This window comes from Aulostomus chinensis, chromosome 19 (assembly GCF_037954235.1).
Source record: "Aulostomus chinensis isolate RoL2024-O1b breed Wild chromosome 19, RoL_Achi_v1.0, whole genome shotgun sequence".
In the NCBI taxonomy this organism is placed as follows: Eukaryota; Metazoa; Chordata; class Actinopteri; order Syngnathiformes; family Aulostomidae; genus Aulostomus; species Aulostomus chinensis.
The window spans coordinates 8,248,451-8,391,184 of NC_141338.1; the positions used below are offsets into that span (position 1 = coordinate 8,248,451).

At 42.0% G+C, this 142,734-nt stretch overlaps 8 protein-coding genes and 1 long non-coding RNA gene across 17 annotated transcripts in view; 3 read left to right on the forward strand and 6 right to left on the reverse strand.

Moving 5' to 3' along the window:
- Positions 1-2,480: 2,480 nt before the first annotated feature.
- On the forward strand, positions 2,481-20,258 carry prag1 (PEAK1 related, kinase-activating pseudokinase 1). Of its 2 annotated transcripts, none has more exons than XM_086187517.1 (6): positions 2,481-2,729; positions 6,578-6,919; positions 7,000-8,714; positions 14,625-14,770; positions 15,901-16,667; positions 17,704-20,258. In XM_086187517.1, the coding sequence occupies exons 2-6, from the start codon at positions 6,653-6,655 to the stop codon at positions 18,868-18,870; spliced, it is 4,062 nt and encodes a 1,353-aa protein (XP_086043643.1). In that variant the 5' UTR covers positions 2,481-2,729; positions 6,578-6,652; the 3' UTR covers positions 18,871-20,258. The 2 variants fall into 2 exon arrangements, with proteins under 2 accessions (XP_086043643.1, XP_086043644.1); XM_086187518.1 differs by lacking the exon at positions 2,481-2,729 and adding an exon at positions 3,339-3,374.
- A 3,882-nt stretch (positions 20,259-24,140) lies between these two features.
- On the reverse strand, positions 24,141-26,897 carry edf1 (endothelial differentiation-related factor 1). The gene is made up of 5 exons (XM_086187849.1): positions 26,756-26,897; positions 25,776-25,827; positions 25,495-25,655; positions 24,852-24,945; positions 24,141-24,755 (listed from the first exon to the last, which is right to left on the reverse strand). The coding sequence occupies exons 1-5, from the start codon at positions 26,831-26,833 to the stop codon at positions 24,694-24,696; spliced, it is 447 nt and encodes a 148-aa protein (XP_086043975.1). The 5' UTR covers positions 26,834-26,897; the 3' UTR covers positions 24,141-24,693.
- On the reverse strand, positions 26,756-30,396 carry LOC147243911 (uncharacterized). The gene is made up of 4 exons (XM_086187850.1): positions 30,230-30,396; positions 29,010-29,167; positions 28,816-28,920; positions 26,756-28,142 (listed from the first exon to the last, which is right to left on the reverse strand). Exons 2-4 carry the CDS (start codon positions 29,145-29,147, stop codon positions 27,978-27,980), a joined length of 408 nt encoding a protein of 135 aa, XP_086043976.1. The 5' UTR covers positions 29,148-29,167; positions 30,230-30,396; the 3' UTR covers positions 26,756-27,977.
- A 1,297-nt stretch (positions 30,397-31,693) lies between these two features.
- On the reverse strand, positions 31,694-51,054 carry prrc2b (proline-rich coiled-coil 2B). Of its 4 annotated transcripts, none has more exons than XM_086186936.1 (31): positions 50,882-51,054; positions 48,196-48,373; positions 47,915-48,092; positions 47,176-47,278; positions 46,993-47,056; positions 46,696-46,839; positions 46,198-46,502; positions 45,933-46,057; positions 45,673-45,836; positions 44,465-44,552; positions 44,186-44,354; positions 43,217-43,562; positions 42,920-43,113; positions 42,120-42,321; positions 41,813-42,017; positions 39,580-41,607; positions 38,404-38,564; positions 38,103-38,215; positions 37,853-37,994; positions 37,659-37,735; positions 37,210-37,497; positions 36,958-37,044; positions 36,618-36,810; positions 36,436-36,533; positions 36,226-36,353; positions 35,885-36,125; positions 35,330-35,497; positions 35,116-35,195; positions 34,794-34,875; positions 34,416-34,610; positions 31,694-34,056 (listed from the first exon to the last, which is right to left on the reverse strand). In XM_086186936.1, exons 2-31 carry the CDS (start codon positions 48,308-48,310, stop codon positions 33,889-33,891), a joined length of 6,651 nt encoding a protein of 2,216 aa, XP_086043062.1. In that variant the 5' UTR covers positions 48,311-48,373; positions 50,882-51,054; the 3' UTR covers positions 31,694-33,888. The 4 variants fall into 4 exon arrangements, with proteins under 4 accessions (XP_086043062.1, XP_086043060.1, XP_086043061.1 ...); XM_086186934.1 differs by having other exon boundaries at positions 31,695-34,056; positions 38,404-38,567; positions 50,882-51,053; XM_086186935.1 differs by lacking the exon at positions 50,882-51,054 and adding an exon at positions 50,481-50,731 and having other exon boundaries at positions 31,695-34,056; positions 38,404-38,567.
- Positions 51,055-53,143: 2,089 nt separating this feature from the next.
- On the reverse strand, positions 53,144-61,488 carry LOC147243913 (inactive phospholipid phosphatase 7-like). Of its 2 annotated transcripts, none has more exons than XM_086187116.1 (3): positions 61,297-61,488; positions 60,378-61,142; positions 53,144-54,572 (listed from the first exon to the last, which is right to left on the reverse strand). In XM_086187116.1, the coding sequence occupies exons 2-3, from the start codon at positions 60,865-60,867 to the stop codon at positions 54,184-54,186; spliced, it is 879 nt and encodes a 292-aa protein (XP_086043242.1). In that variant the 5' UTR covers positions 60,868-61,142; positions 61,297-61,488; the 3' UTR covers positions 53,144-54,183. The 2 variants fall into 2 exon arrangements, with proteins under 2 accessions (XP_086043242.1, XP_086043241.1); XM_086187115.1 differs by having other exon boundaries at positions 61,284-61,488.
- Positions 61,489-62,576: 1,088 nt separating this feature from the next.
- fam78ab (family with sequence similarity 78 member Ab) lies at positions 62,577-75,976 on the forward strand. Of its 2 annotated transcripts, XM_086187051.1 has the most exons (3): positions 62,577-63,109; positions 63,797-64,097; positions 70,323-75,976. In XM_086187051.1, the coding sequence occupies exons 2-3, from the start codon at positions 63,835-63,837 to the stop codon at positions 70,846-70,848; spliced, it is 789 nt and encodes a 262-aa protein (XP_086043177.1). In that variant the 5' UTR covers positions 62,577-63,109; positions 63,797-63,834; the 3' UTR covers positions 70,849-75,976. The 2 variants fall into 2 exon arrangements, with proteins under 2 accessions (XP_086043177.1, XP_086043176.1); XM_086187050.1 differs by having other exon boundaries at positions 62,577-64,097.
- Positions 75,977-85,172: 9,196 nt separating this feature from the next.
- On the reverse strand, positions 85,173-113,180 carry nup214 (nucleoporin 214). The gene is given in 42 exon segments (XM_086186456.1): positions 85,173-85,581; positions 87,556-87,589; positions 88,269-88,414; positions 90,971-91,142; positions 92,929-93,081; positions 93,158-93,335; positions 93,438-93,482; positions 93,485-93,504; positions 94,413-94,463; positions 94,466-94,753; positions 94,756-95,007; positions 95,010-95,651; positions 95,654-95,729; positions 95,732-95,889; positions 96,021-96,073; positions 96,729-96,813; positions 96,994-97,063; positions 97,895-97,967; positions 98,403-98,514; positions 98,867-99,034; positions 99,597-99,905; positions 100,116-100,202; positions 100,289-100,377; positions 100,720-100,899; positions 101,009-101,112; positions 101,219-101,377; positions 101,801-101,950; positions 102,203-102,286; positions 102,714-102,802; positions 102,909-103,045; positions 103,332-103,767; positions 104,426-104,584; positions 107,396-107,519; positions 107,972-108,038; positions 108,131-108,237; positions 109,033-109,136; positions 109,287-109,350; positions 109,460-109,530; positions 109,684-109,882; positions 111,925-112,079; positions 112,214-112,409; positions 112,975-113,180. Coding segments are annotated over 42 exon segments (5,925 nt in total). The 5' UTR covers positions 113,017-113,180; the 3' UTR covers positions 85,173-85,544.
- LOC147243916 (uncharacterized) lies at positions 112,806-132,561 on the forward strand. Of its 2 annotated transcripts, none has more exons than XR_015110288.1 (3): positions 112,806-112,899; positions 129,437-129,584; positions 132,066-132,561. It is a non-coding gene; the product is annotated as an uncharacterized LOC147243916 (long non-coding RNA). The 2 variants fall into 2 exon arrangements; XR_015110289.1 differs by lacking the exon at positions 112,806-112,899 and adding an exon at positions 126,119-126,135.
- The window catches only part of nacc2 (NACC family member 2), a 34,661-nt gene continuing 7,573 nt past the window's right edge, over positions 115,647-142,734 (reverse strand). The window contains exons 1-7 of one of the 2 annotated variants that reach the window (XM_086186458.1): positions 126,640-127,204; positions 125,524-125,705; positions 124,654-125,433; positions 122,107-122,283; positions 120,057-120,162; positions 119,721-119,818; positions 115,647-119,640 (exon numbers count right to left, since the gene is read on the reverse strand). In XM_086186458.1, coding sequence (XP_086042584.1) covers positions 119,114-119,640; positions 119,721-119,818; positions 120,057-120,162; positions 122,107-122,283; positions 124,654-125,433; positions 125,524-125,635 — 1,800 coding nt within the window. In that variant the 5' untranslated portion in view covers positions 125,636-125,705; positions 126,640-127,204 and the 3' untranslated portion in view covers positions 115,647-119,113. Of the gene's footprint in view, positions 119,641-119,720; positions 119,819-120,056; positions 120,163-122,106; positions 122,284-124,653; positions 125,434-125,523; positions 125,706-126,639; positions 127,205-142,734 lie in introns of those variants that run through there. The other variant, XM_086186457.1, reaches the window with a different exon arrangement.

Here is a 142,734-nt window from a genome sequence, read left to right on the forward strand (position 1 = left end):
CTATACCATCAAACACACTTATATATAGTACAATTTGAATCAACTTGTTGTGTATTTGTTTGCTGGAGATTATGATGCAGAATTGGAAGTCGGCACCAGAGAAGCAAACATCATACATCATGTGGAGGTGTCAGGGCTGCTAATATTTCACGATCCTGAAGCTGCAGCGCAGGCTTGGATGTGGGCAGTTTAGCGTTGGCTCTTCTCCAGCAGCATCCTCATGTTGCAGTGTGCAGAGTTCGCCTCTCTCTTTCTCTCAGACACACTCACGGCGTCCTGCAGCAGCATGTCAACAAACTGCTTATTCATCAGTGTGCATAGTAAGGCAGGGACTCTCATGGCAGACCAGATTCTCATTAAGTGCTTCTCATTCAATTTATAATTTAAGGGAGTATTATGAAATATGTTTTTATGGAGCATGATGTACACCGCCACATTACTATAGCCTCATGGCAGCACAAGCCAGGACTACGCTCTGCATGTGTAGTTAGCATGCACAAGGTGCAGTCCAACTGAGCCTTAGCTTTATCAGTTGTCTTTCCTAGATTCTAGTATTATATATTGTTCAGAGTGCCTACCCAGATATGATTCTTTTTGGCATATCCAGATTGTATCCAGATAGAGTTTAGACAGTTTAGACAGCAAACAAACAAAGGAATTGCAGTGTTTGTGAGTCACAACCGAACTGCATTTGAAAGTGGCTTCAAATGTGATTCTAATCATTTTTCTGCAGATGCGTCAGTCTTGACGCAGGAATAGGATTTCAAAATGTCTTTTTTGTCATTCATTTTGCAACGCGCAATGACAACATAAAAGCCACAATAACGGAAGCGCACCAACGCTGCTGACGTGACTCCATCTAGATAAACTGAGTACGCGAAATATCACCGTGGTGCAACAACAAACTCAAAGTAAACACAGAGAAACAAATCAGATTTTCCTGCCGTCTGAACAAGGCCTTAATTCGGTTTATTTTGCATCAAATATCTAGCATTCTCCATTTTTTTTATATTCAAAAAACTTCCTTAAATCTTTCAATACTGCAGGGCTAATAAGTGATTTTCCACCACATCTCAGCATTGAATCTCAATTCATGATCAAATATACTGTAGAACACAAGCCATTATAACAATTACCCCATCAGCAGAATGATTAAATACTCTGCTGCCGAAAATAGATGCAATGCAACAAACCTCTAGAGAGGATCACCTCTCTTTCCCAGTTCAACAGGTGGTCTTGTAAAGGATATCACTTTTCCTGGATCCGGTGCTACTTATGTTTACATTCTCAACCCGGCCATAAATCCTTGACTAAAGAACAGGAAACCGGTGGGTACTGTGTCTGATCAATTTATAAAGACGGATGTGTCCTTTAACAGGAAGTGGACCAGGCCACTGTGAGAAGGGAGGTGCTGGCTAACATTGGGATGACAGATTTGGTGCATGTTTATGCAACCTTCTTTAGGGGATTTCAAAAGAGAAACTGTAAACCTCCATCTCATTTTCATGCCTTGTCTTTTTGATCTCTTTGTGAGCAGAACGGACAGCTTTAAATAAAATGTTCTGTTTCAGGTATCTGTGTTTCAGAGTGTTTAAGAGCAGATAATACCTTGCTTCAGTGTTGTCTCTGAGGAAGACAGAAGGGAACAAGCCTCTCTAAAAGGTTAATCTCTATGGATGACTGGCTTCATCCAACACAGCGTCTGTGTTTGTCACTCTCAGCTTTGCCTCCCCTTTTGCTGCCTGTAATGGGAATCAGCAGGGGTCCGGCCTGGCTCAGCAGCAGTAGCGGGGGGGGGGGGGGGGGGATTCCACCTTTTTGCTTATTGCATCAACAGATTATTGCCTTCATTAAAAGTAAACAAATGTCAGGGTTAGTTTTGCATATAATAAGGGAAATAATGTGCTAATGGGCTAAGAAAAACGGACTCAATACTTCATGTAAAAAGATGACATTATCTATAAAAAAAACCCTTTAGTTTACTGAGGTGCTACTTAAGTGATTCTAGTTTATATTAAGAGTAATGAGATAATCTTAATAGAAATGAGACACATGTACAAGAGTAGACTGGATTTTTAAAATTTTGTTTTACAGGAAGAGAATCTATTGGAGTTTCATATAAAAATATGAAGAAATTATTTTTTAACCTATTTTTGGGTATATTTTCTTATTAGTGACCAATGTGGCGAAACTAAAAATGGACTTTTTTAAACCTCTTTTATTTCAGCTTTACTTTAATGTTGCTTTCTATTAAGGCAGCCACTCGTTTATAGCCTGAATTTACACTTCTCTGCAGCCACACGTGAACACGCCTGCAGGTGTACTGACACATGCATGCATGTTTAAAAGTAAAAACAAAAAACAAAAAACACCCTCACAGCAGCTTTTCATGAACAGCTCTGCGAGTGTATGGTAGCCACTGGTAGGAGCTCCTCCCACCACCACCACCTTGTGCTCTCTCCAGGCTGCAGTGGAGGACTCCTGCTCCGCCTCTGCACAGCGCTACAGCCGCAGCAGCAGCAGCAGCAGCAGCAGCATGCCCGGCAGGAACCAGCCGACAACACACACTCTCCCCGGCTATTAACCTGTCGCAGGCGGGATACGTGAAGCCGGATATCGGGTCCTCGGGGAATCAAAGGAACAGCTACTTTTATTTTTACATTTTTTTTGTCTGTTCTTTTTTTCTGTGTGTGATTTTTGTGTTGCCAGGGAAGAGAAAGTCCGAGCAGGTAAGCAGCAGTAACCTTGGCTACTGGTCACAATGTGGCTGGCGATTTATTTCCCCTCTGTTTCATTCACATGTTTAACAGATATCACAATTATTTCATTTCTTCTTCTTCTTCTTTTTAAAGGTTGAAATGTAGCACTTCCTTTTTTTCAGTTTAGTCACATAACAAAGACATGCTCTCTCCTCCACAATAAGACGTAAAAACGAATTTGGCAGCGTTTTTTCCCTCTCTGTCTCTGTCTCTGTCTCTCTCTCTCTCTCTTCTTAAAGGTTGTATCAAATTTTTTAACGGAGGGGGTAGAAGCCGGCAGCGCGTGGTGTAACGGCTACGTTGAGCATGTGTGAAAACAGGTGTTTGAACAACAAAAATACACGGATTTAGAGTGGAAGTTTTTAAATGGAATTTGACAAAACTTGACAAGTTTTGGCGGAAATGTGTACCCCACTATCCCTCTACCCCCCCCCCCCCCCCCCCGGCTGATTTATGTCTCAGAATTCAAAGTGGACACACAGACACGAACACAGTCGGTATTAAAGTAGACTTTTATCTCCTTCAGTTGAGTTTCACCTGTTTAAACGGCAGCAAGCTTCTGTTACAAGAACCATCAGATGAGCTGCACTTCATCAAGAGTCTCCTTATGTGCTGGTGTGTTTGGGTGGTGTTGAGTGTGTGTGTGTGTGGGGGGGGGGGGGGGTCACATGTGCTACTGCATGATTCAGACAAAGTGCAGTTTTACCAGCTGTTCGTAGACCCTGTAACCTTTACTAGTCACCATGTTTGCTGCTTCAGTTTAAACAAAATGTCACTGTTTCAGGTTATGCAGCCTTTAGAATTCTACACAAGGCATGTACTCTATCAGATTAGATCCATGATAATGGATTGTGGAGTGGATTTTATTAGTCTCAGCAAAATAGTTTTTGAGACATCTAGTGGCCAGGAGATTGTCTGAGAGTTTCAGTGTGATGCACTCAGAGTTCACGAGGACGTTGCTGGTTTGACTTCAGGGTATTTCGGGAAGATTTTTATCAAGACGAGAGCAGCAATAATAACAGATTAAGCAGAAATTAATCAATTTATTGATACAGACAAACATTTGCTGGTTCGACTCTTTCCTTGTAAGAATTTGTTGATTTGTTTTATGCCATTTATGCTAGAATATTCTAGGTTTGAGACTGTTTGATGGACATCAAGGACTATCTGAACATGTAGCTTTGGGCTGTGGAAAATATCGATGAGCGTATTTCACAATTTTTTGACATTTTATATACTAACTGTTGCCTAAAGTCTTGTCTATTTTCCCGATCCCAACTTATAAAAGGTTCATGAATTATTTTTCTTCATTTTGGCCTTTGACTTTGTCATGTGACTGAACTTCTGGTTGCCTGTGTGTGTGTTTTTAACAAGAGGAAGTGAGAAGTATCGCTCCTTGAGATGAGGGGGCGTGGGTATGTAGACAGCCGGGGCCAGTTTTTTTTAAGCAGCCCAACATGTCTTTATTATCTGACGAGAGTGTGTTTGGAGGTTTTAAACGGATCACAAAAAAAAAAAAATGTTGAGGCCATTACAGATGAGGTGTCAGCCTCTGTTGTTGTCAATGATTCCCTGCTGGGAAAGTGAAACAACAGAGATCTTTGGCTTTTAACTGCCTGTCTTTGCCTCCTTAATCGTCCGCTTCAATCCATTTAAACATGACTGGCTAATGATCTGCATGTTCCTGATTGTTCCACGTGACTCGTGGACAACGCCGTAAGATGTTAGGCAAACCCCTTGGCTTCCTCTGTCGTCACAGGATTGGTTAAACAAACACCGAGGGAGTTGGGTGCCTTCCTGCCCAAACTGAGTCAGACGGAACAAAGAAAAATGTAAACATGCATTATTTTAAGTAACAGGAAAACTTCCCATTCCTGTAAGCTTAGGTGATAGCAAAGGTATTACTGAAGCCATTAATAACCAGGAGACTAATTGTTTCTCTTTTTTGGGGGGGGGGGGTAAGTAAACAAACACATATATATCGATCGTTGTGTCTGTCTTCCTAATTTCACAATAAATCACTTTTGTGCTATTAAAGTGTTTTTGGAGACTACTTAATAATTCTCCTACGTCCTTATTTTGTACAGTTAATGAGACTCGAAGGTGGGCTAATGTGGCTGTGTGTCATTGCAGCACCTTGTTGAGAGGCAATTAAAGCTGCGTAAAGAAAATAAAGAGGGGCCACCTAGATGCGAGAGAACAAATGATCTCTCTGAAGTGGTGTTGATCCTCTCGCTGTCAGTCCAGTTAAACAGGACGGAGGAAGGAGGTGTGTGTTTGTGAGAATAGAGGACACACATGTGACTTCTGTGTGTGTGTGTGTGTGTGTGTGTGTGTGTGTGTGTTTGGAAGGGGGAAGGGAGGGTTTTTTTGTGGGTGTGAGATTCACCCTGGTGAGACTTGCGCCTTTTAGACATTCCTGACATTCCGACCTCCGGGATGCTTGTGGCTCCTCCGTCTTCTTCCAGCATGTCGGGGGCTGCAGTGGGCTCTGGAGGGCTTTTATGTCGCTAGGCTCACTCAAGCAGGCGCTTTGGTTCAACAGAAGCCGCATACCCTCTAATTTAGGAGGGCATGGGAACAAGTAGCACAGGGTCTTCTTAAGTTACATCCACAGATGACACTTTAATCCTTGTGGGGGGGTCTTGTATGAGCTCAGAGACACCACAGTCCAGACTCCTTCGTCACTTATTTAAATGACAACCCGAGGTAGCTATTTGTACTGTCATTTACTTTCTCTCTTTTGTGTCATTCAAACTTCAAACAGAAATCAAACAAGAGAATTACAAATGATGGATTGTCCAATTCCAGTTTTCCTCAAAATACATAATTATACACAGCTTTAAGTGTGGCATTCAAGTACAGATTGAAATCAAATGTGAAATGTGTGTATCTAACTGCAGGCGGCACAGTGGTGCAGTGGTCAGCACTGTCGCCTCACAGTAAGAAGGTTCTGGGTTCGAGCCCCGGCTCCAGCACAGGATCTTTCTGTGTGGAGTCTCCATGTTCTCCCTGTTTCTATGTGGGTTCTCTCTGGTACTCCAGCTTCCTCCCACAGTCCAAAGACATCAAGAGGGGACGAGGCTGATTGATACTCTAAACCACAGGTGTCAAACTGATCCAGTAAAGGGCCGTGTGGCTGCAGGTTTTTATTCCAACCAAGCAAAAGCAACACCTGAATCTACTTAAATCAATCAAGCTGTGTCCACATGGCTCATTGGTTGGATCAGGTGTTGCTTTTGCTTGGTTGGAATGAAAACCTGCAGCCACATGGCCCTTTACTGGATCAGTTGGAGACCCCTGCTCTAAACTGACCGTAGGTGTGACTGTGAGTGTGAATGGTTGTCTGTCTCTGTGTGTTGGCCCTGCGATGGACTGGTGACCCGTCCAGGGTGAACCCCGCCTCGCTGTGACAGGCTTCACACACCCCCCCCCCCCGACCCTTAACAGGACAAGCAGTACAAAACACATAGAACTACATGAAATGATCACATGAGACATGGGATTGCTATTGCAAGAGTTTGCAACCTTTCAAGACTAATATAATTGTCATGCCATGTCCAAGGTCAGTATCAGTGCTGACATCAGTATCTCAATGCAGACTTAGCTGTTTGACAGGAACAAATATTTTTTTGTTTTGTGGGAGAAGAAATGACTGTAGCTTTAGAAAAGTTGTTCTTCTTTTACGCATTTTTAAAATTTGGAACATGTGGCATCAAGAATATGATACAACCTAGAGTCAAAAATAGACTTTGGAGACTTCACTATGTTAACAGTCTACCTCTTTTATGTTCTCTCTTCTCCACATGCTGGACCAGCCATGAGAGTTCATCCCATACTCTCCACATCACTCCATCGCCACTTCTGACCTTCCCTGATTTAGCAAACCAAAGATGTCAGCGTGCAGTGACTTTGCAGAACACGTGTGGAAACCCGGCTCTTGTAAGAACTGCTTCCACCTGCTCAGTGCACACAAGACCGTTGGCAGCCTGGATGGCAGTGTGCCAGCTGCCTGTTTGAAGAGCAGCCTTGGAGGTGATGAAGAAGCTGGAGTAACATCACCTTCGCCCTACAGCAAGCCAACCATCGCTGTCAAACCCACTATGATGAGCCTTGACACCAATGAAACTGTGACTGATGTGAACATGAACATAGAGCAGGTGATTCTCTCTTTCTTGCGTCTTCATTTCAGAAATAATGCATCTGTTGTGTAATGTTTGCTTCTGCTAATGTGTCACAGGAGAACACAAAGAGCCCTGTTGAGCGTTTGGGCCTGAAGAAACTCTTGGACCTGTCGTCTCTTTACATTGATGCTAATGGCTGCAACAAGGCCCTTAGAGATTCAGTTCTTCAGAGCCCAGAAAAGAAGCAGAAGGACATCAGCAACTGCTTTTCCCAGGCCCCCTTGTCCCCAAACTGCCTGCCCAAAGACTCGATGATCATCAGCAATATCCTTTTCACCCAAGAGGAAGGAAGAGCTTCCCAGAGTGTAAAGAAAAATACCAATGGAGACGCGTGTATGCAGCAGATGAGTGCCACCAGCGCCACTAGAACCAAGAGCACTTATAATGGAAGTGGTGTAACTAAGAGGGAAAATTTTCAAGAGGCCCATCAGGCATCTGTGGAGGTACCTGTCACTCCTACCACAGTCTACAGTAATGGTATCAGCTGTGGGAGCACCACAACTCTTACTAAGACATCTAGCACTTCCACCCTTTCCTCCAATGCCGCCTTATGTGTCGACACCAGCTACAGTCCTCAGTCATCCCTCCACTCTCCTCCCGTCCTGTCTAAACAGACCAGCCTATCAGACTCTTCTTCTCATCGTAGTAGTACAGATTCCCTCCCAGTGGTAGAAGGAGGGAGACAAGCCAGGTCAGGGAGCCCCCACAGCCCACCAGCAATGGGTAGCCCACAGTCAGCACCCAACTCTCCAAACGGACCAGACACAGAACCCATTTATGCAGAGAGTACCAAGAAGAAGCGCAGGCCGCAGGGAAGTGGGGCACAACCACATTCAGAATCCCCAGGCCAGACTCAGAATGCATCACAGAGCTCTGACGTTTCAGGAGAGAGTCAACGGGCCACGATCACTGTCATGGCCGCTCACACTGAAGAGAACAACAGGACTTTCTACTTGAGCAGCCCTGATTCTGCTGTCAGCACCCAATGCCACTTTAGCCCCACAGCACATAAAGACTCCAGCAGCTCAGCCTTCTGCTGGCCAAGCCCAAGCCACAGCGCACCCTCTTTGACCACAGAAGCCAGCCTCACACCCACTTTTTCCCCTAAGCCCCAGTCTAGCCCACCCATTCCTCCAAAGAGAACCAGCCGCTCGCCCAAACTGGGCACCTCCAGCCTGTCACCGTCCATGTCATCTCCAGTCCCTCTTCCTGAACTCCCCAAACTGGGCACATCCAGTCTCTCACCGTCCATATCCTCTCCTGTCCCTCTCCCTGAACTCCCCATGCTTTTCCTCATCTCTGCTAGAGAGGGCCACTTCAGGGTCCCCACAGAAAATCACAACACAGCCTCTGAACGCTGGCACAAGCCCCACCACCACAGTTCTGGTTGGAACTGTCGTATCGAGGAGGAAGAGGAAGAGGAGGTGCGGAAAGAGGGGGAGAAGAAGAAGCCGACTACCAATCTGGGTACAACTCGGGTGACAGGCTTGGTCAATGGTGCTGCTGTCTGGAAGGAGTCCAGGGACTGCAAGGCCCACGGCAGCCCCTCTCCAATGATAGAGCCAGGCACGGCCCCCCCGCCTGTACCAAACAATGGTGCCTGTCAGGGGGAGACTGAGGGCACTGGCACAGAGGAGGAGGGCAAGCATAACGGGAGCATGCCGTCCAAGCAACCGTTGCATGACGGCTCAACAGAGCGGATGGCAGCAGGGAAGGCAGCTGCCAACCATGAGTCCAATCCACCACCTCCTCCACCTAAGAAACTGCACAGGTAAGCACAAACAATCAACTTTTTTATTCAACATTTCCACATTTGCTTATCAACTCTTAAACAGAGGGTTTCTTTGTATGGCTTCACTTGATGTTGGAAGAAATTTAATTCAGTTTAATGTCGCAGAAAATGGGAAAAAAATCAGCTGTTTAAATTCATAAATTCATAGAGCCTATTTTGATATTGCTAACAGAGTTTCACAGATTCTCATAAAACCTCCTCAGTATTCATAATATGAAGCAGAAAAAGGCATGCAAATACCAACTTTCAGGAGCCACTTAAATGATGAATCAATTTAGAGACTTTCCACCATTTATCTTGAGACGATTGACTCGTTGTCATTTTGTCAATTTTGTTTTCTTTTTTCCCCGAATTCACCAACTATACCTTGTTTCTTGGCAATGGTTAGCAGAAGGTAATATTTCCAGCACATGCTTTTTGCTGACAAAGTGCCTAGCACAGAAAATGCACCAGCTATCTTGACAATGTGTCTTTAGATTGTGTTTCCACTCTCAAAATAGTTAATAATGGTCCTACATATTATTGAAATAAGGAAAAATAGACTTTTAATGGCATACTAGTCTATTGTACACTTGCTGTAAGGTGAATTTATGAATCTATGCCACTGAACTTGGAACAGCCCGTCATAGCACATGTTTGCGTGCCTGTCCTCTTACCTGTGATTTGCATTAGCATTGACGGGACTGTGATTCAGCTATGACACTGTGGTTACATTATATTACATAATTTAGCACTTACAACACGCACTTGCTCTAAAAGCTTAAATGCATTTTGCTTTCTGATGGGACAGTATGCTGCTCGTGTTCTATATGCTACACTATAATGCCTGTGACTGTGCTCATACATGCATCTTGCTGCAGTCGGCTGCCTGCATCTTACTGTGCCTTCTCTTTTCATAGCATCATTATTCAGCCTTGAATCAGCCTCCATTCGAGCGACTTGTCATCATTCACTATTCCGGCATACTCCTCAATACATGCCTTGTTCTATTCACGCGAGTAATGTGACTTTTTCCATTCTAATTAGCACACAAAATCGGTCTTTTTAAATAGTCGTCCTGCTGTGTCACGTTAGTGTAAATTTGTTTTGGCTGTAGCACAATAGACAGAACTTATTATCCTACAGGGACAAAGCTGTGATTAGAGAGCGTTCAGATGAGTCTTGGAATAATTTGCTTCGTTGGTGTGATTGTTGCCACTAAAATTCCTAAGATTTTTTTTTCTATTGCAATTGACTTCCACTTTCAAGCAAGATTACAGAGCACTGCCCTAAAAATGACCCCATGCACGCATTATGATGCATTGCTTGTTTACAGTGTCATTTTTATATAGTATTTGTTATGCAATGTGAGGTGTGCTGTGTCACACAGCAACATTTAGTCCTCCTGTCTTTGCGTTTTTATAGAGACTACAACGCGTAAAGGCAGCTAACTAATACTGACGAGAACAGTCTTTATAAAAGAGGCTTGCGACTCCTAAATAGCCGTTTATCAGCATTTGCACTTGTGCTTTGAACGGTCTGCATGAAGCCAGGAATACATTCTGCTGTCTGAGTCAGCAAGCCAAAGCAGAAACGGAGACCTTGTGCTGCAGTTATTAGAGCATCAAATTATCTCCTCAAAATAAACTTTTCTTTGTCTGATGAGTTGTAACATTAGACTGACTTCCTCATCACACGCAGATGTTCTAGCACCATCAGCAGCTCAAGTCAGCAAAAGCAGCACAGGTTTGTTTTTGTTTTTTTTACCATCAAATACACAGATTGCTGATGACATTTCAAGGGCCCTTATGTTTGTTGTAACACTAGTAACAATCTGTCTCTCCTGTTACGACATCGCCAACATTCTGTACTGATAAAAATACAACTCATGTGGGAACACGCCTCAAGCCAGCCTGGGATAGTTTTGGCTTTCTGGTTTTCCAAGTTTATTTGAGGTTTAGAGTTTATTTAATCAACAAGTGCAGTCCGTCACCATGGTTGTATTGAAATGTGCTGCAGGGAAATGAAAACCAATTCTGCAATCAAAATGGAATGAAAAGAATTATTGATAAAGAAGGCAGTCTTTGTGTGTGATGAATGGGAAACATTCTCAATACAAAGAAACACACACGTGTGCACATGCACCCTGTGAAGCATCACTTTGATGTGCTGAATCATTTAAGAGCCACAGATGGTTTGGAAAAAATCTCCCTTTGATCACAGACCATTCAAGATCACAACGGAAAACCCCCCATTTTTCTTCTTTTATTCTCAGCAACAATCACGCTTTACATCATGTGACATCTTCAGCTTCAGGTGTGTGTGTGTGTCTGTGTGTATTATACTGAAGTGTGTGTGAGAGTAGTCTTCAACAGGGAAGGCGTGTCAACTGGTCAGAGAAGATTGCCAAAGGGAGGGGCTTCACAGAACAGATTGTTGCCCGGGGCAACTCCCAAACTGTCCCAGTCTGGCAGTCGGTCGCTACCAATAGAATTAGAATTTACAGATCAGGCATGTGGATTCAACCCCACTGTGTTTGAATCTCCTTTTGCACTTTAAACGACTGTTCCAAGGCGTGCTGCCCCTCCTTCTTCAGAACCATCCTGATCTCTTCTTTTGCAGCCGGACAGATAGCATCTTGCCACCCTTGTGACACATCTAAAGCTGCTCTAAAATACTAGGTATGCAAGTTAATACTGTATACAAGGTACGAGTGCTTTATGGCTGCTGTTGCTTTTGCTGCTGAGGGAGACTTTAAATACACATGACACGTCTGGAGCCAGGGTTCTGTTACTACTCATGGACTGGTAGCTTTAGAGAGCCACCAGTCTGATCCAAAGGCATTTTGTGTGCCCTCCAGTGAGACACAGACCTCTGCCTCTTCAACATGAGGTAGGCACCTGATGGCAACTTTTACTCTAACCTGTCTTTACACTGGAATTGAGTCGTCTATTGAAACAGCTTCGGAGGGAAATACTGGCAGGTGTGCTTTTGCAAGATAACTTTATTTGTCATACCTCTTTCGGGACATTGCCAGAATTCAGAGAGGGAGTACCACAGGCTTTTGCTCCTCTTCTACTTAGAATATGTTAATCACACTGGCAAGATTGAAATACACGAGGAAGTGATATCGTTTTGGGATAAAGTGTATGAATATTTAAGCATATTGCAGTGAATGAGATAACTGACGGAGGAGACGATAACAAGCATTGGCAAGATAAGGATGAGGATTTGTGTCAGACATTAATGGGTTTTATTTCACAGACTATATGACTTTATATCCATGGCAACTATCCTACAGTCATGGAAAGGAGACAATGGGTGTCATTCATTGCTCTGCGACAAGCCGCATATTAATGAGAACACACTGATATGATTAAGTGTGATCCATACAACCTTTTTGGGTCTTTGTAAAATGTTTACACCATAGTCCTCATCAAAATCATGACAGTAAAAGTTGGTTGGGGACATTGCGTTACATTGTGCAAATGCCCCTGGTACCACTTTCACCTCTGGTGTGTGTCACGGCAAATCTGAGTCAGCCTTTACTGTTATCGCACTCCACCTTAAAATACAAGGTGTCACTACTAACACAAAGGGCAGGACTGTACACACTGCATTCCAAATCTACTTTTATTCAAACATGTCAATTTTTGAATCAAGAAAAAGGAAAGGCCTGAAGGTGTGTGTGTGTGTGTGTGTGTGCGCGTGCTGCAGTACTCACACATCCACAAGATCATGACCTGATGTTTTATTTTACATATTTACCACTGACAAGAACCAGGAAGTGTGTGTGTGTGTGTGTGTGTGTGTGTGTGTGTGTGTGTGTGTGTGTGTGTGTGTGTGTGTGTGTGTGTGTGAGTGAGTGAGAGTGTTTGTGTGAACTGAATCCATAACAACACTGTAGCTAGTTAACCGTAACCCCCCTCAGTCTGTTCCCGTTTTAAAACTCCCTTGGGTCTTCTCACACATCTTTATTAATACTACCGCCCACATCCACATCAGGGAAGCACGCACGTGTATTTGTGTGTGTACTTGTGTGGGTCAACAGATCCAATATGTTAGTGACATGATTGTTTACATTCTAAAGCTGGGTTGTTGTCATTGCTGAGCTGATTGGCAACTGCAACACTGATCCTGTGGGACAGTCGTGATATCTCACGTAAACCTCGATTAAATCTTGTCTGAGGAAATTGGCAGCATGTTTATTAATAGTTGTTGAGACTAAAACATTCCAAATACTGGAATGCAACCCCAGTGGATGTTTTTGTAACATCATCACGCATTTCATGAAGGATTTTGTAATTTTAAATCCAGTAAAATCATAGATAAATCATAAATTCATAAACAGAAAAGTGTGTCAGCTTGAGGAAATAATTAACAAACATGAAAGGGCCAACTTTTCAGTCAAAGGTGCTTTTCTTTGTATTGGATTAAAAAAATCTTAATGTCTTTCACGAATTGGGATGTTGGTCAAGCTCAACTCAGTTATTTCCTAACATTGTGTAGAAAAAATCAAATAATTGATAAAGTAATTGTCACATTAACTGTAATTAAACTTAAAAATCCGGACCTGAAATACTTAGTGAAAATATGTGGCTCTATATTCAAATTTAAGTGGTTCCTTGTCAAACCATCAAACTTCATAAAATTCTATGGTTCCATCATCCAACCAAGAGATAAATGGCAATAGAAACGTGTCCACCTCGATTGATAGCGATACTTGATAAACTAGAATGCTGTCCTAATGTACTGTACTTGCTCACGGGACTTGTGCAGCCCTGCACGTCCTCCCACGGGTCGCAGGCAGAGTTCAACATTCTTTCATTAAGGAAAATCTCATGTTTTGAATACAAACCTTGGAGATCTACAGTGAGACGTGCACATACAGAGACTCCTAATCCCTCCGCCCATTATCATTCTCCTTGGCCTTGGTATATCTACTGCCTTTCATAACGACTCTTTTGTCTGTAAAATGATAGCGGATCCTTTAGCTAACTGCTCACTGAGAATATACCCAAACCTTTGTCCCCACCCAACCCCCCCGGTCCGCTCTCCTCTCCTTTTCTCCTCCTCATCTGTTTGTTCTGCTGATTTACAGTGGAATTGAAGCCAGAGGCCAGCAGATAAATGGATAGAGGAGTCATTTTGTGATGGAAGAGTAGAGAGTGAGATGAAGGGATGGGAGCCTCCACCCCCCCCCCCCCAGCCATTAGCTTGTATAATGAGACAAGAGAATGGTTGTCACTCAGCCTAATTGGCCACCTTGATTAGGAAGTCTTGTCATGCACACTTTTCAATGGTATTACAACGGTCACTAAAAGTCAATAGACAAACTGAAAAATGCAAATCTGCTGTTTAATAGATAAAGAGGGGATCATGTTTTTTGATTGGGGGGCTGATATGAGGCCAGTGACTGAAAAATACCATTTATTTATTACAGTTGAAACTACAGGGCACTCTGAGAGTGCATACTTCCACTCAAGTAACATTGGCCAAACTAAATCTAAAAAGCATTTTTTTGTGATGTTAAACAGATCTGCCCTGAAATTGAATGGATTCTTTTAAGGCCAAAAGCTGCATTCCTCCACCAAGTTTGGTGAAAATCAGCTGTATAGATTTTATGTGATTCTTCTGACAGTGAAACAAAGATGTCATTACCACGTTAAAAAAGGAAAAGTGCCCCCTCAAACAAGGAAGTGAAATTATTCAGCACTTAGCAATGAAACCATGTGAACGTGGACCTAAAAGCTGATGAGAAAAGAGGAAGAGGAATGGTTTCTACACAGATGAGCCGCAAAGTGAGATACTCACAACCTAGACAGACACGATCAATGCAGCATAAGACAGGAATGCATGTGTTTCTAGCCTCGTGTGTTTCATCGCTACCTTCTCTCTCTGTTGTCACAGAGTCTGTGCTAAATTGAGTGGAAGCAACATGGAGCTGGACCACTGTAGCCAACAAGGGTCATTAGAGAGTCCAACGTTATCCGTGCGGGGTCTGGGCAGTACCAGCCTTCCCACAGCCTCCACTGACAGTCTGACTGCAGACACTGGTGAGTATCACTCAAGGTTAAGTGTGCGACTAAGAATTCTTCAGTTTAAACCTGGAGCACAGAAGTGTTTCCTTCCATAGATCTTTAGTGGATATCTGGCTCGTCTACCACTTAATTATCTTTTTGGAGTCATTTCAAGTTCAGGTCCTCTGCATATCAACTATAAAAATGCACTTTGTCCAGAGTGAAACTGTGCAACAACAGCGAAACAAAGGAAGTTCACTCTCCAAGGTTCTATTAGCAGCAGCCTTTCAGCTTATCTCCTCCACGCTTGTTTTGACTGAGAACCACAGTAATCCTTCTCTATGTAGAGATGTGCAATCATCAAACCTGAAACGTGGCTCCACAATGAGCGGCATGTGTCCTTGCTTTCGGAATTATGGTCATCCTTCACATGAAACTTCAGCGGCGCTCAGACGCTCATAATTGCTGCAACTTCCTGGGCAATGTTGTTTGAAGAGATAATTATGGACTCTGATAACGAGGGAAAAAGGGATTGGCTACATCCTTTTTCTTTTCTTTCCAGCCCCCCCCCCCCCCCCCCCGCAGATATTGGAGACTGCACCGCACAGCTGTCTCAGTGTCTGTCTCCTCTGCTGTAAAGTCAAGTCCAAGTTTAAATCTTAAATTTACAAATGTCTTATAATTGGATGGAGGATGTTTTGAACGTCAGCATGAGCACTGGATTGTGGAAATTTCCAGTTCTTTTAAATGGACAAGGTAAGGAGATTTATATCACGGCAAAGAGTGGTAATAGGGGAACTGTAAGGCTGTGCGTCCAGGGAGGTCATGGGAAATGACTCTCAGTGAAAGACAAAGGATAGATTGTGAATTCACAAAGGCGGTGAAAAGAAAATCTTCATCAGTTTTGTCTGTAGCTCTGTTTCTCAGTTGTCAGGTAATTTTATTAAAAGGGTGCATCCTTTGGTATGTGGAGCGGGTTTAATCGTGGGACAGAATCCTCTTCAGCAAATTCAAAGCCCGATCAAGTCAGTTTCAATGATACAGGACCCAAAAGTGTTCACTCATGTCTCGTCTCTACAGGACGTTGTTCTTGACTGAGAACCTCGGAATGTCTTCATGCTAAATTGTAACGAACCTGCTGATCTAATATGTTGTTCTCTTCTCAGGTCCTCGGGATGCTACACGGATGTCCTGCTCCTCTCCATTCACCAGGAGTCCTGCCACCTCAGCTCCAGGGTCTCCTCACCCACCCTCCTTTAACAACTTAGGGACCCAGCCTCCGCCACTCCCCGAGAAAAAAATGGTCAACCGCACCGTATCAGCTCCCGATAGTGCCAATGGGAAACCCTTTGTCCGAGCCTACCCACGCCTCCCTTTCACTGGTTCAGAAACTAACGTGTGTCGACCAGCTGACATTAGTTCCCGGTCCAGTTTACCTTCAAGCCCTGTTGACCCACGACCCATTTTCTCCTCCAATGAGTCGCTGGAGCGTTGTCATGCCCCACTAGGCCGACCTTCAAGGTCCCGGACACTGGATGAGCCTCTTAAGGGTCATGGACGTCTAGGTGTCCACTGCAGAAGCAGCATCACTTGCTCCTCTTCCCCTCAGCTTAGCGTGCCCTTTTCATCCTCAGAACCGGGTTCAGCACCAAACCTGGGCTCTAGTCTGCAGCTCCAAACCCTTTTGAGTAACATCGAGAGTAGAGAGGGGGTCTACTCCAAACTGGGAGGCCTGTATGCTGAGTCGCTGCGCCGCTTGGCTCTAAAATGTGAGGATCACTTCACTCGATCCCAGAGGAACTCACTACGGTTTGAGGAGAGCAACTGGTCTCTGTTCAGGCTCACGTCCAACAAGCCCAGCTGCAACGCAGGAGATGCAGTCTACTATTCTGCTGCCTGCGCCTCGGACCCCAGCAACTCTTACGCTGTTAAGGTACTACTAAAAAAAAAAAAAAAATTCCACTGTGGGTGTGGTACATTAACCTTTTCAGCAGCTATGTGACAGTCTGAGAGTGGAGAGTAAAACATCAGGCGTCACTCATGTTTGCTCTGAGGCTGCAGGTGGGATGGTCCCACCTCAGCAACAAACCTTTAGGGCTGTGTGCGTGTGTGTGTGCGTGTGTGTGTGTGTGTGTGTGTGTGTGTGTGTGTGTAAACACACCAGGAAGAAGAAGGTTGTTGATTCGGTCTCACTGACCTTTGTCCTAAAGTCATTAGTGTCGTACAAGGCAGCAGCTGTTTGTGTCATTATGTGTTGGGCCTCAGACTGGGTGCCCACAGTCTTGCTTAATATTTGAGGACCAATTAATCTTTACGTTCCAGGCAGGATTTACAGTCAGACAAACCCTTGTTGTCAAGGCCAACACACACACACACACACACACACACAAGTTGTGAAACCACCCAGCAAAATGATTTGTGATCATGCTGTAATCTTAATTCAGATTTGATTGCTGTTACACAGCCTTTATACGGGTGTGTTACTGACTGACATTTGGAATTAGCTCCACACACAAGAGGTGAGGCTTCAGGTAATTTGCCACAAAATGAATGTCTCTGGAATGCCTCGTACATGTGTGAGAGTGAAATTTGACTGATTATTGGACTCAGAAATTTTATATTCTAATGGCTTTTAAGAGAATGAAACATACCGAGAGGTTTTAGTTTTTTTTCTTGAACTAAAACCAAGCCTAGTCCTAAAATCATCAAGTCTACTGGTAAAGGATACTTGTTAATTAAACTTTTCAGTGGAGGATTATGTTTAAATCTGTATCTGTGGCAATGATAATACTTGAAGGAGAACAGGAACTGAATCGGCATTGACCTTGAAACCTCACTAACAAGAATTCTTTTCTTATGTTTCTTGGCTCCCCTCCCTTCCCGTCTCTGGAATTCTTCTCTCCCCCCTCCTCTCCTGTCCCCTTCTCATTCCCTCCTCCCCCTGCCCTGTTGCGTTTATACCTCACCAGATCTGCAAGAGTCCTTCCATGGAAGCCAAACAGGGTCATCTCTACGGTCTGTCAGTGCAGCAGAGCATGCCCCCTCACTTCAACCTCCAGCAGGACTGTGGCCACTTCCTCGCTTGTGTCCCCCAGAGCATGTTACCAACTGACCAAGTTTCTTTGCCAACCACACCTGCTGCTACACTGCCTCAGCCCCCTGGGCCTGCACTTGGCCAGCAGGTGGAGCGAGAGCGGGTGGTGGTCATCACTTCGGAGATCCCACAGCAGACGGCAGCTGACTTTGCTCGAGAGTGGGAAGCGTTCCACAAAGGTCAGCCAGAAGTGTACGAGCGGCGCGTATGCTTTCTCCTCCTACAGCTCTGCAATGGCCTGGAACACTTGAAGGAGCACGGGGTCACACATCGCGACCTCTGCCTGGAAAACCTACTACTGGTGCCTCATCACCGCAGGCTGGCACAAACCCACTTCCCCCAGCAGAACACAAATGACACAAGCACCACTAACGGTTTTAGTTCCATCGACGTTCAGCGTCACCTTCCCCGGCTCCTCATCAGCAACTTTGCAAAGGCCAAGCGTCGCTCCTCTGAGGACGCTGCATCAGCCAGTGTAGACCCTCGCATCAAACGTGACCACGCCAGGTTGGCGCCTGAGATTCTCTCCGCCGCCCAATATCGCAAATTTGATGAGTTCCAGACAGGAATCTTGATCTATGAGCTCCTCCATCAACCCAACCCTTTTGAAGTGAGTCCTGCTCTGAAGGAACAGGACTATCGCTGTGAGGACCTGCCTGCCATCCCCTCCATGTCCCTTTACTCAGCCGGCCTTCAGAAGTTAGCACAGCTCCTGCTCCAGCCTGACCCCATCAAACGCATCCACATCCAGGAGGCCAAGCGCATACTGCAGAGCCTTCTGTGGGGCCCCAGGAAGGACCTGATGGAGCAGCAGTTGGAGAGACACGGGCAAGGGGGATGCTTCGTCGATGGATCCCGACACGAGGGCCTCCTTAACTGGCTGGACGTGAAACGGGCCCTGCTGATGATGAAGTTTGCTGAGCGTTCGCTGGAGCCTGAGAGAAACGCCGAGCTGGAAGACTGGTTGTGCTGTCAGTACTTTTCTTCAGCTCACCCTCTGTCTCTCTGCCATACTGCAGAACTGCTTTACTCACTAAAGTGATGCATCACTTCAGTGTTAAAATTGTGTGAGTGCCTGCATGAGAAGGACCCATAATGATCTGGACTCTACGAATGGATCCAGACTGGGTGGCGCTCTGTATTCTCAGCTTCTTCAAAAAAGAGACACTGTGAACCCACCACCTGTTTATGCTACTACTACATGCATGAGAGCCGTGCATCAACCCGTCCATGTCAGACTGACTGTCACCTTAGCAAGGACATGACCTGTCTGCTGTTTTGTAGAAGCTCTTTTGTCACAAAAACACAAGGACATTCACTCATAGATGAATATCCGCTCTGTTCCAGTGACGCTGACAAATACATTCAAAAATAAGAAGTTCAATGGGAGTGGATGTATTTCCCATTGCTAAGGTCTATTTTCTGAGAATTTAATGAAAGCATGTGTGAGTCTACTTAATGTTTTCATATGGTCCCATTATTCAGATGAGCAAGAGAAACACAGGATGAAGGCTTACATGGACTGGAAGAATCCATTTATCACCAAAGTATGTCCACCTCTGCGATGGCGGGTGGTGCTATGCCCCCTTGCAGCCTCCGTGGGGGTCACCTTTTACATCACATCCCAAGTGGCGTGAGCAAGCCGCACCCCAGTCATATTATAGGAGTATTAACGAAGAGAAAACGAAACTCAAACTTGACATCAAGTTTGTCTTCTTGTCAGAAATGCGTTCTGCATAGTTTTCCCCCGCCATGATGATTCCTCCTTTGACTGTTTGACCTCTGAATTAAATACTGAAGTGGGACCTACTGAACCCGTACGGAGCAGCAGGCCGGTTACGTATTTAACCAGTTCTTTACTGCATCATCAAGGTATGCAAGTCCAACTTCAAAAAGTACGATTTTAGTCGGACTAACGTGTTTACAAGTAATCTAAAGTCCAGTTTTCTTCAGACTAACAAAAAATGCAACTTTTCTAACATCCTGAAATCGTCCTGTATTGTTAAAATAAAAGCAAGTTTAACAGTCAAGTGTTTGCGAAACACCACCGACGGCAGAGAAGCAGTCTGATCAGCTGATCTGAACCTCACCGTGTGAACAAAGGTAATGCATTTATCCACCCTGTGATTCAGAGCTACACCCGAACTTAACAGGTTAACCGTGTTACAACCCTCCGCTGCGCTGGGTGACATACAGCTGGCTAGTTTTCCCTGCGAACTGTCGTAGAAACAGCACTGAAGATAAAGAAGATGGACAGTATTCACAAGTCAGTAATACACTTACCAAAGTTCGACACTGTGTGTGTGTGTGTGTACTGAACTGTCACATCCCTGAGGACGAGCTAACAGCTCATCCTGTACGTTACTGTGTTGTGTATAAATGTGCAGCTTACTTCTTTTTTCCTGATCGAAATAAAACCAGAAGATTTTATACTGTTGCACCGTTTCTGTAGGCCACGCAGTGTTGTACTGTATAACGAACAAACGTTCAACTTTTCTTTAACCAGATCTACAAAAAAATGCATCTTTTTATTGTCTATTCTTCAGCGAATGCTAGTTTTTTGAAGTTTATGTTGTCTCACTATGTTAGACAGCATTGCGCTAATCATCAGCTAACCGATGTTAACTGAACGGACAAAACAATTACAACATTTATTCTACAATTTCTTCCCTTTCAGTACATGTTTAAATGTTAAGACAATGTGACGCCGTGCCTTTTGTTCTTTGTATATGTTACAGTGACTCAGAAGCCAAATGTATATATGACTGACCATTCGTCCTTTTGTGAAACTGGACTTTCACAGAATGTTCTGGAAACAACTTTGTACAGTAATTTGTAGATGATTCTAGAAAACAAATGAGCCCAAGCAGGTCTTAAGAAGCCATGAATATGAGCAGCAGTTGAAAAACTATTTATGATTTGTAATCCTGTCACAGTCACTGGAATTCCTTTGTTTATTTTCATATGTGTGGATTATTGAGTTATTTTATATGGGGGGGGGGGGGGGCGTGGCGGCCTGTGTTTTTTTGCCTCCTATTTCACTTTCAACCGCAGCTAAAACTTCAGGTTTTAAAGCGTTTTATCCCTAATAAATATCCCAATTAAGTCAAGACTTTAACAGACTGCATGTTGGAGTTTTGTTTTAAGTTTAGTTTTTTGTTTGTTTTTTTGTAAATCTCACAACTAATACATGATGGAGTCATTTTATGTGTGAATCACCTATATGCACCTATCAATAAACTGAATTTTTTTGTTCTCAGAGAAGCATCTGGTGTCTTTATTCTTATCTGTGTGACGGAGCTGTGAACACGATGCTGTTAAACAGCTGTCGCTACTGTTTAGGGAAATTGATGAATGGGGAATGACGTGGAATAAAGGTCCCCAGAGACATGGCGGTCCACGCAGACCGTGTCTGTTAATGCTCATCTCAGAGCCTCTGTTTTATACCAAACACTTGTAAACATCGATCAGGCAGACTCAGATGTAAAATATTGGCATCAGACACGATTCTTTAAATGGTTCTCATCCACATTTTTGCTTTGGGACGTTTGTAGCCCCCAGTTTAGTCCTACTTTCTTTATTCCATCGCTGCTTCCGGAGGAGCTCTTCCTCTGCAAAGATGTTACAAAAGGTACGCAGCAAACATCGGGAGCCAAAGCTTACAAATTGGCTTTTCTCTCTGTCTGTAAGACCAAATTGAGGGGCAAATGAGCCCTAAGATATTAAAGGACAAAGGTGTGCATTTTCTGAGTGAGGACTTAGTTCCTAGTTTTCTGATGTCGAGTGCAACCATACGGGCTTGAACATCATCGTGAACTTGGTGTGACTTCTGTAATGAAATCTGAACTTTTTTCCAGCCGTATTGCTGTTTTTACACAAATACTCCCATGATTCAGTTTTTAAATGCAAGGAACCGCGAGCGTCAACAGCCAACCGGTGAGACAAGCATATGTGCATATCGCTCGACTCACCCCAACAGGTTGTACGTGTGGTGGAATCTCAATTTGAGTAAGCAGCCTCGGGCTAAAACAGACCCCCGTGCAGCTTTCTGCTTCACATCACTCCTTCAAAACCGCTGGCTGCTACCTTGTCATAGGTTGAACTATGTTGCTATGGTGTTTTGACCAATGGAATGGCATTTCCAGGCACGCAGTCAGTCTCTGTCTCCCTCGCTCTTTTTAACACACACACACACACACACACACACACACACACACACACACACACACACACACACACACACACACACACACACACAGTCAGTGGAGCAGCCTGTTGAGCTAGAATCTAAATACCCCCCACCCCCCACCCCCCAACAACGGTCAGGCTTCCCTCTTTTGTGTGTTCAAAGGACAGCGGTCAGGAGGTTGCATTCTTCATTGGAGAAAATATGCATTCCGATTGTCTGCAGCATACAGACTAATCACTGCAAATCAGCAAAAATATGACAGCAATGCAACTCCTGTGGGAACTCCTTTTCGAGGTAACAGAATCCCGCAGATGGTTAAAGTGATAAATCACCCCTAAGAATGATGGATGAAAGGTAGCTGAGCGTTTTGCTGCTCTTCCTCCACACTCATTTACTTGCTCCTGGGTATATTTAAACACATTCCCCTGAAATAATGGACAATGAGACGCAATGTTTTGTAACACAAATGTTCTGCCTGTATACTCATAACGATGAACTCACCAGAAGTGCAAACACCTGTTCTGGATCCCAGGGTAATGTCTTTGTAATTACACTGTCCTTATGTCTACACAGTCACTCTTATCTTTGAATTCTATCTTCTGCTTGTGCTTTTATTAAAGTAGAAAGTGCATAACCCCACCAAGGAGAATTTGTTCAAAGAATGTAGTCCAGAAATAGCTATTCAGGATCTAGGATGTATAATTTAATCCAGATCACCTCGAAAAGTTAATTATTTGTTATGTGTAATATTTCCCCTCTTTCAAAGTCCGTCTGTTCATTTTTGAGATAATCCTGCTAGAAATAGAACCAACAAACACACAGGTAATCACTTTACCTCCCTTTTGGGTGCCCTAATATTTATATTACAAAGTTATAAAATGTCTTTCTAAGTACATCTCAACATTAATTTACAAACAACGAATGAAAAAGTAGTCACAGTATGGCTGACTGCACGTGAACGGTACGTGTAAGAGGAACATCCAGTCCACTGCTCTCTTCAGGTGTGCTGCTCTGCTGTAACGATCAAATAGATTTAGAGATGAGCCGGCAGCCCCAGAGGGTCTTATCTCCCCCAACCAGGGTTACTGCTGCTGCCACAGCTGATGAGGGATGTTTGCGGATACACCTGAATACTCTTCCTTTGTCCTCCTCAGGAGGCCCAAATTCATTAGTGATGATAGTCCACACAGCTTATTGTATGACATCATGAATGAATCTCACCAGAGATAAATGCTGGCCTGAGGGAAGCTCACCATCCCCACAGGAGATCCCGACTTGGAAAGGGTCAAAAGAATTCTTAAGATTGTCCCCCCCCCCCCCCCCCCAACGTTCAAGTTCGGCTTCATGAAGTTGGCCTCCTCGGCCGTTAAGCTCTCATCAATACGGTACCCTTCAGCAATACAAGTCCTTGAATGTCTTCTGCCCACTTGCACTTCCTTTTGTTCAATAACAACAAGGCCCATGCATCTTTAATAACACAGACGGCAGCTTTACCACAGGCGAAACTAGGACAAATCAATGACACATGATGCAGAGCGGAGCACTGACGAGGAATTAAGGGCTTTAAGAGCGTCCAGTTATATGGGGAACAGTTCTCTTTAGCCTGGTTAAGTGTATAAGCTGTACAAAAAAAGTTACACATGCCACTTTTTAATCGACATATCTCAGCAAGTGTGATTTGATCCAAGAATACAACGGCAGTTAAACCAAATATAAGACAGGGGGCATTTTTGTTTTCATAGATTAAAGTCTAAACTCATCTAAATGTAAGAAAATACATGAAATGTAACAGATTTTGGATGAACTTAAGGCACATGAACACCTTGGTAATCTTCTCAGTTTTGTTTGGAGCAGTCCTATTTTCTCTAGATGTATACCGACACCTAGTGGCCACATATCACCACTGCATTCAGGTTGAAGTCATTCAGCAAGCGACATCCAGACTCCCAAATAGTTAGAGGCTGTTTCATTGTCTGCCATTATTTAAGTCTTTGATGAGTATTTGTTTCAGGGTTTTTTTTTCCCCATTAACAAATACTGCAAAAAGTTCAGGCTACTTCTACATAACTGCTGTTGAGTTTCAGTTTAGAAATATGAAATTGTGTTCCATGGATACACAGATACCCAGAAATGACATGAACTGCCAAACTTTATTTTTTTGATCAAAACAAAGCACAGCATTAAAACATTTGAACACTGTAATGACATCCACCCACTGTCGTTTAGTGTGTGAAAAAAGAAGATGCAATCGAGCACTTTCGGCTGACCATCATGCTTAGACCTAATCGGAGTTGGTCAAATGATGAAGTCTGGTCATGATAAGCAATTCAGCTTTTTTCAATGACTTTATTTAACCATCAAAAAGTAGAATTTCTCATGCTGTAGCAGATGTGAAAAGAATTTGTGTTTGTGATGCAAAAAAAAAAAAAAAATTGCATTCAATCATTCCATTACGTGGTCAAGAACGTGCTTCAGATGACTTGTCAGTGTGCAGCCTGTAATGCAGTGGAGCACCAGGTCCTCAGGCAGGACGCAGGTGAGATCAGCCCAGGAAGAGGCAGGGAGAGGAGGGGAGAGGGCAGAGGGGTGCGTGGGGTTCTTGGAGGAGAGGAGGAGGTTCACAAGTAGGGAAGAAGGGGAATGGGGGGGGGGGGGGCTGATTTCGAGGCTTTGTGTTCATTTCTTCTTGGGCTTTGCCTCCAGGGGTAGGCCAATATCCTTTCCACGAAGTTTCAGCCCTGTTCATGATCAAAAAAAGAAAATCTCAGATGAGCGCAAAAGGGGAGATTTAGTAATCATAACTAATCTGGCCCAGAGGTGGAAGTCATTCTCACCAATTGCTCTCTCAATCTTGCCCATGACCTGATTGTTGGGAATTGCTTTCCCAGACTCATAGTCGGCGATGACTTGAGGCTTCTCGTTAATTTTCTAAAGAAAAACATTCACAACATGTAGTTAATTACCTTTTTAAAGGACAAGACCCAAAGTTAAAACTCAGAGCAGGTAAGCTGAGTGGCAGCATTAATTTTGAGTGCTTGAGTTCACTCTCTTTTATTAGCTGCTGTGCGATTCAATAAATAAATGTCAACTGTGAGCTCTACAGTCATTATACGTCCACAGTAGCACCGTTTCAGAGTTGAGGAGATAGCTTGTTCAGAATTACATCTTCAAAATACTTGATATTCAAAGATACAATAGCTATTTAACATCAGGTTGTATCTCACAGATCTTAAAGCTGCACCTTTATAATTGGTTGGACCATGACGTAGGTGTGCCTACAGCTTGTTTGTGTTCTTCCGGTATGGACTTGGCATTCGTTACTCATCACCTAATTGCTAGTCTACTCTTTTTTTAAACCCTCTTCATTCAAAGTTCATGAGTGGAGTTCCATCCAGGTACATAATGCTCAACAAACCCACAAAAAAGGGTAGTTGTTCATCATTCAAAGTCAACTGAATAAAAATGATAAATACTCACAGTGGCAAGATCTTTCTGGGTCAGGCCTTTATCCTGCCTCCCTTTCTGAATGACCTTTCCCACCTCCAGGGGGACTCGGTCATGGTGGAGCTCCTCTGTCTCGCGGTCCAGTTTGGCGGTGTTCTTTGTCACAAGATGCTGTTTGTTCTGCCCTGCAGACCCTGTTTAATTAGGCAGTCCAGTAAGAAGGTATTGCACAGGTTGGTAGACATGCAAATGTAGCATAACTTTGTTTAGAATAAGAACTCAGTTCAAAATAAAGACAGAACATATGAATTTACATTTCTTGGTTGTCTCAACGTCTTCCCCACGTCTCTGGGCAGAGGTGATAGCCTAGGGAGGAAAAACATGGACACACTGAATATTCAACATCAGGCTCATGCAATAAGATCCCATTCAGCTAAGAGCTCGATAATCTGAAATCATGTCGTTTAATAAGTAACTACTCTGTTTAACCTATTATGACAAACAAATCCAAACAAGACATAAGGTGCTAAATCAATAATGTATGTAAAAAAAAAAAACATTCCCACGTCAATAACTCTGCTTTCCAAACATGGAACTTTGCCATTTCCCCATTTTCTAATCGCATGTGGAACTTTATAGATGTGCATTATCTTTCCTTTTAGCACTTTTGTCTCGTAAGCCACCTCCAGTTTGTTGTCTGAGGTTTAGCTAACAATAAATTAGCTCGGTTGCATCATGTGGGTTTAACAATTGCTGAAACAGCAGCAACTCAGGGAGTGACGATAGCTTTGAGGAACTATTCGGTAAAAACTTGGCTAGTTGGCTGGCTAACTGTCATAGATATTATTTCAACACAAGTTGGGTTAAACCGAACTAACACGATGCTAACACGTTCCTGAATGCTAAATCAAGTCCTCGAACTACGTTAGCTCAACCTGACGAAATGTTAGCAACTTCGCTACGTAATGCTTACCGACTTTAAGCTAACTCGGCGTTAACTTCGAAGAATTGTCTATGCTTCTATCACCAGACTTTAACAGTCATTCATCCAGCTGGCTGCTACCGATAAATTAACCTTTTATTTTCTTAAAAGAAATATATGTCGTATGTTATTGTTGTAATACTACACCACGAAGCACCAGTTTCATCAGCAATTCATCCCCTGTGCGTAAATTCAGTTATTACAGACACTGTGTACTACCAGCCTACCTGCGTGTAGTACAAAGTTAATATCAAGTTTCATCTCTTTAAAACTGTCCATATTTCATCTTTAAAGTGAAGAGTAGACGCTAACCTGCTTGGACTTGGCCTGAGCAGCAGTCGGCCCCTTCTTCCTCAACACAGTCACGGTGTCCCAGTCGCTTTCTGCCATATTTCCACGACCTCGCTCGATGCTTGATGTAGATATAAATATAAATTCAACTTGGTAAGTTGAAAATTATCCTTTTAAAGAATCTAGTGCTACTTGGTGCGAACCAAGCTCTCCTTCCAGAAATATCACCCACGCGTCCTGCCAAAACTTTATTTACAACAGGAAGGATTTACAAAAACATAATAAAGGCGAGTCAGCAGCGACCTCTGCTGGTGAAGCACACTGACCTACATCCCCATACGATTCCAATCGACTTGTTTTCAAATTTGCCACAGCAGGCCGGATTACTCATTTCCAACACGCGTTGCATCAGACAGGAGGAATACCTCGATTCTTACATGAGGTCCATTTGTTGCACTTGTTGGCTAATCAAATCTCTTGCATGTAGACTGATTTATTATAAGTTTAAACAAATTTGAATAATGTATGACTGAGGGTTTAATATGGTTTATAGTCAAGTATTTCAAAGGATTCAAACTAATTACAACCAACAACAAAAAAAATGCACGTTTACGTGACATACAGAGTAAAAAGGACAAATATGTTGAAGGCCAAGGATTCACAAGTGTTTGGAGGTCTGTGGTAGCTACAAGTCTCAATGCCGTCTTTATGAATGCGCATGATGAATGAAGCTCATGCGCCCTGTCTAAATTATTTCCCTTTCATGGGATTTTTTTGGGATTAAAGTCTGTGCATAGGGACATACATGATCTAATTTGGTGTGAGATGAGATGGTAAACTTTCTGATGACATCATCATAAGATTCTGCAGTCCAAACACGGTGATGGCCAAGGCAGAGAAGACAGAGCAACCGGCCGATGGGAATTGATTCCAGGTTTATTGGAATTTGAAGGGGCATGGTTTTGTGTCTCGTCAAAAAACAAACAAACAAACAAACAAAAAAACAATTTTTAACTTTGATCTCCAGAGCTCTGATTTTAATCCTTTTGACCTGACTACATGTCACTGAGCATCCCTCAGTGATTGAATGGCCTTCTGGTTATGACCTCAGGGGGCCATGTAAAAAAAGTCATTATGGTACATATAAAAATGTCAGAAATGCACTTCACATGAAACCACAAACTGACTGTGTGTGTGAACTGCATCCGTCCCCAGCTGATCTATTGGCCACAGGTGTGTGAGGTCACCAGTTACAGGACATTTCAGAGGCAGCGTCGCTGTTACGTCGTGTGCGGATGGGGGACCAGCCAAACTCAGACTGGGCATCGTCAGCTGCTTGGAGACGTCCCCACCGCTGGCCATGTTTGGAAGCCTGTTTTCCTGCCCAAACACGAGGCTTGGGATTCATCTAGAAACGGAAGCAGTAGAAATGAGTGAGGAGCTCCACGCAGCAGCCCTGTACTGTGGGTTTAACATTTTTAAAGTGCAGTGACAAGGCTTCTGAGGCAGCTCTTGTAGCCTGATGGGTGCTTGAGTCAAGATCTAAACTTTTTACATCAGTTTATCAAACGCTGACACACAGCAAAGCTTGGGTATTGCAGTAGTACATCAGGTCGGTACTGGCATGGACATCAAGATACAATACCAATCATAGCACATGGGTCATGATACATTTTTTGTTATTTATTCACTATAGAGCTGAAAATACAACTTGAGGTATCACCTGGGTAGTCTGATAATAGGTACATCACATTATCTTGATAACTCAAAGCTTAGATAGAGTCAGAACTATTTCCATTCCATTTCTTTAGAAAGGTACAGCTACGTAGCGTTGGGAATTTAATTTTTAACTGAAGGCTCAAGTATTTACACGGTACTGTGAAGAAACTACCAACCACTAACCTGTTGCTAAATCTGCTAAATGCAACTGTTGCTTCATGGAATCATACTTCTATCAAATTGCCACATTTGAGAGGCTTAAATGAAAATAGATTTTTGGCACAATGATAAATTATTCAATCAATGGTTGCAGACTGTCTATTGTCTGGTGGTATTGTAAACGGTAAATCACTGTTTCTCACCTGGACAAAAACAGCTGTGTTCATGTTAAGAGTCTCCACTCGCTCAGACAAATGATTCAACCACTCCAGATGTTCGCTGATAGACTGAGAGAGATCGTTGTTGCTCTGCCGTAGAAAATAAAAGTTTAAAAAATAAGAGCGGTCTGATCAAAGACTTCTAGGAGGATTGAGGATGTACTGTCAGTCTCACGTACCCCAGACAAGTTATCCTTGAGTTCAATGGCAGTGAGGCGAACATGTTCCAATTTGTCAATCTGCTCTTTCAAGCGGTCGTCGAGCTCCTGCATCATCATCAGGCCTTCATCTGGTCTGATGGCGCCCTTTTTAGCCATCCCGGGTTACAGCAGCAGATCTGCCGTATAAAAAGTCCCAGAGGACATGACGTGAGATGTGAGTGCAGCAACAACAGCTGAAAATTTGTAAGATCAAATATGTATTTAAAGAGTTTCCAGTGTTCTTATGAAAAGCTGTTTTTTGTTTGTTTGGTTTTTTGAGTGGGCACATTATTTAGCGTCAAATGCGTTTACTGGTTAACTTGTGAGGAATTAAACATCCACCAGAGGGAGACACCACAGTACTTCTAAGTCTATGACGTCATGTTTGGCTCAAACCTTTCGTGCTGAGCTGTACTGGTGTTGTTTAAAATCAAATGTCAATCATTCATTCATCATATCGTTTTTAAAATCTTAAATATTTTAATGCAAGACTCAAAGATTTTTGCAATATGGCCTTGCAACTATTTCATGTGACTCCAAATCAATACCAGATGTGATTAATGGACTGCACAAATATAACACACCTATTTTATACAATTTTACTGCTTCTTTTACTTTTTCTATAGTCTGTAGGAAAACAAAGACTGTAAAAATGCATTCTTTCTATACGAATATTTTTCCAAAACAAAACTCTTCATACATTCGCAACCAAAATGGGAATGCTACAAGTGACTTTTTTTTTTTTAAGTCAAAGAGAGATAAACAACAACAAAAACCAAGAGCCAGTCAGCACGCTTGTGCCACAAATGCTCCTGAGGTCATGCGTGGTGGATGTGTGTCGAATATGCGTCCTCAAACCGCCATCAACAGAGGAGAGTGTTGATAGATAGACGGTGTAAGGGATCATCTACTGTACTGTAATGGTGAAGTTTGTTACTGTCTATGCATTATTTTAGCCGGGGCAGCTGTGGGGATTCAAGCTAACTCACTACAGCTTGATTTTTTTTAGTAACTGTACAACATTCTCGGAACTGTAGTTTGCTAGCAATGGATAGTTCGAGAAGTTGTTACGTTCAAACTGAAGGAAAAATGGGCTCGTTTGGTATCAGGGCTTTAGCGCCGTAAGTTTATCAGTCAAGGAAAACGCTGCGCATCTGCGTGACAAAAGTTCACGTAAACAAACAACGAACACGTTTTACCTCGTTTGTTTGTCAGGCGTGGAAACACTCGGAATGCTCGGAGGTCGGGTAATTAATCCGGTAGTGCACGACTTTCTTCTTAATTCTGCAGGCACAAAGAGGAAAAAGGAAAACTCCGTTCAGACAAGCCTCTTTGTCCTGCAAAAAATCCCTGGAATCTGACACTTCTGACGTCACACACCCTGGTTTTCTCAGGTACACCATTATCTAGGTATTACGGTAATTTTTATTGCGTCAAATTAAACATCATCATCATCTCATCCCGGCAAAAGTAGTCGGAGATTATCTTTTAAAGTTATACCACCATTTAACATTAAAGAGTCAATCTACACGTAGTGACTTGTTCATGATCATTCAAAACGATTCTATCTAAACGTAAAAAAAAAATAGATATCTTAAAAATGGCTTAAAACAAAACTATGCATAAAGTGAGCCAGTCCAATGTTCTCCATGGGGGCAAAATTTGGCCCACCCTATGTAAGAGTGACATAATTAAAAAAAAAAATACCATTACTTAATCCCTAGTTATTTTTTCATAATTTGACCAGGTGGCAATGTGACGCTGCATCCAGGTGGAGGAAGTTATATCTTATTTTCTATCCCTGGGAAGCTACATGGCAGGAAGAGAGCTCTTCCAACAGTGAGAAATTATGACTCCTCAGGTACAGGTTACATTCTGCAGCTCCATACTGTAAAACATCCGAGCTTCCTGTCTGAAGAGGCTTCAGTGCCATGTTGGTCATAATTTGACTCTCCCAGCTTCAGCCTGGGAGCTGCTGGTCTGAAGGGTGACGCTTGGATTTACATGTCTCACAGAACTTGTTCAAAGGGAGAGCTTGTTTGAGGATCTGAAATTGAGATGACTTAGAAATTCAGAGAAAACAAATATACATACATGTAGGTATATATATATATATATATATATATATATATATATTTATATTTTTTAACCTACATTATGAATAAATGACAGTCTCAGGCTGCTTTGGAAACTGGCAGGAGTTTAAAAACCCAGCAAATATGCAAACCACTTCCTGCATGGATTTCATGGTGTTTAGGATCCCAGACAAAATGGCAGGAATCCGTTTTGTGGCATATCCATACATGGCAAAACCGTATGATTTTGAAGCCTTTTTTTTTTTTTTTTTTAGAGACACTGAGCATACCACACAAAGGCCAGTTAGTCTGATCAAAATTCTAACATATGGCGCGAGGTCAAACTTTGATTAACGGAACACTCAGCCCCAGCTGCTGCTTCGGAGAAAACCTATTTTCCCCCAGGATGCATACCTGAGCAGTCAGCGCTCCTGGTCTTTGGTTTCAAGAGGACAACTAAAATTCAGTCCAGCTAAATACATCAACTTTAGTGTTCAAGTAAGAGGTACACCATGAAAGCAAATACCATTGAGAACACTATGTTCTGCACTCATCCCAAAACTAAAAATCAATTTCCCATAATTTCTCTGACAAGAATTTGATGCAGCATTTTAATATGGCAAAAAGTGAGAATACAGAATCAACAGTACATCTAAGAAATCACAACTGCTTTATTTCTTTTCTTTCAATAAGCTCTTTTTTTCTTTAAAATAAGGGAGAGTATTGAACAAATATCTGAAAGGGTAAAGATCAGGTAGGATAAATAGGATGCTGGATCAGCTGTAGAAAGCACTGGTCCTTTTTGACAAAATGAAATATGCATCTTAAAAGTACAAAACAAAACAAAAAAGTAGTTAGGGCAACAATTTGGTGCAGGTACAGTGATGAGAAGCATCAAGATATTTTGCAGGAAGGTAAAAGAGGCAAAAAAACAAAACAAAACAAAACAAAATCAAAAACACTCCAAGCCTGATAAACCTATCAACAAGTGAAAGCAGTCCACTCTGAGAACAGTGACCTTCAACGTCATTTATAGTGCCACAATATCTAAAATGAAATGTGGGTTAAGCCCCCTCCACCCCTGCTGACAAGGCTCGCCTGTACAGTTGAGTATGCATGTACATATATATACCAGTGAAACACTGTCATAACCATAAATCATGTTGTAGTGTCATGAAGCATTATAGTTAGCAGTATTTTTTTTTTTTAAACGAATTGGCATTCTGAGTTTCAAAATAAGTGTCCATTTGGGAAAAAAAAAAAGAACGATTCCAACAGCTTCACATTTTCAAACGGAACACTTTAAAAGTCCTTCGTAGTCCACTGGAACTGCAGTGCTCACAAAAACAAACTAAAGCAACAAGTGATGCCAAATGCCCCACCCACCCTTGTGATCATTAGTTTGACCCCCCCCCCCCCCCAAAAAAGGAAAAAGATATTTGGACCCTGATCTTGATTATTGTTAGGCTGCATTTATTGCTCGTGCCACCTCACAGACCAGATACGAATAATAAAATGGAGTCTTCACAAATTCCCCATCGTAAGAGGGTTTTGAACAGAATTGGAGTAAAAGTCTTTCAGGAACCTTTGTAGAACAAAAAAGAAAATGCCAATGTTTGAAGATGTAAAAATTGCCACATTACAAGTTCATGAACAAACAGTTTGATTCATTGAGCAATAAGAAAAGCGAACATTTCAATCAGCTATCATGGGGGGGGGGGGGGGTCCTTTACAGCAATAGTGAACCCCCCCCATCCTCTGACAAACTTCCCAATGAGCACAAATAGTCTCCAGCTCAGTTGATAAAATCCACACAGTTGCTGGCAGCATTATGAAAGGTCGAGGTAAAGGTAGAGTCTGTGAAATGTTCCCAGGTTCTAGGGAGGAATCCTGCAAGAAAAACACACGTCACATGCACACGCTGCTGCATCGATGCCGGTGAAGTTCCCCGTGGAAGCAACATTATTTTGGTAAAAAGTCCAACCTTTTTGTTTCATTTTTACATCCAGAGGAGGGAAAAACAAAAAAACAAAAACAAGCGACCAAGACTGTGTAAAAGCAAAGAACAGAATTTGAAGAAACGAAACTCTAGAAATCTACGCAGTTTAGCCACAGTTCACGGTTGAGTGAAGAACCCCAAGAAGATGCATTTCGAGGGCTTCACTGTCACCATGTTGACATGCAATGTCCACAAATTGGAGTTATGGATTTTTCTCATTTAATAAAAAGTCCTTTACCAGTAGGATGAATGGGTGATAACATTTATTTACCAGCAAAACATGAACAAAAAGTGCCCCACTGCATTATTTTTTATTTGTTTAAAAACTTTGAACAGACTTAGCTTCTTATATTCAAGTGTCTGCCTGATCTTAAAGGCTAAAGTCTGTCCAGTAACAAGGAGTAAATACAGTTTGGCAAAAAGGTATGAATAATGAACCATCTGCCCCCCCCCCCCACTTCAGAAAGAAACACAAAACAATATTTTTTTTTCTCTTTACCACTCTCCCCTTAAAAGTGACTAATAATAAATTAAAGAGGACCTTGAAGAGATCTGCTTAAAAGACTGTTTGTGTCTATGTATATATTCATATATATTTATATATCTCTATACGTGGTGTGAAGTAAGAGTGTCCAGGTCTGACAGTTCATTAGCCTTGCCACCTTGGTGCCTTGGGATAAGGGGGGTGGGGGGGATCTTAGAAGGCTCAGACATTGGTCAAGGGTCTTTGTGTTGGTAGGCTAGGTGGTGGTGGTGGTGGTGGTGAGGATTTTAAGGTCCACTGTTATGCCTTGCCCTCCTCCACTTTGACAGCCTGGGGTTTGATGGCTCCAGTGCGTGCTGGTTTGGCCTGCCCTGTGGAGGTGAGGGGCTCCTGGAGTTTGCTGGTCATGCCCCCGGGTGGTGTCTTACCCTCGCCCACTGCCTTGCGGACGTCTCGCATGGTTTTACTCTGAACGTTGAAAAAAAGGGGAGGAGTTACTAAGACCAACTACTGTGGCTGACAAAAATAACATTTATGATTGACAGCTGGATTTATTTACATTTAATCATGTTTAGGACAGCATTATTCATAACTGTTAGCACACATACAACAAAATAATGCTCAGATTAAACATGTTAAAAGTACATGACAGTCTACAAATAGTAAATCAAGTCCTTGAGCTTCAAGAATGGTTCAGAAAGATACTTCACATGAACTACAACCTACACTTACAAGAGCAGACACTAAAACTACGCAAACATCAATGCAAGTTGAGAGAAGGAAAATTAATGAAATTAAATTACCTATATTTACAGTGGGTGGCTCACCTTCATGCCATCCTCTGGCCCTTTGACAGGGGGCTCAGGGGCTGAGGGAGGGGTGGAGTGGGGAAGGTCACGGCCAGGATTGGAGTAGGGGGGGGAACGGATGATGACAGGTTTGTTGACCTGCATAACTGGTCTCTGGATAGGGTTTGGGAAAGGGCCTGTGGTGGGGGGGCGCATGTGCATCACCATGCTGCCCTGAGCATGTGAGGGGGAGGTGGGGCAAACAAAGTAGATGGGGGAGGATGAAGATATTAAGAGTTAAAATGCCAGTACTGAATGTATCATTAGTTTCTTAGTCCCATCAATGTATCTTTACAAACATGTACTTGGGATTCTTTATTCCAGCTGTGTCAAGTGACAGTGAATGTGTGAAAATACCTGTTGAGTGAAGTGTGTGGGCAGAGGTCCTACAGGGCCCCCAGGACCAGATGTTTTGCCACTAGGACTGGCAGATCCAGGCCTGATGGGGAGAGGGGACGGGGGACAATTAAGGCTGTTTCCTGCATCATGAATTCTGATGTTCAAGTCTCACTTGCAGATAGGGAAACTATTTTTTTTGCACTGTGCACAATTTGAGTTTCAGGTTGAGCACAACTTCATCTGCTAGTTTAAGGCTGACCATGCTTGGCGTGAAAACGTCACATGCAAAAGCTTAAAACTAGCAAAGGTCAACTGTGCTTGACAGAGGGCTTGGGCTCACCTGTAGGAGCCTCCTGATATGCCTGGGGAATGATTGGGCTTTTCAGGGAACTGGAAACCTTTCATTTCCATCTGCGAGCTCTGAAAATGGGGCAATGACAGGAACACAGTCAGTACACAAAGACACATGCAAATAGGATTATTTTTTGTTTTGAGAGTTTCAATATGCTGATGTCATAGAACAGTTTTGGTTTGAGTGACAGAAAAGGTCGCACCTCTCGGCTGCCGGTCATGACGGCAGGCTGGGAGCCAGGTGGCAGCATCCTACGTGGGGCTCCTACTGACAGATTCTGTCCTTGCTGCAGCTGGATGGACTGTGGGAGGATGAGATGTTGCTGAGCTGAGCCGTAGCGAAGCTGAGAGCCAGGTAAAGGCATGGTCACCTGGTGAAAAAAAGAACCATTTAATGGTAGTATCATGGTGGGATACTGTCAAGAAACTTGTATGTACTATATAGCGTGGGGGACCATAGTTGACTCAAAAAAGTATCAGAATACTGAATTCATAATAATTCAATGATGCTGAAAATGTAGGAACCGATTACTAACCCTTTTGAGAGCACCAAAGCCAAACAACAGAGAAGAAAAAAGTACAGTAGATGTATTTATGGTGCATCTGCTGATTCTTTTAATCACAAATTGAGATGTAAAGATAAATGATTGATGATGACTGATTAATTAGTAGATTGCTGTGAAATGCCAGAATGGTCCCAAGTTTAATACAAGATCCAAATAAATCCCTTGGATATTGGGCAACCATTATCAACTGACCTGGATGAGCTGAGAGTCCATTAACTGGGAGGATCCCATACTGGGTCCCTGGTTCATCTGGCTGTCATAGACTAGCTGCTGACTGCCGTTCATAGGCTGGTAGTGTGAGCCGGACTGGGGCTTGACTATGTCTGAGGGCTGCATGCCAGGGAAAGCCGAGTAGGGACCCTTAAGAGGGGCTCCGCCCGACAGCACCATAGGGCTGGGCTGTGACAGGTTGGGGTGCATGTACACCTGGGACCTGACAAGAGAAGACAAGTGTGTGGGGGTGGGGTACAAGGAGTTAGTGTGCCACACACAAGCAGATTATAGGACTGTAAAATGTAGAAGCAAAATAGTACCTGAAAGGGGGGATAGAATTGAACATCTCTTGAGACTGAGAAACAGGTAGACCTCCCCTCAGACCCAATTGAGCCTGAGCCTGAAGAGACGTATGCAAGGAGATTGGAATCTGCTGGGCTGCAGCCGCCTGAATGTATGAAATATAAATAAAAGTTCTGCAGGAAAAATTTGCAAAAATTACAGACCAAGCTGTGGGAGTGTGTGGATACCTGCTGGTAGGTCTGCTGTTGGGTCATTGCAGGTGGTACCAGGCGTGGCTGGCTAGGGAAGACATGGCCATCAAGATACAGAGGGGGGATATGATTACCTGAGGAAATAAAGAACAACAGATGTTTTACTTTCCCTCAGATTAGACCTGTATGAATTTGGGATAGTTTAAAATCCAGTATACCTTGCATGGACATGGACGGTGCCACTGATGCTACAGGCATGGGAGGCATGGAAACCCCTCCGAAAGAACTGTAGCTAACACCACTGGAAGAACCGACGCTGCATGGAGGCTGAGTGCCTGATGCACCTCCACCCGGAGAGCCCTGCTCAGGAAGGGACTGGGAGTTCTCCCACGCTTTACGTGCGGATTCCATCTGAAGAAATAGTGACACATTGATCAGATGATAATAGATGTTTGAAGAACTCACTGACTCACATTATAACTCATTCAGATTTCAGTAATTTTCCTGATGTATGAATAGATGATACGGTTCATGTACATGGAGTTATAGTTCAAATACCTTGAGGGTGAGGTCAGCACTGGGGAAGGAGATGGGGTTGAGGTTGATGCCTGGCTGGAGGTGGTTTGAGCGCAGCATGGGGATACTCTGCAAGTATTTGATTTAAATACAACAAAAAGGGTTTCCTCATTATCATGCATCTTATCTCAAATCATTTGTAACAGACAACAATTGTCAATAAAAAGTCTTTATGCTTTTAATTTCTGAAGCAATTATCAAGGCAGTCCTTGAAATATGCCAGACATGACTCACATTGGTGGTCAGAGCATCTTGAAGCTTGTTGACGGGGTTGGACACTGGCACAGGGGTAGAACCCGGAGGCAGGCTGAAATCAGAGTCTTTGGCACTGACACCAAACTCAATTGGGGGCACAGGAAGTACAGTGTCCACGTGGAGATCCACACCGTTGACTGGAGTGATAGGGCCGCCTTCTAAACGATCAACAACTTCTGAGCCTTTGCGGTGCTTCAGGGAGCGTTCATTCCCGATGGGCCCAGGTTTGTGCTGCTCCTTACTCTGTTCTGGGCCAGCATCGGAGTCCTGGCCAAGAGGAAGAGATCGCACCACTTAGTTGAAGATTCTCAATATCACTGCAGCTACTTTGCCAAATTATTCAGAAATTCCAATGATACATGTCAAACATGTCAATATGAGGAGGATATGCTTTTTTTAGATTAGGATCAGCATCCGCACTGTGCTACCTCAGAGTTGGGTTCACTCCCAGTGTAAGACACTTGTTTAGTCCATGAGTCTCCTCCTGAAGACTGTACTGATAGAGCTGGAAAAAATAAACATTGCCATCCGTAAATATTAGTGAAAATCTGACCCATTTGTATCTGTTTCCCAAACTATGTCACTCATGAACATGACCTAGAGAATTTGGTTTGTCCATTACCTGAACTATTGGTCTCCCAGATTTCAGTTCCCAAGTTGTTTGAAGAAAGCGCTTCCTCAGGTTGTTCAATACTCATGTTTCCCTGCTTCTTGGCAAAGCGTGGCGGTATCTTGGATGTGACTGACCTGTTTTTCACTGGCACCTAACAGGCCAAAGAGGAGTTAAACAAGCCACATACCTACTACCAAACCAATTTATCTATTGATGAGCATTATTATAGAGAATCAGTGTGAGTGTATGTTCAACTTACAGCTCCCTGTTCCTTCCTCCTCCTATCATCTTCCTGAGGGCGTCTTTGCTTTTTGGACAAAGCATCCTGGAAACCATCTGCATTTGAAACTGGTCCTCCTGCATCTCCGTCAACTACAAACAGCCAGGTAGTCAATGTTAAAACTTTCTGTCATCTGTTTCAGCTAAAATGAGGCCAACACTCAGTGTCTGCTTTAAAAATATAGACTGGTAGATTGGTGGACATCAGTCCAACTTTTTTGGTTTGTCTCATTTTAACAACAAGGAAAATACAAAGGAACCAATTCAAAAACACAACTCACTTGGGTAGGTGCTCAGCTCATACTGGGAAAGATGTTCGGCTATGTCTGCCTTGACCGGTCCTGGCTTCAGCTCCTTCTCCAGTTTCTTTCCTGAGGACTCATTGGGTTCCCTCTCCTCTTGCTGCTCTAGGCTGTAGACTGGGCCCGACTCATCTGGACTCCTGCTAAAAAACAAAGAAAAAAGCGGCAAGGAGAGTTGTAACCGAGTATGCTGGGCACTGACAATCACTTAATAACATACAAAAAAGCCAAATTTCATTGAATTCTACTGACAACTAATTTTTAGTTTTGATGGGTGACTAATTCAAAGATTTTTGTAATGGTTCATAGAATAAGAGAATACCAGGATAAGGCTGGCGGGGGGCCGCAACATACATGTAGGGTTTAAACAGTTCTATAACAAACTGTTTTCTAAATTTTTAAAAATTTTCAAATCTTCTATTATTCCATGTGACAATGTATTGCTCACTAGTCATTGTGTTTTTCCCAAGTGATGATTACACAACATCTCCTGTGGAAATGTGATGTGAGGGAGGATTGCAAAATCCACAGAGTGAATGGCATGGGGACAGGCCCCTGACACAGGCAGCGTTGAAAGTTGGGCATCTTTTTAAGCGGAAAACAAGAAATCCCACCTCCCTGTTGTCTGCTTCTGCTGACCTATAACTGCAATCTACAACTGTGTTTGTCCAGATTCATAATATACTGTGCATATACAATGCAAAATTTCAATATTTTTCTTAAAAAGGAGTCTTTCTAAGCAAAACTGCTTCATTAGCCCCTCTAGGCATTACAAACATTGGCTCGTAGCCTTATGATGTCACACTGGACTTTTTTGATAAACAGTAAAATGTCATCAATAACTCATGCATTCTTGAGTCCTAGCTGAAAACATGTTTTGTACAACCACTGACCTGACCTTCGACTGCCAAAATCAAATCAGTGTGTGTAGGAGAACATTTGTGCCACGTTTTAAGGACTTCCTGTACTGTGGTGACTGAGATATCACATTCAAGAGGCAAAGACAATATTTCCAGGACAGTGACCGTGCACTTTGACTGAAAAATCTCATCAGTTAATCCTTCAGTGTTAAAAAAGAACAACAGAATTTCTGGTAAATAAGTGAAACCAAGGAACTGGTTTTTCAAACAGGCATTCAGCCAGTGTTCAACTCACCTCTTACAAGTAGTTCCTCCATTTTGCCAACTATCACTCCTGTTTGAGGAGGTGGAGGGGGGGTTATCAGGTACACGTGCCATTTTGCTGGTTTCCAGCAGTGATGGCTCTCCTTTCCTGTTCTGTCGTTCCACCAATGGTCTCTGACTGGAGAAGCTTCTCTTAGATAGCTCTCTTTTCTCAACAGAACCTGGTTCACTATGGCAAGAGTCTGAAGGAATATCACCATGTCCCTGTGGAGCCGTCCCTCCACTTCCAGCTCGCTTCTCCCTCCAATCGCTAAAGTCGCTGTTGTCTGATCCTGTCTCCCAGTCCTCTGCCTGACCGTGTTGGCTTGTTCGTCCACCAGAATAGTGGCCACTGGGCCAATTGTCATCCCCACCGGCTTTAGGACGACCAGGCCAGGGCCAGTCTCCATTCACATACTCTTCACTTGTCCACTGGTTTGAGCCAGGTTCACGATCTTGTCGCAGACGACGGAAGCGTGGAGGTTTGTCTTGACGTGGAGGGCGTCTCCTTCGTAACACCTGCCTGTCAGGGTTGTCATTGTCAAAATAGTATTCTCCTTCACGGTCCTCTGTGCCATTTTCCATGAAAGAGCCAGTAAATTTAGGCGTGTACTTGAGAGTCTCACGCTCAACAGGGGGTCTGCGGGAATAAGTAGTTTCAGCGCCAGGAGCATAACCGTTTTCTTGGATAGAACCACCACTGCTACTAAACTGAGGGCCACGGCCCCTCCATGTAGATATATCTCTCGAGCCCCCAAAGCTTCGACTGTAATTCCCAGCAGTATTCATTCTGGGAGGCAGCATGCGACCTCCAAAACCCCTGTTGGCCTTTGCCTTTTCTCTGGCATCGGTGGTTGTCTGGTCATCTGTGTAGACCTTGTTGGATCTCCAAGAGTCTCGATCAGCTTTACGGACTTCACCAGACTCTGTGTAACTTTCCCCATTTTCACACCCCTTCTGTCGTCGTCTCTTGGGGAGTTCCTCATACTCTGAGGCTTCACTTAAGGTTTCACTGACATTGCGCCTCCTGGGCTTGCCCCTCTGAAACTCTTCTACTTTAAGGTCTCTCGGTTGTGCTCGACCTCTGCCTGCCCGCTGAGCACCACTTCCATTGTTGTAAGCTCCTCTGAGATTGTCTCCACCTCGCACACCACGGGCGCCACCTCTTGAGTTAAATTCTCTAAAACCTCGACTACGGCCTCTACCTGTTCCCCTGACTGCGCCAAAGGCCTGTTCTTCATCAATGAAGATCCAGTTATTGCGTCGTGGTGCCTGAGGCTCCCGTATATCTTGGCCATCTCTAGGTGACTGGCTTTTGCCACTGTCCCAGGGGTTCTCCTTAGGAGAGTCATCACTTTGGGTGCTTAAAGGTCTTTCTGTTTTGATGGGAGCTGGTGACTGGCGCTGCCTTTCTTCAGGTTGTTTCTCAACAACAGGTGAAGCAGAACGCCTGTTGCTGGCAGGCTGGTTATCTTTCTTCAGGTCATAAACATTAGTGAGAACTTCTTTCTCCAGGCGATAGGGAACCGGTTTCTCTTCAGGCTCAGGTTTAGGCTTCTCGTTCTCTTTGTCCTCCACTTTCAGAGCCTTGAGAACTGGTTTCTTGATTGGCCCGGTTCTGCGTGTCAAGGTTCGGCCGCTGTTCTCAGATGGCTGGCTGACACTAGTACTGGAGAGGGAGGTGGGGTCAGACCACTGATTTTGTGCATTATTGAGTCCTCCATCTTGTTTCTGACCTCCATCTCTTTTCCAGTTGTCCTTGGAGCCTTCCAAGGTCTCATCATGAGATTCAGAACCCTCTTTCAGATGCTTGTCTCTAGAGTCTTGTTTTGTGTGTTCACTATCTGACTGCTGAGAGTGGTTCTGAGAACTCGTCAGCAACCCTTGGTCATGAGTTTGGTGCTCTCTATCAGAGCTTCGGCTCTGATAAGCATGATGGGGGAGATCATCTTGAGGGTGTGTCAAACCATCACTAGCCCTCTCTTCATAGGAGTCCTGTTGAGAGGAGGCCATATCACTTCTGTGGAAAAGATACAACAAAAAAAAAAAGAAAAAAAGATGAAGACTGACATAAACAGAGGTCCACAGACAGGGGTGAATGTCACTGGTCAGTGACAAATGTCTTTATGTCTTTATGAGACAGGACCAAAACTTTTTGAAACAACTATCAGACTTCTCTGATGCAATATTCAAAGGCTCTACTGTTTTTAAACACAATAACTCACCTGTCATCTGGCTGGCCACTGTCTGAGTTTTCATGCTGTCTCTGGTAAGGTGGAGTGAAGCTGCGCAAGGGGTAACCATCTTGGTTCCACACAGTGTAAGGCTCAGTGGAAGGGGTTCGTCTCTCCTGGTGCAGGTTTGGATGACACCCCTCATCAGAACCAGGACTGTTCAAATGTTCTTGATGCATCATGGGTTTCATTATTCCTGTTAAAAATCATACAATTTTTGTTCAATTTAGACATTTTTTCACGGTCTTAAAAGTGATTCCAGACATGTGCACAATTTTTTCCATGTCTTCATACTCACCCGAAGAGTGGACAGCACCAGGATAATAGTCCACGGGAGATCTTCCTTGGCCCATGCGAGGATCCATGAAAGGGGGCATCATCATCCAGCGGGGATCAAACCCAAGGACATGTGGTGGATAGTAACCCCGCTGTGCATGATTTGAGCCAGAGGGGGCCGGGTGACCAGACTGCTGCCAGTGCTGCATCTTATATACTTGATCCTGTAAGACATTGTGGACAATTGCATCATTTTTGTTCCAAAAAAATATAATGCTCAGCTCAACGGTCAGAGTCAAGAAGATACCGTCCAAATTGACATTTCCTTTAGTGTACATATGGGTATGTGAGTGATATATTGAATGATATTAGACATTCTATTAAAGTCTCCCATTTGGCTTTGACAGTGTGCCACAATGGGAAATACTGCAACTCCGACACCAAGATATCCAAGTAAAATCTGAGTATCAAACAATTTTATCATTTCCACCTGTGCCCTTTGTGCTGAAACATGTAAAAAAAAAAAAAAAAAAAGTCAATCAAGTACATTGGCCATCAAAGTTAAATGTTTCACTAAATCAATCAACCATAAATAAATAAAAAGAACACAAATGATTATAACAGAACTACTCATACTACTTTAATGTCTAACTCATGTAATATAAATTGGAGTTTTCAAAGATTTTCATGTAGATTTCTCCAACCTTGAAACAAAATCCATCCTTTCACTCTAATTATTGAATGCCCTCTTCCCAAAAAAGCAGCCAGTAGTAAATCATAATGCAAAGTGTGTGATTTATGGGTTACAGAAGTAGTACTCACCTGCTGCTGCTGCTGGTGCTGTGTCTGTTTCTGAAAGCGAGGTGGGATGGGTTTGGAGGAATGACGTCCACTGTAGTCGCCAGAGGGGGAGGAGGGCTCCTGGCCATCATCTTCACTGGTCCGATAAGTGGGGAAGCTTGATTCTTCACGGTAACTATGGCTAGGGGAGTTGTCTGAGGGACACTCATTCACATCTACAAACCATTTAATTACAAATCATGGTTAGAATTTACGATTGTCTTCATATTTTCAATAGCATATCAAGGTTGAAATCTCTAAAAGTCTATAATAGTTTACCTTTTGTGCTATATTGCCAGCTCTCGTGATGGCCTTTACTCTGTTCCCTGTTTGGAGACATAGGGACTTCTTTGCCATCCCCATCTTTCTGGACCTCCTCTGTCCTAGATGTTTGTCTTTCAGTCTTGCCAAATTTCTCATCCAGCTTTTTCAGTTTTTCAGCACAGGCAGCCAGCCTTTCTTCCCGAGCACGCCTTTCTTCCTCCTCCCGGCGTCTGCGGGCCCTCTCAACAGCCTCCGACAACTCAGGTGAAACATACTTTGCCCTGGCTGGAGCCTGTGTCTGAGATTGCCGCTGGTGATCTTCTTGCTCAGCTCCTATCTCACCTGGATTTTTCTGCAGGGCCTAGAAGTGGAACAGAGGTTTTTACAGGTAAGGTTTTCTACTGATCGTGAGTCGTTTACTTTGTGAAAGCAGAGGATGCACAGCACAGGGTGGGGACAAGAAACCAAATCACTGGTCAATTTCAAAAGGAAATTGTAACGGTGTACAGTTAAGCCCTATTTCAAGAAAGATGCACGAAATTACAGCAAGTTTGAGAAGTCCTACCACTGTCTTACTTAATTCATGAGATTAAGTGGCCTATTTAATGGAAGAGAATACTTAACATGTAGGACTCAGTCTGACATATATTTCAGATCAAATCCGTCTCGTGCAACAGTCATTAACCATTTCCATTATCTGTTCCATCCATTTCGCGAGTAAAAAGCACGAGACATCACTATGGTTACTGGAAGGTCATCTGACCTGAGTCACAATAACATCTATCTCCCATCTATCTTGAGGACATGTGAAGATGTACTGCTTTTCATTTGGTTTGAAGTGTTTTCTTATGCTTCACAATCACAGAGTGATTACAGTAAAAAAAAAAACACATTGCATCTGTGAACAACTTAATGGTCTAATCTTCAGATAACGAATCTCAAAAGAGGGTGACAGTGGAAAAACACAGCATGGTGTGTAGTTACCGGGGAGTCCGTAGAGAGCGATCTGCTGCTGGCCTTCCTCAGAGGCTCCTGGTGATGATGTTGATAAGAATAACTCTCCTCTGGACCATCCTGGGGGTAAGTTACCTCTCCTGAACTAAGGGAGGATTGGCAGTCACGCTGAATGTCTCTTTCCCTCTCCCACTCAGCCCTAAAAAATTAAATGGAGGTAAAAGCAGAATAAAGACAACATGTTGGCAATCTGTGCATTTTCACAATGACTGTAAACTTGTGGCAGAGCAAAGATGAAAGAGATCTCACCACATCTTGTTTTTATCACTGGCAGCATGTTCATCTTCATCATCACTGAACTTGAGCTTCTCGCTATAATCAACCTCCTCATGGAGTCCTGAAAGTAAAGAATACGACTAGTCAGCATCAGCAGAGTTGGGATGAATTGGGACGAATTTCTTTAAATGTTCTCAGTTGGCCAACTGGGAGATGCAACATGTAAACTGATCCTCAGACTCTCTTGCACGGTGAATTGAGTATTATTGGCGAGTATATAGCGTACTACTGGCAGAGGGAAAAAAGTGCTGTGCAAACAAGCACTTAACCAGTAATGTGTTCACATGCACCAAAGTAACTGGATTACAGGGTGGCCTACACCAGTAAGCCGCTTTCTTAAATGTCAGGTAAACAAGAAACTTAGTTTCCACAACCAGTGGAGGGGATTAGATAAACCGCATTTGCCCTGCCAGATTTCTCCCAGAGAACAGAACTTTCTTGGCCAGCAGTACAAGTAACCAGACTTCAAATCACTTTTTCACATTTATGCATGTGCAACACAAAGGCTTCACACAGTGAAAGCTACAGCTAAATAGAATCAAAAATCTGAGCTGTTCTGCCATTCATAAGTCCCTACAATACACTTTGGGAGTTCTACATTAGTGTCCAGTGCTTGACCAAACATTATTGAGGATGAAATGGTCAATTCAGGGTCCTGGGTGTGCACTTCAAATCTTTGTGGTAATTGCTGGCAAATGAGAAACACAGCAGTGCTTCATGTATAGACTGGCCTTGCAGCAATACTCAAAATGCTGACGTATGGCAAAAATAAAAGGCTGAACCAGAATTACCATCTCACAGTTGTATACCAACCAGTTCAGCTGCATCAACATCCATGTCTGTAAAAACTCATAATATACTGTCTTTAGTTGAGACCTAGGGGGGATTTTATAGAAGATACAATGTTTCTTTTGAAGTTAAGTTGACGTTGTTGCTAATTAACGGCGCAATTAATTAGGATAAAAAAATTGTAGCCAGAATCTTATCATCAATATGAAGATTTGAAGAAAGGTGTTACTGAAATACTGCATCCATGGGACAGACGGATGGACGCCCCTGGCACATGACGACTCCAGCCCCAGCTTTCAACAGAGATCAGAATCATCATTGCACAAATGTCCCTCATTTATCTGACCTTGCTGTAGGAGGGGACAGAGGATAATTTAACAAATAATACTGACCAGCCCATCCATCCTCGCAGTCATTGTCAAGCTCATCCAGATCCTTTAGGTCTTCTGGATTAATGATAGCTGGGCGTACCAGTCTGTCACCAGGCCTGCGGATGGGCTGAGAAGACAGTCGAGGTGGAGCGCGGACAAAGCGGTTCTCTCTTCTCACATCACCACTGTAATCAGAGCAGGTAAATATACCAACTAGCAAATGCAAGATGTTGCAAGTCTATGTTTCAAACTAATGATCATGATCTTGTGAATGTACTTACTTGACAAGTTCAGGTTTGGTGTAAGTCTGTCTAAAAGTTGGTTTACTGTCAAACCGGGCTGGTGCAGCTACAGTGGTAGGAACATGGTCTGTACCTGGGGTTTCCCGTGTCTCTTTAGAGCACATCTGACAAATACAGGACGAAACAATGGGTTCAAAGCAGAAACACAAATCAACCAAGAACAGATATTAGCATTAGACTGTAAGTAAAAATTTCCAAAAAGTAATAAGACTTAAAAGAGTCATATGAGTCCAATACTACTTACAAATGCAGGCAACATGTCATGGTAGACAGCGGTCGAAGTGTGGTGAAGCTGATACTGCAGGGCAGTAGGGACGGTTGTTCTACGAACAGGCTGGGCGGGTCGCAGGGAAGGCTCCTTGGGATCAAGGACTGGTGACTGAGCTGTCACAACACTCGCAGTGGTGGCAGAAGTAGGGTGAGATGAGGCTGGAGGGGTGCCAGTCTCACCCAGGGCAGTGAGCTTCCCCTCAGGATCTGCTGGCAGGCCGAGGGTCAGGGAGGAGGGCTGAAGGTTCCTGCCACCACCTTCCCTCCAGCTCGTCACATCTTGAGATGGGCAGAGGGAGAATTTAACAAGAATAAATAAAAAAACTGGAGAGGAAAAATGAAAATTGAAAATCGTTGGTTCCAGACAGTTTAATATTGCCAGCAATGTAATAATTGCTTCTGGGGAGATATCTGTGATCTCAGAAAAAAAAACAGTCCATTCTCATGAGTTGGAAGAGGGGAAAAAACTTACTCTGGGGGCGGAGGCTTGGTCCTGGCCCATACGACGGATCGTAGCCGCTTCTTTCCTTGCCAACCCTGTCCTGTTCTCCAGCTGCCTTCAGCGTGGGAAATTCCTCGTGAGAGAAGGGCTGAAGTCGGTTTGAGGCCCTTGAACCTGATGTTGACATGAAAACAAGTGTCATCAAAACAGCTGTTTGACTTGTGCTTATTGGCAAAGGCATTTCACAATATTGAATGCATTTGCAAATAATTCGTAACACACACACACACACCAAACTCAATTATTGATAAATCAGAGATGACTCACCATCTTGCTCGACTGCCTTTCCATTTAGCTGGGCCCATTGTTTTGGTCCACCTGTGCTTGTGTTCTGCAAAAATGGAGAAGAAAGTATTGGAAAATGAGCGCTTCAATTTGAAATTCAATTATCATTATGGTAATGGTATGGGGACAATGCTACAGGCTGTAGATAACCACACAAATACAAACCTCCTGGTTGGCTACTGGTGAGGGCTTCTGAAGATTGGAGACAGACTTCTGTAAAGCCAGCTGCAGCTGCAACTCCGGCAGCTGTGGTATTGATGCAATAGAACTACAAAGAGGGAAAAAGTAAACTGTCAGCTTTGAGGAATTTTGTCAAACCAAGCACATGTTTAATAACTTAATTCAAAGCTGAAGATCCCAAAGACTGTGGAACTCTGGACGGTCTAAAAATGAGTTCAGATATTTATGGTTTTCCCCCACTGTTTCTACTCCATACACCCAGTAGCAGCAGCGGCCCATCACTGCTAAGTTATTGCCACCAAAGCTTCGAAATTGGGGGCCATTCAGATGTTACATCTTTTTCCATTTCCACACCCAACTTTGCCATTTTAACATTAAGAGGCCCGACAAAATGAAATGAACAATATAAGACATCAGTGGAGGAAGGTGACAGATGCCGACTCTCCCTCACAGCAAACCCATTAGGTGAACCCAGACATTTTCTGGTGCCCTGAAGGTCATTTTTTGGCCTGCCATTATCAGCTAACTTGACTGCCAGCAGCAGCAAGTAGGAATGGGTTAATGGACATCTCAGACTACATGTCATTACACACTTTCACACTCAGGCCAGAGCTCCTGTTCACACAAGCCACAGCTCTTGATCTGTGATATTTCCCTGACAGCGATGCAACTGTCGACCTGCTTCTGTAACTGCAACACTTTAGAAGGGTCACAGGCCTTTTACCTCTTTTGATCGGGTTGTTCCTGCTTGTTCGCCCATCCTGTACCGTCTTTTGGCACAATAATCACGTTGGGATCGTTTCCTTTGTTTTCGGACTTCAAGCTCGGCAGGTGAGCTGGTGGGGGCATGCGCCGGGCTGCTGCCACTTTGCCAAGACTCTGCAAGCCATGTCGCGGAACTACTACAAGGGGGAACAAATACAGAGAGTTGCAAGGAGAGCTAAAAGGGGGAATAAAGGTGTAATATATACAAATATTGGAAAATTTGGATCAAATCTGCCCTACCTGCGTTTTTCTGAGTTTCTATTGATTTCCCCTTGTACTTGTCAAATAGGCTGAGCGAGGAATACTTGCTTTTCCCATCCTTGGACTTGGTTATTTGCCCCAAACGATCGGACATTGCGATGTAATGTCATCGAGTATGAAAATTTTTCTTTGCGCCTCTTCCCAGTGCCTTCAGATTCTATAAAGAAAAGAGAAAATTTACGACTTTAGTACACATTCTATTTGAGGTTAAAAGAAAGAAAATCAATCCTTCATTAAGGGTGTTAGATGTTCATTTATTGCTTGCCTGACAGTTGTGTAGTGTGTATGTCACAGGAACATGTAGCAGCATACTCTACACTGTCGCCTGATGTTCACCTTCCAGGAAATGCAACTACACGAGGCAAACACTGACCTCAGAGGATGTGATCAGTCCAAGTAATAACAAAAGTTTCTCCCATGCAATACCACACCACCATTTCCACACTGCTCCTATGTTCATTTCCAAACCCCATCACTTTCTGCTCATCTTTAGAACTTCAGCACCCATGTCCCACCATTTTTGTATGCAGTGAAATTGAATTCTCAGCAACACAGTAAAATCCACATTGACCTTTAAACTTGTAAATTTGCTTTTGAGTGGGACAAACCATAACTCTCAAACAAACCTTATGATTTATTAGATTTGATCTTTCATGTGAGTAACCATACAACACATTTTATTCCACATAAAACTGACTATCATAGGCCAAGTCTTTGTAGTCAGGAAGTTAGCCTCATGATGTTGCTATGCCAAGAATCCCTTCTCTTTCCTTGTTCAAACCTCATTTCCATCTATTCTTCCTTCAGCTAGAAGCCACTACAAAGAACTAATAGAATTTGGAAAAATTAGTCAGAATAATGACAAACAACATTTGTAAAACTCAAGTTATTCTTATCAAAGTTATGTATCAAACAAACAAAATCACAATTAACATAGATGAAATTGGTGCTGCAACAACAAAGTAATGGCAAAACACATTTTCAAGCACAATGTCAAAATTTCCCAGAACAATTTTTGTTGGATGTAATGGACATAAGATATCATGATATATTTTACCAAATACCTCAATGTGATTTTCTGACAGCTTGTTTAGATGACTTTTGGCAAATCCATAGCATATTTACGTTGTTTTTTTTTAAAAAAAAAAAACATCAGTAGTGTTAATGTGTCTAAATGGGTACAGACAAAATGCGTAAAATGTCAGGATAAACTGAAGTCTAAAACAATATCAATTCTCGTGTCGAAATATTTCTATTTTATCAACATATTTACCAGCCCTTGTACTGGCATATTTTTCCCTTGATTTGGTGTGATATGGGATGTGATGCAAGGTGCTGTTTAAAATGACAGCAATTCTAAAACACTCCACACCGAAACATACTCCCAGGGACACGTTTATAATGCTGTTTATAATGTGAGGTGAAAAGATTTAAACAGGAGAGATAATGATTTTATTTTTTGATAAGTGGTGGGCTATATACATGTTGAGAATACATATCGTAGGTCGAGCTGAATACCAGAGCAGATCCAGCCGTATGGGAGGCCGCTCGACCTACAAGAGGCAAAATTATAATCATGCTGTCTCCATCAAGATCGATTGGGTACTACTTGTGTAATGAAACGAAATTATTCAAACTCTCCTACTTGCATTAACAAAAAAAAAGAGGATTTTAGCGGAGGGCGCCGACATACGAATGTACACACGGAAGCTAACGCTATGACAGCTAGGTACCTAACGGCTGTATTTTCCCTTTGACTGAATGTTGAGTATATTTTCCGTCAAAAAATCCAAACGAAAATAATACAGAAGTGACAAAGACACCCCACCCCCCGCAGCTAATACACCAATGCTTAGCCTGCAGAATAACATACGCGGTCTCTATCGTTAAATATCTTTCCCTGCCTTCTTGTAAGCTAAAGTTAGCTACCGCTAGCTTAAATTTCAACACATGAAACAAAACATGACACCACACCAGTCAAGTACGCTGAACGTAAACAAAAACAAAATCTTCTCCGAATTAGGGGATAAACACCCCAAAGTACTGATCTTTTATAAGATGATTATAAGCTTGGTTCGTAGGTTAAAAACAGACGCCAGTGTCGGTAAACGCAAAGGAGAAGCCACCGCTAGTAAAATATGCTAACAGATGGCTAAAAGGAAAATGGCTAAGTAAACAGTATATAGCCAAAGATAGGAGTGCGAATCGCTGTCGGTGCGACAAGTTGGACTGTGAATAATCCAAAAAATATCAAAATAACACACCCAAAGGATCCAATTTGTTTCGGCTGGCTTCGACTGTGAACGAAGTCGTTAGCTTGCTCGAAAACTAGCGGAACGGCAATCCTGATAAACTTCCAGTCAAGCGTTAGTGTTTGTAGGGATAGATGGAAAAAAAACTGCCAAGCCCTGAGATTGTAGTGTACTCCAATTACTGCTTGACATTACGGTACATAACATTTTTATGGTAATCTCAGTGCCAGACGCTCAGCGCCGCTGTAACATTTCCAACTTGGCGTTCAGAACGGGGTGAAGACAGCGGTGGGAATGTAGGACAAGGCGATTAAAAATGGCTGCTGCCCAGAACAAAGCAACAAAAAAACTGGGCAGTGGGGAGGACAGGCAAAAACTCAGATTTAACTCAACCAACGGCGTCCATAACTCACCGATTCAACGACTTTGTGTACCTTCTGAACAAGGACAGTGATAAATTTCCACAAAATGAAGTCTATTCAAAGGATGGAAGGCGATTGCAAAGCCCGATCTTCATAGGTTGAACCGATAGCAGTGTTGTTGCTGGGGTCCTACCCGGCCTGAGAATGAACGGGGCAGTGAGGAGGCTGGATCGGATCGGCTCACTGCGTCATACGTCACCAGCTGACGTTCGTAGGAAAACAATAACGCCCTCTACTGGTTGATATCATAACGTACAGGCAATAAAGCAGTAAACAACGGCATTACAAGCATATTTGCACCAAACAACCCGCCGTTCAACTATGGTCTAAACGTTTATCTCTCTGTATTTTTCTCAGTGTTTAAGAAAAGCTAGTTAATGCCATCACGAAGAAAGCCATAGTTGAGGTTTTTAGTTTAACAACAGCTGTCTCTCTTTTCAGGAGTTTGATATGGATCTGTGTGTGTATGCTCTCTGACATGATCAGTCATGAAATTTTAATAGAGATACTCAAAAGAAAGGTTGGCCTCTCTGGTTGTGTATTAATTAATTCATTTTATCAAATCTTAAAAAATGTGGCAGGCAATTGTCATGGGAATTTGAGCTCATGAGGTGTTCACCAGGGGTCAATTGTAGGCCCATGACTGTTTACAATGACACACCATTGTGTGTTTCCTTGCCCCCCCAATGGTTAGAGCTTGTCAGAATGCATAAAAGAAACTGATTACGGGATGCCAAGTAATTTTTTTGTACAGTCAAATAATGAGAGCACTGAAATATGGACAAAAGAACAAACAAGACAGCAGTTTTAAATCGACAGAACTCTCTAAAGACAATGTCACACAAGCTTTGTGATAATTGACACGTCGCATCAATAGCATAGATAAAATCTGTTTTTATCATTTAAGAAATCTTGAAAAGGTAATGAGCTTTTTATTTCCGGCAAATGCTGAAAAAGTCTTCCATACTTTTGTCAACAGTCAACCAAACTAGTCAAATTTAGAATTTTTTTTTAAAGCTCCACCAAATTGGACATACCAATATCTCTAACATGAAATAAAATTAAGCGACAGTTAGGATGCAGTATGAGTCCTAAAATATGCAGATGAATTTGGATGGGTTAGCTCAATGACACAATAAGTTTATTTGTATTAAATATATATAATCTATTGGAAATTATATAACATTATGACAAAATGTTTAATATTATGTATATTCCAACAGCTTTAAACAATTGCAAAACCCCTTCTTGTCTTTACTTGCTACCATATGATTTATTTTGTTTTTATTGTGAAGTTATTGGCTTGATTGCATTTTCCGGCAGAGGATACATGAATTACAACGGTCACCGATGACAAATTATTCCACTTTGTGTTCCTGACATTTAAGCAAAGTTAGTTACAGACGTACTAATGTGAGGTCAAGCGACCTCCTCTAGAGGGAGCTCTTGTTTCACCCTTTTCCAACCATTCCTTTCTCCATCAGCTGATATTTATCAGTGGTGCTTTAATGCCTTATTTCCATTTCAGTGTATTGGTTTTTGTTGTTTTTGATTTTTCTTCATGCACAGAGCTACAACCTACAGTATAATACAGAGGTTAGAAGCTGTGGGAAAGTTGTGATGTCTAATGTGATATCTGTTTTAAAGGAGGCATTCACACGCTCAACACTAGGAGCACAGCACAAACAGAGAATAAAGACACAACAGTGCAGTGTGATGTCTGTCAGGCCAGACCCTGCAGAAACAAGCCCGCAAGTACGACAAGCACTTACAAAGAGATATTTGGATACAAGCTACATTGAATGGCTAAAAATAGTGGTGTCAATCAATCTTAATTTCTAGTTTTAGAATAAATAAATCTAATCATATGGATAAATTTTGACCATTAATTTCACATCAAGGGCACAAGTAATTATATTCATGTTTTCAATTTCCAGTTTTTAAATAATAACTAATATATATATATATACACACACACACACACACACACACACACACAGTATATACACACATATGTATATACATCTATATACTATGTATAGTTTTGTTTGTATTTTACAAATACATATATTACAAATTATATATATTTTATATTATATATATATATATACATATATATGTATATATATATATTACAACTACATACATTACATACATAGTAACAGTTTTTAAACTCCTAGTAGTCCAATTAATACAACAAAAAGCATTTTTGACTCTTATGTGTCTTTATGATAACACAAACAATCACAAAATACAAAGGCATCTACATTGAACTGAGAGTCCAACTCATTTATTTAGCGAGCTGGATAAACAAAGTCAAATATACCAGTACAGATCAAACCATACATGGTATTTACACACCTAACCAATCCACTGAAATCGTTTTTGCCATAAAAAAACAGCAAGTTCGGTTCTATCAAAGACACTTTAAGAAAATAAGTTAGAACTACTTTGAAAAAGCATTGATCAAAACTGACATTTTCTCTTGACATGCACATCAGAGAACAAATAGGCTTCAGTTGCCCCATGGGGCAAAGAATTGGTGTCATTGTCAAACTATAAGCACCACTAATGAGTAAACTGCAGCAGGATATATTAAACAAGCCGAGGATAAAAAGATTGAACTCATTTACGCATTCATTAGAGGAAATTATATTTGACCAATAACATTACATTCTCTGAAAGTGTGGCACCTGGTTTACACATGCCAATAAATTGAATGTCATTCTAATACAAGCCAACATGGCGTGAACAGAACAGAATCCTGTCGGGAAGATACAGATGAACAATGTAGAACATCCAAACAACAATTACTGTGCTATATCCAATATTATAACCTCACATAGAACTATTCAACATGATTCAAGTACTCCACTGTCTCACTTGCCAAAGACCCTTAATCAAAAATATTTAAAGAAATAATTAAAAATACAACTATTTAAAGAAGAAAAGATTGATGTTCAAGAGGAATAAGGAAGAATTTAAAGAGATGAAATCGTTATGGATGAGGATGTTTTTATTCTGTGTTAAAATCCAAATTTGACTGTTGGGGATCAGTATGCAGATATCTTAATTTTGCTTTTATCAGTCGTATCCATTTGGAATGAAGGAGCAGCTTTGGTGTGTGTTTGACAGGAGATACCAAAAGTTTTTATAACCTGTTGTGTTTGAGGCATCACATGCAAGTCAACAATTGCATCCAAATATCCAAACTTGTGATAAGATCATGTGACCCTTGCAAAACACATCAAATGAGCCTTGTGTGCTTGCTTGCATAGCTTCATATCAAAAGCTCAGAAAAGGGGGCTCCAGCTGAAGGTGCCTATGGAAATAAGAGTCTGGCAGGCGTTGGACGAGAGCCACACTGTCTCCATCAAGCTAAAGTGGAACAAACCCAGCGCAAAGCCACACACCATATCTGTTAAATGGTGTTTCCCCAGCAGAACCCGTGACAAGCCCACCAGGAAGGCCCACAGAACCAAAAGGATGCGAAGTGGCACCGCTAGGACCAGGTGGGACAGCAGGAACTTGGACACCATGGCGGCCCGGCTGGCGTGTGCAGCGGGGAAGGAGTATATGTCCATGGCGACGCAGTCAAGGAAGCCTGGCGTCATCTCCCATGGCCCTCTGCGCTTCACCAGTCTCTGGACCCCAGCAACAGTCATGACATCAAGGATGAGGGCTGCCAACAGAAATTGAAGTCAAAACTTAGACCACGTAGAGGCAGAATACCAATAAAACCACGTAAAAATATATTACTGTTAAAAGCACTTCATCCAAAATGCTACTTCAGCAAAATGTGCTGAAGCAGAAGTCATCACAAAACAAAACCATGGCTTTTTTGAGCATGTCATATTCTACACAAGTGATAGCCGTTATTTTATGACTCAAAGCCATAAAGATGTGTGAGATGATTTGAGGGTAGACAAAAAGAAAAAAAAGTACAAATTCATTTTTTAGATATTCTTTTTTTGGGGGGTGGGGTTTAGATTGATTATTGTTATGGACATTGATTTACAAGACAACAACACATGTGAATCCCATAATTACCCGCTTAAAATATGATTGTGTGCAAAATAACTCCTTTTTCCATATTCCTAAAACTCTGTGACAAAATAAGCAATTTATCTTTGTTTACTCTGGATCAATCATTGAGAGATGATTTCAACAACATTACGTTCAGTAGTGGAATGCAACAAAATTCTTCAGCACAGAACTTCAGTCTATTTTTCATGCATGTACTTGTACTTTTTTTAAACTCTGCTACATTTATTCACAGCCTTGTGTTACAGGTAACATTGTGGGTTATTTTAGAAATTTAAAAGTAATCTATAGTAGGGGGGGGGGGACTGGAGCATTAATCAGAACATGACGCTAACATTTGTGATATTTATCATGTACTTTAACCATCACTAATGAGAGGTTAGCTAAAGTTAGCTAAGGTTACATTAATCCAATCAGAGCAGGCAGGTAACATTAGTCCTCATAGTACTCGTGCAACCTTAGCTAACCTCTTGTTGAAATGCACCACTTGCTACAAGTCATCCCCATTAAGCGATTAATCTATTGTTAATTAGTAAAGCCGGCAGGTTAGCTCGTCATAAACACAAGCACATGCTAGCAGTGGCCATGTTGCCAGCGTGACAAGTGTTTGAACGGTGGCACGGAAGTTAAAACGATTATGAACTATCATTTTTCGAATAACTGATTAGCCTAACTTGATTACGTTTTATTTCCATAGTTCCTCTGTGCTATTTTGGCGTTTCCATTTTTACAACTTAATGTTAGGGAATAAAATGTAAAATATTTGTGGTTTTAATAGTTTATATCGAAAAAGCAAGTACTCCATCTCACTTAAGTAGAAAGGTTAACGTGATACTTGAACTTGAGCGTGTTTTGTCTGTTTTCATTCCATTAAATCATTTAGTGCCAAATTTGTTCAAAGCAACTTCCGGTTACACATTTTGTCAGAAGGGAAAGCAACTGCACATGACATTCTTCACCAGTTATTACCTTTGAGAGGATCCACTTAATATATATATTTTTTTTTTTTTCAGTCAAAGGAAATAGAAGACGAAACGAAAAGAAAAGCTGCAGATGTATATACCTCCTTTCACTTAGGTCCAAAACCACACTGAGCGAGCATAAATGTTTGTTTCCAAACGAGAGGATTTTTTTTGGCTTTTCTATCCTTTTTTGTGATGCAATCATTCAAAGTACATACACACACAAAAAAAACCCACCAGGGTGACTGTAACCCCAGCCTGTGCTACAAGGGTACACTACACAATTAGTGCTGTAAATCTGTACCAAATGAGGAGCTGATATCTCTGACAAGTGAGACTACCGGACTGCCACAGTGTGAGGTTTTATCATTTAAAGCAGAAAATATGTAGGTATATCAAGCAAGAATAACAGATACACCCCACTAAGTAGCATTTGATTCTGGTCCACATACCAGACATTAACAGACTCTTTTTATAGCTCTGTAGCTCTCCCCTAAAATATCCCCACCATCGCCATCTTTAACTTCTGCTCCAGTCTGCTATCTTCATACACACTCAACCAGCCGTGGTGCGCTGAATAAATGTCAGCTGTCTGACACATTAGCCTCTATTGCCTTACTTCTCATGGCAGCTGCCTACACGCCGTCTAAACCCGATGTTATTTTTGTGTATTCAGGTCTAGTGGCACCACTTTCATGATCGCAACAGATCATGAAGAAAGGAGCTGGCAGAAAACTCTGAGGCAGACAATAAAGCAGGTGAGGAAAGTTATGGACTTTGCAGCAGGGCTCTATGGTGCCTTCAGGGAGACCATATTTTTCAAGTACCGAGGGCAGGCAGGAAGTGAGCCAAGCAGTGATGCATCATGCTTGTTTGCGGTGGTGTTCAGTGTACAGTGGAGATGGGTTTTTTTGATGGAACACCTCAGAAATAAGGAATAGTGATGCAAAAACATTGATTTTGAATCATTATTCAGAATGCGTACAAGCAGATTGCATGACTGTAGTTCAGTCGTGTTCAGTGTGCTGTCACTAAAGACACAGCGAAGAGAGTTTTTCTTGGTTCTGACTGCAGATGTGCCACGTTTTTCCTGAATCAGAACCAAGAAACCATGGCACATCTGCAGTCAGCTCATAGTTATCGATCACACAGAACAGCCAAACACTCTCCACTCTCCAGGGCTAACACATAGAGACAGACAACCATTCACACTCACAGCCACACCTACGGTCAATTTAGAGTATCAATCAGCCTCGTCCCCTCTTGATGTCTTTGGACTGTGGGAGGAAGCTGGAGTACCAGAGAGAACCCACACAGGAACAGGGAGAACATGGAGACTCCACACTGAAAGATCCTGTGATGGAGCCGGGGCTCGAAGCCGGAACCTTCTTGCTGTGAGGCAACAGTGCTGACCACTGCACCACCGTGCCACCCTAAATGGGGAAACTCAAAACGGCCAAAATTTCTCACTGTTCAATTCTATTAAGAGTGGGGGGTCGCTAGTACTGTAACTTATTTACTGTAGCAAGCAAATCCTTGGTTTGCCATTTGTGCCTGGTCTAGTGGCTATTAGGGGTGGGACAGTTTATCTATACTGCAATATATCGCCATATTTTCTTCTTGTTCTTCCCATACATTATGGATTCACTGATGCCAAATATCAGTATTTTATCAACTGATGTTTCAAACTGATCCATCTGTTGCCGCTTTGGCTTAAAGTTTGTTGTTCTTGCCTATTCATGAGGCTCTAAGTCAACAATCTGCGCTTCAGCAGATATTTTTTCATCTCACTTGTCAAAAACAACATGCATGTAATGCCATCAACTATATAGTTACATATTTATCCGATCATCTCTGCGTCAGCTTTGTTTCTGAGAGCAAAATCTCTGGCTCTACACTGAATCTTGTTCAACAACTAGTTGCTAACATGGTTTGCCGGCAGTTTGATGCTGGACAGATGGTTTCTTCTGGATTTAATGAGCTATTTTACTGAAAACAGCTGCCTGCTCAATGCTGATGACTGCTATAACGGACAACCAAATTTGTGAAATAAAAATAAGGGAAAATAAAGTTCAGTGGAGAAATAATAGGCTGCATAGTTGAGTAACATTTGCAACCAGTCACACATGCAGGCAGTCCTGTGGTTACTTTTAGGACAACTGAATCCTTGTAGCTAACAGGGAGACAGGAGCTCTTGAAATATAAAGCTAAATATGAGCTCCACCAACTGCAATGAAAAATTAATAACAGGCGACAACAGTGTGAGAGCAGCAGTCCCGAGTGTTTCCATCCACACAGACCTGGAAGACAGTGGGAGGAGGAGGAGTGGTCGACCGATCGTGCTTGTGCAGTGGCTGACGCTGATATGATGTGTTTTCATCTTCATATTAAACGACTCACAAAATTCCTGAAACTGAACTGAACTTTCACTCAGGACTAGTGTCCGTTCTTGTCTCTCTGCTTATGTGCCCTCCGTCTGCGAGACAATTTTAAAGAGAAAACAGCCTCGACCGAATGTCCACGAGCAATAATAGATCTTTTCGATACAAAAATAGAGTGAAGCGCTTGTCTGCAGATAGTCAACAGGTATATTTCTAAAAGATAACAATCAATGTGTAAACTTCAATAAATTGAAAATAAACAACAGTTACGCCAAACTGACGTATTTAACAAGACCAATTTGGTGATCGTAGACACAGTGGTAATAAAATCTGCATACTTGATTCTGTAATAAACACCATCATTTAACATGAACTCATTAACAACAACATTAACTCCCCCTAAAGACCATATAGACAACTATTAATTCAGATAAAAATGATCTGAGATAAATCTGGATTATTTGAGAAATTGAAGAACAAATTCACACAGGTTGAAACTAGAAAACACCAAAGCCGCCCGACACAGAGCTTGATAAGAATGGGAACGTCCTCTGCACAGTCAAGGTCTGCTCTGACTGGGTCTGTTGTCTTGTAGACAGACTCGCTCATTGTGTGAGTAGACTGTGTTTTCAAAACACTATCACAGAAAAAATGTCTGCACGCCACCATCACACAGCCACAACAGACAACTGACCTCAACCGCTCGCTGCAAGAAATGATCTTCGATCAACAAATAATGAGCAAAGCACCTGAGACCGGACAGTGTCGCAAACACAACACAATGCTGCCCCAAATCCAGAGATTTACTGGCTCAGAGGTCAGCGCAGCCACAGCCAGGAGATTTGTAATGCTTTTTGCTCAACAATCTTTGTTTGGGCTGAGACATTGTGTGCGCATGTAGGCACAAACACGCACACATTAACTGTCATTTCCTGGAGACTTGAAGCAACCCCTGCTTACCTCAGCCCAACACTGACCAAAGTGACCCGCCGCCTGCACATGTTGTCCAAATTTACCGGTCTTAAGGGTGTTTTGTGTCCCTGAGAGTGTTTCCAGTGGTGTTTGTTTGTCTGTCAGCAGGATTATGGAAAAACTGTTAAGCTGATTTTCACCAAACTTGGTTGAGGAGTGTCGAATGGCCCACAGAAGTGGCAACAGGTTATCATAATATTATTTTCACACTTCAGCGTCCTCTCTGGGCCGACCACATCGTTCTCAGCTTGGTCGTACACGCCATCCCTGTGAAGACCGAGTTGGCGCGGTGAGGCAGCCAATGATGATATTTCACTTTAGAACAGGAAACGGATCTTTTCCAAAACTTCACTGGTTTGTTAAAAGACATGTACCAGCTGATTTAAGTTGTAGCACCACCCAGAGGTTACGGGAAGTAAACCTGATGAAACAAACACACCATTTGCATCCAAATGACACTGTTGTCTTCACGTGATGTACAGCAACATCATGCATAGCAGGAATGTTTTCTCTAGCACCACCTAGTGGATGCAGGAAGAGGTATTTACACCAGAGATGTGAGGGCCAGCTCATCGCTGCTTGCAGCTCTAATTGGAACCCCAGTACATCAGTACTTGGGTGAAAGTTTCTTTCTGGTAATCAATAATCAGCAGTAACAAAGATGATTTTATCTGTGTATTTACAAAACAAAGAGAAAAAAGAATCAAGGCTGGAGAAAAGTTATGAATGAGAATCAGCATTCCTTTTACACAACATTGACTTTAGGGCACAACATGTTAATGTATTTGACTGCTGTTGTTGTTAGAAACTGCAAGCTGTCAGATGTGCAGATGCATATTGAGCCATTCAGTGTGTGTAAGTCTGACTTCTTTAATGTTAATAAATTGGTTATTAATGCTTGTTAGAGCAGTAATAAAGAACAGTTTCAAACTTCCGGTATTATTGGCTTTGTTCATAAATGTTAATAATGTAAATAACCCTTCTTCACTCTGTTCTTGCTACAATAACATAACCAACCCCTACTAGTGTGTGTGTGTGTGTGTGTGTGTGTGTGTGTGTGTGTGTGTGTGTGTGTGTGCGTGTGCGGGTGAACTGAGGGGAGCTGGATGACTGTGGTGCGACTTTTACCAAGCAGCAGGTTGACCAGGACCTCCTGCCCAGCCAGCGTGTTGCTCCTGGTCAAACACACGATCGTGCCAATGATCCACGTGATGCCGTGGCCGGTGAGCGCTAACAGGGTGACCATGGAGCGGCAGCCTCCCCAGGACGACGACGTGTAGGCGCACACCCCCATGCGCTTGGAGAGAGAGATGTCAATGGCGAGCAGGGAGTTCATCGCTATTCCTTTGAAGGAAGGGTTCAGCTGCATGCAGTCTTCCTCCGGCATCTTACCGGGCTCCCTCCTGTCCTTACTGCCGCTGTCGGTAGCTTCTTCACTCTGCTGGCTGGTTTGGTGCTTGACTTGACCGGCTCGCCTGGTGCTTCCGCGGCTGTCGGAGGCGCCGCCGCCGCTGCTGGGGGTGCCGCGGAGGGGCTGATTCAGGGACATGAACTCAGGTCTGCTCAAGACGCTGTTTCTCTCCCGAGCCCTGGACCTCACATTGTAACTGGAGGGCATGTTCGGATAGGGACGACTTTTCCTCAGAGGTTGCAACAACCAATTGTCAAGCTCCGGGAGATAATTACAAGTGGTGCGAGTTTTACAGCGACGGTAAAATGTCCCAGAATAAACCTGAAGCAGCAGCAGCAGCGGTAGTCCTCCCCCCTCCTGTGGCCTTAATAGATATATTTAAACCCCGTGGAATGTGAGATGGCCACACTGTTTGTACCCATGCAGGCAGCCAGTGTGGCTACTGAATACCCTCTGCTTCGGCCAGTCCGCTGAAATCCGATCTACAGGACGGAGACAAAATAACACACGCATCTTGTTTCAAACCAACTGCGTAACTACAGGTTTCTGCTGCATGTGCTGCTGTGCAGAACAGCAGTTCATCCAATAAAGACAATGTGGAAGACATGCTGTTGTCATCTTACCAGAATAGCCTACCTAGCCGCGGAGCTCACTGTAGCTCTCCACGCCGCTCCCATGTCGCCTCGGATGTCCCGGAAGTAAGGACATTTGATGCTGCCAATAAAACAATGCAGGCCAAAGCTGCAAAAAGTTATTAATCAGAACAAATCATCAACAAAGGGCGGAAGGCAAGGCAGCCAAGTCAGCGCAGCATCTGCCCCTTCAGTACGGATTTGACGTAGTTTACGCACAATCCGGATTCCAACTCGACGGTGCGCTCCGATGAAAAGAGGAGTTCTCCAAGGTGCTTAAACAGACACGCCATGCCGTTCTAATTTACAGACGCAAAGTTCTGCGGTGTTTTCAAACAAACTAGCAGCGAATACAAGTAGGTCTTCATTAAATAATGCACACAAGTAAATCAATAAAACACTGCGCATTCCCACAAAAACGGAACACTTCTTCATTTAAAGAGCAGAAACTGACCGTTTTCTATCACATTCATTTAGATTCTGGATTGCAATATATTTCACTTGGTCTTTACATCAATACTGTTGTGTTAAGTTCAGTTGAATAAATTTTTCTTTTATTATTAAATAGGCTATCTGTTCTTTTGACTCATGCAGCAGTGGACCTGGAGAAATTTCTCCAAATGTTCAAAATGAGCCTGACAATAAACCAAGTTCTGATCGGGTTTTATAGACAACAGTCTTTTTTTCCATTGACAACTGATCCTTCACCATCACTGGATGATCGCGTCTGTTCTGAAAGTCCAAATCAAATCAAATCAACCTTGCTGGCATTATTTTTGGCAAGACTTTCACATATTTCGATACAAGATTTAGTGAATGCACTGTTGTTGTTCTATAACCTTTGAACGTTTTAATGAAACACTCGTTAGACCACCGTTTCACATCCCAATCATTACTGAGTGAAGATTGAAGATAATTCTTTTGAAAAAAAAAACCAATTATTTTAATGTTTCAGAACTAAACCTCCCAAGCTCCTTTCCGTCTTACTGCTATATTGTTAGTTTTATTGAAATGTTTTTGTCAATCGATATACAGTAAAGGGTGGTGAGGTGTAAGGCGGTCGAGTGTTGAGTCGTTTCAGGTTTCAGACGCTCTCTCGCGCAGACATTACCGCCCTTTAGTGGGCACATCTATGCAACATCCTGCAGCCTTTACAACTCTGCAGTTGCGCCACAACCAAAGAAGCATCGTGCCTTCATTTCCCAGCATGCCTGCGGCTCGAGGCGGAAGTGTCGTCTCCAAGAGCCTTATAAAGCTGCTTCTCAGGCAGCTGAAATAGACCGAGGCGCTGCGGGGTGAACCTGCTGAGGCTGCGATGGGACGAGACGGGAGAAATGACAGCTTGTGCAGGAATTCCGACTGAACTGCATCCCGGCACAGAGAGAGGCTGCCGCTGTCTGCTCGCTACAACTATGTGACAGCTGGCAAGTGTCCACAGAGCCGATTTCGGGTTGCTTTTGTGTGTGTGTGTGTGTGTGAGTGTGTGTGTGTGTGTGAGAGAGAGAGAGAGTGTGTGTAATGCAAGAATGGATCCGCTGAAATGGGTGCTAAAGTTGACCCGGCGGTGTCCCCTGGATGTCGCGGTGCTCCGTCTCAAACTAGACTGACATGCGGGTGGAAATGCTACCTCTGTGTGTGCGGGACGGTGAAAGCATTTGCAATAATTGTGGACAAATAACGGGAGCGTGCGTGAAGAAGATAACGGAATTACCTCAGACCGAAGAACTGTGTGAGCCGCCGTTCATCCCGAGTTCCTCTGGGATTTCACCCCGCTGCTGTTGAAGACACTGGACACTTTTCTGCGGATTGTTTTATAGGTAGATTTCTGTTTGCATGTTGTTGTTTTCTTTCTTTTTCTTTTTTTCTCGGCCAGCTAAAAATAGACCACAATTCATGCTCTGCACGCATCCTTAATCCGCACGTTGTGTTGACGCAAAAAAGTGTAATTTGATGACATCTTGCAATTACACCTTTTTTTTTTAATTTATTGCGACAAACTGAGGCTTTTTGCGGATTAAACGGACATTAGGCTGCTCTGTGCAATCCGAGATCACGGCCTAGTCCGAAATAACACCAGTTTTGCCACCAGCTGGAGCTTTAGCCATCGGATGATAGTCCACGGATTAATACAAAGAATCTCTCAAAAGAGTTAATGTTCGTGGCTCTCCGTGCAGTTTTGTTATGGAGGCATGTCGTCAGAAGTTGTATTTTATCTAGAAGGCAAAGAGACGCAACTCGACAGCATGCAAACACCTGATCAGGAGAGATGTTCCTGCGCTTGTTTGGCGAAGTTGGCTTTTACGCACCGGGAAGCATGATGCGCTCCACAAACATGAAGATTTTTTAAGCTTGTCTTCTTCTTTTTTTTCCAACGCTTGGATCAAAAGTGCATGGCTCCTTTACGCGACAACTGAATGAACCCAAGTCGAGTGTTTATTTGGATGGGAAAGCGTGATCCAAGTGTGAATTTCTTGCTCTTCCCATGCGTCTTTCTTCTTCTTCAGACCTCTGGACGTTGTGGATTGTGTTGCAATTGAATGCGATGGGCTGTCTCCAGAGTATCAGGTGTAAGCCCAAGAATTTCCGTGACAGTATCATCGTTCTGGAGGTGAACACTTCCATCGACTCCAACCCGACCAGCATTGATGAGTCGTCTAGCGTGGTATTGCGCTACCGGACACCACACTTCCGTGCTTATGCCCGGGTCCTGGTGCCGCCAGTGTCCGGTAAAGAGACGTGGACCATCGGCTGGATTCAAGCATGTAACCACATGGAGTTCTATAACACGTATGGAAACAAAGGGATGTGAGTATGTGGGTGTCTTCTTTAGTCTATGGTCTCCTATTCGGTTTAGAGAGCAGGAACAAAGGATCTATGAACGACGATATCTGATGTTTAATATTTGAAATCAAAACCCTGAAGAACAAATACGCTGGAGCTCTGTGACGCGCTCTCAGTGCAGCAGTTCAGCTCAGTTTGTTAAGAAACTAAATTAAGTCTTTCATAACAAAATATATGTTATAAGGCCTGGCAACGGTGTGAAATACCTTTTTTCTATATGGTTTTTGCAGAATGTTTTAATATGGCGAATTGTGAAATGATTTCTGACTTGTTTGAAGATCAAGATGAAAAGTTGCAGTTGCAACTATCACATTTAGGTTGCTCTTTCATAATTACTCACAAATTGTTTTTATATAAATATATATATATATATATATATCAATATATATCAATATATATATCAGTATTTGAAAAAAAGTCCTCTAAATATTGTGATACATTGTAGTATATTTAAGCTATATTTTATGTATGCCAATTTAAACCTGAACATGCATTTCTGGTTCTTTTTTTTTCGGCAATAGAATGAGAAGAGGCAAGTCAAATGCATTTGGGACATTTTGAACAAAAAATTGACTAAATAACATAATGACAAAGAGAATCAGAGTGAACTATAAAAAGAAAACCCCGCGGTGTAAAGTCATGGGATGACCTGTGAGTTCCTGATTTTGAATCGAAAAATAGAGTAAAAATGACTCTTTCGCTATTACTGAAGTAGTGAAACTCGTCTGCATCAGCAAGCAGCCATCAGTGCGGGAGTGTGCACATTCACATGTGCACGTCAGTTTTAATCTTTCTTTTTAGTATCGCAAAATGAACCTTCCGTTTTCAGGAACAGAAATAAGAAATAGGTGTGCTTTAAAAGCACCCCATCAGCTTCTCATTGTGTTTTTGCAAGTTAAAAACAGGTCAGACCACGAGATAAATCGTATCGATATATCGTGTTGTGGGAAACCACGGGTTGACAGAGCATATTCTATCTGTGGCTGCTTCAGCGAGGACTATGTGACTGCTGTATGTGTAAGATTACAGACACTGTCCCCTCCCTGGCCCGCCCCCACCCCTGAGGAATGGTGACAAAGTCTACTTGCGCTCAACACTCACAGTTTCTGTTCCCAGTAATTCACACAAACTATTCAGCAGAATGAAACGATGGAGCGTTTGATAAGAAACAAAAGTTTTATGATATTTTGTTGAGTTGTTTTCAGTTATTAGTGTTTCAAGTTTGAGGAATAGTCCAAAAACAATGCCCAAAATGTGACTGAAACAAAAACAAAAGCAATACTTCACATTTTGAAGCAGAAAACATAGCACTTAGGACAATAACATTCACTGTAGTTTTGGAAAAATCACCTAAGTTTTCTCCACAAATTGTTTATTAGTGAATTTGTGTTTCAATCTGCTTCAAACTTCAAAAAATGTCTTTTTTAACAGATGTGTGAACTCAGACACAAAAAATAACACCTGTTCTTTATCTTCGTGGAATTGTGACATGACAGTTAGGTTTCAAAGCAAAATGAGTCTTAAAGAGGGCAAACGTGTGCAGTAAACGACACTAAGAGCTAACTTTTTCAAAAATCAGCTCAGAATACGGCGCATAGAGACGAACTGGCGCTGCCGCGATCACCAAACTAGAACAATGATCACCAGCTGGAACTAACATGGATATAACAGATACATACTTCTATATATAGGCTTGTCGGAATGCAGACACCCACTTCTGCAGCAGCATTTTCAGAGATAAAACCCTCTTCATGAAGGGTTTAACTCTGCGTCAACCCCTGTGGGAAAACATGCTTCATATTTCATGAGCGTATGCTCATACGTTAAAGCGCTGCTCATGTATGAGCGGCGTTTCACTCGGCAGAGGTGGAACTTTTGGTGCTTATCAAAGGCACCAACTCCTGATGATCATTGGTTTGAAGTGGAGTGTTAGGATGCAGGCGAGGAGTCGGCCCTCACGGTGGACACTCGTGCTAACTAACTAGTTCTTTGACGGCGCTAAAGCGTCAGCGCACTGTAATTGGACAGAACAGCTGAGGACGGTGATGTGGACGATTTCTCTGATGGAGAAACGCATTCATCGTCTACCCTTCTGCTCTCTATTAGGAGGCTGTAGCCGATTTGTCGGTTTGTAGGGTAGCAGTGTATTAATAAACAGGCAGGCGCACATACCGACACACATACCAGGGTGGGTTTTTGTGATTAGATGAGGCCGTCTGTGTCGCCCCTAAAATCAGACTGCTATTAGCAAATGGAGTATGAATACATCTTTTATGTCATTTGAACATGCAAATCTCATGGAGGATCAAATTCATGTCTTCTCTACATGTCTCATTCCACTCCTCCTCCAAAGGTAGTACCTCTCAGCAGATTTTGAGAACCATTAAGACATACATTGTATTCATGGTATCCCCACATCTTGTCGTTGTCACATAACACACCATTTTCGCCTTAAAAGGTACAACATGTATGCATCAGTCTTTGTTTTAAGTACGAGGAAAATGCTAACATCCTGGGTGAAACTCTTGATGGCCCTGGTCTCGTTACAGTATCTCTGCCAGAGGGCGAGAAGCTCGAGAGAGGCTCCTGCATACTAAAGTGACTCACCATCACTTCTCCAGGACAAAAAAATGGTATTACCAGACAACAGGGACTGGTTTGTTGAGGCCTTCGGGACTGACTGTCAGTCACATCACACACCAGCTCCTCACCATGAAAGCCTGAGTATTGTAAACAATGCAAGGCTTAAAATACGCCGACATGAAATATCATTAGAGGGTTGTGCTGCTGACATGAAACGGTGTCATGTTTGGTTGAAATAAAACAAACATAATCTTAAGGGGTAATCATAATAATAAGTAAAAAAAAAACAAAAACAACAACCTACATAGTCTTAAACTTGAAGTACTGTCGTGAAGTTAATTCTTACACACACACACACACACACACAAACACACAACTCCATCCTCAACCATCACAGCTGCATGCAAATGTTGTGTTCCACCAAAAAGATGTCGGCTCTCACAAATACAGTAAAACATGACCACCTACACACACGCACACACACACACACACGTGTTGAGACTTAAGCTTGTTGTCAGTGACTGATTGCATTACCACCCTATTCCTTTACCTCTGCTCCCATGGAGGTGATCCAATCTTCACCATCTGTGAAAGAAGCTTCATTGTTTTTCGTCTCATTAGCAGAATGTTGATTCTCCAAACTGTTCAACGATGAAATTCAAAGAAACGCGTCTGCAAGGCTGCAGAAACAGGAAATGAGCCGTGTTTCCACATCGCCGTTGCTCAATCATCTCTCAAATTAGTTACATGATTTCACAATGAAGGTGTTTGTAAGAAAATCTTCTCCCTATAATTTGAAAACAGGTTCTTTTTGCTCAATTTGGCTGAAGATTTTGGTTCAAGCGTTCAGAGATTTTTTTTCCTCATCATTAGCAGTATTTCTTTTTCAAATGCACCTCACAGCTTCATAAAATGAACTCCAGTGTGGCCCCTCAGTTACGGCTGGTAACCCCGATTGCAGGCAACATTTATCCTAGCTAACGTCATTTAGCGCTGCTTACACCATCGTTAGTGTTTATGTTCTAAAAACACTGGATAAATTATGTTGAGTAAAACAAACTGCTCGTAATGACTCTGGTTACGTTCACAATTTGATCCATTTTGTCTGCTTATTTATCCACATTCAAGTGAGCCAAAGGCTAAGCAGAGTCGTCGTCCCAGCCACGCCCGACTCCACTGGAACTGCTTGGTCTTTAAAATGATGGATAAATTGTTCAGTTCTTCACAAACCCCGCGATATTACTCGTTTCACTACAGGGATTTGATCCATTCAGTCCCATGACATTCAGGAAATCTTTAAAAGTAGCGGGATTAAATTATGAATCCACACTTACAGTAAATTAGCAGAGGGCTACGTGCAAGTAGTTGTCCTGGCTGTGGCCATCTCCGCTGTTAAGAGTTTCAGCTGTAAAATTGGTGGATAAATTGTGTGAGCGTCATGCAACCCTGGCAGAATTTGATCTATTCTGTTTTATAATGTTTGGGAAGTCTAAGATTAAGTTATTAATCCACACTCAAGTTAGCAGAGAGCGATCCTGATGCAGCAAGCTCTCCTCGTAGATTATGCACAGGACGCCTCCTCCTGGCAGCGTGGCAACGTGGTCACCTCCTCTAGCGCCATCTATTGTGAAGTGAAGGGAAATTAACCTGAAGGTGATGAGCTTAATGAGCATTGTGTCAACTCCTCGGGCAAGACCTTGAATCTAAGGGATGTTTATATGTGAAGATAAGATGCAAGTATCGATCAGGACTTTGTATTGGCAGATATCACATAAAAGTGACTCACATCAGGGTTTAAACCAAAACAAGGTATCTTGACTTTACTATATCTCGTCTTCCTGTACACCAGGATACTGTGAAATGGTGATATTTTCTGAGGCAATTACAAGAAAATCTCATACTGTTGGAAAGTCTCCAGCTCAAAGCCGATGAGTCAGAACGAACAGATCAGGAGGAGACTTCCTCTGAATCTACTAAAAACTGTATCTGATCACAATCTCTGACTCCACCTTCAATAGGACATGAACGGAAACCTGCAGTTCTGTCACCAAAGGTTACTCTGGGTCTTAAAGACCATTTGTGACAAAGCCACATGGTGCAGAAGCAAACAGAAAGCGAGCCATGTCTCTGAAAGGAAGTGCATCATCGCAATGACTAAACCTGGGAGTGTTCAGTGCACCTCGATGTGATTTTGCTTGCTGCACTGCTCTTGATACACATTAAAAAATCATTTCCTTTCACTGTGGCAGCCTCAAAGCATTACACCCAGGATCAAGATCTCTGATAATTCTTTGTTTCTTTGGCAGAAATGATCAGCTGACAATGCTTGTGGATGTGAGGCTGTACAATGTTGGCTGTACAGTTACAAACATGGAAATTTGTGTCTGCTACGCTTGTGCGTGACAAATGGAAGCTCAGAATGACAGTATTTTGAAGTTGCCAGATTTAAGGCCTCTGACATTTGCTGCAAATTTTTTGGAAGCATCAGTTGAGAGGATTAAGTGTTTTTGAGGACAGAAATGTACATATGTGCACACATGCGCACTCAACTATTCACACGCACAAACACACCCCAGCTATTGTCATGCCTGACATGCTAATCTCACCCTTGGGTGAATACATAAATCACAGAAGTGAAGCCAGGCCAAGCAGGCAGTCAGTCATGTGGCTGGCCATCGCACTCTCATCTCCGCTGTTCTGCTGATTCTTGACTTCAGCAAGTGAAAGGTGAGATTTTTTTTTCTGCTGTGAGCAGGAAATCAATAAGCGGACAGAGTCGAGCTTCGAGGTCACTTAAGTCATTGGCACCTGGTGGTTGTGCCGCTATGTTTTATTGGTGTAGTTTTCAACTGCAGTTTGCAAAATTGGTGGAAAACTTCAACTGTGAGTTTGAGTGTTTTTTACTGAGCCATGAATGAACTCACTGAGAAACTGATAATTCAGATTGACTTCAATTTTGGTTTTTAGTTTTGTAAGTTTTTCTTGCTGGCCTTTTTTGTATTCGCAAGACAAAGGAGTTGTGTTCTGTCCATCACAACACATCCATCACAGGATAAGAATTTGTAGTTTGCTCAACTTGTGCGTGTATTCGTTTAATGTGGAATTATGCATTATTACACATCATTATCAGTTTGACTCCCAAAGAAACTGGGTTTTGCTGTTGGCTTTTTTGTAATATTTCAGTGGCACCTGTTTGAGTGGCTGTTCGCAGGATTGCACAAAACCGAACTGGCTGAAGTTCACTAAACTTGGTGGCGGGGTATAGCATGGGCCATGGAAGAACCCTTTAAATTTTGGGGCAGATCTGTTCAATCCAGTGAAAATCTGTATTTTTTTTAAATGGAGTTTGGTTGACTTCAGGTGGTACGCCCTTTCAGAATGCCCTCTAGGTTTCTATTTGTGTCACACTTGAATAAGATAAGATAACCCTTTATTCGTCCCACGGTGGGGAAATTGTCAGAAATCCCAGAAATGATGATCAAACACATCTAATGCCACCAAACATTTAAGGATTACATCTACCAATGAAATTCAATTAATTTTGTGTCCCACTGATAAAGATGAAGAGACAGCTTGTGTGCTTGACTATCTCCCTTCAACTTCCAGGTCGAGTTGGGAGCTTCCTGATCTACGCGACTGCAAGATCCAGGCCATCAGCGACTCTGACGGTGTCAACTACCCTTGGTATGGGAACACTACGGAGACTTGCACTATTGTGGGCCCCACCAAGAAGGACAGCAAGTTCACAGTTAGTATGAATGACAATTTTTACCCCAGTGTGACCTGGGGTGTGCCGGTCAGCGACAGCAACGTGCCTCAGCTTAGCAGCATCCACCGCGACCAGAGCTTTACAACCTGGCTGGTGGCCATCAACCAGGCCACCTCAGAGACCCTAGTCCTGCAGACCATCCGCTGGAGGATGCAGCTTCACATAAAAGTGGACCCTGACAAGCCACTGGGTCAAAGGGCAGTTCTTAATGAGCCCGTTGCCCAAGAACAGCCTCAGATCCTGGGCAAGAATGAGCCCATCCCCCCTAATGCCATGGTCAAGCCCAACGCCAATGATGCCCAGGTGCTAATGTGGCGGCCAAAGAACGGTGACCCTGTGGTAGTTATCCCACCCAAATATTGACCTGCTTCTCTGACCAGACTGGCCTTGGATACCTGAGCAGTATCATCTTTTTCTTTTGTACCTGCTATTCACCAGCTATAATTTTATTTTCCTCTTCATTCTTCTCTCACAGAGAGAGAAACAGGATTCGAACTAAACCAGCTCGGAATGCTCTGGGGTTTAAACACACTTTTAAAACTGGAGTGAACAAACTGCAACCATTCTACCTTCAAACTGGGTCGGGTCTCACTGTGCTAAATTAAGTCACTGAACAAAAAAAAGTATGATCTCTTTTGTTTTTAATTTTGTATTTTGGCTGTTTGGGCCAATGTAAAATGGGCTTTCTGAGTGTGGGTTTATTGAAGTATTTACATGTCTGCGCATATGCAACATTCATGGATATGCACCAATTTTTGTGTATGAATAACAGTTGTGTTTTTATTTATAGGCTGGGAGAGAGTGCATTTAATTGTGTTTGTTGTTTTGCATCGAGTGACATAGACTTTAGTACTTTTTTAATAACATGCAAGACATTCAATCCATGCTGCCTTAAGTTTACATCGCTTTCCACTGCAAACCTTTTAGCCTTAAACAAAGTGCAATGCAGTATTTTGTTCATTTATCCCTTCCAAACTGTCAGTGCCCGCATGTGTGGGTTCAGGAAAGGAACACAGGGGGCTCAAAGTCTAGCTTTGACTGTCAGAGTTTGAGAACACCCAAGTATTACTGGAATTTAAGTTTAGTATATTATATTGAATGGTACGTTACATGGAACACTGCCAGAGGCCAAAAAATTACTTCTGCCAAGGTGATGTAACATTATTCAGCTTCCTGAAGACCTCAACCAAACCCAATGTAAAAAAAATGCCATATTTCATTATTTCCACAGATTTGACCCAAAATGGAATGTGATCTTACTTGGCCAATCGTACACCATTCTACCAAGTTTGGTGAAATCAGCTTCACAGTATTTACGTAATCCCGCTAATAATAAGAGAAATGGCACAGATCACATGACCTTGGTGGAGGTAAAATTGGAAATTTCAAAGTTAAAAAAGGGATTAACAGGCTTCATAACGTAGTTTTCTTCAGTCATGAAACAACTGACAATAGAAATTGATGCAATCATTTCTTACAGGTCTTCCAGCTTTTGTTGGTTATTGTCTCTTCATGTTGTGGCGTTGGACTCATCTGAAACGTTCGGGCCACACTTTGCTGCAGGAGGCTGCCGTCACGGCCAGAAAAAAGGCCTTTAACGAACGATGACAGATGAATCATTATAAGCCTCAAAAGGGCTGGACAATTAATCATGTATTAGTGGAGATAGAGATTATGCTTTTTAGCTGCAGCTGGGGCAGGACAACTGATCAGAAACGCACCGAAAATGTCATTTTGTACCTCCCACCAACACCTGCTTATTACGCTAATTCAGTGATTTTCTCTTTAATAGTTCATCACACTTAGAGTTTACAGATCTTGTCGGTGAACTACGGACACAGTATAAAAAAGTGGAGACTTGTACACTCTAATAGATCAAATTACCACCTAGACAGCACATCTCTGGGGAAGACAACCTCAAAACCCGTTGTTTAAAAAACAAAAACTAATTTTCACTGTGTCAAATGGATCTACCTGAAAATTCAATGCATTGACCTTTTCCTTAACCCAGTTTTCATGTAATCCTGCTAACAGACAAAATAAAAAGCAGCAAAACGATACCTCCTTCGCAAAGGTAATAACCGTTCGATTTGAAGTCCTCTCACCCAGCACTACACCGAGGTGTCAACCTTTCCCTACGGGAAACTGCAAATGTGACGTTGAACCCTCCATTTACTGCTGGAACTGAAGGAAACACTGACAGGAAGAGATCTGACAGACCGTACGTCCCAACACATGACAGCCAACAGACTGGCAGCTCGCGGGCACTTCGAGCACCTCTGTCCAAGTCGGCAAGCACCATTTTAACCTGTGAAAGACTCAGAACTGCAGATTTGTTTAATTTCGGGTGTTCAGCAACTTCTGAGAAGGGAACGTTCACTTGAATTGTCTCACAAGTGCAAGCAGTAGCATATATAGACAGTTAAACATGGATGCTTACAAAATGGGGTTCGCAACAGAAGAGATGCTCCACAAAGTTGGAGAAAATCAGCAAACTTGTGGAAAGCACTCAGCACAAGAAGGAATATGTGCAATAAGTCGAGCAGCGGGCACTCCAACGTTGTCCTCACCTGACCTCATTTCATTCACAACGTTCGCTTTTGAGCCGTTGGAACCTTTCGCAACAGCTTTCCTTTTCCCCCGTTTCGCTTCATCTCAGGGCCCCTTTTCACTTCCTTCCCCTCGTTTCATCCATCCTGTCTGGCAGCTGTGTTTGTGTTACTCACAATAAACAATCAATACTTTCCTTAATAAGCTTTCAACTTGCTTGCATTCACGCGCACCTTTCTTTGCCTTCGTTTAACATTCTTTTCAATATTTAATTTTCACATATTACTGCTATTTTATTTTCTTCTTCATCCTCATCCATCTGTGTTCCTCTTCTCTGGTGTTTTCTCTCTCTCACCAAACCCCTTCCCCTCTTCTTTCTCTCCCTTTTTTATCTGTTGTCGAAGCTGAAAAGCACATCAAGAGATGCACGAGTTTGATCCTGACTGCTCGCCTGGCATATAGACGACCCACTTCTCTGCTTTGCCAGTTATAGCTCACTGCAGAAATGTGGGGCTCGAGCAAATGTTAACACATACATGCACACGCACGTACACACACTGGCAAACAGCTCTGGCGAGCTAAATACCAACATTAAATGGGATGATGTCCATTTATGTTCCAAAGGCAAAATGAACGCTCTTTATGCATCTCTCTGGCACGGAAAGCTAAAATACGGGGGGGGGAAGTGCATTTATGTACATTTTAGTCGCTGAGTGTTTTCACTGGGATCCTGTGTCTTACAGCAACAATGATGTTAACATAATCTGCAATTGTATTTCTGAAATCTCAGTAAGCTCCTGGTATTAGCATTTCTTCAGTTTCTACCGAAAGCTCTCGTCTTTTGAAGCAAGACTACGCAACTTCGAGCGCATTAAGTGCAACAGCTGGAAAGCAGCAGAAATGTATGCAGCAGAAGAGGCCGATAACGATTCAGATTCAAAGACGAATTCGACTAAACACAAAAGTAATCTGTAATTAAACGCACTGTGTAGCTACTCGGTACTGCAGACACCGAATCCTAATTACTTTCTCCAGAAAGCAAGCGATCTGGCTGCGCAGTGTGTAAGATGTCAAATATACAACACATATCTGAATTTGCATAATGATGACACAACCTCTACTTCACGTGAACGAAGACCGTACAAGTCAGCTGCGCAAGTCCGTACAGGACGGCTGGCTCTCTTTAGCTTCCAACTGTTAAACTCGCCAGTGCTGATCAAATATTGCCAAGAATTTTTTTTTCAATAAAGATTTTGTTCAGTCAAAAGTGATGTATTGTAGCTTTAAACCTACTTTAGGCTGAAAGGCTTGTGTACTTCAGGATATTCAACCCATCATTCAATAATATGTAATTATGATCGTTGAAATCAAACTGAGTGCCTGAAGGATCTGCAGAGCATCATGCAAAGCCAAATAATGTTCCGCCGAAGCAGAGCTGAAACATCTGATCATGCCATGACTGCATGGCCGCGTTATTATAATTGCATAATAAGCCCATACATGTCTGCATCATGAGGAATGGAGATCGCCTCGACCGAGTCACCAGGGTGGGCTGGTGAAGGAGAAGTAAAGGGCTAGTGGGGGGACTGCAGTCATAATTAGCTGTGCAGTGACACACTTACATGCCCTACATGGACTCAACTGTGCCGAGTCGTGCTACGCAATGCAAGAGTCATGAATGAGGTTTAAGTGAGGCCAAATAGCAAAGGTTGAGGTCACAGGCTCGTATATTCTGCTGGGGGGGACCTGACAGAACTCACCTGACTGTCCTCCTGGTGGTCATGAATGACCTCCTGATGTCTCACATAGACCTACGAGCACTGTGGATCGTCCTCAAGCTTGACTACATGTAATGAAATTAAACCGTGACACGGAGAGTTTGCCGCGTATAATGTGTGTTTATGTGTGTGCGTGTGTGTTAATTCCTGGTGGAGGGATTTAGCCGGGATGAGGAGTTCCACTGATTTGCTTCTGCTGTTGTTGAGTCATGATTCTTACTCTGCCGCACTCTCTCTCACTCTCACACTCCATCACACACACACAAACACAGTGTGCAGGGAAGGTTATGTCCTTGTCATAAAACAGGGACAGAGCTGAGCTTGCCCTCACACACACACACACACACACACACACACACACACACACACCCTGCGGCGAAAGGAGCAGGCCTGGCGTGGTATCTGATTGTCGCTGCATTGTCACATTGGCAGTTTGACCCTCATTTATCAGCCCTGCACGCAGACAGTCTGAACACCAATCTCACACACGCTTCAAAAGCCATATGCACTTGTTTACTAATCAACAGCAAACTATAAAAAGTATTTTTGTGTTCTGAGAGTAAAATGGAGGTCTACGCTTGTCATATATCAGCAGCTTTTTATGACAGATCGTAGGAAAAGGGCACAAATTGTCTCCACTGTGTGTGACTGACTGTGAACATCATGTCCTTCCTTCACTCAGTAGTGCCAAAATTGGACAAAGCCAAAACTATACAGTAGGGCACTCTAAAATTCAAACAAACCTACTGGCCTGTTTTAATTTTTTGATCATTTCAAGCACATTTCTATGTCTGGAGGAATGTCGGTGTAAAATGTAGCCACGTGGAAGATTCATGTGTTTTCTACCAGTAGGGCAGCGATCCTCTCCTAAACCCACGACATGACAGTTCTTCAGAAGGCTGCTACCTTTAGACCCCTGTGTAGAAATTTGACCCCTGTGAGACTTCCCTGAGTCGCCATCTCTATATTTAACCACTTGCTTTCATTTACAGGACTGTTGTATTGAGTCGGTAACCAGAATATTTGTCCGTTTGATCCTGCTTATTTCTGATACTCATGTTTGAATACAACCCGAAATGTAGCACAAGAGACGATACGAGCAACTCATTATGTTAGTCATTTTTGTTTGGTTTGTTTTTTCTGGATTAAAGCAGATTAAAGCAGTCTGATCTCTTGTTCAGCTTTGCTTTTACACCGATACTTGAAAATGGGTCTGCTTTGGTAGATATTGAAAACTGTGAAAATGCACAACATTGGAGCTACACTCCACAAGGGGGACTGTGTACACATAAATATACACACACATACACATACATAAGGGATTTTTAATGACTTCTTAATAAACCATACAAATGTTATATGTTGTCTTTGTGTTTACTCAAGCTAAATTTTCCCACATTGGTGATAAAAACGAAGTGAATCATCACATTTTCATATTGTCCATCTAAATGTGCAGAAAAAAATGGTAGGCCTTTTCTCCCATTTAAAGACCTTTTTGAGTCAATATATTTTCATTTATGTATGCAAGGTTTTTAATCAATAGCCAATTTAGAACAATCTGTTTATGCCGTCTTCCCCTCCGGCAACTGCATGTACAGAATCTGCAAGTTCCATCCATCAATATATCCCGAGTGCTTTTCTCATCGCACTGAATTAATTCAATCTGAATAAATCAAAGAACCAGATCACCTCATAGCAAGAAACTCAGTCATTAGAGCTAAATTGAAACATCTTGAAAGCTTGCTAGTGTGTGCACCCCGAGGCTGCACGTACACACCAGGATGCACCGTTTGCTTCACTGAGTCAAGATATTTCTATAGCATCACAAAAGACGGCGCTGCTCTATTTATATCTCCTCTGGTGGATGGCAGTGATTGAAAGCAACATAAAAGAGACAATAAAGAAAGGACAACAGAGTGAAAGAACAGGATAAAATGTACAGAGATTTAAAAAGAAAAGAGACAAAGGGTGCAGGAGTCGGATGGGGGACATTTACAGTAAATTAAAGAGAAAACTTCGATGTAAAAGTGATGAAAATGAAAGCAAAAGAGTCAAAACTGGTGAAGACCTTCAGGAGCTATCGGACCAACTTGACAGTCTAGAGACTCATCTCAAGTGCCAGAAAAACGTTTGGTTTCACATTCATACATTTGGAATCATAAAAGCTTTGTTCAGATTCGGGATGAACACGTCCCGAGTCTTCAGATCACAAGTGGACAGCCTCACTTCCCTTGTCTTCAAGTAAACAAACACCTTATTTCTGTTTGCAAAGACCAGTTTGCTGTTTCACATCATTATGGATTTTAGAAGAAGAAGAAGAAAAAAAAACAACTTAAAAAAACAACAACCTCAAATCCCCTCAGCCGTATTAACAGACCCAGAGTTCCAGTCGGTACATGTCAGGTTTAAACGTATGGCTCAAATGAAACATATTCCTGTTTCAACTGCATATAAATTATTTTCAAAGGAGATAAAAAAAAAATGTTCAAAGAAGGAGAATTTAATGAAATGGAGCTACATATATAAAATGAAGCCCAATAGGGCAACGCTCTCAAGCAGCACACTTACTAGATGAAACGAATCCAAACACATGCATCTGAACCAAGTCATTGAAATGCAACATGGGCGCACAGATATGTCCAACAGCCCTGAAAGAAAAAGGGATTTTTTTTTTCCCCTCTCAGGAGTTTTCCGAGGATTGCTCTGCCGAGTTCCTGAAATTTCTATTCACCACTCACTGTACAATGTCACCGTATTAAGCACCAAGGTGAGGGCTCAAAATTAATCTCTGGTCTACAGCGTTTGGAGGGAGCTGATATTTTCTCTTTCACTAGCGGCTCAGAGCCACCGCGGATATGAAGGGCTTCTCAGACAAGCTTAAGCCGGGGCCATAATAGTGAGGACAGCAGAGCTGATAAACTATAAAAATAATAGTTTTTAAAAGAGACACAAAGTTTCACATGGATGATGTAAGCTCATGTGCCTGGAAAGCCTCAGCGTGGTTCGTCGCTGGACTCCAGATCTGCAGCCTCTCTTGTCTTTGCTATCCTGGTCACATTCCTGAGCTGCACATTCACGACTCTATTTATACCCTCAGAGTTGTCTGTTACTATGTGTGCATGTAGCCACCTGTCACTAATTAGAATACCAAATAATCAGTGCTTCACTCTGTCTTTGACACCGGTCGTTACTATTAATACTTGGGTGTAACAGCAGCAACAGCCCGCCATCTTTCATCCGAGATCATGCCGGGACTTATTAGTCCGCGAGAAATCTACTCGCTTGGTTATTTTAGATGTGTAAAGTTCCACCTTCACCACGATGAAGATCCGCATGGCTTTGTTGTTTGCAGAGGAATTATTTCATCTTCATTTCATTTTTAGGAACATTTTCATCTTCATAGCGCAGTCAAACCAAATATGATTACGGTCAAATTCAACATTACAAGCGGAGCCAAGAAACTGGAAAAATGTTGTCAAGCAGAGATCAGACGTGGGCTCAACATTCGCTCTTTTATTTTTACTCAGGAGTGCCAAGGTGGAGCTGATAAACACTGGAGTCTTTGGACCCAGGGGTGAATGTGATTGAACCTCTTTCCATTGCAGACAAAACCCAGATGTTGGTGTTTTTTGGAGCCAGTAAAAAAAAAAAGGGTCTGAAGTCTTGTGGGTGTCACTCAAGCTAAAAGGTGTTACCAGTGTCCCTACTGGATTACCTATCTTCACCCCCAGTTAGGAAACTGGGATAAGACGTACCTTCTGAGACATCACGGCGATCGCGTCCTGAAGCTGCACCTGAGCGACTGCTGCTTCCAACTGAAATTTGGCTGCGATTCAAAAGGGACAGTTCAACCAAAAGTGAACGTTCAGTCATTCTCTACTCACTGTCATGTTGATGAAAGGTCATAACATGGTGTCATGGCAGGGAGCAGCAGGCCACAGTAAACAGAGATGCTATAAACATGGTGTCAGTGACGCTTTTCACAACTGCCTGGCATGTCGAGGATTCAGGACATTTGGGTTACTCCCAACAAACAGTGCGGAGGCATTTTTTGGGGTTATATTATGTTTTGTTTTTTAAATTGGTCACCACTTATGGAAATGACTCGGCAGATTACTGACTACCCCTTTTTTCTTTGGACTGAAAATCTTCACCTTCCCTCCCTCAGTACGAGGGTGGCAATAACTGAATTTCCATTTTTGGGTGAACCATCTCTTTAATTAGCATTACACAGATCAAAGCTATACAGAGAAGATAACATCACGATTATTTATACCTTTCACAAACTGATGCTTTGTCATGTTTCTGTTCATATCACCAAATAAATAGCATTTAAAATGCTGGTTTTCTGAATGGAGTTTTGTACTGAGTGTATAGTTTGAGTTTTTCTTCATCAGTGTCTATTAACATGACTCTGCTCTCTTCCTTCCAAATTTTTTCTTCCTCATCTGTATCTTCTGCAGCCCTCAATGATTCTACAGCGATATCTGTTGCGGTCGTCGCCATGATGGTCTGACAGTCAATTTGCATTCAGTGTCAGACTTAGTGAAGTGCAAAAACAAGAGTAGAAGGGAAAAACTTTTTCCCAGTTTAAAGAAGATGACAAAAGTTTAATAAGGAAACAAGCAAACTAAAACACAAAGGTTTGTCCCTTCCAGGCCTCTATAGATGAAACATGTCAGACTCAGTGGAAGGTAACCTACTCTCGAGGAAGATATAAGCAGGAAGCTAATGAGAATACAATTTCTTTTTTATTTTTAGGCGATTTAAAAATGAAATAAAATATAATTAGCAATATTATCGCTCTTTTTTTTACCCTCTAATTACTTCACAGTGCTTCTTTAATATTAGCCATTAAACACTGAACATCCCACGAGCTGGGACAGGGGCACTTAAACACAATATTTAATAGCCATCAGTGTAATTACGGCACGTGTTGTACTGGATCCAACACCTCCCACACTCTGCCAAGGCTTCTGGAATAAACTCCGGAGGGAAAAATCCTGTCCTCACTTAACCTTTGCCCGTCTTGTTCATTATTCATTGCTGCAGTTCGTAATACCTTCACTCATATTAATAAAACACAAGACTTAGTTTTATTTTACAGTAGTGCAGCTTAAAAGAGCGTACAAAAGGGTTAGGGAATTCCGGCGGGACGTCTACAGACAGCCGACTTGAAAGCGGGGTGGAAAAAAAGCAAAACATTTTAGGAATAATTTCAGTCTCGATTACAAGCTTGTTTTACACAGAGAACATTCTGTACACTAGCAGTGTTAGCGTGCTGTTGCACCACTGTCCCAGGTGCTGATATTCAACCTTGCATCATGCTGCTGAGATGTTCTTTTTCTCTCCAAAGCTAACGAAAAACATTTCACGATGATTGATAGCAGTAGGAACAAGGTGTGAAACATTCTCAGATGCCAGTTTTTCGTACACTCATGGGTGTGGACTGGTGTGTTTTGCCATTCCACAGTGCTGTGTGACGTGTAACACCTCCGAAAGTCCACAACACGCTTCGCTGCGTGGAACAAAAAGGCCCCGAATGCTGGCTATATGAAGTGCAAGTCTTAAAAGGGTTCTTATGCAGTAAGTATACGTCTTTATAATTGATTTATAAATCATTCAAGCCATTAATGACTCATTACCTGACGTGTTTTGCGTCGCTATGTTGCTAAGAAACAACAACTACAAACTAATTAATTAATTAGAAAAACGTAGCTGGTCGTTTGAAAGTGCATCTGTGAAAAATGTAAATGTATCAACCTGTAATTTGCCGGCATATCTCGGCGTTATGCCAGAAAATGGTGAATAACAAGAAAAAGGGGCAATTTAGTTGATTTATGTATGTGAAGCAGAACACATCTGCTGAAGACTTTAATATGTATTCAAATGTAAGATGCCAACTGGGAAACGTCCTTGATTCATTATATATCTTCGTTGGGGCACAGGCAGAGATATGAAGTACAAATACTTCATTACTGCAAACAATACAATCTCCTTTCAAACGGTGGATTGGCAAGGATGGACACGGAAGAACAGCAGAGAGGATCAGTTCTGCTCGAGCGAAAGCAACCCGGGTGTTGCCTGAGACTGAAGTTTTAGTTCAACCAGAACAGAAAGAAGAAGAATGTTCACCTGAGTGAGAAATTCAGAGGTGATGCTGGAAAGTCACGCGTTTCTCTGGAACTCTTCAAAAGAAAAGAGCCATTTTTGTGGCCAAGAGAGAGGCCAAAGCAAACTGCACTACATGAATTCTGACTTTTTCAAATTAGTGGTGCAAGAAGCACCACTTGTTTGAAAAGTAGTGGTGCTTCATCACCAGCAGCAGCCCGGTGGTGATAAAGAGTCCGGTAATGAGGACGGAGAGGAAGAACAGGCTCCCAGAGCCAGAAAACATACCAAACCTATCGACTTCATTTTAGTTTCTGCACTTGTTCCCTAGATGTTTTGATTTGAACAACTGGAAAGGAGTGAAAAAACATGAATACATTTGGCACCCTTAAAACAGTCAAGGGGCTAATGGTTTCACAAGAAACGCTGAATTTCACCTAAATTGGTGGAGGGATGTTGCATAAGCCGAGGAGGAAGCCAGTCAGTTTTGAAGGCAGATCCGTTAAACGTGAACGAACCCTGAGTTTGGCTGAGCTGGCTACGGTGGAGGTTTGAGCTCTGAGTCCAAGTGATTTTTACTGCTATAGTTGTGTGTTATTTTCTTAGTTTAGGCCTTTTGGGATTTAACCCTTAAAAAAACACCGTCTCAGCAGACGCTTGTCCCCCGTGACATCTGCGATATCACCCAACAATGATGATCAAGTCCATTAGACGCGACTCTAAGCTCATTCTCTGTAATCCATTCATATGCAAAGTGTGTTGTCTCTCAACTTCTTTTGCAGGAGGGAGGGAGGGGGCTCTGTTTCTGGACACTGCCTTTGCTTGGAAGACTACATACACTTGCATTAAAATTAAGACATTCACCGGAAAGCTCCTTTGAAGTATCAGGATAAGTAATGACACTGAATTGCATAATCCCTGTGAGTGGGTTAAAGAGAGAAGGAGAGAAGAAGAAGGAAGGTAATTAAAGGTCTTGAGGTTGGGAAGGACTTAGTAGCGGGTGGTGAAGAGGCTCAGGGGTTCTACTGTCCCATCATTAAGATAACCGTTTGCATCATTATAATGACACTACCTGCCTGGTACCTGACAGTCTCGTCTGTGCACAGTTACAGAGGCAGTCAGGCCTCGTATGTCTATTAGTGGATTATTGGATTTGGATTATCAATGCAGATAAAATTGCCCATTAGAAAAAATTGTGGATTAAGCTTTTGGGGAAAAAAAACAGACAAAAACATTGTTTAAAATCGCAGAGGAGGCCGTGGCGGGGGAGAAAGCAGCAGCAGGGGAAGCTTGTCGGGGCAGCACCTGGTTGTGAAGCTGACTTCTTATGTAGCGTGATCTTGATGTGTAGGCAAACACACGCTGCCTTCACTGGGACCTGGTGAGCTCATGTTCATGACAACTGCTGTACACCTCACGTGAACTCGAGAGCTTTCAGTAAATTTTCACTCGCCAGGTCATGAATACCTGAGGGAGTACTGATATAGACACTTTACACGGACTCCAGGAAGAGTAGCTGTTGTCCTGGCAACATCTAATTGTGATCCAAATAAATGATAAAACGATAAACGCAGTTCCCACAACCCAATCTGAGGACATCAAAGTGGTAAGTTGGCAGGCTGTATTTGATCATTTGGTAGCTGCCGATGTGCGACGTCAGGGGTCATAAATAATGAAGGCATCCTTAAAATTAGCCCAAGCCTCCACAGCTTCCCTTCATTCAGTCGTGAGGGCTCAGCTCTGGCCCACAGCTTTCGAGGACTCTTTTGGTTCCATCCTATCGCTCTTAGATGGTTATTTTTGACTGAAGGCAAAGAAGTTTAAACTGTACAGCTGCTCAACACCGACAAATCAAGCAAAACTAGCCAACGCAGTGGAGCTACGGAAGGGAAAGTAGTGACATAATTAACCCTTACAAGAAAGTTCTCTGTTTTGTTTTGTTTTTTGCACTTCTATGTAAAAAAAAAACCAACAAAAAACAGATTAAAATCATAATTTAGATTGTGATTGTTTTGACTGATTGTGCACTGAAGATGAGTCTCAAGCTTAGACAGAATCACAGTTGCCATTTTAACTGAAAACCATGATTCCAATGGTGATGGTGTGATTTTCGCAGGGATTATGTTTTAACTATACTGTCGATCTGTGTCGTCTCGTTTCCAACTCCTCATAAAAAGTTAATGCAGGTTTACGCCTGGATAAGATGATTCTCGGTGGATCAGGAGGAGACGAGAATGTTGCCAGAGCAAAAGCAAGGTGTGTTCGAGAGCTGCTAATCATCACCCACTGGTGGTGGTGGGGGGGGAACTATTTTTATCTGGATTCCGTAATGACAGCTGTCATCCTCCCAAGTGTCTGTGAGACTTTCCTGCGTTTTCAATGACTGCAAACATCCACACAGGAAAGAAGTCGTGTTCACCACAGATCCCCTCTGATGCGTTTGTGGTGTAATCATAAAAATAAAAATCTCTCTGCCTTTCACAGAAGCCAGTTGTGGAGTGGGTGCTGAAAATCTCATAAGCTCATCCGCTTTAGCTGAAAGCATTAGAGGCTGTGTAACTGCCTGTGTGCCTCTAATCTCTCAATGTGTCCAACTGTAATTCTTTACCTGAGACATCAAATGTACCTGATGCTAATCGCACAATTCATTATTGAGATGGGGCCTTTGTTTCTCTAGGAGAAAAAATGGCAAGGAAAAAAAGAAATAGGAAACGCTTCAAAAAATACTCCCCAAAAAAGAAACGATACACAAATGTTTTTGATAGGCATCTATTTTGAATAAAGCTGGTGGCTCCGGGATGTTTGGTACTGTTAATATCTTTTTAAGACGCTATGAGAATGTGGATTTTACCGTTGCAGCAGGTGGCAAGAGCAGGTCACGTTATGGCCCCCCGACATTCCCACGATACTTGGGAGAAGTCGATGAAACTCTGCAATCCGTTTGGGGCGAGCAATACAAGATGAGCACCACAGCAACGTGCTCCACAGCCGGGCCACAGGCCAACGCTTTGATACCAGTTACAGATCTCAGCCAGTGTTCTCTCGTACGCCAATTAAAGTCAGAACACAATCAGAGAATTCCTGACTGAAGATGGAGGAAGGAGTTGCATATCAAGGAGGATTATGTACTAATTGGGGAACCAGCTGAACATGTCCGAGCGTAGATGTGCCTCATTAAAGAATGAGGCTCATTATTTATAACTATAAAGGTTTAGAAGTAGGACTGTGTCATATTGTGTCCGTCATAAATATCATGACAAGTCCTCCCCCGGGATGAGATGTTCCCATATTACAGTATCTTCAGATTAGTTGAACGTTCACCGAAAAACATTGTTTCCGCATTTCCGTTTGTTTATTTCGTGGTCACGTTATAAGTTAATGAAGGTTTAAAGTTTAAATTCGGTGTCCGTTTTAGACCAAGTTACGTTCGGACAGGAAAACTGAACTATGATATTTTTTTATATTCCATTTACATCGTCACCACAAACACAAAAGCATGATTTTTTTCTTTAAACCTAACCCCAAAGTCAAAAGAAAAAAACAGTAAAAGTCAGTTAAACAAGTTCAAATCAAATAAAATAGACGAAAGATCAACTAAAAAAGAAAGTAACTCAGCTTCGGTGTATGTGAAGAATCTACTTGTTTGAACACAGTAAATATGATGAGGAAAATTCACAAAGGCCAACCAGATTCACTCTGTTTAGCATAAACAAATATTTATTCGTTTTTCATGTAAACATGTACAACTGGGTGGCTGCTGCAAGGATTTAAAAAATATGTTTGTTTCACTGGAGTTGAAATTGTTTAATTAAACTACATTCTTGCACACTTCTGACATCTGCTCATGACAGATATTTAATTGTTGAATTGGTTGAGAGCACCTTGTCATATAATTCCAAGTCAGAGTGAGAGTGTGACAGCAAGGCTGGCAAGGGTTTGCTGTTGCTTTTACATGTTTCAAACAGATGAACTGAAAACGTCGAGCACATAAGAAAACAAAACAAAACAACAAGAATGTTTTAAAGATAGAAGCGAGGACATGAACATGGCTCAATATCACCACTGTTTCTGAATAAGTTCATAGATTTGATTATAACGACAACCGTCTGTTATTAATCACTACGTGTTTTTTGCAGTTCGCGTTGACACGCTTTGGTAAAAAGCTTCGGGAAAATACTTGACAATGGAGCATGAGATACAAATAAGATAAAACTCAATCTATAACAACTTCCACAAACAGTTGATGGAAAGTAAAAAAAAAAAGAAAAAAGAATTTGCTTATTGATTTTAACAACGTAGTCACGCGACGCTGCTTCCCTTCCCTCCTGTGTGCAGGACGCACCTTTCTGAAATGATTCTGGATCAAACACAAAGCGTTGACGGTCTGAACATCCTCCCTCTCCTAATTTGTTTTCTGCTTGTATCAGTGTCAGTACCACTCTGAACTGCAACCACTTCAAGCTTGAACACGTGTTATATTTTTTCCTCATGAAGCTGAAACCCAGCAAATGAAACACGCACGTGACTTTATTGAGCCCTTCGAGCGAATCGTCCCCTCCTTCTCCTCCCACCGTTAGCTTGATTGCAGACAGTAGCGTAGCTCGTGACGGTTTAATAAAACTAGCTTCTCCAACTGGCAAATGTTTGAGAAGTTGATCTGGAGGAAGAAATAACAGACAGAGCAGAAAGAGTGAAACTACTGAGAAGATTCCAAGCGCTGTAAATTAACATTTATCTCCATTAACCGATATCTCTGAAAGATCAGTTTTGAGGGAAAAAGAGGGTTTTGTCAAAGGATAGGCCGCGGCTAAAGAGTTCCTTTAACTTTTAATGTATCATTTCATTCATTTTTTTAATTTAGTTTTTCTCTTAAATGTCAAGCATGCACACCCACTCTGGCGATCGGAAGCAGTTAATTTGCAGTACTAAAGGACGTTTTTTTTCCCCCCTTCATCGTTTTGTCTGCTTTCAGTTCCAGTTAGCAAAGAAACACAAGAAGGAAAAAAAAAATGAGTGAGGGAGAAATATTATGAACAGCGTGTAAATGTCTCCAATAAGCTAAGCCTCGTGTCCACACAGTTGTGCATACTTCAGAGTGCATTCCACTGGAAAACACCCCGGGGAAGTCTAGCTGGCACGTGACATACAGCAGCGAACAGAGGGAGAAGAGGCAGCAGAGGTAGAGAAAGGGAACCGAGGGATGAGAGGAATAGAAGAGAGGCAGCGGGATGAGTATGAAAGACTAAACGCACGAGGGTCATTAAGCAAGTGCAACCCGAATGTTAAATCATGCACCGGGCACATCAGGGACAGCGGCTCCTCACAAAAATGATGAGCTACACCTGCATCACAGTGCCGCATTGAATTACAGTATTATTGACTTCATCATCTTTTAAATCATTATTTAATGAATTATTTTTCTTTTCTTTTCCCCCAAATAACCCAAAGTGTATTTCTATGCAGTGTAACTGCAGTAAAGCTAAGTGTGCTTTTTTTAATGAATGAAGAGAAAAGATGAGGACGAAGGGATGAATGAGGGGAGCAGTGGTGGTATTGAATTTGAGATGGTCAATGGAGACCAGCGTAGTGGAAGGAAAGACGTGAGCATCAGAGTTCAAACACCACAGGCACAACAGGCTGCTGCCAGAGCCGACAGAGAAATGCGGGTCTGTGCTCAGCAGTTCATCTCGACTGAAAACAGAGAGGACATAGAGTCACCGGCCACTTCATGAGGTACGCCTGCTCCAGCTGCCCTTTGAGGCACATCTCTAAACATGTGGCAGGAACTCAGTGGACTCAGACGAGCTCAAATCAATTTTCTCCCACAACGACCTCTGGGCGTAACAGAGAATGGTTCAGACTGGTTTGAGCTGATGGAAAGGCAACGCCAACACTCGATATATAACCACAGAACGCAGCGGGCATGGATAAGCCCCCCCCCCCCCAAAATTCTATTTGATATTACAGAGGGAAATATTTGAGGATTCTTTGAAGATCAAAAGCTAAGACCAGGAAACTGATGCTCCACGCGGGCAAAGGCTCACCAATATTGGACGATGAAAGAAAAAGACATGTTGCCAGGTCAAATGGGTCACAATTTCTGCTTCAATGTTCAAATAGTCGAGACATAAATATCATTAAACGTGACTCCTTCCTGCCTTGCATTCATAATTAATGCTGTTGGTGCTGTAATGGTGTAGCAGATATTTTTGGGCATATTTTGGGCCAGTTAGTACGAACCGCACACCATTTAAATACAGCAGCAGCCCTGACTATTGCTGAATACTGTCCGTCAGTGACATGATCTTGTGACATCTATATTCAGCACAGTATATCAACATGTCCCAAAGCTCATGTCATCTCTGACTTTGGACATCGTGTCTGTACGGACAGGGCGCCAGTCCAGCTCCCGGTCACCAGATCTAAGTCCACTAGAGCACCTTCAGGATGTGGTGGATCTGGAGATTTGTATCGTGAAGTAGCCGAACACAAGTCTTCTAGCAATCATGGGATTCTAGAGATAGTTTCCAGCACCTTGTTGAATCGGTGCCACTCTGAAGTACCGGCTACGTGAACCTAATAACGTGGCTGGTCAGTGTTATTCACAACTTCGTCCAATGATAACACTTACTGGTTTGAAGACCCAAATGTGTTTCCAGAGAACCCTGCAAATAAACAATAATAATAAAAAAAATATTACTGTTAATCAGAGACATTTTAATTGTCAGCATTGTAAAAGATAGATACATCAAACTTGGCGCAAGTACAGATAGTAGGAATATGACGAACAACAAATCCATGAAATGGAACAGTGAATAAAACAGTGAGAGTCAAAAGCGAAAAAGACAACAGTCACACTATCAAGTGGGTGGAAGTCTGAGCAGCTAAAATATTTGGGTCATGAAGGCGAGCAATCTCAACGACAGGCAGGCATCTTATCTCAAGACTCAGTTACTCCTGTGACGCTAGAATAATTCTTTAAAAAAAACAAACTTTTTTACACATTTTTGACATTTTATTTAACTACCAGTTTATGGATTTTAAGATCAACAAAAAGATCTTTAGAGCATCTTTTAATAATTCTGAGACCAAAAAATTTAAGTTGATGTTTGTCAAATCCAGAGAGGGTGGGGGATAAAAACTGTTCGCAGCACAGCTGGTTTAATCTTCAGAGACAAAAAGAGAGGAGGACTTCTCTGTCATCATTATCAGTCAACTATACTGGACACGCTGAAGGACCTCCTACTGACTCCACAGACTGGTATGCTCTGTCTCGTGCTGTAAGCAAGAGGAGTGACGACAGAAGGGGAGAAAACAAAAGGATAACTGAAGTAGAAGTCTCACCTCCAGTCGATGGCTGCTGTCCAAAGCCTGCGAAGCTGCTGGGCTGACCTTCAAACCGAGAGCCCTGCTGGGCCAGGCTCCCAAACGATGGAGGGTTTTGATTGGCTAGAGAACCAAAGGATGGGGCATTGGGTGGAGAGGCAAAGCTGGAAATGGAAACAAACACAGTGGATGTAATACAAAAACAACAACAACAACAACAACAAAAAAAAGAAAATAAATACAGGTTCATGAAATCAAAAATACACAATAAAATGCAGATGATTTCACACACAAAAAAAATGTCTACTGGAATACCAGCAAGGGTCAGTAGCAGACAAACAGCTTCAATGGTGAAAGTTTTCCCAGCAATGCCGTGTGTCTTTTGCATTTCTTAATTCAGTGCATCTCCTTCACATAGAGTGAGTGAGGTTATGGACTGAGACTTGTGGAATGTTGGCATTCCTCCACAAGAACAATGCAGAGTTAAAAACAATCAGGGTTTCTGCCAGTGTACTGCAGAGAGTGTACTCAGAGATGGTACTGCAGAGAGTGTACTCAGAGATGGTACTGCAGAGAGTGTACTCAGAGATGGTACTGCAGAGAGTGTACTCAGAGATGGTACTGCAGAGAGTGTACTCAGAGATGGTTCTGCAGAGTGTACCCAGTGAGTGTACTCAAGAGATGGTACTGCAGAGAGTATACTCAGAGATGGGACTGCAAAGAGTACCCAGAGAGTGTACTCAGAGATGGTACTGCAAAGAGTACCCAGAGAGTGTACTCAGAGATGGTACTGCAGAGAGCACCCAGAGAGTGTACTCAGAGATGGTACTGGAGAGAGTACCCAGAGAGTGTACTCAGAGATGGTACTGCAGAGAGTACCCAGAGAGTGCACTCAGAGATGGTACTGCAGAGAGTACCCAGAGAGTGTACTCAGAGATGGTACTGCAGAGAGTACCCAGAGAGTGTACTCAGAGATGGTACTGCAGAGAGTACCCAGAGAGTGTACTCAGAGATGGTACTGCAGAGAGTACCCAGAGAGTGTACTCAGAGATGGTACTGCAGAGAGTACCCAGAGAGTGTACTCAGAGATGGTACTGCAGAGAGTACCCAGAGAGTGCACTCAGAGAGTTTGTGAGACAGTGAGCATTTCCTAACATCTCACAGATGCTAAATAGGGGACATGTCAGGTGAATAGGGAGACAACTGGAGAACAGGGATGTTTTAAGCTTCCACCTAGCAACATAAAGTGAAGTACTGTTAAGTTGAAAACTGTCATGGGATGCAGAACCTTGGATGATCAGCATCTGTGTCATAAGCCACCCGGAACCAGAACACCACCAGCACCAGGTGCCACATCAGCAAAGCTCTAACCAACACAACACCGTGCACGCTGCCTACCGTCTGCATGACAAAGACAAAAATGTGTTCGGAGAAGAAAACGCTTCTCTGATGTCCAACAGTGTATTATTAAGAAACTGGTCCATCAAAGTAAACCTAAGTAACCCTCTGATACATTCTGGTGTTGATGAGACTAAATAAGTGAAATAATCACAATGCCATTTCCTGTCTAGAATACACTGAATTTAGCTTCTTTTAATAAACATACGAGCATGGCAGAAGGTGTCAGACGTTATGTGTGTGTTCAGGATACTAAAGGATTGAGAGATGAGGATTTAAGTGGTAATCCCTTCCAGCAGACCATGCCCACTGACCCCCGAGGGAATGAAAAGAGAGAATAAGCAAAACTGAGTGAGAGGGATAGAAAGCAGGCCAGTTTAATCTGCAGGCAACATGATCCCTGGGTGAGATTATTCAGAGGGGAATAATCTAGAACGCTCCATAATTTTGGGCATGTAGCCAAGCTCACAAGTATACAAGCGCACAGTGGAGGCACAAAGGTTTAAATAGCTGGAGAAACCGCTCAAGTGGACAGTGTTGGAAGGAGGCAAAAGATCCCCTTGTCTGTCACCCAAACTGAAATAACTGGAGTAACGTTTTACTGTGCACGAGGGTCAGTGGAGATTTGGCAACACTTCTGTATTACGAGATCATGCTATACTGTCACGTGATGTTGTGATCCTCATGTGGATGGAGGAGGAGACTGACTCTGCCAATACGGAGCCGGAGGAAGCATCCCAACCAACTCAATAAGAAGCTGAAGAACTTCATTAACTCAGAATAAAGAAAAAAAAAGTGATGGAGGATTATTGTAACCATTTTTTTGATGAACATACAGAAAAACAACTGTATACAATGACATATTTGTGACAGAAGACATCAGTCATCCCCACTATGACCTGTAAAGAGGATTCAGTGGTCTACATCGTCATCTCGATTATGTGAAGTGGATCTTGTGTGAATGGCCAACTAAAACACACGAAGGTTGCATGTCACCTCTAGAGGTTGTTACCAGAAAGAAAAATCAATGCCGAAATTGTTGCAGCGCATTTAGTCTGTGAGAGCAACACTAATGTAGAGGTTTATTTCATGTCAAGGGAGTGGGGGTGAGGTCCCATGATGCTTTCTATAGCCAGGTGAAAACACATGTAGGCAAAGCTGTGCATTTGTGATTGGATCACTCAGGACATGTTAATACTAGGTCTGAACCGGTCCGTTCTTAGGTGGCAGACACAGCCACCGGTAGAATAATAAGCTTAAAAAAAAAAAACTCATAAATTTGGAAAAAATAGTAATTGCAAAAACCAGATCAACATTCTTACCCAAATCCTCCCATATTGGCAGCTGCTGTTCCCTCTCCAAACACTTTACCAGCTGACGAGCCCATGGGGGTGCTGAAGGAAGGGCTCGAGCCAAACGTGGCTGTAGAACCAAATGACGGGGGAACACCAAAAGAAGGGGGACTTCCAAACACCGGTGCACTACCGAAACAACCTGCAGAAGGAAGAGTAGATTTGTTTATTTCCCCTGCAGTTTCTAAGCTTATAATTCTTAGGGCTTCTGGAAAGAAAAGACTCGTTATCCTGCTTCATTGGCTGCTTAAGGATGAGGGTAAGAAAAATGTAGTTCAGGACACTGTGTAAATATTACTACACGTTGATTACATGTGTGGGCTAAAATGAAGGGAAACACACACAATTGGAAACAAGCACACAGATGGAAATTATACTTGCGAGAATGATTTTTTTCGTTTACAACAATCTTGAGCAGTGTATCATCATATGCCAGAGGATGATTTCACACAGCTAGTGTTATGCTTAATTGTGTGCAGAACATCATTGTTTTGGAACGGTGCACTGTGGCGGCTAAATGCCAGGATGAATACTTCACACCAACTCAAAGCCTCAGATGTAGGAGTAGCAGGGGTAAAAGGGTATACTGAAATTACAGCCTGGCGACCAGCATGCCCCAGTAAATAATTGATTGAGCTAATGTAACATGATTACATTCCGTGTGTGTAGGCTAGTGATAGGGCACTGGAGAGCTGAGTGGTACCAATATCCAGCTGAAATAGAGGAAGGGGTTGGACGGCTGCTGCCACTAATACTGCTGCTTGTTAAAATATCAAAAAATTCAATCAGAATGAAACTGATTCTGCATATTTAAACTTGCTCTACTCTTCTAAAAAATGTATTTGCATATGAGCCACTCTAAAATTGCTGAACAGTTTAATAGCTTTGGTGTGGGAGCACTTTAGACAGTTTAGACTGTATTAAAGATCTTAATCAGCTAACTTGAAGCTTGTTAAGAAGAAAATCTTGCTCCCAGTATAATAATAATAATTAACAAACGTAACATTAGTTAGGTTTTGTCTCTCCTTGCAGCTGTATTTCTGTATGTCTCCCAAATGACTAAGAAACTGAAAATATTTCGACCACAGTAAAGGATCATTGAGTCCTAAACCACCTACTGGGATGAGAGAAAGAAAAGGAAGAAATCAGTGTTCAGGAAAAAAAAATAAAGCACAAGACAATTTTTCACTCTTTATCGATTGAATTGAGCTCAGACTGTGGAAGCTATGGCATCGCATTGTGGCAATTATGATTATGAGGCGCGCCCTTTTGTGAAATATTGCTTAACTGCAGGGGCTGAGAAATATAGTGAACACATGGGTGGGAATTAATAAAAAGGTTTTCAATCAGAGCACCCCAACTATCACTCAACTTTACACGATCACTGAACCTTCCACAATACAATGCCAGAACTCCTAATCCAGATGCAGTAAAATGTTTCAGAGAATAGCAAATATCACTACATTTATCACACGCTTGCACAGCATTGACGCGCTCTTTAAATTTACCTAACAGCTTTCATTAAATCTGCCTGTCCCTTTTCTTAATTACAGTTAAAATATGAATTTATCCATGCCCCTCAGCTGTAGAAGCCACATCATATGGGAACCAAATCAGGTGTGAAAATATCAACAGTATGAAGTTCATTCCTACGGTTGAGTGCAAAACAGAAGAAATCACGACATTCATAAAATGAATAGGACCATCGTCAACATTTGAGGTTACAGTGACCTTTGCCACCAAAATCTTTTCAGTTCATCCTCAAGTCCTAGAGAACCTATGTGCCAAATTTGAAGAAATGCCCTCAAAGTGCTCCTGAGATATTGTGTTAAATGAGATGGACAAATGAATAACGTGAAAAACAATGTCTCTGGCCCATGGCTGCTGCCTGCAAAGAGAAATAACACACTACATGTTAAAAACTGCACCTGGTTTTGCTGGACTAGAGAAGGAGCCAAAGCCCTGCGATGCAACACTCCCTCCACCAGTGCTAAAGGTCCCACTAGGCTTCTGTTCCCCAAAAGAGGATTGTCCAAAACCAATGGCCTTGGCTCCACTGTTCCCAAACAGACTGTTGGTACCTAAAGGAGACATGTAAAAAATGTAACACTTCAACAACAGTTGCAGATGTTGCCATCTCGGAAATATTCAGCCTACCTGTTTGAGTGGACTGACCAAAACCCCCTGTAGAGGCAGTGGGGCCAAATGGATTCTTGCTTGCAGCTTCTTCACTAGGTTTACCACCGAGACCGCTGAAGAGTCCTCCACCAGTGGATGAACCTGCTGTGTTGGTTGAATTAGAACCAAACAGACTTCCACCTGATGACGGCTGTGACTGCCAGAGAAATATTTGTTGTTAAATGTGTCCCAGAGGTAGTTTGTAATTTCAAGAAAATTAGATTTACAAGGTGTAAACTAAGCAATCAGAGGATGATACCTGTCCAAATACACTCCCAGTGCTAGGTTGTTGGCCAACACAGGAGTGGCAGAGGAGCAGCCAAAACCTGGAGGAGAGGAAAAAGTGAAGAGACACTATTTTTTTACTCTGCACTATAAGATATTATTTTGTCGGTGATGCTACACACATTTTCATCAAATATATTTTGACAGGGGGCACAGTGGTGCAGTGGTCAGCACTGTCACCTCATAGCAAGGGGGTTCCGGGTTTGAGTCCCGGCTCGGGCACGGGATTTTTCTGTGTGGAATCTGCATGTTCTCCCTGTTCCTGTGTGGGTTCTCTCTGGTACTCCAGCTTCCTCCCACAGTCCAAAGACATCAAGAGGGGACGAGGCTGATTGATACTCTAAATTGACCGTAGGTGTGACTGTGAGTGTGAATGGTTGTTTGTCTATATGTTTTGGCCCTGTGATGGACTGGTGACCCATCTAGGGTGAACCCTGAAAGCTGCTGGAATAGGCTCCAGCCCCCCCCCACCCCCCCCCCCCCCAACCCTTAACAGCATAAGCGGAAGGAAATGGACGGTTATATTTTTGATAAGATCTTTCTTACACAGTGATGTGCCACACTGACTGACATTTGCTAATTAAGGTAAGTGGGAATTTAACAAATCTCCTGTTGTGTGCTGCCAGCGCTGCAACAGCCCAAGTGGAAACACCGGGAGTCTGATAACATCTACAGATTAAGCTTTGAAGACATTATTATTCCAGCATGTGCGCGTTTAACTAATTGACAACACTCAAACTTCAATGATCTTTGCAAAACCCTCCCATAGCTATAACAGTGATGCATCACTGATGTTAGGTCTCATCACTTCATGCTAAAGAAATAGAACTTTAATCAAACATAACTTTTTCCTATGTTCTTCCCTGTTCAATCCTGGCCAGACATGTAGCTAAAATGGTGTGACCCTATGCACCCAGCTCACAGCTTTGGGTAGTACAGACACACTCACCTGATGGCTGTCCAAAGCTGAACCCTGCAGATGAAGATGTGGAGGTGTTACTCCAAACAGAGATCCTTGGCTAAATCCAGAGCTCCCAAATACTGGGGTTGTGTTTTGTCCAAACAGCCCTGTGCCTGGGCTGCTGGCTGTGTTGGCACTACTTGTGCCAAAGGAGAAGGAACTTGCATTGGTAGCAGTAGATGCACCAAAAAGACTTCCTCCAGTTGTAGCACTGCCAGAGCTCGCTCCAAATGTTGACTGTCCGAAAGAAAATCCACCTGATGTCCCAGTGTTACTGCCAGACTGGCCAAATCCACTTCCCTGGCCAAAAATTGACTTGCCAAAATCAGTTCAGATGTACTAAACCCAGTTGAGCCAAATCCTGTGGCTGCTGGTGCTGAGGAGGCTTGGGGTGCAGCAGGTTGTCCGAACACAGTGCTAGAAGCAGAAGTTGTTGTAGTTTCCGTAGTTGTAAGGGTGGGAGTGGTGGCTACCGGTGCTACTGTGTTGATAACTGGTGTAACTGCAAGAGTACTGCTTTCTGTAGTTACAGGAGCAGGCTGAGTAAAAATGGAACCTGGCTTGTCAGAACTTGAACCCTGGGTGCTGCTGGGGCTACCTGTGAATCGATAGCTACAGCAGCAGTATCAGATAAAGTGGAATCAGGAACACTGATGGTGGTGGTGGTAGTGGCAGCGGGAGGAAAGGTGTCTGAGATGGCTTCTGTTGTAGGAGCATCACTGACTGGTGCTGAAGATGTTGGTTCAGCTGATGTGGAGACAGAGGAGGGAGGCTCTGGGACAGGGCTGGTTGTAGCCAAAGGAGGTGTTTGTGCTTTCACAGTGTACACAGGTTCTGTGCTGGCTACACTAATTGTAGGCTCACTTGCTCCTAAGTCATCAGGGCTCTCTACAGGAGGATCAGTATTAAGCTCTTTCTCAGGAGGGGGTGTGGGTTCTGAAGCTTGTGGGGGAATTTTTGATTCATCTGATGAGTCTGAAGGTGCCGCAAGGAGGCTACAGAAAGACGTATGTAGGCCTGCTGCTGAGGGGACAGAGAAGGCAAGCTTTGAATTTGTTTCAGGAGGCTTGAATAAACTGCTTGCTACTGTCCCCTTGGACAAATCTGCTCCTGCAGAATCTTCAGCAGACTTCAAATCTGCTCCAAAGCTAAACTGTGCCGGACCCTTGCTTGCGCCACTTTCCACCAACAAAAATGGTGCAGCAGTGGGTTTGGTGGTTGAATCTTAGCATCTTCTCCTTGACCCACACGAATTTCAGAGAAGATGCCAAGAGTTTCTCCACCAGCTGTTTTAGGGGTTGAGGCTGTATCTTAAGAGCAGCAGGGGTTGGTGTGGGTTTGGCTGCTTCTCCTGATGTGCTTGGTGGTAAAGTGGGAGACCCACTAACAAGAGCAGGGGAGGCAGACTTTGGGGTAAGGGAGAAATTCTCCTCTCCAGCCTGACCAAACACCACCTTGCCATTTCCTACAAATAAAAAAAAAAATCATTTATGTCTTCAACTGAACGGACATAAATAAAAGCAGAAAATGATGAGTTCATGTTATTTTGACATTGTCATTTACCTATCTGATACCAAGCTGTTGGATTATATTTACCTTGTGGCATTCCAGCTCCCAGTGTGATTGAAGTAAAACTGAAGCCTGAGGGCCTGCAAAAGCCAAAATGAAACAACAGTTTTTAGCTTCTATAAGCTAACACATTTCCAAGTGAAAGAATTTATATACCAGGGTGGGTTGTCATTTTGAGAGAGATAGCAGTTTTTGGAGAAATGCAGCCAAACACAGAGAAGACGACGACTTTGGTTCTGTTCAGAGTTTGTTCATCTGCAGTGCTGGTAGGCAATGCAATGAATGGTTACACGACATGCATGCCTATATGAAAGAATGTTTTTTTGTACTGTCTGCATATGACAGCATTTGTTTTGAGTCATTTATGTAAGTGCTAATAGACGCTAACATTAGCTGATGCTAGTCTGTATTAGCCAGAGCGTGGGTATATTGATATTTGTTTTTGTTATTGAATGATATTATGCACTAGCCCCACCTAGTGGCCATATGGTATCATTTTAAATTTTGTTCTGTCAGTTTGGGGCAGTAAGCTACTGTAACAAAGTTACTACTGATTTGACTTATTGTTACAGTGATATGGCACCACCTTAACAAGAAGGGGTCTGGATTTTGTTTATGGACTGGATATTCAACATAGACCTTTCATACATCGACCGTCAATGTACAAGCACTCCTAACTTAAGAAAGCTTATTTTATTGAATGTCTTTGTACATTTTATTTTAATTTTGACTCACGTTGAAGAGAAAGAAAAGCCTTTGTTGGTGCTTTGCTCAGCTGAGCTAGCAGGAGCCACAGAAATGTCGGTTTTAGACAGTTGACCTGTAGGGCACAGAAATATCATACAAAATCCATCAAGAGAGTAACAAACCTTTTTTCTGAGAGTCATGAATACTACAGAATAGCTCATATTTTATCGTAACTAAGGTCAAGAGTCATAAGCCACCATCTAGATTTACATTTGCTTCTGGGCAAAAATTTAGAAAATATTCAAGTACTCACCAAACATGAAGCCTGCCTGTGAGTTAGGTGTACTTTCCGTTGATATTTTCTGGATGCCTGGAGATGGATTCTGCAAAGGCAGTTTTAAAAAGGATACCAGGTATAACAGTTTAATTCAGCGAAGCCTCATATCAGAAAAACAGTAAATGTATCTTGCGTGTATGAGATAAAAGTAAGAACAAGAAAAAAACCTGAGTAGGTGTCCTCAGGGGAGAAGGTATATTTGGAATATTTATAGGAATATTTTGGCCATTCTCATTCAATTGAATATGAGCCTGAAGAATAATGATGATTTGAACGATTTCTGTCATCACCCAACTGTAATTTGTAACGTCAGTATGTGAGGACGCTGGGACATTTCTCACCCATGTTAGTTAAAGGTTTGTACCATATCCCAAACTGTCAGCAGTCGGTATTTATGAATATGAAGTGTCTTTTAAGGTGAGAGAAATATAAAATCAATTTGGATGAAAAAAATACATTGCAGAAATCTGCTGCTGCTGCACTGGAGACGTGTAATTGGAAATCTCAAACACTGTGAAAATATTGTCACATTTCTTAAAACATTTGTTCTGTCCATCAAAAAAATGATAGGGTTCTTCAGGATATGTGATTGGGGGGGGGGGGGGGGGGGGGGGACTGTGGGTGCACCCCAAGGTGACCTGCGTCCACTTCTTACAGTTCCCCCTGCCTCCACGCTGTCTATGGAGCTTTCTAGCGAAATGAACTGAACTCTGTCAAACTAATATTTCTCTCTTTTCCCCCCTATTTTATATTTTATATATATATATATATATATATATATATATATATATATATATATATATATATATATATATATATATATATATATATATATATATATATATAAAAAGTACAGTGTTTCTACTGTAGTACTCACTCGTTTTGCCTGGGTGGAGGAAACTGATGCAACAACCTGCTGAATTGCGGCTGGTGGATCTGATACTGATGAGCTAGGAGAGAACAGAACAGTAAAGTATGAACCTTAAGATAAGCATTTGTTTTTCTGCCAACAAAGAAAAAATATGGCATGTGCACATACTACATTTCTGCTCTCAAAAACCTTGTTTCAGTGCAGCTTTAATAAATGAACTTGCTCTCTTTTGGTCTGCCATATTACATTTTACATTACCATTTTTAACTCATTTACTTGCTGTAAACAAGTTTCTGTCATCTGGAACTGCACATTTAAAATATAACCGCACAAACTGTCATTGAAAAGAAGCCATTTTGGTTTCATTTCCCCCTTACTGGACCAAAAACACATCATACCATGACTTCAAAACCACAGTGCCAACTGAACCGTCAATTTTTTTTGCGCTCCATTACACCCCTGCTTCAAGACAGCCTATAATTCAGGATGTTCCATAACGTGGGTGGAGTTTTACCTGATAATAGATGAAGTCAGCAGGGGAGTTCCTCTGTCCTTGAGCTCCTGAACATTGACCACTTGAGGGACAGTTTTCAAAGTGGATTCCGTCAAGGAAGTGCTGACGACAGCTGCAACCAAAGGAAATTATTCAAACATGAAGATGTGCATTTCCATGTATTAAAAGAGAACAGATCTCACAGATATTATTACAATAATTATGTTTTGATTTTTGTTTTTGGATAGTTGTGACACTGGATTAAGACTATAAATGACATTCTTTGTTTAGACGCCTTCACATTGTTTTGTCTGGTGGTCTGTCTCCACCTGGTGAATTATGGCGGCATAGCAGTTTGATATAAAACAGCTTCCAAGACTCAAAATGTATCACTAAATGAGTAAGTAAGACTACACTGCCATTTAAAAACAAACATTTGTTTCACTTGCAGTAAAATTCTTGAGACAACTGCAAAGTTCTCCTACCATTCTTCTGATTGGCCATCTGCCTGCGGACAGCAGCAGTGGCTGCTGCCTGCTGGGCAGAAATGGTGACAGGTGTGGTCCTCTCAGCGGGCGGAGCTCCATGTTTTACTGTCTTTGTAGCGAGAGCAGTGCTATCAGCACTGCTGAGGTTGATCTTATTGGTTGGAACTGAAATATCATTAAAGTCAGACTGAAACAAAGCATCTCTAGTTTGTGTTTTATCTAAAAAAAACAAAAAATTACTTTCATGACTTCGAATGACAAAGGACATGTTTCCAATGGCTCACTTCAGCTTGGGTGGGGTCGGGTCGGTTTGGCCCCAACACTGTACTAACTGCAACCATTTTGGTCCCTGCTCCGCTGGGGCTCCAAGCGAGCCGAGCGGGGACTAAATTGTGAGCACATAGCGGGACGCTGATTGGATAACTTACCTGCTTACGTCGTCTACTTCGTATTATCTTGGCCACGGCAGAATACTGGTCATCGCATGGTGAAGTCTTTTATACTTTTCTTGGGTGTTCTGTTTCGCTGCTTGAAGCCTTTCCTGTCTGTCATCCCTTATTTTTAGTTAAAGCAAAAACCACTGAATGAACAACAGGCATAATGCTGCCTCCATGTCGTCCAACAATAATGGACGACATGGAGGCTGACCCGAGCCGAAGTGAGCCTGTGGAAACGCGCACTAAGTGACGTGTGAATCACACAAACTCAAAAGTTAGGATTTACTTACCAGGGCTGGCAATGGGGCTCAGTCCGAAGGTGATGCCCTGGACTGACTGGATCTTGGTTAAAGGGGTAGACTGGATTGCTCCAAACCCTGGCTGGATAGAGGGGGTCCTTACCACAGTGGGGTGGCGGGGAATGGACAATGATGGGGGTAAGAGAGCCAAGGAAGGGGGCTCTTGCTGGAGTTCCTCTTCCTCCAGCTCCAAATGAGGCAGGTGAGGTTCCATGGACTGGGACAAGGAGGAGGTGGAGCTCACATCATCCAAGTCTTCATAGTATTTAGGTGAAAGGAAGGCTGAGCGAGACAGGTTGGCTTGAAAAGAAAAGATAAAGAATACCTAGATAAACAACAGAGTATTGCCACGTTATCATTAACAAAATTAAATTTTCAACTTGTGTAGCTGAATGGTGACCCTAAAATACAGCTGCCAATTTTTTTGTCAATTCGCAACATTTGTGAATTACATAAAATACACACGAATCTTGTACATTCCAGATATTTGTAAGAGCAGGAAAAGAATACCTGGTGCCGTTGAGCGGACAGGAGGCATCTGCCGTTTTGACAGGAAGTTACGCAGCTCAGATTGTTTCAACGGGGATATTTTGACAGCTGGAAAAACATTCATAGTTATTATTTGATGAATTTAAGAGATGCACTATCCTTTCTTATTTCTATCAGAAAGATTAATACATTACCTGGAGATGTTGATTTGGTCTTTGGGGGGGTTGCATCCAGTCTGGCTTTCAGGAGTGCATCCCTCAAACTCTCAAGCTCATCTTCCAGACTGTCAAAACAAAGTTGTTATGCATCATAAGCAACTTCTCAAATAGTTATTTGCAGTGTAATACTGATGCACAAAAAATGTCATGTCATTTTACTGGAAAAGTCCCTGCAGAGTTTGAGAGCCTTGTCAAGGCTTTTACACATACACAGGCAATCTTTCTATTACAGACCATGCAAATATTGTCAGCTGCCCTTCTGTATGAAAACAAATAGCCCATTTAACCTACATGTGATTTCTAATCTGAGGTCCCTACCCTAGCCTGCAGTTTCTGCGAACCCCAACATCACTCCATTAATTTTACATTTTCACATTAGTTCCCTCATATTCTTTGTGTGAGCCTACCCTGCCTCTGTTGCTGAAACAGTATTTGGGTTAATGGCTGGCATGGCAGTCTTGTTGTAGAGGCGCAGTGAAGCGAGTTCCTTCACCAGCTGGTCCAGTCTGTTCTTCTGCTGGTTGATGATGTATAGGTTGTTAGCCAACGTAGTGAACAGACCCTCGCGCCCCGGCACGACCATGTGTCTGCAATGATGAGAAATAAGTCACAATAAATGTTTGTAAATAAAAAAGAACCCTAAATATTTTCAGTATCAAATGACTGGGGGATTATTAGTTTTTTGTTTGTGCTTACTTCTGTTTTTTCTTTTTCTCCAAATGTTTTTGCCAGTCCACATCCAAGACATCATTGACATCCTCTACAGCAAACGTGACATACTGATACAGTCTGCGAATCTCCTGAATTACATGAAATGAACACAGAGTTATGAGTATGAAGGCGATTAATTTCAAGGCTTTACTCGAAGCATCCGTTGATTCAAACATTGTTCAAATCACCAATCACCTTGAGCTGTTCCTCACTGCGTGGGTCCAGAGGTTTTTTGTACAGCAGCTGTCTGTAGTTTCTGTCTCTGCTGAGCTCCCTCTGGGCCTTGGCCTCTTCTGCCCCAGCAAAGCCCTCCAGTAAGGTGGTCTTCAATGTGCCAATGTCCCCATGGAGAGACTAATGAGGATACACATGCCAAAATAAGCTTGATTGAGCAAGGAAACACACTTATGACACAAAATGGACCACTTCACAAAGTAAACTGATATAATATTTCTGGCGGAACAAAAAAACTTGTAAGGCCATCCACCGCTTGTATACGCTATACAGCATATCAACAAGGAATACGAATTAACATCATACAGCTTTGATTACTGCAACATTTTGAGCAGCACATTTCACAATATCTGGAATTACCACTTCTTTTGAAATCTGGATTTAAAAGGGAGGAAGAGCCCCAAATAGGCAGCATACTTTCATCTTTCTGATTGTGACTGGAATCAACCCTCAAATCCCACTCTATCAGAGCCCTGTTCACATAAACATGTTGAATTCAAAGCAATAGCCGCTCAGTACAGTTTAATTCAAGCATGGTCTTACCTCTGTAGTTTCCTTGATCTCCAAGGTAAAAACATGAAGGTCCTCTGACTCTTTCCTCAACCCCTTCATCTCTTCATTAGTGCCAACCTTGAAATCGGCTCTTGAGCTCCGTACCTTCAGATCATCTAGCTCCTTCTGGAAGTGGGAAATCTGATGACAAGAAAATAAATATTGAAATGTGAAACCAAAAAAGGACAAATATGCTCTATACGACTCTTAAATGAACACGGACAGAGTGCAAACCACATGGGGCGAGACAGAATTTATTACATTGGAGCAGATCTGTCACCTGAGGAAGTCAGTCAACAGCTGTCACAGGCATCACCAGGGTCGCCTCATTTGCTGTTGAACCCTTCAATTTATGTCACCAATTAAAAGTGACCACCGTCTGATATGACTCACCTCCTCCAGTATGCCAGTCATAATAGGATCAGATTCTTTCTTCTGCTGCAGCTGCTTCTCCACAGCCTTTACACCTATAGCGGCCTACAACAGGAAGCGATGAGACATGATAAAAGTCAGAAAAAGAGATTTGTTTTAAGGGGGGGGGGGCAAAATATGAATTCAAATTATTTTCAGTATTCCTCTGCCAATACAAATTGATTTCAGTTGGGTGTTGTGTTGTTGGATACAACCACAGATCCATACTGCCTCCAAATGGGGTTCTTCACAAGAGGAGTCCATGTTGAGTGCGCCACTCTTGTGATATTTACGAATTTGAAAGTAGAAATTTGCTGAAAGCTCCAGTGTACAAGTCGTAAACACGAGCTACGTTCAGTGTACTAATGGAGGCTGTGAGTGCGTTTACAACAAATGTGTGTTTTCATATATTTCTAGCAAAATGTCAACAAAACCATTATGGACACAAAAAATATGTGTAGAGGAAAAAAAAACAGTAATAAACAGTTCATACCTGTGGGGTTTGGACACGGACTGGGGGGGCAGCAGAAGGTTTTTGGACCACTGTAGTTGGTGTACTTGTTTGAAGTGGATGCACTGGGGCTGTAATAAAATCACAACCTAACTTACGAAGAACTAAAACACTCAATTCTTTGATGAAACAAATGTAAGAGTTACATGTGTGTACAGTCTATCTGGTCATTCTTACTTAAAGTGGCGGCTGGCTTTGTGGCTGTGAACGTAGGTGTGGGCAAACTGCTGGCACTGGAGACAACAGCTTTGGGGAGAGAGGAACTGACGGAGAAAGCCTGTGAGGTTGGTCCAGGGGTCTCGACTGCTGAAAACCTTGGAAAATTTTGTTTTTTTTAAATCTTTGAATTACAGCTGCAACAAAGTCTTATTTTGATTTTTTTGATCAACTGTTCAGTCAATTAAAATATATTGAAGATGCTGGAACCACATACATACATACACACCACATATACACCACATACATACAGTTTGCTATTTTTGTTAGAAATATGTTGAAATAATCAATCAGTAATAAAGACAGCTGCAGAATAGTTTTCATCTTAAATATAGCGATTCATTGTTGTACATTTAAATCAATATACCAACATGCAATAGTTACCTGTTATTTAGATTCAATTTGACTGTTGATACAGAGGCCGTTGCAATGCTCTGTGGTGTAGGAGCAGGAGTTGGGGCTGGCACTGTTGATGGTTTGATGGAAGGGGTACTAAAAGAAAATGCTGAAGGTCCAGAGGGAGCATCAGAGGGAGGTTTAGAGGCAAAGGAGAAGCCTGAAGATCCTGAGCCAAAAGTTGTGGTCACACTGAAGGGGAGAGATGAAGCGGCAGAGGGGGCACAGGTAGATGGCAAAGAGAAGGTGAAGCCTGATGATGACACTGGAGCTCTGGGAGCAATGCTGAAAGAGGCAGCAGCAGAGGAGGCAGCTGGAGCTGGAGGAGCGGCAGGAGCTGCTGAAGTAAGGCCGAGGTTTGGGAACACTGCTGGCATGGATGGAATGGAGGCACCAGATTTGGGTGGTTGGATTACCAAAGAACCTATGAACAGAAAGGAATTTTGTTTTCATGCAATCTCAGCACGACATTACATATACAACAAATTGAATGACTCTGAATGAAAATTGCTGGCAAATTTGTCAGACTCCCATCATAAATCAGAAACAAAATAGTTGTAAAGATGCACAAATAATGTATTCTCGCCCAATGTCAGCGAAGCGGTGTAGAAATGAATGGATGGATGGACAAATAATGTACCTGAAAACCATGTTTTAGATTACGTATCGTCTTGACCTTGACAAAACCTGTTTGCTTCCCATCTTCTCTCATCATTGGTAAACTAAAATTAAACTTTGCGGGTCCTATTCCAAGATGTATGGTGGAATAAGACTCAAGATTATCTGTCACTATTTTTTAGATTAAAAACATAGTATCAATGAAAGTCTTGTTCCTTTATGACATTCAGACAAGCCTCATTCGAAACACATTGGACATTCATGTTTGTTTGACAGGTTCTTCATTTAGCTGGGTGCTTAATGTTTGGTTCAACTCAACCTCATAGACAACTTACAACGATGACACCAAACCACCTATTTAAAATATACCTATCTATAAATCTATGTTTATCAACAGTCTAAAATATCACCTAACCACACCAGACTTTTAATGAAACATCTGTCCTGGTAACTGGTTTTCCTACCTGGCTTGGGCAGTCTCTCGCCCTCCAAGGTGAGGGTGGTTGGGGGTGTGATCAGTTGCTTAACCCCTGGATTGTGGTTGAGCAGAGCAAATGGGCACAGTACTCCTTCTGTGGACAGCATTAGCATAGTGGGTGCTGGAGGCAAGATCTTCTCATCACCTTGACAAAATGGAAAGATACAGACTGAATCAGGCAATTATCCATCCAGACGGAGAAACTGCTAAAGGACTCAAAAATATATGGACTAACAATCTCACAAAAATATAGAAAACAAACCAAACTCTTGTCTGATACACTACGTAAATGGATCTGAAACTCTACAGATCTCTGGTTGAAAGTATAGAGAATTTATTGAAAGATCCTCAATCATGTGAAATAGAGATTGGACTTTTTCGAGGAATATATTCATCACTCCGTGCAGCTCTGTGCTTCAGACTCACAACTGCAACAAGAGTGATGATGTAGGCTGCATTTCCACTACCTGGTACAAGTACAATACATTTGAAAAGGTTGCTTATGCAATGCAATATAAATAAATCTGTCTGCCTCACAGTGTGTTGAACATGCTTGCTTGTTTCTCCACCAGAATCTGGCAACACTGAGCTGAAACCCTCATGTTCTCAGCAAGTTCCAATACAAATATCAGACATTCTGGATCAGCTGTACCAGTACATGTAAGCAGGAGGAAATAAAAAAATCTGATGGGAGGTTAAAAAAAATTGTAAGTGAGAATCGAGAGCAAAATGCAGTGTAAATGCAGCTAGTTTTGTCTGCATTGCACTTTTCATGATGACATAATGCTCTGTCACTTTAATCTAGTAATGGGTGACAGTATGTGAGTACAAAGACAATATGTAGTACTGCAGTCACCTCTCTGACTAAACTCGCCCCCCAGTGGTGCAAGTGATAACAGTGTTCAGTTCAAAAAGACACAGTGTACAGAGACAAGAGTCCCCAGATGCCTCATTTGGTAAACTACTATCCACTGCATTCATCTTAACCCCACCCCCCCCCCCCCCACCTTCCTGCACTTAACACCCACTTTTCTCCATTTTGCAAAATCATGCAGTGCACAGTGCCAAACACAGATACTGTAAACACAATTAAAATATTGCTCTTTGAGTTGCTTATCACTGACTCACAATAGACTCAATAAGTTGATATATTTGCATCTATATATGCTGCTTAAATGATTGACAATATGCAAATATATTCGTAACTTTGTCAGCAAGGAGTCAAACATTTATCTACAACTACTACACAAACACACACACAAACCCATTAAACAATAATTAATGCAAAGTATTGATTAAAGATAAAGTGTCTCTCCATAAACTAGGAGCACAATGCAGGGAACAACAAAAACATCAAAATACAGTATTTAATATTTAGTTTCATTGCAGTTATGAAGCTTAAGTTGGGAAGATAGAGGGTGAAAGAGAAAATGAACAGAAGGGAGAGGCACTCTGTAAACCTCATCAGCATTCTGCAACAGAATTGTCTGGGCTTTGTTGTTTGTTGTGGTCCGCCAGCCTGTCTGAGCCATTTTAATGAGTGCACTTTTTTCTCTACAGACAACTCGTTACACTCCCTTCACTTTCTCTATCAAATGTCTCACCTCAGATAGATTTTGATCACATTACAATCATGTCAAAATGTTGCTCGAATTGCTGAATTTTTTTTTTTTTTAACTTCTTCTCTTGATAGAGAACAAGTTCTTCGAGTGAGCAATGAGATGTGACTAGACAGCATCAGCAGCTCTACGTGAATGTCTGGCAGAGTGGTCCAGTTCAGATAAAACAGTGTGCTGAGACGAAAGCTTATTACTATTCATTACACAAGCTGCCATAGAGCACTGCAGTAAATGCTGTATGAACAAAGACTTGCTGGATTTGAACCTTTTCTGATCTTTAAGGGGTGGGGGGTAAAATGTTTTGTAGCAAAGATAACAGAGGAAATAAATAATACTATCATAAAAATGACTTACATCAGCAAGCCACCCAGCACTCCATGCATTAGAGAACCTTGCATACGCCTATAAACAACTTCAGAGCACTGAATGATTTGTTTGCAGGAATCTAAAAGGTCAACTCAAGAAAAAAGCCACAGCGTCCTTACTTTCAGACTGAGATGGTTCAAAATAATGGCCTAAAACATTTGTTTTAATTAAAAACAGTCTTACAGGGGTGGGTGGTATCGTCAGAGGCAGATGGTGTCCAAACATGCCTGAACTGATTTAATTATACCCACTGTCCACACTGTCTTTCAAATATTTCCCAGAAAACCTTCAGCAAGTCTCATTACTTAAACAAGTCATGACAAAAAGGAAACAAATAAGTACAGTAAAAGTTGCAGCTACTGTAATCTTTTCAAATTTCTGAGTGGGAGAGGATATTGTTGAAAATAAAAAAAGGTAGGCAATAAGTTTATCTTACTTAAATCTGTCACCATATTTATCATTTACTATCATCAGTTATCGTATTCCTATTGGGACCTAGTTTTTATAAATACTGAATTATAAAAAAAACTCAACCAGATAACTAGCCATACGCAATATCTGTGTTTTAAGCTTGTAAAGTGACATTGCTTCACCAGACTGAAGAGCAACAGTCCAACTAATTGAATGTGAATATATTCCAATCTCAATTTAATGATCGAGCAAAAACCTGTGCCTCAAATTCACTTTCAAAAGAAAGCACAAATTGGTTATACCTTGGAGCAAGCCAACTTCTCTGTTTACTGGTCTAGTGGCACACAGAATTTTATTTCATTCCCCCAAGCCTTTATCAAAACAAAAATGGACATGAAGTGCATGTAGACCAGGAATGGACTTTTCTATGAAGTACGAGACTACTTCAAAATGACTGTTACACTTTGAGTAGCCACAATCAGTTCACACTGCAGGAAAAAATGAAATCCTCTTGAGGAAAGAAGATGGTTTTGTAGAGTAGTACGCAGAAAATCACTTACTGATCCTGATCTCCTGCCGGCTGGTGTAGTCAATAGCTAAGCCAAGGGGAAGAGTGTCGTCAACTGTGTCGGACACTGGAAGCTCAGCCCTACTGGCATCCTCCAAGATCCAAAGTTCCCACAACTATAAGGACAACAATTACTTGCAGTCATCACAGTGAAAAAAATCTTTGGATCTTTCTAAATACAAAGAAAACTCACTTGCATTTAAAGTGACCAGTTAATGGCTAAATATTACATTTGGGTTGATTTCCGTTTTTCCTTGCGTGTCTGGTGTATGAGTTGCAACCAGTTTAGTAAATTTATGCAAACTGGCAAATTATAAACTAGCCTGTCAGCAACCTGTGCTAAGTCAAACACACTGCATTCGTAATAAGCAACATGGCAACGTGATTAGCATGAAATGTTTGATTTTAACAGACTGCTGAATCAAATAGAAACATGGTAAACAATCACACAGTATAAAAATGTAGTATCCTGGTCCAGTCTGCTATTTGGATTAGTATCAACCTACTTTGATCATATTTACACTCGCCCAAGCTAATGAAAGATTCAGTTTTTCACTTGAATACATACTTTGTCATCTTGCCTGGCTATGACGCTGACTTCAATAGAAGCTGCTGATGCCGCAAAAAAAAGGTCCCTGGATGGAAAAAAGCAAGGAGAAACACAAAAATTGTACACCATTTTAACATGATGTGCCTTGGGCCGCCTGCAAAATGTAATCACTCTTACCAGTCCTCTATGTGACTCAGGAAATAGTGGTGTTGTCGCTCCGTGCAACTGCCATATACCGTGTCACAGAAGTTCAGATACTTTGTTTCCATCTTCTCGTCCTTTTTCTGCAAAAAAAAAATAAATAAATAAATTGCATGATGTTCCTTTCATCTTAACTGGCCACAATGGATCAAATGACAGTATGTAATTTCAAAAGTATCACTTGTAACGATGAACTTCACATTTGCACCTTATTATCCGACCAGAGAAAGGATCACACTACAGATGCTGACAACAAACATCCACTGTCCAACAGTGATCTGGAATTTTATGATTAATAACTTAGTGAAAGTAATGGCTCGAAAAGCCTCAAATGTCTTCAATGTCACTTGTAAGACGCATCAAAGTTAAATAACATAGCTTTAGGCTACAAACGCAGCAGGAGCCTAAACTACCAGTGAGGACAGAGCCACAACACAGAGGTACATTTGAGTAAACCTTTCAAAGCATCACATCACGTGGAGAGGTAAAATTCTCATGTAAGTGGGCTTTATTTGAAAAACTTGATTTACTGGAGGGATGAAAAACACAGAATCCACTGACTTAGGATTCAGACACATTCAATCTACAGGGCTCTGACATGACTGGTCATGTTCTGCGTAGTTGAGCAGTGCTCAAATTTGCCTAGACTGTTTTTAATATGAAGGAACGGATGGAGTGCTCTTGACAATTGGATGCAGAAAAACCAGCATGCACCACGCGGTCAGACTGCTGCTCTCTGTAGAAAACGAACAATGTCCGCCTCAGTCACCTCGGTTGTGTGATTCACTCTTTCTCTACTTTTAGACAGAGTAGAGGACTAGAGGGGTGCAGTTGTGACTAAGTAAATTAAGTGGAGAATGGATGTAAGGAGTACTCACAGGAAGAGAGATCAAAACTAGCTGTGGTGGGCTCTCCAGGGACCCATCTGCAGCAGCATATACAACCGCAAAAACAAAGGTTTTCAGCCAAAGCACATCCAGGACTGTGAGAGACAACAGGAGAGAAATGCATTAGACTTCCTGAGTTAAACAGAACAAGTAACTGATAAACGCTTCCATTAAATGCACGAATCTGCAGGACAAAAGATGCACAGCTGATAATATTTAATTTGAGATGGGAGCGCCTGTCTTACCTTTGACAGGGTTGTCGGAGGTGTAGAAATGTGGACATGGGATGACTTTCTTTTCCTCTAGTGCCTTTTCAACAAAGAACAAATTATTAAATCATATTGGTAAGAGCTGTGTTGCACCTCTCATGGAGCAATAAAGGTTTTGTTTTCAATCAAGCTGCATTCCGTTCACTTACTGGTGTATACTGGCTAACTGTGGAATTCATTTTCCCTGCAGCAACTTGTTTTCCTTTTGGGCTCCAACAAACTGAATGAAAGAGTACATTCACAACATTTGAGTCACATGATAAAATGGAGAGATGAAGCACATAAAAAGCTCAACAGCAAGTTCTCAGGAAAAGAACATGACAACACACTTAATTTTGCCTAAACCAGATCTATCATCTTGTGTTTCACTCACTGCATGTGATGCCACTTGAAGCAGGCAGGCTGGCCTGCACATTTACACCGTAAGTAACATCCAAAATCATCATGCTGCCATCAGACAGACAGGCAGCCAACATGGACGCCTGAACAGGATTCCACTTCAGGTCCTGAACTAAAGCTCCCAAGGGTACTGTTGGCTGCCAGGATGCAAAAGGTAACTTCTCTGGTCTCGCCTGGAAAGGTTAAAAACAAATGTAAAACATTTTCCTGTTAGAATTTGGCACATATCAGGACACTCAAGCTGAGACATTACAGGCAAACTGGTCAGGAAAAAACCTACAAAACACACATTAAAGTCAGGTGTTTATTTTCACCGCAGTTGTGCTCTGTGGATCTAGACACTCTTGGCAGTGAGCAGGTGAGTTATTTGTATAATCTATTTAAATAACTCTGAAATAAAATCCATTAACAACTTGAACATATACTCTTTTATTGCATCCAAAAACTACAGAATAGGTCGATGACATTTATTTATGTGCAGTAGAAAAAAGGTTGCTCCTGGCCCTGGTCAGAGGTTTTCTGCTTGTTAGAAAACATGTAATCCCTAAAGATTTGATGGAAAAAAGATCTTTTTTTTATGGCTGTGTTTAATACTTCCTGATTAATGGGGGTTTGTGTTTATATTATTTATATTAATAGGTCATAAATATATACTTAAACAGTCCTCAATAAAAACACTGGATGACATTGGCACGAAATTAACAGCATTTTGGACCTGACTTAGTTCAATGCTCAGGTTTCTTTCACTTCTAGAAATATATGCAAATTAAAAAAAACAAAATCCACAAATACATACACATACACACATATATATTTACCAGACGTTTACATACACCCTGCAAAAAGACACAACAAATTTTTTTCTCACTGTTTGAAGCTAAATCAGCTTCAGGTCATTTAGGATTACCAAAATTATTTCTTTGAGCTAAATGTCACAATAATGAGAGAGAGTATACTTCAGAGAATTGGTTATTATTTTCTTCAAGGTCAAAAGTTTACATACATTTCCTTGGTATTTTGGATCATTGCCTTTGAACTGCATGACTTGGGTCAAACGTTTTAGGTATCCTTCCACAAGCTTCTCACAGTACTTTGCTGGAATTCTGGCCCATTCCTCCTGACAGAACTGGTGTGACTGAGTCAGGTTTGTCGGTCGCCTTGCTCACACATGCCTTTGAAAGATCTGCCCACAAATTTTCGATGGAATTCAGATCAGGGCTCTGTGATGGCCACTCCAAAACATTGACTTTGTTGTCTTCGAGCCACTTCTTAACTATTTTGGCAGTATGCTTAGGGTCATTGTCCATTTGGAGGACCCATTTGCGCCCAAGTTTTAACTTCCTGGCTGATGTCCAGATATGCTGTCTTCATATTTCCACATAATGTTCTTTCTTCATGATACCATCTATTTTATGAAGAGCCCCAGTTCCTGCTGCTGCAAAACAGCCCCGCAACATGATGCTGCCACCTCCTTGCTTCACAGCTGGTAGGGTGTTCTCAGGTTTACAAGCTCCCAAATTTAACAGTGCTCATTATTTAGAAGTTGAGGTCTTTGTCTTGGTGTCTTTTTGCAAACTGTAATCTGTCTTTTTTATGTTTCTTCAGGAGGAATGGCTTCCTTCTCACTGAGGAGCCGTTCAGCCCATCTCTGGGACACAGAGCCCATCTCCTTCCTAGGCAGTGTGATAGCTGGACAGTCCCATGATCTTTATACGTGCGTATAAGTGTTTGAACAGATGAGCGTGGCACCTTCAAGCATTTGGAAACTGCACCAAGACTTGTGGAGCTCCACGATTCTCTCCCTGATTTCTTTTGACTTTCCCATGATTTCCAACAAGGAAGCAAAGTGTTTGAGAAAGCTTCAAAAGCCATGACATCATCATCTGGGCTTCCCCTCATTGTTTAAAGACATAGTACTTTTTGTGCATGTAAACGTTTGACCTCAAAGAAAGTAATATAAAATCCTCAAAGAAATTCTCTCTCTCATTATTGTGGCATTGAGCAAAATTAAATAATTTTGGTAATCCTAACTGACCTGAAACAGAAGAGGTTTAGTCTGATTTAACTTCAGACTGTGAAAAAAAGCGTTACGTGTCTTCTTGCACAGTGTATGTAAACTTCTGGTTTCAACTGTGTATGTGTGTGTGTGTGTGTGTGTGTGTGTATATTTATATCTCAAAAGTCAAAAGCTCTGGCATTTCAAGTAAAGTAGTACCTTGTTGATGAAGGTGCGAACATCATAGAAAGTGAGAGACAAACCCGCCTCCTCAGATACACCACATACTGACAAAGTAAGTTCATCAGAACTGAGAGCCAAATGGTGCAGACACAGCTCCACAGTCACCTCCGCCAACGCTGCTGCTCCCTCGACTACAGCAAAGAGGACAAGTTGAGTAAATTAGGAGAGAGACCACGTAACAAATAAAACATACAGTCTTAGTAACAGACATCCCATGACTGAGTAGTAAATTAAAATCAAAACAGAGGCACAGATAATTCCGTACTTATTTCATTGGGGTTGCAGTCAACTTTATCAGCAGCGAGAATGAGTTCTGTGAGATAAACTTTGAATATTCGGTCTTGCCCAACAAAAGTAAGACCAAATTTGTTGGAGACAGTAAGAAGGCTGGATCTTTCTTTTGGTAACGCTGCTGCAGGCTCAAACACTCTTGTTTTCTTCATCTGACGAAACTGGAAATCCTGAAAAAGATAAAAACATGGCGCCCATGGGTTCCGTTTCACTTCAGTCAAGAATATGTAAACTACTAAACAACCACACATTCTTTAATTCTTTAAATGCACTTCATAACATGGATGTGCTCCAACGGAATAATCCGACAAATTATTACATTCCGCACTGCGAAACCTACGATCGAGTACACATTAAATTTCGCTTTCATTACAAGTCACGCTACTTTGGCATCTGTTTACATGCAAATATATTTAAAATATTAGTATTTGATGATGAGATATTTAATAACTGATGTGAAAATTAAATTTCACGCTCTTAACTTATCGCTCAAAAGGACATTGATACATTCACGCCTACTGTTAGCATAAACGGCTAGCTAACGTTTTCATCTTGTAAACGTTACAATTCTAACGAGTTTATCTACGTGTTCACGGTAGCTCAGTGAATATTTTGGTTTCTGTAACTTCTACTGAATCCAAACAGCCACTCAACTGTTCAGTAAGTCACTGTGCTAGCAAACATTAGCTTTTACAAGCTAACTGATTCAGACAAGTTGTGAAAAGCCATGCCTACCTTCATTTCCCTCTCATGAGGGGAGTCCGAGTCGTCACTCATTTTGAGGGACAAAAATTGAGGGTTTAAAACAGAACTGTGTTTTAGATGAAATTCGTACACAAGTGTATTTTTTTCCTAGTATGCCATATTAGACTGCCATGACAGCTACAAACACACCGCGCGATTTCGCAGAAAAAGAAAGACGTTTTGGTTACGTAGGACGTCTAATCGATAGCAGAGCACCCTGATCTCGAGTTCATCCACTTTAATGTTCGTGAAAAGAAAGCCTGGGCCTGGCCCGGACAAAGTGTATCATTCTAGAAGAACATAAATACTTACTTGAAGATAGTTTTGCCACACCACCCTGTTGGGATAGTATCAGTTTAATAAGACTAGGATTTGCAATGAAGCGAAGTTATAGAGTGCTACCCAGTTTTCAACTCAATTAGAAAAGTGTGTGTGGAATAAATCAAATAAAGAATTTCATAGGTGGGCTAGAGGTGATTTTATAAAGTCTTAGATGCAGGGCCTCATCCTAAACAAAGCTTGGAATGAGGCACTCTCGCTCTTCCTGAGATTTTTTTTTGTTTGTTTTTCTATGCCAGCACTATGATTACATTAATTGATTATTTATCCAAGCTAGCCTTGTGTTGCTTTTTTTTACATCACTTCAGAGTACTCCCTATCATTAAGATTTTCTGGACTAGGTCATATTTGAGTTTTTGACTCTTGGAAAATTGAAAAAACAGAACAAAATAATCCCTCAAAACCACCTCTAAACTATATTTTGTATCAAATCATTTACATTCAGACTGATTGGTCTGATATCTTTAGATTTACAGAGCCCCACTTCTGGTCTACATGCTATCTCCAGCTATGTAAAAATATGAAGAATTTTTAAATCTTTGATAGCATTGATATGAAATGATAATTGTGGCTTCATAAAAACATGAATTACTTTCCATCATAAGGTGTGATGGCCATGCTTCTTGAAAATTTCCATTGCTAATTTATGCAAAGTCTGAGGAGAAATATAATGGAGGGAAAGACCAGTGATTCTCCTCTTTGCTTTGTAAGGTGCAAATACCCTGCCAAGTGGATTGATTTCATATCGATCATTTAAGAAACCTCAATTTTTTGGAAATACCACAACTATTTTCATAACTCTAGGGAAACTGTTTGCAAAAACATGGCCACAAATTTGCAACATTTTAGGTTTGCAATTTTGGATAAAACAATACGATGCCATATTTGGAGCGGCCCAGCGGTCTCCGAAGCAGTACACAGAGTGCTACCTCAACAAATTGAGATACACTTTTCCATTTTTGTTATCTCTACACCAGCATTTCTACAATGCAACAAAACTTGCAAACAAGCTTCTTAAAGTTCTCTGAGGTGAAATATTTGAAAAATCTCTTGTGTAATAGGTATCCCAGAGTCAGCAAAGAGACTCAAGAATGAGGATGGCAGTGTATGGTGAAGTAAGGACTTTTATTAGAAAGCAGATTTTTCTGTATTGCATTTAAAGAAATCAGGTACTCTCAGACTACACAACTGAAACTGGTGAAGGCAAATACCATAATGGGAATGAAAGGTAGATTTTGATGCAACATCAAAAGTGGCAACTTGCATTTCTGTTATATATATTATTGATGCTTGAGTCAGAAGGCGCATAAACATTTTAACATTTTCTCAATTGAAACATAAAGCAGTATCAACACTGACATTGTCCCGCCCCAGTTGGCCTGGTCCAAGCCCTGTTGATAGTGAAGAACATTTCCATGATCAAAGTGTAAAGGTCCTCTTGTATCATGTATGGATGCTGTCCATCAAGAGGTCACCAATAAGCCCAGACTTCAGACCGAGTCTGGCCAATGCTTAGCCAGAGCATAAGAGATATTGTCCATGTCAATATGACAGCTCTGTTCACAAAGCACCAAGGTATAAGTCAAATATCAGTCCTTGTTGCAGAGACACACACTTATGACCAAGCAGGCTGGAGTTGACATCGCCGTGCCCCTCCACCGTGGCGAGTAAGCTATCAAAGACCAAAGCAAGCTGGAGAATGACAAAGCAAACAGCAAGAGCACAGCAATTCATGTCAGATCTCCCATAGTGCATCCCTATTCTGATTGTCAGCGCTCTGAACACATGGCTTTAAAAGTTGCGTTTTTCCTCTTTTTCGCCTAATCCTCAATCACTGGTTTTCTGTCTTTTTTTTTTTCCTAAATAGCTATAAAGTGCTGGTATTATGTTCAAGGACAAATACATACACATTCAAACTTTTAGTGCATTTTTTTTCTGAGTCTGCTGAAGTTTTAAATGCACACTCAACCGGGGAGTTAGTCTACATATATTTTTACTCTTATATCACTACTCTGCTGTTGTTATTACAATAGGTTCAACTTTACACAAACATTCAATAAAAGGCCAGGGTGTTTGATAAAAATACAACTCCACCCGCCGCAAGACTCCACAGTCTGTTTGCTAACAGTGACAAAAGTTATTTAGCATAAATACATGGTGCATATAAGATCAGAGGTTTCATTGGGTTAGAGCGAGTGTCTGAATGGCATGCATTTTATGATACAAGCACCTCTTTGCATATAAATGCATTGTTTTCAGCATCAGCTATTCACTGGAAGAAAAACTACCGTGTCCATTCATTGTACAGTAGCAGGGGATGAAAAGAGCATGATTTTTACAAATGAAGCGACAATCTATCAGCAGTGAGGACTTGGTGAGAGGGTCTTTTAAACTGAAAATGTTAATCGATCACTGAAAGGTATTTAAGAAACAGTGGATGTCACATTTAAAAAACTAACACAAGTTTCTGCAAAGGATATTTTGATTTAAAATAAAGTAAAATAACTTTCCAGCCACTATGGCTAAGAGTTAGCCATGACATTCTTTTAAGAATATCTCAATTTATATGGACAACAGAAAAAAAAAGTTAAGACAGACCCCGGGCAGAAGAAAGAGAAGAAATATTGATGCTTTTTGGCTGGAACACAGTCAGACACATTTTTCAGGAAGACAAACAATGACACTCCGGTTGGATCGAGTTCAAATTTGAATACAACACAGGAAATGTGTTTAAATATGTGTTTTGTGAAGCTTATTTTTCCCAAAATAAAGTTCCCAAGCGGAGCCTCTCCAAATGTGATCAAGGCAATAAAGAGGTCTGATTAACACATCATCTAATTTTATGTATTTTTTTTATGTGGTGGTCTGTAAAGCTTCTAATCATCCATCAATTGATACTCTGAAAATACTTGAACCTAAACAGGCTAAAAGAACACTCATGGCAAACATAAAGTACAAATGTTTTTGTCTACAACACCAGCATAATACTGAACAGTGTATCTTAAAGGCCAATTTTAGTAAAACTATAATGTTTATAAAATCAAATACAAATTGGTCATGTTTTCATTTCATTTTGTCTTTGAACACGCTGTTACGGTGCATCTACACCCACACAGTCTAAGGCACTGCTTCACACCCCCTTTACCACAGAGGAACAGATCAACATAACCCCTCCCCCCACATTATTCAACAATTTTTATTTTAATTGTAGTTCACTTCAAATTGATATTTCAGAGGACATGCAAAATTCCGCACAAAAACATTATTTATGCAAATACAAAATAAAGTGCAATACATAGGTGCAACCTTTTTTTTGGGGGGGGGGGGGAATGGTAGGTAGAATGATTTTTCAGATATTTATATGTGAGAGATATGATATTGAAATTTTGATTTCAGAGCAAATTACATAGATGCGAGTAAGAGTTTTAGGAAGGTTGCTCCCATGGTCCAAACTGTAAAATTTTTAAGCTCAAATACAAAAGTGAATAGCTTTTTTTAATAAAGCCACTTAAGGAATTAAAACTGAATGGATTTTAAAATAAGATGAAGAGTGTTTTTGAAATCTTGTACAGGAAATTTCAATCTCTCTCAGAATATATGTCTTTTTAACAGTTTAGGAATTGGTGTATTTAAATCCCCTCACTCAGTTTTCTACTTATTGGGGAAGTGCTCCCTGGTTTTCACCACACTGGAAGACCTATTCACAACAGATTCCAAACCACAAAATCACTAAAGCTTTAGTTAAGAACATTCCCCAGACTCACAGTCCAATTAATATTATATTACGGCCCATTTTCATAAATACAACCAAGGACAAAAAGTGAGTCATAGTGAGAATATCTCAGTATTTAACCCCTTTGCCTAAGCAGTGCTACAGTTTACATTCATCCATCATCTTAACCACTCTGTTATAGCCCTGTTTTCAAAGACAGTTCACCCCCACCCCTCCGACAAAGACACAGTAAACGTCTTTATTACCTAGTGCAATTAGAACCCTGCACTCCTTGTGCAGAACCATCTTAAAGCTTCCCCTCTAAAGAACATGAAAAAAGACTCATAGAACGCAGACGCAGAATAATTTGACCCAACCTTGGAAATGGCACAGCAGTGAAGAATAAACAAGATTATATACACTGCACAAATTGATAGCTCAGACTTGTGCCATCAATTTGTGCGAGAGAAAATGTCTGATTTATTTTCATCTTCCAGCCATTTCATGAATTGCTAAGCTTTCTGAGATGCTGATGGCAGAAAATAATTTTCAGTCACCCACTACTCCTGATTAAATGTGCTTTCAGCGCTGATGGGGGGGGGGGGGGGGACATACAAATGTGTATATTCAAAAATCAATGCATAAAACAACAAAGACACACTGTTTTTAGACTGCAACCATGTGTGTGACAGAGAGCATGAAAACAAATATCAAAAAAAGCAAAAAGTAAAGTACAGATTTAAAGTCCCTGTTTGACTCATTACACCTTTCTCTAAAACACAAAAACAGTCATCGTCAGAACGACCAAATTCGCAAACCCCTAATCAGTCAGGGTGATAGGGAGGAAAATTTCAGTCTGAAGTTCAGTCACACTTTTCCAAACACATTTGTTTCCAACCCTTTAGCCTTTTTTGAGTGCAAATGCAATAAGCCAGCAGAGATGCTCATATAAGTTTTATTCAATAATTTACCCCCCGCCCCCCGCCGACAAGGAAAAACAGGATGGAAGCAGGATTATGTCATCTTGGTGCGAATAAAACTATCACATCAAGGTAAAAGTGATGTTTTTTTCTTCTAACATTCAATGCAGAGAGTGCACTTCCTCTTACTAGTCTCCTCTCCCCACGGTGACGGCACTGTGTCAAACACAGTCACTCCTGGGTCACACCCAGGCCAGTTCTAATGCGTCAGACTGAGGTGACATCCCAGTAAGAAATGAGAAAAAGTTGGGTTTTTTTGTGTGCATTAGTTCCTGTTTTGTTTTGTTGTCTCAATGAGATGCAATTTTGCAGTTGTTTGGGTGTTAAGTTTTTGGGATTCACTGTTTGTACACATGCGTGCAAGCTTGAATGTAGTGCATGTTCTTGCTCATAATTCACTCTGTGTCCCCATGACAGAACAAGGTGGCTTAAAATGAGTTAAAAAGCATTGCAGCATTTTCGGCCGGTGTTCTGTTTTGGTTTTTTTTTTCAATGCACTGATGCAGATATTGAAGGCTAGTATCTTAAGGGGGTGAATATGCACACGTGTGTATCAGTGTGTTATGTATGGGGGGTGTGTGGGGCTGGTCTGGAGCAGACACAGGCATCACACCGACAATCAAATTTAACATGAAATGGGTAAGTGTGCATAAAAAGCAGCTCTGTGTGATTACATTCTTTTGTATTGAGACTTTGCAAGCTTTCACAGAAAAAACCTTTTCGTAAAGATGACATGCTGTTTCGAGACAACAGAAACCTGCCTTTGTAATATTGCTGTGGGTACTGAAATATTGAGTAATACTGTATATACTAGGAAGAGGGTGGAGGAGAGAAGGTTGATGTTCTGAGTGTACTAATGCCATGCCTGTGTCTTTTCTACTTCCACAATCAATAAGTATGCACTAGCACACCTGCGCATGCATGTGTGGCAAATTCTTCGGTAGTACGATCGACGAGCGTAGCTTTTTGAAAATTTCTGTTGAGGAAGCACGGAGGAGAAGGTGGAGTGATGGAGGAGATGTTAGAGTAAGAGAGCAAGCAAGAGAAAAATGCCGTGTTAAACTAATTTCACAATGTGAGAGGCAGTACAAAGGGACATTCACTGTCCATTCACCCTAAGACCTTGTCCAAAACCCTCCACTTCCTGCTCAGGCAGCGTTTCACCACATGTGCCTGCCTCAGCTGCAGGGATCAAAGTCGGCGCCCCCAGTGATCCATCTACACCCTCCAACCCAGCTTCATCCTCATCCTCCTCCTGTTCCTCCTGGGCAACTCCTTCACCTTCGCCTTCAGCTTCTGCTCCAGCTGCAACAGACCCTGGGCTGCCCTCTGTCAGCGCAGTCCTCAGAGGGTCCTTGCGTTCTGGATACAACCTTTGCTCAAGATTCTTGAACTCAGGATCGAAGGGAAGGGGTACTCCTTGTTGAGGGGCGCCCAGTGCTAGACCCAGGCCCACAGCAGCACCCATGCCCATTCCTGCACGGTACACCTCCATACCATCAGGGAGCATGGACTTGATCTTGGGCAGCCATCGCTTGCGGACACGCCTCGCATTTGTGCACATGTCAGCAGCAATCACATTCATTTCACTCTCTTTGAAGTTAGGGTTGAAGTTTTGACAGTAGACTGTAAAAGAGGAAGAACATCAGAGTCAATGGATCAAGCATTTAATTACACAAATGTGTAGTTTCAGACAATAGACTCACGTTTAACAGCGTTGAGGACCCTGCTGTCCAGGGGTTTCCTACTGGGGTCACTAGTAGAGGATCGGATACCTGTCCCACAGCTATTGGCTAAAGTGTTTCTGTAAGGCATCAGAATGAACACCAGGGGGCAGAGTCATCAAAAGGCCCATACAGTACATGAATATGTGAACACACATTACTAACCGCATTGCACAACATGGCCACAGATGGAGTGTGAAAGTTGGTTTGTGACAATAGTGGTAGTGTTGGAGACGTGCACAGAAATTCAGTCCTCCAGTAGATCCTCAAACCCCAACTCAAACTACTCTGCTCAGTTTTGCACATTTTACTACTTACCTATCAAAGAATGTGGCTAACAGACGACGGAGCAAGACTTTATGTTTGATCCCGGCACATAGATGACAGTTCATCAGCTGGCCTCGAGTCATGAACACCTGTGTACCTGTGGGGGGGGGGGGGGGGGGGGGGTATTAATGAAAAATGTTTCTCTTTGAAGAGTCTTTGACGGATCATTTGTTCTTTTTGCTACAGCTGAAATTCAATTCCAAGTTTAACAAAGCTTCAGATGTCAAAAGTGGAATAAGAAATCAGGTGTCAACACGAAGTTGTGGGCCATTAACCGCTGCAATGTATTTGCTTCAGCTTTCTTTTCAAAACCTTCATTTTCACATCCACGTATTATGATCTTCATCTTCCAAGCACACTGTTGAAGTGCAGCATTACATATTTTATCTCATTACATCCCAACTAAGACAAATACATCCATAAAGTAACCTTTTAAGCAAATCCACTAGTAAGTTTATCTGTCTCTAAAGCACACTGGGAAGGATCAAATTTCAAGTCCCTACTTTTTGTCTGAATAAGACATAATGTTAAACTGATTGAAGCTGTTTGTCATGCTCCGTTGTAAAGATGATATGCCTCGAGCAATATCTGGCTGTCAGACCAAAAAGTTCAATATTTGTCTCAACATACCAAAAAATCTTTTTCGTCATGCTCTAACAGCCCTTTAAGTGCCATCTGGCAAACTCCCGGCAGCATGTCATATGCCCTTCCCTCTGGAGCCATGAGAATATGGTTGTCCCCAGGGGTTTGTACAGTTACATCAGGGGTACACAACAAAAAGAAAATAAAAAAATAAACCAGTTTTCTTCTCTTCCTCTGAATGGATCTCACTCCAAACGGCTTAACTAGGCACCAGGTATCAGCCAATCAAAGGCAGAGTACAGATATGAGAGGGTTCTCTAGAGATGCACCCCCAGCATATCCAGTTCCTTCCGGGTCACAAAATAAGGCCCTTTAGCACGTTGCCTAACTTGCTCAAATATGGTTATGTGGTTGAAACAACCTTCTCCACGCCAATGGGAGCAGGTGGACACAGAAGAACAGCTGCAGTCAGCTCAAACTGTAGAAACCATCATATAGTACTGTTTGTGACAGCGCTAGCATTAACGTTAGCTGTGCTAGCCTTGCCACCACTCGTGTCAGTGTTCCTGCAGATGACTAGTGATTGATATTGATATTATGTCTGAACTGATGTACAATATCTGCTTATGAGGTTGAATAATGAGCAAAAACTGTTAAAAACACTATCACACCTTCATATAATTGGATTTCCATAGGTTTGTTATACATACATATATATAGAAGAAGAACAAACCTATAGGTTTGTTCTTCTTCTTTTTGCGGCAGGCATACAAATACTGCACAATATAACTTCAGTTGGCCATCTGTTGAGGATGAGGGGACAGACAGCACAAGCGTGAATGTTTCAGTGGGTTCAGGACTTTAAAACTTTGGAACCCACCATTCTTAAATGACTTCTGTCAACCCTTAAATGCCTGATTGATGAGGCTGTCTGTCTTGGGCCGTCTGAGAAGAAAATCTGCAGCTTTGTTTCATCCCTTGACACCAACACACTCTGGCGATCAACATCCCAACTGTCTCTCCGCTTGAGCTGAGCTAAATATGGCTTAAAGTAGCCTTTTAACATAATTACAGAATTCAACTTATTTTATTTAATTCACACTTGAAAATAATTTGACCAAAACGTATTTATTACATGGCTGAGCACAAATGTATATGAGTTGCAGACTCCAAGGTGATAACCAGAGATTAATCTCTGACAGCAGCCTTATATGGGTCGAGTACAGATGGAAAACCTCTGAATCAAAGAGCTATTAGAGAGATAACTGGGTTGTCTGTTACAATCAAAGGCCTCCTTTCCAATGGTCTGTCTGGATGATCAGGTCTAGAGAAACACTCAGCATTGGACAGTCAAGGCAGCAGTCCTTGAATTTGAAGTGACCTTCATTCGCGGTAAAACGTGTATGTAGGACGTAATGTTTTTGGTGCATGTGTGAGAGTTAGTGGGAGCATTACCTACCAGCTACCAGTTCCAGCTTCTCCCCTGGGTCCCCCTCAGTGTAGAGTTTAGGGTGACAGCGATAACCTATCTGGCTGATGAGGCTTGCGGGCAGTGCCACTAGGTCCCTGCGGATCAGCACACAGTTGCGATTCTCCAAGGCCAAGGGCACCGCTGCCATCTCTGGCTTGTCCTGCACTGATGAAAGCAAGAACAGTAAAGGTTTTAAGTCCAACAATTTAAAAAAAAGGTTTTTGTGTCCATCCATCCATATCTATATACATCTATACGTATCCATCCATTTTCTATACCGCTTATCCGTTTAGGGTCACGGGGGGTGGGGGGGTGGGTGGGGTTAGAGCCTATCCCAGCTGACATGAGATGCATTGTTCACCTTGGACGGGCCGCCAGGCTGTCACAGGGCCATCAGGAGCAATTGGAGGTTCAGTATCTTGCTCAAGGTTACTTAAACATGGTCACCGGGGGAAGTGAGAATCGAACCAGCAACCCTTCAGTTGCTAGACGGTCACTCTACCTCTGAGCTTTGCCGCCCCACAGGTTTTGGTGGTACAAATAAAGAACAGATAAGTGATATTTTCTCTCTTATAATCTACAGAAACAAAGTTTACTATCATCACCTTCTGTGTCTCATATTTTAAGAGAGGCTACAAAATTTAATTAGTACAGCTAGTTGGGGTTATCTCATAAAAATGTTCCAGTAATGTTTTAGAGTATTGCAGAAGAATCTCAGATAAGTAACCATCCTGCATCAGCAATTTGACTTTTGGAGGGGGACAGATCCAAAACAGGGTATTAAATTTGCACGTGACAGTTTCCCATATGCTCCCTGAGTGCACGCACATGCAAACGTGCATACTCGCACACACACACACACACACACACACACAATGAGAAAAGGAAAAAGGAATGCACACTGTACACTGACAAGTGTGATTGAAACCATTTGAACGTGAATACACACTAATTCCCACACACACTTCTCAGACACACACACACACACACACACACACACACACACACACACACACACACACAGAGGACGGACGTGGATGGCTCTCAAATATCGCACAATGTCACCCTGGGGTGCACTGACTGATTGCAGATGGAGTGGATTTCATAAATTCTAGCATTGTAGGGGTAATTCTAACAAACTAACAACCCTGTGTGAGCCTTGTTAGCTGTAGGATGCTACGAATGATGGAAAATGTGCATGTGTTGTCTGTGAGTTTCTCAGTATCCACTGGTTTCCAGTCTGTGTGTGAGTTCACTGAATAAAACAACTTTTCCTTCATGTGAAGACCAGTGGACCAGTGTAGATGCATGGAACAAAAAGCATAAAAAAGTACAGACCAGCTGTCGTAGCTGTGGTAAGGAGTCTGTTGTTGGTCACGATGCACTCCAATCGTAACTCCATAAAGCTATCTTTATGCTGAGAGAAGCCACCACACACACACACACACACACACACACACACACACACACACACACACACACACACACACACACACACACACACACACACACACACACTCTGGAGGCTCATCATTCTGGCTTTTTCAAGATATGCAGGATACATGATTTATGAAAGATTAAATAATGTAACTGGGATGAAATGGATGTGCATGGACAAGGAGCAACTAACTATGTTGCAAAATCCCGACATTTATGGTTTGATCCAGAATTTCTGCAAGTCATGCTGACTTTTACTTTTAGATTGGACTGATATTAAATGAATTTCCTTTATTTGAGTCAAGGACAAAGGAATAAAATCACACATTAAGATCTCACACGACTAGAGTAACAAAATAGAAAGTGATGCATAATTGTCTTAAGAGAATCTGTTTCCCCTGCTTTAACTTTAAGAAATAGTGAACCAGATCTAGAGCCCTTGGAGTGTATACCACATGGTGTACATACAAACGCCCTGAGTAGTGAGTCGCTGGTTAGGTTTCTGGCTGTCTCACACATTTGTTTTTGGGACAGGTGTCAAGTAAACTCAGCTGCAGGCTGAGAAGGACAACATGTGTAGCTCTGCCCTAACGGTATGAATCGGCTCTATCATCTCTCAAAAAGACAAAGCATGAAATTGGTAGCCCTCTGGGTCATACCGCTGATTTCTGAGTGAAACGCTAACACATGGCTGTCAGAGAGGCGGCTAACAGAGGTTAAAGCACAGCTAACAGATGCTCACAGGAAAGTAACAGAGGCTCCAAAAATGCTAACAGAGCGCTAACAGAAGCTAATACACTAAAAAGAGAGCGTAGCGCACAGCTAAACAGGGTTTATGAAAATTAAAAACTGGCTAGGTTGTCATATTTTTAAAAAATTATGTGAGTCACATACTTGAGAGTTTGGCTACGCATGCAGGTGCACTTCAAGCTTAGCCCCAACATGTTCTCCAAACTGCAGCTGAGGCTTGGAGTGACAAGTGAGCTTGGCACTCAAAAGTTTAGGATTAGGGGGAATGAAGGGATAAAACTTTTTTCCTCAAACGACATATTCTCTGAAGCACTGCACTAAAAATGACCAATCTCAAGTAATACTCACTCCCATACGAGTTAGCTGAACGTCCATAAATGTGACTGTAGGCATCCTCTGTGATTCCGTCATAGGGCTCCTCCTCAAACTCCTCATCCTCGTTCTGGTACGATGTGGGACTGTCTGTCGTGGGCAGACTAGATGCTCCAGGACTGGACCTTTCGACTCCTGCTCCTCCTCCTCCTCCTCCACCTGCTCCTCCCCCACTGACCCCTAGAAGGTGGTAAGGAGGCATACCAGGGATGGGGTTCCCTCCGGCCATCGTGTAGAACAGCGAACTGGCTCTTGCCAGCCGACTCCCCAACTCCGCAGCAGACGAAATCTTACTTTGTGTTGAGGTAACTGTCAGGGGTGTTGGGTCAGCCCCCTCTAGTTTGATCTTACGTTGTGGCATGAGTAGGGATGGGGACCAGCCAGGGTTTGCCAGAAGAGCGGCCACCGCTAAACCGTTACCGTTATTACAAGGACTCTGTGGCTCGGATACTGCTTCCTCCATGGACCCTGCTGTTTGCGAGTCACAGTGAGGCGAGTTCGCCTTGAACATTAGGTCCATGCCTCTTTCCACTATATGCTGAATTTGGAGGTAGCCAGCTGTGTACATGACCACCAGTTGCTCACTAGCTGCCATCGTTAGCTTCCCTGTATAGCAGAAAGTGAGGATCTGCTCAAAGCAAGCAGGAGTGACTGAGGAGGGCAACTCAAACTGGGTCTTGGTGGAGGTGCTGAAGAGGTCACGAAAGTAGAGGCTGCTGGCAGCCAAAACGGCCCGGTGGGCTTTGAAAGCCTGACCTGGTTGAAAGAGAAGACAGGGAAGTTGATTAATTCTCAACTGGGAAGTTAAGTAACTGAAATAAAACAACTGATTCTGCACTTACTCACCTTTGACCAGGATGGATACATCGCAGTAGTGTCCCAGCAGGCGCTGCTCATTAAGGGAGCCCAAAACTGTGGCTCCAAAGTTTGGGATCTCCACATGAAGCAGCTGGGACATGATGGATGCAGAAGAAGAGGAAGATATGGCTTCAGCTATTGACTGCAGACACCGCCAGTGAGAGAGGCATCTGTAAAAAAAACAAAACAAAAACAAACCCAGAAGATATAAAGAACTGATTGGATTCTGGATCACAGACATATGACCACAAAGTCAAAAGAAAATACGTGCTGGAAGAAGGTGGGGAGGTCAGAAGGGGAAATTGAGAGAATCTTTAAAGAAGCGAAGAGGAAGAATGAAAAAAAAGAGTTGAGATGAAGGGAGAAAATGAATGCAGTTGAGGGAGAAGTGAGAGGTGTGTGAAAAATAGAGAAATGGATATGCGGAGATAGTGGGTGAGAGAGTTGAGGCAGAAAAAGGAAAGGAGGAGTCAAGTCAGTCCACTAAATACAGCGCTGTGCCTACTGTACATGTGAACAATGTGAAACACCTTAAGGCTATGCTGTTTTACATGGACTGAATCCCAAGAGCCTTGGAATTATTCCATCTGTTGCAATGAGGTGATGACCTGTAAATCAGCTTTGACAACAACTTTTTTTTTCCTCACCAAAGATACTGAATTCAGCCATTTAAAGTTTTAAAAAGATGTGCTGAGTACATTTCTTTGGCACTGTCATACATACATTATATTAACTATAATACTCCCTCTCAGCAACACTCTCAAGGTATTTTTGTACCTTCTTCCCTTCCCTGAACTTTGAATCATTGTTTTTTTTTCTCAACAACCCACACACACACACACACACACACATATATATACACACACCAGTTTCATTATTGAGCAATGCTGCAGAACAGTTTCCAGGAATACAAACTGAAAAAAAAAAATGTCACCGCCTCTCTCTCACACACCCTCTCTCTTTCCCACTTCATGCCCTCCATACAGACAGACATGCACTCTGGCTTACTTACATAAAAGTATGCACGCCTAAACACACACGCACACACATACAGTAGAGTCTGCATAGGGAAATGACTGTGTACTCTGGCACGCAAGCACTCACCTGGGGAAACCAGCACACAACAGTCTCTCTCACATGCACAAACGTCGAAAAATGTCCTCAGACAGTTATCCCAGACCACTTTGACCCATGTCTTCAGGTTAAGACACACCATGGAGACTTGACGCACACAAACACACCAGCAGCAGCAACAGCAGCAGCAGCAGCAGCAGCAGCAGCAGCGAGAGCAGTCAGGACCGGGACTGAAGAGGAGTAGTTTGAGATGGAAGGAGAGCAATCTGATGTACTCCGTCTGGTCGACGCTCTCTTTCACTTAAAGTGTCATTCCTACTCTCACTACTGTCTGACTGACTTCTCTCCGTCTGTCTTCCCCGGCATATCTTCTATCTCTATATCCTCCAACTCTCCCTGCTCACTGTCAGTTCAAGCGCCGTCTCAAAAGCCTCCCTCTGCCTCCCTGTCATTATGTCTGTGTTTCTCTCCCATCTCTCTGTCCTCAAAGGGTTGAATTCAACAAGTGCCAATGTTGAGAGAGAGAGAGAATATGTGAGAGTGAGGGAGAAAGAGAATGGGGAGAGAGAGCAGAACGAATCAATGATGAAAGGAGTGGGAGGCAGTGTGTGTGTGTGTGTGTGTGTGTGTGTGTGTCTGTGTGTGTCTGTGCGCATGTGAGCGCATGTGTCTGTGCGCATGTGTCTGATCAATGCAGTATCTATACGTCGCAGGGAGTGGGAGGGAGAGAAAAACACAGGCTACAGTTACAGACGGAGACAGAGACTGGGCAGAGCTAGAGAGAAGCAAGGGAGGGGGGGGGGGAGTTGAGACAGAGAGAAAGTCATTTGAGGACAGTACGAGTAGAGAAAGACAATTAGGTTGAAGCAACTTCTGCCACATGCCCCTGGACACAGATGCCTATATGGCCGAACAGAGAGAGCAGAATGACTCAGACAAAAGAGAAAAGAGGGAAGTTCAGAGACGCATTAATCAACAGGACGTCAAATAATAAGGACATCTGAAATCACACACAGCCCTGACCAAAAACACATGAAGTTCTCATGTTTTTGGAGAACATGTGACCACGCGCAAATAACGTGGAAATCATGTGAAATTCATGTGTTGTTTTTTTTTCAGTATGGGAAGTGAATAGTCACACAGAGAGGAAGGAGGCCAATACAATAATCCTCTTTTTCTTCTAATTGAACATTAATTTTCAATTAAAAAAAAATCTTTTTAAGGTCTTTTCCTTTTTCTTATGTCTTTGGATGACAATAGTGGTACTCGAATAACCGCCACCCTGCAGTTTTCAAGCTTCTTGATTCAGATTTTAGTATCTCAGTGAAGCCTTGCTGAGAAAGCCGACCTTTGACCTTTTGGATAGAAAAGACCATCATTTAATCAATTAACTCAATACAGTGATAATGGGATGGTGAATTTTTGTAGGCCAACCCAGAAATTAGCAGGACCAAAAGTCAATGGGATTTTTCTTTTTTGACATGTTTTTGCGAATTACCAAAAATAGTGGAAAACAAAAGACTTATGTTGGGGATTCCCTTTGAAGCTCCTCTATTTCCATATAGGGTGTTATCTATGCAGGATGTATGTCTGAGACACAGGTGGTCCTCTTCATGTGGGGTGTTGGATTTTTGTTGTTTCCATATAAGGTGTATGTCTGAGACCAGCACTTGGAGCCTCAGACATAAAACTTAATTCATACATGACCAGTGTGTGTGTGTGTGTGTGTGTGTGTGTGTGTCAATAGAGTCACTTTAGAAGGAAGTTCGTGACAAAATGTGAATATATGATGAGATAAAATACGAATCACTCTAACAACTTACATACTTTGTTCAGAAAAAGAATCTTTACAAATGAACACAACATTTATGGATGTATAAATGCAATCATTAGAAGTACAAAGTTTACGCTGCTAATGTTGCTAACATTGCTTTGAACAAACTGTGGTCTCATTGCGCCACTTGTTAGCAACTGCCATTTTTGAAACTCTCCAAAACTTCTGTATTCTCAGGTGCAGTTTTTAGGGGCGCTAACTGATGCTCATTTACTGAAATTTACTTTTTCTATGCTGTGGGACAAAACGTTAACAAGCTTTTTTATGCATTGACTTTATTTCAAGCTTTTAACTAAACACCCATTCAAAAATCCCACTGACTCAGAGAAGCGAGCTGCATGTTAAAAAAGGCTAACTTATTTCCCTGTTTTTGGGGCTCAGTCCTGTGCCGCGAAATTGGGAATTCAAGAGTTATGGCCCAAAACGTGCTTTGTGAGGTGACAATGACCCTGACCTTTAACCATTAAAATCTAAATCAGCCCATTATTGAGTTCAAGGGAAAGTTTGTGCCAAGTTCAAAAGAATTTCCTCACAGCGCTACTGAGATATCATGTTCACAAGGCCAGAAACGTGCACCGTGAGGTCACAGCGACCTTAACCTTTCACTACCAAAATCTAATCAATGTATCTCTGATCCCATGCAAACATCTGCTTCAAATCTGAAGAAATTCCCTCAAGACTTTTATGAGATTGGGATTGACAGAATTACAGACAACCTAAAATCATAATACCTCTAACCACAAATGACGCCGCCACACAGGCATAAAAATGAGGTTTTACTCTTGAGTAAGTGTTGTGTATTCTCTCTGAATCATGCAAGGACCTCTTTACCAAACACCTACACGCGAGCCGAGAGAAGCACTGTCTCCATGCAAGACTACTTTGTATTTCTACACGAATGGATAAATTAAATGATTAATTTACGTCTCTAGCTTGGCGGTGATACTTGTTCGGGAGACATTTCAGTGTTTTCTGGTGTTACTTTTTTGCCAGGCACACGGAGGGCCTCCTTAAATGTTTCTTGCTATGGATAAGGGAGGACAGGAGCCAGATGTCGCAGCCTGTGTCAGCTAACAGAGTGGAGACGTTCCAGAGAAAAGCATGTGGGAGGATATGAATGCAACATTGCCTTGATAGAGAAGTGAGTGAATTTTTAGATTGTGGACATATTGTATATACTCACACATCTAAATGTAGCTGCTGAGAGTGATACTCTTTCTGACCTCTGTGTGACATTTTAGATAACGTTAAAACATTTTAATAGATGATTTCTCATTTCATTTTTTTCGTTTCACAATCTGTTAATAAAAATAAAAAGCCGATACAGATCATCTTTATTTGAGCATGTCCTGGGTTTTATTGCCAAAGCAACCTCAAGGGGAGAAAGTTGTGCTAACTTCTACTCCTCAGCCACAACGGAAATATGACAGAGAGGATATCAAAAAGCGTTGAACAGAGTGTGAGTCAGACTTTGGTTTCAAAGAGCTTTTCCTTGGCAGTGTGAAATCTGCACGGCACATATAGACTCACATGAGTGAGCACACACAAAAAGCACAGTCGAACGAAGGACACACAAATGCGCAAACACACTAATACAAACAGACACACTCCCCCCTGTTCTTTTACACACACGCCAGCAGCACACAGTCAGGTATTCTCCCTGTGCACACTCAGCAATACACATTCTGTTTGTCTGTCTGTCCCTCTGTGAACCTGCCACACTGCTTGTCTATCTGTCCATCCATCAAGTATCGTGATTATTGTCCTTACATTACCTCTTGCCTCTCCCCGCTCCCTTCCCTCTATCCTTCCCGCCCTGCATAACACGTACCCACTGTCTCTCTGCCAATTAATGCACACAGGGCTGCATTGCAGTGAAGTCAGCGCGTGCCACGGCAGCAAGAACAGTACAGAGTCTACAGACGTGCATGTATGTGCCAGCCGGGCAGAGTGAGAGAGAGTAAGGGAGGAGGGAGGGGGCAGAGGAGAGTGAACGCAGAATATGTTGAGTCAGGCAGACAGAATGGTGGAATGCCACACAGCCCATATAGACACGCCGCCGCATATTGATGGAAATATATGCACGAATGAATATACATTTAAATGAAGACATGCACTCTCTCTCTCACACACACACACACACACACACACACGAATAAAAGCGCACATTTTCATGCACAAACATGAACGTGCTAATTGTTATCTCCTCCCATCTGCATTAAATACAGACTTTGCACATCCCTGATAAAAAAATATAAGGCACGAACTCACTCAACTTGTTTTCCCATCAAGTGATTATACTGTATGTGTGTATGTATGTGTGTGTGTGTGTGTGTGTGTGTGTGTGTGCGCCTCTCCATTGCCTGTGTCCTCATTTCTTACTGTGAACGTTTGCATTTCCATGTCAAAAGTTTCTTGCATACCAAGTTGTGTTTTTATAATCATCATATACCCGACTCTGTGAGTTGAAATATGAGCTCTATGCGCATGCTGTTCCGACTGCTGTTGTCTCCTTTGTCGGAATGTGTTACATCAATTTTAATCAAGGATTCATACCTACGCAAAGTGTTATTCACTGTAGCAGCAGATCCAGGCATATTTGAATAATAAAAAGAATGAGACGATTTGACAGATGGCACACACACGCATACAGTACAGTACACACAATTTTAATTACTAGTTATACTGTAGCTACCTACCAAGTGACAATAGGGTTGTATTGTGACATAAAAGCATAAAATCCTCCATGATTATGATTGCCATAGTTCACATAAGTTCAAATTTAAGTCAAGTCAGTTCCACAGCAACTTTTAATGAAAATCACAAAAACAAGAATGTGAATTACACTGTTCATTTTGATTAATATCTTCAGCAACTCACATTAATTTAAAAAAAAAAAAAACGCAATGCATTTTCGAAGCGAGCCGAACAGCCCCCCTGCTTATGTTGCCTCTATACAATCTCAATATGAAGAGTCCTCTCGTTATAAATATTCAGATCCTGCAGTTGTTCTCATGTCTAAAGTGTACCAGACAACAGATTCTATCCACGTTGAGACGGCAACGCTCCCTGGCAACAGTTCTACCAATCGGGACCGAGCGAGTGTCTGCCTGAGTCTGTCTGGGTATCATTATGGGATGGAGAGAGAGAGAGAGAGAGAGAGAGAGAGAGAGAGAGAGAGACAGAGACTGCTTAACCCTGCTCATAATGCAACATCATTCTCTGTGTATAGACCCCGCTGGGTGAAGTTGTCTGCACATAGTGAGGATCAAAATCGTCCTTTTTTTTTCCTTTTTTTTTTTTTTTTAAATGTCTCCCTATGATTCACAGTTATGTAACACACAGACAACCATGAAATTATTTGTTGTGGGCTGAATATTGTCTGGTATCTTTCCAATTGTGTTCACTCAATATGCACCAATAATGTAGCTCATGGTCTGACTCAGAGGGAGAAAAAAAAAGGTAGAATACTAGGTTTGAATGGCACAATGCTTTCTGGCAATCCATAACTGAGTAAAGTGAACACAAATTTTACATATGTAATAATAATTATGCAATTCTAAAATACATCACGGCCAGTTTCTTGCGTTGTTTCACTAATTTGTTTGCCCTATCTCTACAGGTTGAATTTCTGGACTATTGGACTGGAGCATAAGCTGATGGATTTAACTGTGACGGCACTCTATGGAACACATACCTCTGCCGGTGCCAATTTTTTTTTTTTTTTAAAGTCCTTTTTATGAGTTTAAACAGATCAGCCCAAAATGAAACATCCATGTCTTTGGCCAATGATCTACCCCTCCAACAAGTTTTGTGAGATTCAGCTGTGTAATTTTTGCATAATCCTGTTGACAGACAGACAAATACACGAATAAATCAAAAAGCGTGCAAAAACAACCTTCTTGGCAGAGGTAACAATGGATCAGCTATGCGTAATATGACAGGGATCAGTTGTAGAAATGAACCCACAGAGATTTATCAATCTGGACTCTACTTCCCTCAGCTTTCTTATTGTCACTGTTTTGGTCAATTCTTACCATTCCCACATTCACATTGGCTGAGGGTGTTTTCAGCAAGGTGAGTCTGATGAACTCATTGTACACCACCTGCTGAGCAGCAAACAGACACAGAACCTAGCAGGAAGGAATCATCTGGGAACAAGAAATGCTTTTTAACTGAGGGATTTTTTTTCCAAATAACTGTTGGAGAAAGTACCCACTTTCTTGGCCTTTCCAGACCGCAAGATTTGCCCAGTATTTTAGTTCTAGGAACCTCATTTTGAGGAACCTTTTCAACTCCAAACTCAAGGTAGGTACTTTCTCAGCAAAACAGGAACTGAGTAAAGTTACTGCAGATTGGATGAGGACGAGGAAACACAGCACCAGTAAGGGCCATTCATACAAAGCAGTGTGTATCAGCAGCTCACTAGTAGACAGCAATGTGCCACCTACACCTAAGGTTGGTTGGCTTACGTCACTGCACTGTTCCGACTGGTGGCGCAAGTCCAAACAGAAAAAAAGGGCCTGGAAGTAAAGAATTTCTCCTATGAGCCCCCTGGTGGATAATTCCAATATCTTAAGCACGAAAGTGATTAAATTATAGCATTCAGTCCATTAAGGACCAATGGAGCTCAAAGTAGTGCTAAAATAGCAGAGAATGTTGAGCTTGCCTTCACCACCTGGCCAGAAACATACCTCCACATAAATGTTGTTATGAATCAGCAGCATGTGTTAAACACATGTACAGGCAACACTCGAGCATCCCTTATATTCCAGCCCTCATGAGTTCTCAAATCATCGCCACCAGGTATTTCTCTCTGCAACTGTGATAGTAAAACAGGTCCTTTCCCAAAGGGACTCTCAAAACAACTGACCCTCAGCTACAAAGCTGCAATGGTAACAGTGAAGTGGGTGGAGCCTATGATGTAAGCGTGGACCGCCAGAGTATGGAGACAACATGACACGCACTACAAGTTTATTTCTTTTTCAATTACCGTTACGGAAGGCATAACTGAGGGACCTTACTGTAAGAGGAAGTCGTTTAGAAGGAAGCTATGGGTCGCATGTATAAAAGGTATCTGCATTAGTGCTTGAAAAGTGACAGCCCTAACAGTTGTTGCCAATTATGGCCGTTACTAATGCAGCTCAGTTGGGTGTGTAAAGGATTTTGGCTATTCAATCAATTGGTTCATTGCTCAGAAGGGTTTGGCAATTAGAAGAATAAGTAATTGTTTGGCTCCATCACCTCTTTTTTTGGGGGGGGGGCAACCAATTTGTTCTGGTCAATCTGTGTCATCTGCTGCGTTGCATCAGTTGTTTTGTTCCTAAATCTCTTTCCCTGCACTAGCATAACATGATCACGAAGAGTAACCCCCACCTATACTGTCCCATTCTCAGGAGCAACAGTCAACATGCGCACATAAATATATTTATATATACCATTAATGCGAAGTGAGTCTGAGGGGAAAGGCAGATATATTGCATATATGTGTGTGTGTGTGTGTGTGTGTGTGTGTGTGTGTGTGTGTGTATGCATTTGTGAGTGTGAGTGATCTCCTGAGGCGAAGGCATTGCAAATGGACTCCAAGTGCATGCTGACAGACAAACAGTATCAGCAGCTACTACATCACACCAAACTCTGGTGGCTGGGAATATCACGATTGCTGGATACAATCCCATACGTATCAAAAATCATAACCTTGAATATACATAAAGGCTTTTAGGCTCACAGTTACAAGCTGAAGAGACATAGGCGGGGGGGAGAAATCAGAAAAGTATGTGGGGAGATTAACTTGTGAAGTGAAACGAAGGAGTGGAGGAGAGGAAATAGGTGAAAACAAGGAGAGGATAGTGCGTGTGTTTGTGTTTGTGTGTGTGTGTGCGTGTGTGTGTGTGTGTGTGTGTGTGTGTGTGTGTGTGTGTGTGTGAAAGATGCTGAAAGAAAAAAATAAGACAGAAGTTGACGAGTTCACAGACAGTTACAGAGGAGGGAGGGGAAATGAGGCAGAGTGATAAAGAAAGGTAAAACTTAGACAAAGTTCCTAGAGAGGGAAGAAAAAGGTCTGAAAGGAAAACATATTGGTATAGTCGGGAAACAAAAAGAAAAAAGTGAATTAATTCTCATCAGAAGAGACTCCACATAACTGACTCCAAAATGTCAGCTCCACTAAGACGGCCTCCCAGACTGTCTTCTGGGAAAACAAATCCCTGTAATACTAAGCTCATATTGCAGAAGCATGAGGCCTACAGGTCATTCCAGTTTATAGAAACACATGAGTGACATTATAAGCAGCTATGAAACTAGGACTCACGCAAGACAGATATTTTGAACAAAACCTGACACAACACTGAAAAGTCCCCCATTTTACCAATTAAAAGGAAGCAGCGTAAGTAGCACAGGAAGAGAAAGAGGGAAGATAAAAGTCTTCCAGTTCTAGAAGTTAGTGCAATGCCTGTTCAGAACTCGCTTTTTCAGAAAAGGCAGATTATAGTTGATACTGAGCCAACCATGGCGAAACAATCAAACAGAAACTCAACTTTTATTAGTTGCTTGTTTGACAAAAACCACTGTGGTCATAAAATAATTACTGCATAGTAACAAAAGATAGCATCCAAATGTGGTGATAAACGAGATAGTGGGACAGCTGATATGAATTGAGAAAGCATCCAAAAAAGCAACCTCGTATTCATCTTTTAAGCGAGCCGTGATTTGGATCTTCTTAGCCAGACCAGGGGCTCTTAAATTTTGAAGCAGGCCGGTATTCTTAGTTTTAGCGATTTTAGGCGATCAACAACACAGTTAAGATAATGTCTAAAACCAGACATAAAATAAGCAGTGAAACAGCTGATTGCAAATAAAGATATTGTCCGAAACACATCAAGTGGTCAAGCTAGCTTTTGTTAGCTTCACAGCTAATGTATGGAACATCCTCTCTTAGGACAACACGGTTGTCTAGAAAAGCTTAACAACAGTCACTCACACGCGCGCGCGTGCACACACACACACAGAATGAGATTCCTTCCTTTATAGTTGGAAGATTCGGAGGGATTCAAGAGAATAAATGTGTCCATGTAAACTGCATCATGTCTGTCATGTGATATCTCTTTTTTTGGATCGTCTCCAACTAATAAATCCTTTAGACTGGCGTCTGCACATGGCCACCATGTGACTTAGCGGGTGTCCAAAATATATCACACAACTGTACATTTTTCATGTGCAGAAGGGCCCTAATTTTACGCTGGTCTGCACTGATCTCCTGCCAAGTATAAAACTTGACAGGTTTTTCCCACCTTTGCCTGTTTATTTCCAGGGCTGCTGTGATGTGGCTGGGAAAGAAATGCTCGGTAGAGGGCAAACAGACAATGGTGTCATTCATACACGTGGTATCTTTAATTTGAACACAAATTACAGTCAGCATAAGAAAGAGTGTATTATTAGGACTGCCTTCCCTGTTTAGCTTGAAGTAACACTTAGCCCCAAAATTTAACCACACCACAAACCAAGATTACACAAAAGTTGAATTAACAACTCATTAAAACAATAACTTTATTAAAATCTGGAAGTTATAACATTCTTGAGGGGAGATTTGTTGCAGGGCCTTGTCTCAGTTCAAGCTTGATATGTACTTAATAAACTGGAAGTTGCGTACAACAACTAAATCCAGAAAATATACAGGGAAATAGGATCTTTTTCTTTTCCAGTCAGAACTGTCCATCTCTAGAAAAAGGGAGCGCCACTTGAAACAGACATCATTTTCCCTGGCATCATCTAAGGTGTTGTACTCCTGCCTTGTGACTCTGCTTTGACAAGGACATCAGTTTATTCTCAGGAGAAGCTTTTGTGGTGTGTCTTGAATATACTCCTTCGTTTTCAAACTGTGATTACGCAATAGCAGCGAATGTACTGGTTTAAAAAGGAGCTAATTAACTGGTGTTGTCTGCCTGTACAGCACCTTGATAATTTATTCTTGCAAGATAAGAACATTTAAAAACAGGTGTGTCACTGCTGCACTAAGGCTCCTGGTTACAGGATATCTGATATTCAATACTAAAAGTCTGGATTTGTGCATTTGCTGGATTCACAGGCGCAGAGCCCTAAAACTAAATTGATATCCTCTCTCTTTAGCATGACCTTCATTTGGGGACAACAGAGGCCATGAGATGGCCTGCAGAGTGTCACTGACTGTCACACAAGGACTGCAATTAAGTTACATTTCACAGGACGTCTCTATGTTTGTGAGCGTATCAGTGGCGAGTCTGGCGACACACCCTATGGATTTGTTCCAAACATGATTTGATTTTCATGGTGCATGAGGCAGTAAAACATGAAGGAAATGAATGAATCAGCGTGAAATGAAAGCCTATCTGTGCTGATCCTGCACAGACATACGCTTTATAGCACAGATACCGAGGACTGGATCGGTTAGATAATACTTAACTTTTACTTGTGGGTTTATCTACATCCTGTCTCTATTTCGATATTTGTCTGTTGAGTAAATTGACTTTGAATTAAAGCAATAAGCAAAAATGTTGATGTTTGTTGATGACTTTTTGATTGGTTTATCTGTAACTCAATATGTTCTATAGATCTAAGCAGTGCGGTTTCGGATGTGAAATTGCCATTCATATTCTCCAGAGAAAATTTGATTATTAGCCATAACGCTGTAACCACTCAAGGATCACGCTGAAACAATGGCATCTGCTGCTGTAGAAGCCTCCAGGTTGTAGTTTGCTGGTTTAAGAAGAAATTTTAAAGTGTGCAGGGAGGTCTCTAATTCATGGCGTGTGCTGTACCCTGGAAATGTTTACTCCACCAGTCGCAGATGGCCCTTGTTTGCTTGCTAGGAACTGTGGAAAAAATTAGTTCCCCTTTGTGATTCTATAGGAAAGCAACATCCGATATTGAGCTATTTTATTTTAATTGACAACAGTAAGAATTTAGCTAGCTAGCTTGTGCACTAGCAATAGCCAAAATAAAAAAATGGCAAGTTGATTCCAAATTTAGTTATGTTAAACATTAGGTTGGAAATATCATCTGCTTTGCATGGATTATAAAGGGATTAGTTCCTTAACTCTTAAGATAATTATGTGCACGGCCTTTTTTCCATTTTGGAATTTTCCTTTTTCCTTCTTTTAGCTCTGAATCTATCTGAAATTTTTTCCGAACTCATCTGTTAGTAGGTTTGCTTGGATTCCAGATTTAAAACTGTTCTACAAAAGGTTTTCTGAAACATCAGCAAATGAATGGGACACTCATTTCTGGAACCATTCAAAAAGCGTGGAGCTCTGTTGTCCCAGCCCAACTTAAAGGCACCGCATGGATTTGAACAAACAAAACATATTTCAGTGTGTTACTCAACAACAAACTGTGAAAGCTGAAAAACACTCTCCGCTTACATGCTTTTTAGCCTTCTTGAGGACCAGCGGGTATGACACAAAGTGAGTAAAATTTTTTTAAAAAGAGTGACACAAAAGTAAAGAAAAGGGGGACGTGAGAGCAAAAACACGCCATTTCGATCCCTCTAGCTGTCATTTCTGAGCTGATTGTTCTGCAGTGACACATGCGTGACATCAGATCAGTCCAACATGGCAGCCAGACGAGCCCAGCGCTGAGCAAAAAAAAAAAAAAAAAAATGAGGACACATCTTTCAGCATCAGTGCTCTACTGTCTACACACAGGCACACAAACACACACACACACACACACACACACACACACACACAGACATACAGCCAGAGAGTACAGTGCTCTGCTGTTTGATATCATGATCACCCAGTTATGGTAGGTGATGAATGTCTCATGACACAAAAAAAAAAAAAATTCACCACGATTAAAAAAAAAAGACAATCACAATGTTGTCTAGTGTTATAGTGCATCATGAAAGACAGTCTGTTCACAGCAATGCATACACATTTATTTTGAGAACATACTCCCGCCCTCCCCGCAGACACTTTACTGTGACCTCAGAGTCTTCCAGTCAGTGCTCCACTGAGTTAGCATACATGTGCTCAAATAACATGTCACCTTGGATAACCTCATTACACTGGTAAAACCCTGAAAAGGGCCCTAGCTGACCTATGTCAACACAGCTTGTTTATCTCTGTCTCAAGTCAGAATTGAGTAAACAGCAGAGAAATTGGCAGCATCCTCTCATAGCTAAAAAAAAAAAAAAAAAAAACCTCATTCATTTCCCCCACAAATATGCACAAGTTAGATGCTGGGGATAAGAAAAGGGTATTGTCAAGCATGTACGTGGCTTTATGACAGAATTCAGAGCACAAAATATAAAACATATTTGTGCTGATGACATATTTCTACATGTTTCCAGGAACTGATTAGTTTCCAAACTTCCACGATGGAGCAACTCAATGTAACAATGGAAATTTGGTTATTTATGTTGAACCAATAGATTTTTCTTTTTCTTGTCAAGAATTAGATGTAATGCATTTATATGCATCTTTTATGGATTATAAAAACTACAGACAGCAACCAGAAGTCTTAGCTTAGACTGGGAGATGGAGGAAAACAGCTAGGCAGCCTCAGTTAGAAGGTAACAAGACTAAAGCCCCATTCAAATGGGATTAACATCACAAGGGGAGGTGGGGAATGAAATATTTAACCATCTGGAAATTACAGGATATGATCCGTAGACACGGACATTCAACAAAGCCAAAAGCCTCCCTTTGAGGGTGCTCAAGAGTTGAATTTAAGGCAAAGGTCCTTTAGTCAAATATCATAGTCCTTCTTGGAAACCTGATTCAGTAAAACACAGACATTAAACACATACTGTATGTTCAAGTGGGAAATCCTGTGATATCCTGAGGACATTCAATGTCCACTGTGTCTAAATGTGCCATAAATCTGCTGACGAGTCATGGAAAGAAAGACGCCTCAGAACTTATCTGGATATCATAACATCACAAGTTTTCTGGAGAATTAAAGTAATCCTCTGATAGTTGTTTGTACATTCAGGGGTAGACTGCAAGCTAGATGTACAAATGGCTGACTTCTAATGGTGCCAATTCGGCAAAATGTATGTAAATATAGGCTAAAATACCCGTGACTGGAAATATAACAGTGAATTTGACAAGCTGAGTTCTTGATCCCCGAGCAGCATGCTAACATTATTAGCGCGTAACACAAATTATACCTGTGGTTGACTGAGGTTTGCAATTAGTTGGTCATGAATCAATGTACTGAGCAAACAAAATTCAAAAATGTGGATGACGGTACAAAATGTCAGTGAGATCCAACCATTAACTAATCATTTCAATAAAAACAAAAGAGGTACACATCTCGGTATTGCTCAAGGAAAAGTTCTGGGAAGCATAAATATCAAAGCAGGTGCCAATCTATCAAGTGATGCAGCGATAAATTCACTGGGAGAAGTTAAAAGACCAACTAAGTCATTAAAACGTATCCTCCAGGGAAACTGAAGATCTGTAGCAAATTTAGCAAGAAGATCCATCAGTTAGTTGTCACGACACTAACTCGTGTCAACCTCTTCATGTCATACAGAAAAAAGGGCAAAAGATTTAGTCTTAAATACGTTAAAATTCTTACCGGTCGGTGGTGGATGAACTTTAGACGTGCTAGTAGCTGGAAAGTATTTGAGTTAATGACAAAGCCGAGCCTTTACGCCAGGCCCGATAGCCAGTGTAAATACACAGATATGTAAGTAGTATCAATTTTCCCATCTGAATCTCTCGAGAAAGTAAATGTATCTTATCTGTTCCCTCAATTTCAGAAATACAATTTACAAAAACAGGATTGTAAAATAAAACGTGTTGTCATCGGCATAAACTCACACAAATTGGTAGGAAAGCACCTTGAATATTGGGACAAATTTTAAAAGCAAAGGGGTTGTGAAACCAAATATCACTTTGAACCTTCATTTGTAATAGTACGCTATAGTATAGTAAAAAGTGTATTTTCCCTTCTGCGTGGATCACAATTTCAGGTATTATATGTTGCTCTTTAGCAGTAATTGCTGCTAACGCATGTTTAGCTGTGGAAATGGGAGGTGGGCCATGTAGTGAAAACTATCCACCTCCCGTCTTTTTCCAGCGGGTCCTAAAAGTCTTCTGTCAGACTCTTAGGACATGAGGAGCACATACAGTACAGGTCAGGCCAACGTCACAGGGTGGTGGAGGTGTCAGTGTATTTGCTTCCCTCCTTTATGACCTTATGCACTAATTTGCAGACTTTGTTTACAGGCAGAAGCCTGAAGAGAGGCTTGAAGTTAGCAGAAATTTAATTATGCACAGCACATAGCAAAAAGAGCATGGAAAATTGAGGTGGGCTGTGGGGATGAATGCCATTCACAGTGCTCTCTTTCTCTCTGTCTGTCTGCGTCGGCATGATTCTCTTTATTTATGTGTTTGTGTGTGCATGTGTGTGTGTGTGTGTTTGTATGTCAGGGTGCGTCATCCCCAAAATTATAGGTTTGACTTTCACTGTAAGTCAGATGTCCCCTCATTGTAACTGAAAAGATCTGAGAAAACAGTTCTAAACCACGTCAGGCTACTGTCTCGTAAAAGCGATTGCAAAGACATGGGGAATGAAAACGCTGATATCTCAGTGAGGATAATGAGCCCTAAATTCACTGTAAATCAAACGCACAACAGGAGTTCAACAAAGGTTCAAATTAAGTCTGAGTTTAAACAAAGCACATATTAAAGACTTTGAAATCTTTGCTCCTAATGCACATTAATCCTGCAGCAACTCACACACACGATCTGCATGAGTGTAACCTGAAACTGCACCTGAAAAATAAAAGATCCCCTGAATGATACAGATGATATATCACACTTACTGACTCTATGTAGGTGAAAAAGTGAAATAATCGGGCTCCAAAATCTTCATGAATTTTTAATGTGCGTACTGATGCCACAAATACCATCAAATGAAGCACATTAGCTTTGACTATGAAGTATCATTAAGTGCAAAATCTAATTTTCCATCCTTTTTGAAAACAAATCTCATGACTTTATCAAAAACGCATCTCGCCATCATTCTTAGCACTATAATTCTCTGCAATGGCTACGTGCTGCTATTCATGCTGAAAATACTTGTAACATTCGAATGTGCACATGCTCCCTTTCTGTTCTTTCTATTCAGGCACAAATGCACAGACATGCACACTCCAACACACACACACACACACACACACACACACACACACACACAAACGCACAATACAGGCACGACATTCATGCCATGTGATCTTGCTAGGCATTATGCCAATGGCCAAACATGTCACTTACCAGAAATCTCTGAGACAGAGTGAGAGAGTGAGACAGAGAAAACGAGAAAGTGGATTCTGCACATTTGTCAGTTTGTGAGAGCTCCTTGACAAGTGTAAGTACGGTACATACACTGAAAACATAAAATTTAGCTGCTACAGTTATCCGCAATGTACTGTAGTGTGGGGGCAGTCAGTTCTGAGAAAAATAAGACACGTGATCTCTGAGATCTAATGTGGAATTGTTCTGAGGAACATGCCATGTTTACTGTTCATTGTCTCAATCTTGGAAGGCTTCCTGAAAAGCACGTAGTGAGCCAAAGCCACCCAAATCAGTTACATTTCAAGAGTCCTAATAGCTTTTTGCTAATCCTCTCTTTCTCTCACTTGCTCCCTTGCTAGTTTTCCCTCTCCTCTGTGTTTTAGCGAGTACATACATTTGCTGTATCTGTGTTTGTTTGTACTGAGTACACAACAATAGAGCTGCAAAATTTGGACTTTATGGTGTCAGACAGTTGGATCAATAGTAGTGTTATTATCTTGGTGTATACTTCAAACCACTGGGGGAATAAGAAATGAAGGTGCAAGATAAACAGAAAGGCACACATAGATGCCTGTTTTTAATCTCATCCTCAAATATGCGTTTTCCTTAAGCACGGCTAAAAGTAGAAGGACCGATGACAGAATGCAAAGTATTTCTAAGAATAAAAATGACGCCACCTTACATGGTAAATGGGCAGGGTCGCTCCATTTTTTTCCTATCATGTTAAACTACTACATTAATATTTCCTTCCTCCACCAGAATTAAACTGGAATATTAAAAAATTACCGTTCAAAGCATTTTCAAGATCTTTGCCTGTGACTCAAACAAAGGTCTCGTGTGTAGAAACTTCAAATTTGTGTTGATTCCTGCACCAAAATAAAGCAATTCATCACAACCTCTATTTCTGTTTTTCAATTCTTTATGTTCAACCTTGTTCTGGTGTAAATTGCCAGTATGGTGCGTTAGTGTAACGTGCCTCTCCTGCACGATGGTGCATTGGCAACC

Excerpts from the sequence above, each read along its gene's own strand:
- prag1 (XM_086187517.1), top strand. The coding sequence starts at position 6,653 with ATGTCAGCGTGCAGTGACTTTGCAGAACACGTGTGGAAACCCGGCTCT. Across the intron at positions 6,920-6,999 it reads TGAACATGAACATAGAGCAG|GAGAACACAAAGAGCCCTGT; the intron begins GTGATTCTCTCT and ends AATGTGTCACAG. Across the intron at positions 16,668-17,703 it reads GCAACTCTTACGCTGTTAAG|ATCTGCAAGAGTCCTTCCAT; the intron begins GTACTACTAAAA and ends ATACCTCACCAG.
- edf1 (XM_086187849.1), bottom strand. The coding sequence starts at position 26,833 with ATGGCAGAAAGCGACTGGGACACCGTGACTGTGTTGAGGAAGAAGGGG. Across the intron at positions 24,946-25,494 it reads CCCAGAAAGATCTTGCCACT|AAAATTAACGAGAAGCCTCA; the intron begins GTGAGTATTTAT and ends GTTTTTCTTTAG. Across the intron at positions 24,756-24,851 it reads CAAGATTGAGAGAGCAATTG|GGCTGAAACTTCGTGGAAAG; the intron begins GTGAGAATGACT and ends GATCATGAACAG.
- LOC147243911 (XM_086187850.1), bottom strand. The coding sequence starts at position 29,147 with ATGGCTAAAAAGGGCGCCATCAGACCAGATGAAGGCCTGATGATGATG. Across the intron at positions 28,921-29,009 it reads TCAAGGATAACTTGTCTGGG|AGCAACAACGATCTCTCTCA; the intron begins GTACGTGAGACT and ends TTTCTACGGCAG. Across the intron at positions 28,143-28,815 it reads ACACAGCTGTTTTTGTCCAG|ATGAATCCCAAGCCTCGTGT; the intron begins GTGAGAAACAGT and ends TTCCGTTTCTAG.
- prrc2b (XM_086186934.1), bottom strand. The coding sequence starts at position 48,310 with ATGTCCGATCGTTTGGGGCAAATAACCAAGTCCAAGGATGGGAAAAGC. Across the intron at positions 38,216-38,403 it reads TGAGCTGAGCACCTACCCAA|TTGACGGAGATGCAGGAGGA; the intron begins GTGAGTTGTGTT and ends GGCTGTTTGTAG. Across the intron at positions 36,126-36,225 it reads AATTCTATCCCCCCTTTCAG|GTCCCAGGTGTACATGCACC; the intron begins GTACTATTTTGC and ends TTCTCTTGTCAG.
- LOC147243913 (XM_086187116.1), bottom strand. The coding sequence starts at position 60,867 with ATGCCCTCCAGTTACAATGTGAGGTCCAGGGCTCGGGAGAGAAACAGC. Across the intron at positions 54,573-60,377 it reads CCTGGTCAACCTGCTGCTTG|CCCTCATCCTTGATGTCATG; the intron begins GTAAAAGTCGCA and ends TTCTGTTGGCAG.
- fam78ab (XM_086187050.1), top strand. The coding sequence starts at position 63,775 with ATGCGTCTTTCTTCTTCTTCAGACCTCTGGACGTTGTGGATTGTGTTG. Across the intron at positions 64,098-70,322 it reads ACGTATGGAAACAAAGGGAT|GTCGAGTTGGGAGCTTCCTG; the intron begins GTGAGTATGTGG and ends TTCAACTTCCAG.